The sequence below is a fragment of the Mugil cephalus genome, chromosome 9 (assembly GCF_022458985.1).
Source record: "Mugil cephalus isolate CIBA_MC_2020 chromosome 9, CIBA_Mcephalus_1.1, whole genome shotgun sequence".
NCBI lineage: Eukaryota > Metazoa > Chordata > Actinopteri > Mugiliformes > Mugilidae > Mugil > Mugil cephalus.
The window spans coordinates 17,606,283-17,730,527 of NC_061778.1; the positions used below are offsets into that span (position 1 = coordinate 17,606,283).

The 124,245-nt window shown below is 41.9% G+C and overlaps 1 protein-coding gene across 1 annotated transcript; it reads left to right on the forward strand.

Annotated features, from left to right (window-relative positions):
* The first annotated feature begins 402 nt into the window (after positions 1-402).
* Positions 403-77,501, forward strand: sorl1 (sortilin-related receptor, L(DLR class) A repeats containing). Its single transcript, XM_047593701.1, has 48 exons — positions 403-949; positions 21,533-21,649; positions 22,629-22,763; positions 24,794-24,955; positions 25,496-25,563; positions 32,530-32,710; positions 43,683-43,784; positions 46,013-46,182; positions 47,022-47,214; positions 49,212-49,329; positions 53,947-54,020; positions 54,802-54,890; positions 55,414-55,592; positions 56,289-56,475; positions 56,850-56,978; positions 57,261-57,346; positions 57,640-57,812; positions 57,956-58,087; positions 58,430-58,521; positions 58,732-58,978; positions 59,171-59,309; positions 59,526-59,699; positions 59,831-59,944; positions 60,041-60,163; positions 60,529-60,648; positions 61,056-61,181; positions 61,397-61,507; positions 61,849-61,980; positions 63,056-63,187; positions 63,317-63,451; positions 64,100-64,252; positions 64,360-64,536; positions 64,885-65,013; positions 65,436-65,562; positions 65,694-65,863; positions 66,244-66,356; positions 67,535-67,639; positions 67,740-67,806; positions 68,712-68,794; positions 68,886-68,976; positions 69,093-69,283; positions 70,072-70,191; positions 71,999-72,163; positions 72,448-72,622; positions 73,159-73,265; positions 73,713-73,902; positions 74,129-74,341; positions 74,622-77,501. The coding sequence occupies exons 1-48, from the start codon at positions 629-631 to the stop codon at positions 74,687-74,689; spliced, it is 6,705 nt and encodes a 2,234-aa protein (XP_047449657.1). The 5' UTR covers positions 403-628; the 3' UTR covers positions 74,690-77,501.
* Positions 77,502-124,245: the final 46,744 nt, after the last annotated feature.

Here is a 124,245-nt window from a genome sequence, read left to right on the forward strand (position 1 = left end):
GTTGAAAGTCCTGCTTTTAATAGCAAGGAACACGATCATGGTCTTCCCCATAAGCACAGCACGATGGAGAGAAGGAGTGAAAACTGATTATACAATGGAGAAAATTACAGCCACATTACATCTGAAAATAAATATAATTATTTATTAAATATAATTAACAAATATTGGGAGACGGAGAGGGCGCTTCTCAAAATGTTATCTAATTATTTACATATTTTAGCAGTAGATTCAATGATTTATATTATTTCGCGTGTGTTTTTTGTTTTATTATCTGGTTTGCATGTGTTGCTTCTAAAAGGGTTGCACCAAAATAGCAAACGAATTAGTTCGTAAGGTGCCGTTTTAAATGGTAAATATATCTGTCCGTTTACAACGTGCTCAGAGCAAAGACTTTATTGAAATGAATACAAACAAAGTGGGAAGAAAAGGGGAACACGGCGTAGATGCTGGGAGGCTTGTTTAACTGCCTTTGTGTGTGCGACAGTGAGCCAGCAGAAGCGTATTTTGAACAGAGAGGAGTTGTTCTTCCGGCAATTCAGGTGGCTTGTGAATGCAGCATCGGGGGCATCACTGCCAGTAGAAGGAGCTCTTCTGGTTTACCTAATCCAGAAGAAATACATACACAAACATGGCGATATCACAAGCGGGCAAGATGCTGTCCTCTCTTCGCTGTACGCTTTATTTATTAGTCCTCGGGGCTGCAGGAGTGAGCTCGTCGACGCTTCGCCTCCACCCGGAGCAGCGCTACATGCTGCCGCAAAACAGGGGCTTTTTCACGATAGAGGCAAATGAGGATTTACAAGACGGAGATGGAGGAGGCGCCGCGGCTCCAGCGCTGCCTCTGGCCGCTGGTAGCGCAGCTGAAGGCGGCGCGGACTCCGGAGCCCATCCGCTGCATCGAAGGCGCCGGGGCGCGGGTGAATCGACCATGCCGAAGGTGTACGGCCAGGTAAATGCGGTGCACCGCTGCTCACTTTAATGTCAGTGCCGTGCACAACCTCGGACTGACCTTAGCTGGCAAAAGGTGTCTTAAAGAAATTACGCAAGCCCCTCTGTTGTTTTGTAAGTCGCATCATTTCTTGCACCTTGTGTCTTAAGTAGCCGCTGGTGTGTTCACTGTTGAATGGAGGAAGGAAAAAAAAAGAAGCTGGGGCAGCTCTAAGCTCACATACCCCGTAAACTTAAGAGAAGGAGCCTGTGAGAGCCGCGGTTTACCTGGTGTTTTTCTTTCCACGGGGCTGTGAATGTAACGTTGTACTTCACTGAGCGTGTATTCAAATGAATGTCAACTCAAACCCCCCCAGCACACGGTTAATGGAAGCCTGGCGGTACGTGGTGCATGTCCTGTAAACAGATGCCGAAACAGGACGCACAAAAAGTCACAATTAATGTGCCACGACGTAGATGAAACGCATGCCGAAGTTACCAGAAAACCCCAGAGACACGGGAAACGCATTCGTTTCCTTGCCACCCCAGTGCACACTCGTGTAAAGGTTAAGAAAACACAACACCACGATTTTGCACGGAGCATCGGCGCGGTGGTTCTTGGTGAAAGCGGAGCGGAGAGAAGAGTGGGGCTAATGCTAATGAGAGGGAAATGATTTCCTTTACCTGCAGCCGCATGAGGATGTCGAAACCAGTTTCCCACACGAGGAAACTGGTTTTATTAACACACGCTGAAGCACAACATGGTAAACTCCCTTTGAGTCAAGTCGTCTAATCCTGCTGTGCTCAAACACAAATATAGTGCACGTTTGAGAGGAAATGTCTACAAGCAATATGTGAATCTTTAGTAACATCACACTGGAGTTAATTTGAGTAAAGGGACAATGTGTAGATGCCAAATCGGAATTTAGGTTGTTTAAGTTTGTTTTAGCAACAATATTTATTGTCGAAACAGTGGTGGTAAATTAGACACATTTTGAATGGGCTTTGGTGTGGAGGTCCCTCGCCAAAGCCTGTTTCTGGTCACTTCAGGTCACAGACCTCATTCTTGCAAAACGTGTGAACAAATCCTCACGATTCGTGCCCCTGCAAAAATCCAGCAGCTGTTGCATTCGTTTTGTCCATCATTTGCACGAGTTAAACCGCTGCAGTTGGTTTAATGTAATTGCACTCATTTTGATCCACAGTGTTATCCTCTTCCTTGCTCAGCGCCATGCAGCGCTCTCCCTCGAAGGAGCAGTTAAGAGCTCAGTGCTGCTTTGCTGCACCAGTGTATAATTATTGGTTGTGGCGGTTGTTATAGCGTTGTGCATTTCGTTATAGTGAGATTGCATCCAGTTTTTTCTGCCGTCCTGCACCGTTTCCGTGCTCCCCTTGCCTCCTGGCCTCACAGCTCTTTAGCGCATCCAGACAGCAGCAGGATGGAAAGAGAGTAATGGAGCGTCTGCGGACAAACTGCAACAGTCTGGGTGAGACTGGCTTGCCGGGGAGAACGTTTCGCTTGCAGGCGGAGAATGCAGTGAGAGTTAGAGCCTCAGACCACTGGAGAACCTGTTAGTTGTTTACACCGTGAACGTAAATGAGCTGGAATTTTAAAGAGGAAGTTCAACCAGCTGTTCTGTCAGGGCTGACACATTTAGCTGAGTGGTAGACAACTACTAGCGTCGACTCTCTTGATGGGCAAATAAGGCAATCTGTAGGTTCTCTCTATATGATACACTCATCAGCCACAACATTAAAACCACTGTCAGGAGAAGTAAATAACATAAATCATCTTGTGACAATGACCCAGGAAAGTTCTGCTGGAAAGGATTGGACCTGGCATTTATGTGGATGTTACTTAGATATATACCACCCACCTAGACCAGACCAGGCACCCCCACCTCATAGCAATGACACTCCTTGATGGCAGCGGCCATCCCCAGAAGGATGCATTCTGACACAGGTTCACACACACCTGAAAACGGTTTAGCAACAACAATCAATAACACGACACCACAGGACACCCTCAGAACGTCCATGTCCATTCTCTGATGAGTCACAACTGTTTTGGAGGCACAAAGTGGACTTTACAGAATATCAGGCAGGTGGTCATAATGTTATGTCTGATCAGTGTATGACTGTGAACTGATTATCAAGCCATATATACGGGTGGAGGGGTGGGTCTGAAGGGCTCAAAGAGGAACAAAATAAGAGAATAATTCCTCATCCAAGCTTAATTCAAATTAAGTGAATAATTATATGATTTCTTAAGAATTTACTCTGTAAAAGAGGTGACAAGTAGCTGAGGGGGTGGGTCAGAAAGTGGAGAAAAAGAAAGCAAAACACTGAGGGAATTAGGAGAAGTGATCAGAGGGAAGTGTCTCTCCATCATCCGTCATCAGCCGGCTGTCTCACGCTGACCTGTACTTCCCTGTCTGGCGACACCCGCAGTCTAAACACAGCCACAAAGGACAAATAGTCTCCAGGGAGTCCAGTCTGGATCAGGTTTCGTCACTTGTGAAAGACAGTAAACCGGAGGAGGTTGTTTTTGAATGCTTAGCTGGTTGAGTGTTTGTTCCTCTGCTTGTTGTGCCTGTCGGCTTGCAGAGGTATGACTGGACTTGTCAAGTAGCTCGCCCGGGCATTGTCACAAAGGGTAATGGCTCGGTCTGAGTGAGATGGAGTCAGCATGAATCCACTCACCTAACCTTGCTTGTTGTCATGTCGGCTGTTAAGATGATAGCATCACAAGCCAGACCGAAATATGCGATGAGGGTAGGATAGACGTGCTGAAAGGTGTGCTTTTGGTGGCTTTTTTTTGGTCATTTTTCTGACACCAAACTCCGTCCCAGGAGTCTGCTCTGAATATGTGCAAAGTTCAAGTGTCTCTCCCACTGATAGTTAAGGCTACGCAGGATGAGCTGTAAATGAGTCCGTAGGCGGTCACCAGAGCGACGAATGGAGGTTTCGATTGCCTGCTCAGGTCCTACTCTCGGCCAGATTTCAATACTGTCAATCATTCCCCGACAAAATGTTTTTTAGCTTTCACATTAAACTTGTAGCATGTAACGCTAGCACACAGCTTACAGTTGTTCCTCGTCTCATTATCTTTTATAATTGCTGCTCAGAAGTATAAGGCTGGCTTGGAGGTACTGGAGAGGAAGATCCTAATGACAAGTCACACGGCGTTAAAGCTGCTGTTCTCTCACCAGCTGTTGTTGTTCTGAGGCGATGTCGGTGCTGTGTTCTTCTCTCCTCGTGTTACAGTCGCCCCTGTTCGCCATCACGAGTGTAAATAAACAGTGAGAATCCACACTCCGCTTTAACATCTGGGTGCTGGGCGATCCAGTCGCAAGTGGCAGGCTTTAAGTACCTGTGGTCACACATGGCATTGAACGCGTCTCTGCATTCGACCCCACCTAGTGCTTGAGATCCAATCCCTGTTTCAGCCTCTGTATGCAAATAAACACTGTCATTACTGGTCCTCCTCGGGGCCCTGACCCGTCGAAGAAAAACTGACCCCACCTCTGTCAGGCCTGCAAAGGTTTGCTGTGGTTTCTTGTTGTTGTGCTTGTCAAACCGATCCTGAACCCTTTTTTGGAGCGTTATCTTGATGATGGAGGCCATTACCCTTTTCCATGAAAGGGGGTTCATGTATTCAGTACTACTGAAGGATATGTAAGACCAACTCCAGATGCTGTAACATCGGTATGGAGAAGTCTGCGATTGAGCCTTCGCTAACAATGGGACATCAATGCGCGTTGCCTTATGTAGAGTAACCAATATGGACACCCAAAACAGCGGCACTCCGTAAAATGGCCTGTGATTGGTGGAAAAATACCACCAGAGGTTTATTTTGAAGCCTGTAAATGCAGCCAGAAGGAGGCACAGAAGTGACACTTGAATTACAATATGCTAACAAGCTGTTATGAAATTTGGACCAAATAACCCTTAAAATAAATTAAATACCCTGCCTTTAAGTAGGCGCTGTATCTCAAAGTACCGTGCACATGAATGGCAGGTCCCAAATTCTCTCGGCACAACCGCACACTGGATCGCCTCCTTCTCATAGCATGTTCCCGTGCCGTGTGTTCCCCAGACCATGTCCTCCCATGTCTCCGTGGTCCAGTTCCGATGTGTCCATTGTAGGAGCTTTCATTGGTGGACAGAGGTCAACGTGGACACCATGAATAATCTGCAACTACAGCGCCGCCTCCAAAATGAACTGTGATCCACTGTGTGCTCTGACTGTGTGTGGTCTCTCCTTGGACCACACTTGATAGGAGTTGACCACTGCGGACCAGGGACACCCCACAATCTTCAGATCTTCTCATTTTGCAGATCCCTCGTCAAAGTGTTGAGGACTTAATGTTTACCACAATCTGTGTCGTTCACTTCCCATGTCATAATGTTGTGGCTAATCAGTATATTTTGGACTCTGGGACTTACTGGAGATTTTTTGGAAATGTTTTGATTTGTTTATTATTTATTTAGTTAAGAGCTTCAAGACCAGAATATGTTAAAGACCCACATTACTAATGAATATGTTTCACTTTGGCACTCATCTTTAATAGCGGTTGTGTGTTTTTTACTTTACCGTACTTTAAGCCCGCCCTTGTGTTCGGATTCCTCAGGACGGCTATTAATGCTGGGTCTGACTGGGTCCTCAGTGAGCGTGCACAGTTTAGTTGTGTATGTTGCAGTGTGTTAAGATGAGCGTCTCTTTCCACCACCTCCTCCACGGATATTTCACCATAAACATAAAAGGTGTTGTAATCTCCGAGAAGTCAGATGGTGTGTCACAGAATTAATTCAACATGTGGCCTTTTCATTCACACTTCCCAATGCAATTTCAAATACCAAAAGAAAAAACTTTAACAAAGTATAGGGCAGAAGTACTGGGCAATAAAGACCAAAAATTACAACTTGTCATTTTTGGATTGAATGCGGATGCAAGATATAGGTCTTGGCATTTACGACTGTGTGCTTGTGACATTTAACTATGGGATGTTAAACAAACTAATACAAGCACTTGAATTAAATAGTTAAAAATGAAATACAATGCATGTTTGCATGAAGCTGCAAATATTTAAAATCAAATAATTATGGATTCACGGAATTAATGAAATAACTATGTGCGTATCCAGTATTTCCCACAGACTGTAGAGTTTACTCTAAGTACGCTTCCTTAGACTAGTGCGATTTATTTTCTGTAACTACAATTTACCAGTGTCCCTTAAATGCCTCACATGCAGATATGGTAGATGCAAGCTAAGTCACTGTGTGCTAAGAAGTCTGCGACCGTAGTACACGCTGCTATTTCTAAAAATGCCTCTTGCACGTCTATATAGATGAAATGTCTCAGCTGAAAGCGTTGTAGTGTCTCTCATTATGACCACCTTCCTACTGTTGTGTAGGTCTCCCTCGTGCCACTTGAGGACCAAAATAGTTGTGACTCATCAGAGAATGGACATAGGCCTTCTGAGGGTGTCCTGTGTGTCTGTTGTTCACGGGGGGTCTTTGGGTCCTATGATTTGAGGGGAGGGGTCTCTGTGGATCCTCCCACAGATACTTGATCAGTTTGGGATCTAGTGAATTTGGAGGCCAGGACAACATCTTGTGCTGTGCTTCATGTTTTTTCTTGTTGTTGTTGTTCCTAAACCGTTTTTGTGTGTGTGTCTGTGTCTGGCTGCTGCCATCAAGGAGTGTCATTGTTATGGGGTGGGGGGTGTCTGGTCTGGTCTAGGTTTTTTCCCAGTAGAAGGTTGAATTGTCACAAGATGTTCAAATGTTATTTACTTCTGCTGTCATGGTTTTAATAATTAAATTAACCGCTGGTTTAAAATTGCATTGCTTGCAGCTTTAGAATTGCATGAAGTCAGGCTGTCTTAATCTATTTGTGTTCACACCAAGGAGACAGCCATCTTGTTTCAACAAAAGTTATTTGAATTGTAATTAGGGATGTGTGTCGTTAATGTTTGATACCAGTAGCAAACTGATACTTTTGAAACGTTGCTGGTGCTTAAAACTCATCTGAACCGGTGCTTAAAGAATGGAAAACACACAAACTGTTATTTTGAAGGCATTTTGTGATGTGCAAGTTAAACAGAATATTAATTTAAATAATATAAATACAACTAAGTAATCAATTAACCAACATAAAAAACAGTGGCGTGTTGTCTTGTAGGCTATCGAAGATGCTTTTAAAAAAAAAAGCGCGATACATTCGACGTTTAATCAAATTTGAGGTGTCACCTCCCTTGCACAGTAGTTATTTCCAGAACTTGCAGCATGTTGCAGGTTGCCAAGTCTGCATCTTTTGAGGTGAAATACATCCAAATTTTTGACAGTTGGGCCTCAGGCATTTTTGAGTTCGACTTCCATCCATGCAGGTGAAAAACTGATGTGACGTCATGTGTCACAGCAGTAGAGCTAAGGAGGCAGTAATTACACATTCAGTGGAATGGAAATGAAGCACAGAAATCTGCATTGCTTTTTGGTCTCAGCGGCCATTATGGTACCTAGTATCAGTACCCATCTTTAATTGTAACTGGGCAAACAGATCAGGGGCTTTGTGTTCACCTTTAGTGTGAATAAATCTGCTGTGCATAAATCAATGGCGTCTGAATATTCTAATACGTGACTGTATATGTGGAGTATTTGCTTGCGGTCTGCTCTATGCTGCAGTGTGAGGATGCTCACTGAGCTAATCAAAGTTAGTTGGATCACAAAAGATGAGAATTGTGACCAGCTGTTCCTCAATCTAATGAAACTTCAGGAAGGAGTGTGCTCTTATTACTGTCCCTCGGTTATTGCAGACAAATTAATACATTGATGTTGAACGTTGAACGTTGAATGTGGAATTTGGCAACATTGTCCCGTATCAGCACTTTGTTTGTTCTGTACATTTTTTTTTAGCATTTTAGCAGTTGACCAACCAATGTCACGGTACTGGGCAGACAAGTCTGTGGAAGGTCCACTACATCTACGTGTTCCACATCAAAAACAACCCGAACGACGGTGAATCAGTGAGAGTCGGAGCAGTATTTACAGCGGCATCGATCTCTCCCAACCTGCATCCTCAAACCGAACTTACACGCTCGCTCCGACACGCCATGCGTCTATCGACTCGCGTGCAGTTCCTGGCTCTCAAAACCTCCTTAAAATTCAGCGCAGACTCTCACTCTTCACTCCCTGAGCTCTGGCTGGAGGCACAACAGCTGAGCGTGTGTGCGCGTGTGTGTGCGCCGTAACACAGCACTTAGCTCTAGTATGAAAACATCTTCATTAGTTTTTGTCTGGTTGAGTTTGCGCAGCTGCTGTCAAGACGTTTCAAGCAGAGCTTTCTTGGTGTGGAACAACTTTGGCCCACTTCTCATTCAGCCTTAATAATATTCATCATTTTCTGTCGAGGGCCTCAACTCTACGCAATAACAAGCTCTAGATTCGGGCCTCGGAATCATTTAGTTTCATCCGCACCGCGCTCGCTGCGCAATTTGCCGTCTTCCCTCGCGCGTTTTTTAAAGTGTTATTTTGGTGCACCAGTTCTTAAACGCATTCCTTTCTAAACCTGAACGGCTTCCAAACAGGGGCGTCTGTTGTCACACTGGGAGGGGAACAGTGGCTCAATTGTGCGTCGCTCTCGTGGCCGTAAATATGCCGGTTCGCCGGCGTGCGCATGCAAACTGGAGAGTGCTCGGTGCCTGGTGAGAGTGCAGCGAGGCCTCATTGCCTGCCAGTCCTGCAGAGATGATGTCATTGTTTGAGTCAGGCCGCTCTTCTGGCCGCTGTGTCCGACCGCCGCCACCCCACCCGTGCACACCCTTCTCGCAGTTGAATAATAGAGAGCTCAGAGCCAAGGAGAGGGGAGGGTGGAGAGGGAGGGGGGAGTGTAAATGCCCGGGCATATTGTTGCTGCGTTCCGCTCCTTGGTAGTACCAGACACCGAGCCCAACTCCTCCGTGCCACCAGCAGGACATCAAAGCACCAGAAAGCTTGGAATAGAGAGGAAGAGTTCAGCCGGTAGCAGTGAAGTAATTTGTGGACCGCGCGTGCGTCACATCCTGAGCTGCAAAACAAGTCAAAAGTCAAATCCAATGTCATCCTCTCGAGAAATGTGCGCGCGAGGCCTTTTAACGGACAATTTCCAACAGGAAGCAAAAGCCACCTGAGAACACGTCGAACTGGGTCGTCCAGTGAGATGATTGGAAATAACGCAGACTGTACATGTGTCTGTGTTTACTCAGGGAAGGAGTTTCTATTGTAGCAGACTGGATGAACAGCAGTGTCTGAAGTTTAGTGTTTCAATTGTGCTATTTCTCTGTCTGGCTGACTAATACATGAGCCCTGGTTTGTGAGATTACCTCAAGGCCTGTATTATTGCTTTGTTGCTAACACTGTACCACAGCAATTAGTATGTTTTGTTAGCACTTAACGCTGTGGAAAACACAGCAAAGTGGCCTCCTGATCCCATCAGCATACCCCGAAGAGGATGACACGACATCGTCAGAGAGCCAGTTGAAGCTACACAAGACCAGAAGTGTTTCGTTTAGGTCCATGCACAAGTAACGAGTGCAGCCGGTGTCTCAGTTGCATGTAATGACTTGTTAGTGAAAGGGAAACTCTAGCTTGCCTGCTCAGGTTGTCACACAAATAAGCAAGAATGACTTTCGTGGGGCAGTAGTAAACCAAAGGAAAAAAAGGACAGAGGTTGCATCAGCCTTTCAACAAATTGACTGGAGCCGTGGGAAAAAGCCAATCAATTAGGTGGCCTGAAGTGCACTGTACATGTTGTGTTATCAGCCCTAATATAAATAGGTATAGCAAAGGTATTTGCAGAATAAATTGACCAAATTACTTTTAATTATACTGAAATGGCACAGACACAGAGCTGACCAGTGTGTTCCTGCTCATATTGCTGGTATGACACTCTCAGTGCGTGCCGTTGAAGGCTAAATTTCTGGGAGCATTGCAACGGAAACAGTTGTTCATATGTGAAGTTTATACTGAAGTATTTCATCATCTTTTTTGATGAAATACAGCTACATGGACGTCATTGTGTCGGTTAATCTTAAGGGATCTTATGTGTAGTGTAGAAGTTATGGTGCAGTTTAGGATGTCTTTGTTTTGCATTCATTTAGTCAGTGTTTGTCTTACTTCTTGCTCCAGAGCAGAAGTTGGCACCAACAAGCTGGATGCCAACCACCATAAAAGAAGAAAAACCAAAACAGCCTCCTCCTTTTCTCAGAGGTGCTATCCTTTCCTTCCCACCAGTTGTCTGTGCACTTCTTTCCTCATGAACATTTCATTTTCTTGGTGGTGAATCGAGTTGGTATTACTGAATGATGATCTCCTGCTACTTTTCAGTAGTAGGTTTTGGTCTATGGCAGAACTAATGTAAGTAACTACCAAAGATCGAGCTCGGCTGAAGCCAGACACTCATCTGATCATTGTTAAAATGCCTGGATCAACTCCAGTATCGATCTCCTGATACTGGTTGGGTCTCTAAAAAGAACCCATTAGCTCACTAGAGGACCTCGTCAAAGGCGTTGCCTTAACAAGCTCCTTGTTAACAGCCCTTATGTGTGCAATACTTTTATTAACTCCAGCTTAATTACATATAGAGGAAGATAATGGTAATGAGATGTTTTCATCTTATTTTATAGATAAAAGAACCCAAAGGGTGACATTTATTTTTTCATTTTCTTCCACACCACCACAAATCACAGAAAAGTGTCTGTTTTAAAAATATTCCAGAAATTAGTGTCGTGGGTGATTCACGATTTTAATTATTTTGTCTTTTCTGTCTAAATGAACTTGGGACAAATAACGATTGAAATATGGGTTCCTTTATTAAAACTGCATATGCAATGTCCCATATCAAGAAACAAGAATAGTAGTTCTGCTGCTCTGGAGATCTTCTCCAACTCCACCACAGTCTCTTAATTTAGTTGCGGTGTTGGAACTGGAATGAGAGTTACATTCAGAGTCTCGTAGGGCCACACATTGCTCCCATTTCACTGTGTGATATGTTTCAGGTGCTGCCACAGGTTGGTACTTTTAACAAAACATTCAAAAATTTGCAACACGGCTGACACTGCAGCGTGGCCTGTTCCATATCAGACATTGCCCAACCAAACGGCTACCTTTTGTTGATATTGTTTCCTCGTCTTCAGCGGCTGCTGTTTCTCAAGCTTTTTGTGCTCTGCTTCACTGAGCTGGTGGGCGTTTGGGTGACGACAGTGGTGGGAGCACTCAGCTTCGCAAGTGAGGAATTTTTCATATTGTTAAAAAACAAAAACTCCAATTAACTGACTTAACTCGATATATCGCCCAGCCCTGACAGAAATAGAAGAAACACACACACTCTTGGGATTGTGTGGGTTTGGTACGACAGATGGATTTATGTGGAGGTAGTGCTGTTTAACATAGCTTTAAGAGAAAACTTAATGGAATCTAAAAGTCTTTATGGCCTTTTTCCAAATTGCTTTTCTGGCTCTTCTTACAGACAGCTTCAACACGAGAGCCAGTGCTGCCCAGATCACCTGTGCAGACATATAAAATCTGTTACCAAATATACAGAAATATGTACTCTGTTGCAAGGACTCTTGCAGTTGTCCTGCAATAAATCCTACCGTCTTCTAAGCTGCATTTGTTGTTCAGTTGTTGTGCAAAAGTATTAGTTCAAATGTATGATCGTTACATTTGTTGTAGTTTGTATTGCTGTTGATTTGTATCACTCTAATATTTTGTCCGTTGAACATGTATTTCCTGAAAATGTAAGGCCGCTCTTTTACTCAGCGGTTAATGTGAGTAATGCATACTGTATGACTCTGATCCGTTTGCATTTTCAACCCGCTCGTCATGTTAAATAGCCGAACATTTGTCCTCTTATCCCACCCTGACACTGACCAGCATCCATTACATATTTTTCACAGCAGACAAGTGTTCAAGAAAGAAAAAAAATGCGACAATAATAGTAATTATCTATACACTTGTGCTTTTTCTGCAATAGATGTCAACGTATCTGTTGTGGTCAAATTATGTTTCTGAAGAGTAGAGTTCTGATGCATATGTGAGAAAAGCTTTTATATAGTCTGATGTCCTCGTTATGGGTGAACAACACTTTGGTCTTATGAGGAAAATGTTTAAAAATGGAGATGATTCACTATGGGGTTGAAGTCTGGACTCTGAGGTGGCCAATCCATGCGTGAAAATGATGTCTCATGGTCCCTGAACCACTCTTTCACAGTTTGAGCCCCATGAATCCTGGCATTGTCATCTTAGGATATACCTGTGCCATCAAGGGAGGAAAAACTCCATTGATGGAATAACGTGGTCTGGTATATGCTTGAACCTGGAGCTGAGAAACTGCAGCCACCCTGATTACAGCACTGCCTCCACAGGCTTGTACATCAAACACTAGGAATGATGTGGGCATCACTTCATCTCCCTCTCTTCTCATCCTGATGCTGCCTTGAAACAGGGTAAATCTGGACTCACCAGACCACGTGACCTTCTTCCATTATTCCAGAATCCTATCATTATGCTCCCTAGCAAACTGAAGCCTTTTTACCGGTTAGCCTCACTGCTTTGTTGTTTTCTTAAGACTACACAGCTGTTCCGTACCACTTCCTTCTCTCTTACTTTCACTATTGAGCACAGCTCTGAGTTGTGCTGTTGTTTTTCTTTGTTTTGATTTCACCAAACGTTTAAGTAATTTTCTTTCCTTCCAGTTTTTAATAACACGTTGGACACTTCTTTACCCAATTGTAGTAGTTTCTGCTTCAATCTCCTTCGACATTTTCTCTGCTTGATGCATACCAATGATTTGACGCTTCTCAAACAGACTAACATTTTTTCCACAACCACAGGATGCGTCTTTCATCATGGTTGTTTAAGAAATGAGAAATTACTACTCGCATCAGTTGGGGTCAAATTACTTGTTGCCAGCTGAAAGATAATCACCCATGTAGTAATTATCCAATTGGAGGTTCTTGCGTGTTTGCTTAGTAAACTCAAGGCGGTATATATAGTGCCAATAATAATACCAATTCTCTTGAGATCCTTTACGGAAGTCAGTGACAGACCGACACCCCCACAGCACGTACTAAGGCGACAGCAGTAAGGGAAGTGAAACAAACAAACCGCCTCGCAATGTTTGCTGAAAAGACTTCTGAATTCTTGCTGATTATTTGGTGGTCGGATCCTGGGAGTCGTTGTTTCCGTATCAGTTGTTTTTGAGAAAATATGCTAATTGTGATGCAAGTTTGTTTCTGCAAATTTATAAAACCTTAAGGAACCTTAAGGATGAAGGTTGTGGGCTCTAACCTGCCGGCTGCCTGTTGTCTTCAGGTCTCACATAGTCATGTATTTAGGTTAACTGGTGATCTTAAACCTGCTATAGGTGTGAATGTTGACCCTCCACAGGATAATACGGCCGTACTTCCAGTTAAAAACTAGCAATAGTTCAGTTGTTTGACAAAGCAATTGTGTGTTGCCGCCCTGTGACTGTGTATCTTTGCTGTAGTTCCTTGTTTTGTGTGTTTAAGCAGAGCGACGGCGCAGATATTAATCTAGCTTCCTTCATACCACACAGTCAGTGGGGAACTGTGCAGATGGCAATAAACCCACACTTTCACTTCTGTCAGCTCTCAAGGTGTGACTGAGGAGCAGTGACCCGTCATGAAAAGACAGAAATCCTCTTCCTCTGCGCTCCTCTGCGGTTTGCTGGTTTTACTGAATCCCGTCTGCTCTGTCAGGTATGAAGGTTTTGCACCAGATAGCGTTTGGTGGGATGGAATGCATTATGGATGCCAGCGTTAGAGACACAGACAGTACAGTAGCTTTGTCGGCTGTCTGCGACGCCCTGCCCCCCAACCTCCAAAACCCCTCGTGCCCCGAGTGGCCACAAAACTGTCAGAGAGATTGATGGAGAGGAGCAGATAAGAAACACCTCTCTGTTACTCATAGAGCCACCTCTGGACTACCCATCTATCTATGTAGAGCACGGTGTGAGGGGGAGCAACAAACAAAAACCACGGTGAAAAGTGTGTTCTTATTGACATGAAGGGGCGCTTTTTATTTTATTTTATTTTATTTTATTTTTACATTACACTTATCCTCTGACATTTGAGTTCTACACGTTTCAACACATAGATGAGACGTGTCTCTAGTCCATTGTGACCCTTTTACTGTCACTAAAATTATTTATATGGAAAAACACTGGGGGCCACAGTTCTTTAGCAGCAAATGGGAAAACGAAAATAGTAAAAGATTTGCTACATTACGTTCTCTACATTTCTCTACTTCTTACTTACTCAAATGGACCAGTCCAGACTGAAATCTTAAGCACTGGGAGGGAAAAAAAAAAAAAAAAAACGCCTGGAAGTTTTCCTTGTACCGTGTAAAAATTTGAATACGCTGGGGGGAAAAAAAGCTTCCCCGCTGAGCACAACGGTTTTGCGGCACGGTTTAAAGTGTCGAGCGGGACTCCCAACCGATGGTAAAAGTGCGTAGCCTTAAATATGGCTGCGCTGTACTTACACAGTGCATTGTGTTTCACTTTAAAATCGACCACAGAAATGTTGGAAAGTGGAGGTCCATTGGCCGCACATCTTAGGGAGAGTGCTGCTGTTGGTTCTGACGTGTAAATATCAGAGCACCCATGATGAAAGTGCTTGTTAACCCTCAATCTATCTCACAATAATTCAAAGCTTGTGTGAGGAAGGTCAGGTAAAGGCCAGCTGACGAAGAGCTGAGAGCCAAACCACAAAGCCGATTGTCAGCGTGCATAGAGCAGCAGTTTATGTAGTTTATAACAAATACTCAGCATTGCACATGAAGATAACTGGTGTTCACCAGAAAGGCAATAGATCACTCAGAGTAGGATCTCGCTGCCACGGCCCTTCACACATTCCTGTGTACTGCAATTAAGTCGACATTGTAAACACTCTTAACAAACCACAATTGGTTGCACTAACCATAAACCCCTTAGATTTACCTAGATCAAGTTAATGTGTTTACAACACGCTGACGCAAATTCCTTTTACTACCACAATTCTGTAAAAAAACGTGATTAACGCGCAAAAATTCTGTTATTAAGTTCTCAGCCCGCACCATAGTTTGGGAGAAGTTAGCGCAGCAGTAACCCTGTGGAATGCAAGCAGAATCTAAAGTGTGGTCATAGTAAATAATTTAACCCCGAGGGCGGCAGTAATAGCCCCGTAGGGTCAAACTGACAAAAATCCCAAAAGAAGGTCAAGGAAGGAAGCAAGAAATGGATAAAGACGCGGGTCTTTTGACCTGCGAGTTCCTCTTGAAAGCCGCAGTAGATGCTCCTCTCAACAAGACCAAGGATTTCTGCATTTGCTGTTGACTTGAGCTTCCTGAGCGGCTCAGATGTTGGTAAGAATAACACAAAACTGCTAAAAAGCTGTGTGATTAATTCACGTTAACACACGTTCCACAGTCTATTGACGGCCCTGGTGTGGATCAGTATGCTGGAATATAATCAATCTCGCCACCAAGGTTGTTGGCAGCTGCACGTGTATAAAACGCGCCGCTGTGTTAACTCCCTCTGTTAACTTGTCTCATGGAGGCGCAAAGTCAAACCATTTCCACGAATTCAATTTAATTAATCCCTGTAGCCTGATGTCAGTAGCGCAGATGCTCGTCTGCCACGGCACATATTGCAAGGTCACCGAGCTGGTGTTAGACGGCTCTGTGCTCCTCTGCTTTACAGCAGCTAAACTGTACAAATATTCATAGCCTTCTGTAACCTGCAGCATGTGAAGACAGGCTGCAGTCGGGGCCTGTGGCTATCAGCTGCTCGCTGAGGCTGAGGCCGGACTTACCGGGCGAGCGTACCGTGTAGGCGTGAGTCTCATTTCAAGCGCTATAGGACACGGGCGGCGTAACCTTCACACGCAGCCTGCACCGTGTGAGTCATTTTGCGCGGCCGTCATTCCTGCTCACTCTGGAAAAATGCTAGTCGCCGCTGTGTCTTTTGTAAATTTCTGTTTCCACTTACTGTTACACTTACAGCAACGGCGACAGGAGCTTTTGCCGAAATTTCAGCAAAGACAAGTCGTACAGATTTTTGTCTCTCTGAACGTCCTCACGTAACCTTTCCTCTATGTGCTCCATCTTTATTGATCCAAAACAGTCAGTTTGAAAGTGGACCAATCACGGTTACATTTCTGGGGAGGTGCACGTTAGGCTATAATCTTAGGGTCTGTTCAGGTCTGTTCAGACATCGTAGCTATGGCGTCAAATTGACACTATGCTTTAGCTACACCAGTTTTCACAGTCCTGCTGCTAGGTAGGATATCGCTCAGTATGGACTGAGTAAAATATATCTCTGGTAATTTTAATATCTGAAGTCTCATACCCTGGTGCCACACCTCTGGACATTCCATTCAAAGTGGATTTACCCAACACGGTGTTTTTGGGTCATTTATAAAAACAGGTTTTCTACAAAAAATGCGTATTTCGTATGTTTAGCTGTGCTTCCTCCATTTTGTTGCACTGCCAGCGGAGCAGTGACCACCCGTAGTTGGACCCTCGCCGCATCAACTCTCATGCTGCAGTTTTTTTTGTTTTTTTTTTCCCCTCACGTTCATCAACGGCCTCTGGATTCGGCTGTGTCGGTCTGCGGAGCCGCTGGCACCCCTCACCGCGGCCCGCTCACGCAGCAGCCAATGAGGCCTGAAACGCAGAGATTTACTGCTGCAACACCTCGTCCTGAGAGACGGCCCTGGCTTTTTACTGAGGCGGCCCTGGGGGAGGCAGTCTGAGGGAGATGGAGAGGAGGAGGAGGAGGAGGAGGAGGAGGAGGAGGAGGAGGAGGCTGATGACTAAAGCAAGACACGGAAAAGCAAGTTGTGTATCAGTGATGCTGGCTTCATGACAGCAGCTCATAGTCGTGCCTTTGTTGGAAGTTACATGAGGAAAAGGTTAAATTTGTGTCGTGCTGGCGACACGTAGTCTAGTCCTGCAGGATGTTGGCTTTGCTGTTTTCAGGCTGTGACCTCAGCACTGTGCTGAAGGATGAATCCACCCTTATCATCAATCTCCCCTGTTTGATGCCTCTTTTTTTTGTGATTAAGTGTTGTCATTTTCTCCTGTCATTTTTTCCTACATTTCCCAGAATCACCCACCCCCTTAAGCAGAACACGGCATGCGCTGCAATGGTTTATAGATTTTTGAGGCCTCTGTGGGTGGAGATATTACTGTCTCTGCCTTCCCTTCGATGTGTTGCTCCTGGAATATTTATTGTTAGGCACTGGTTCAGAGTGGCAAATCTACGCCCTGATGTTAGCAGCACAAGCGCCCGAATATTTTCATTAAACTCTTATTCCTCATGCTATCACAGTGCCTTTGTGTTTGCTCTGTTGTCCTTATCAGAGTTGCTATAGTAGAAGTTAGGAAGCAGAACTGGGCGGAGGTCGGTGTCTGATCACTGCTGACAGGGATTGCAAAGATATTTGTTGTGTACTCCACAGTGTGAGCCACCAAGAAAAAAAAAAGCCTTTGAAGCAAAAATGAGCCCTCGTGGAGGCCTGCCCCCTCGTAGAAGCATCAATAAAAGATAAGGGAAGGAAAGCAGTGCGGGGATGAGATGGCGAGGCAGTGACAATGAAAAGGATGAAATAGCCTATTTCTTTTCATTGATCTATGCACCCGAAGGGAGGGGCCCTGATGGAGAGTAAGTGTGCGTTCCGGCGAGTCATTGCATTACCCGCCTTTTTAGGCGCAAACAAACATGTGGAAACATTGTTATTCCCCCCGGTATTAAGATGGTTGCAGGCAACTCTGGCTTTTTTTTTTTTTTTTTTTTTTTACTTGTCACTTGGCTCTGCAGCTCCTTCCTCTGTGTTGCATCGTTGTCCAAAAAACTATCCACGAAACACACTGCTGCGTTGCGTGTTCTTTTATTACCATGAACACAGACACTGCAGATTATTTTGACACTGATGCCCGGACATTTTTAAAATCTTGAAGTGAAATCTTTATGAGATTTGCATCTTAATAGACACCTCTATTCTTGGTGCTAAGCGCCCTGGACAGAACAGGGAGCTGGAGCTGATAGAAGGTGGCAGCTGCTGCTGCAAAATTCACTTATGGGTTTCAAAACTCAAAAATTTGCCAGAGGAAGATAATGCGTTTAAAAGGGGATAAACCCCATCAAGTTTTTTGCCCCTAGAACTGATACGAGTCTTTGAATATTCACTATCAACAGATCTGAGTCTCTATCAGATCGTAAATTAATAACATTTCTTCCCCAGGTGATTCATCAAGGCTTTCCTTATCACGTATTCTCCTATACATGCACACTGTGCAACTTCATTTAGAGTATAGCACTTTAATTAAATTCAGAAGGAAGGCCTCTGGTTGAAACCTGCTACCGATCCGATCCACGTATTTTAGAAATGTCCGGATCAGCCCGGTACTGATCTCCTGATCCTGATGTCCCTACTTTTAAACGTAGCGGTAGAGGAGGTGCCCTGATTGGTTCAATAATAATACAGCTCCTGAAACTCTGGAGAGCAGACAGGAATCTGGTCAATGTGACATTATTGATTTAGCAAAATCTAAATGACCTTTGATGAATGAAAGATTGTAGTATATTTATAATAGACATCTAAATAACACCTTTATTTATGTAAAAAATGACTTATTCTGCTTTAGTGCTGATCAGACGCAGGAGTTCTTTCAGCACCAGACTGATCACACCACGATGAACTACACTCTGAGTGTGCATAAACCATATTTAAAGCCATTTATAACCATACTGATATTGTGCAATAACTCATGTTCACTTTATTTTCATATACTTGTACGTATTTCCTTATAAACTACTGGACTCTGGACTCACCATGTGCAATAATTCCCTGCTGTGCAATAGCCCATATTCAGTGTTATTATAGAGCAACAACTTGGAACAGAGGTTCACTTATGTACATATTGCTACATATATTTCTTATATTTTTTACATTTATGCGTGTATTCTTACTATAATTGTCCACTTACTCTTGTTCTTATTGCCTACATTGTTCTTAACACTAGTGCACTTTGAGTAGGAGCTGCTGTAACGAAAAGTAATTTCCCCCTGAGATCAATAAAGTAATTCTGATTCTGATTCAGACATTGTTGCATAATCAACTACTGAGACCATATACCCAGTCTTTTTTTTTTATTTTATTTTTTTTTATATACCCAGTCTCAGGGTCTCTTCAGGCCTCACACCCAACCTGGGCGAGGAGCCTCATTAGTTCTTCATTTTCACTGCGTCAAACAGCACAGCTGTGAAGTAACGAGCTTTGGGTTCGACTTATAGTATCAAGTAAAACAACTCGCGACACGGTGCGGATAAATTAATAAATAATAAATTGGTGCGTGTGGTTTGAGTGAGAGACTTCCAGAATATTATTCATCTTCTCAAGTCGTGACGCACACACACAACAGCTGTTTGCAGTTCGTAGCATACAGTGTGCTAAACTGAAGTCAGAAGTGCTGGCTAGGGACGCATGGGGATTCATTTTAACGCCAGCTGTAACCACAGGTACTTACGGCTGCTTACTTGTGATCAAATTGCCCATTTCATATGTAAATTCCATGTGTGGGTGTCTTTGTGAGTTTGGTTCTGAAATGTGATTTGTCTTGTTTTTCTGAGATGTGCTGACAGATACAGGCTTGAGGTTACCTCAGGTTGCAACCTGCGTCTTTGACTCATGTTGGTCTTTTCTTTTTCATTGTTTTTCACTTTGACAGTCGGCAAACAGAAGAAAGAAAGTTGGTCTTTTACTTTTAAAAGAATGAATAAAGTGAGCTTGACGCTGTGCCAGGGTTTAAATCGTTGCAGGCTTCCAGGGTTTACGCTGAAGGTTTTGCCGTGAAGACACTGGCGTCGGTTGTAGCCTCAGATTCAATCCATATGTTGAACTGATGAGATGTCTACACTCGCGCTTGCAAGTGTCAGTGGATCAAGCCGATATCTTAAACTCACCCCTCTTTTTAGGTTTGAGATAAATCCACAGTGACAATAAGAGTGGGTAACCCCACACTGCACATGTTGCTTTACTTCATTAGCGACGACGTCCTGGCTCCAAGTAGTTAGTGACGCGGATGAAATATTCTCTCAGGGCGTATGCAATTAATATCGCACTAACAGCACGTATCGCGGTACATTAAATTTCTTATTTTAATTATTTCATAGTCTAGTGAACCAATAAACAATGGCTCTGTGTACATGTGTACGCTCGTTCATCTTTGAGGCAGAACTGGGCCAGGATCAATTTGGCAAAACAAGCTTAGATTATTCAGCCTGCGCAAACAATGTCCAGCTCATCCTCGTTTGTTAGGTTAGTCACACACACAGAATAGAAAGCGTGCGCATGTTTTGACACATACCAGTTCTTTTTAACTTCACCTTTTGATCTCTTTTACAGTCAGAATGAAAGCTGAGTTTTCCATACTCTTGTGTAATATTCCCACCCCTACCACCCCCAGTTGGCTTCGGTTATCTATGGCTGAGGATTTACCAAATCTCTGCTTTCACACCTGCTATTAACATTAATCCTGGGCGATTCTGGTCGCAAGCCATCAGCTTTAAGTACATGTGTGAACGCACCCTGGACGCATTTGAGGTGGCATCGCTCCGACCGTAATTCCTTCAGTCGTACGAGAACACACGCGTCCGCGGCCATATTGATGGGCTGGCTGTCGGCTCCTTAGTCTGTTGCTTTTGCTGAGTCAGTGGCAACAAACGATCAAATTGTGAAGCGGCGGTCCCGTGGTGTCAGCACTTCATAAGACACACTGTGATTCAACACATTACATGGATTAACTAACGGGCTGAGTCATACCAAATGAGACTCATGGGGAAAAGTAGTAATGGCCAACAATGGTGGGTGTAGAAAGGTGAGCTCTTTCCCACTGGTTTGCGTTAGAGCCAGGGTGAAGCTTATGGTTGCACTGTTTGTTTTTGTTGGGAGCCGAGAAATTTCAAATAGGTGTGGGGTTGTACTTTGTGGAAACACGGCCTTCTACACTAGACCATACCGGTGCTGGCTTAGTGGAAGCACTGGATGGTCCTCACATGTGCTGCTTTAGTTCCTCTAACTGCTTTGTGCTAACAGGGCAGCTACCGTGGTACAACACTAAAACCTTCTTTTTGTAGTTCGTTAACCACAATCAGAGCAGAACTGCCTGTCTGGAGAAGAATTAACAGTTTATTCTTTAAATGTAAGCTCCAACGCTTTGAGCAGTGGTAACCGTCACTTGGCAACTGTTTTTAGTGTTCATCTACACAGATTTTGAACCAGGCAAATAACGGTATTGACTTTGTCTGTCAGTATCAATCCCTCTGGAGAACTGGGATGTAGGTGGTGTATTTTAGCAGAATGGCAAATAAGTCCTTTGAAGGTAATTACAGAAAATCGGCTTCTAATATTCAGACTTAAACAGGTCCTTTGACCCTCCCCTTTCCTGAACTTGCGTGTTTGATTTTCTCATGAATTCCTTTCTGTTAGAGGATATGTGTAAGCCGTCTGCGTTCTCTCTGATCCCAGCGTCTTTTGTCGTCTTTGTTTTTGTCCTGCAGGCCAACCTGAACGACTCTCACAACCAGATGGTGGTCCACTGGGCGGGAGAGAAGAGCAATGTCATCGTAGCCTTGGCCCGGGATAGTGCAGGAGCCACGGGGCCCAAAACCAGCTCTGTAAGTACACCTGCACACATCCGTTCATCCCAAATATAGGCACACTTTCTTTTTTTTAATGTGGCCTTAATGTTCAAAGTCTATATTGATTCTGTTGGACCGAAGCTTTTAGTTTGTCTTAAAAGCAAACAAACAACCCAATCCATCTTATTAGATGGTCAACACAAGCTTGACAGTATTTGATTTAAAGTTTTTTTTGCCAGTAACTGCTTAAACAACAGCCAGACCATGAGCTTGTGATACTTTTTTTCTGAAGACCTCACATATTTCTAATTAGTCCAAAAGTCCTTGAAAGAAAATTGATATTTTTAATTGTCCCTTGTCTCACACACCCACAGCTGTCGAGCCAAATGTTTTGAAGGAGTACACGTTTTCAAGTGCTTAATTGTCTCCTGAGGGATGTGATCAAGGGGTTACTTAAACCTCTTTTATTAATTACAGATTTATGGAATGATTTCATTTTGGCTTGCGAAAGTCGTGTCTCATCTCTTAATGTATCCTCCCTGTCTTGGCTCGACCATTTAAGTGTTTGTTTTTCTGACCAGTTGCATGACATTCAGAAAGTGCGTTGCTTTTATTGGTTCTTCTGATAATATCTCTCATGTTGCATAACGTGCTGGTTTGGTTATCAGCAGTTTTACTCATCTCATCTATGCACCATGTGTAAAATAAACATAGTATATATGTAAAATTGCTTATATTTTGACAGATCTGGTGCCTTAAATACAATATCCCTTCTTATGTGCTGCTTAGTAGTCGCAGGAAAAAGCACGACTACCAGTTTGCACAAACCACCGTGGCATTAATCGTTAATGTGTAAACTGAACAGCTTTTCCAAACACCAAATATGAAATATGAATACAGTGGTTATGCATGAATTTAACTTGTTTCACTTAAGGTGCTGTCATCGTAATTAAAATAACAGTACTGGCTAGAAAATGAATCTTTAGAAACAGCAAACTTGACTTCTGGTCTTCAGGTCTACGTTTCCTACGACTACGGCACCACGTTCACACCCGTCTCAGACAAGTTCCAGCTTTCTGGGGCCAAGGTGAAGAATGGCAGCAAACAAGTCATCTCCCAGTTCTACCACAGCCCCGCAGACAACAGGAGGGTGAGTCACAGTCTGCTCCTTGTTACCTTCTCCAGGTCACACAGTGTTCCCAGGCTTAGGTTTCCATGAAAGTGGGGTTACAGACATGGTTAGAGCAGTTTGTTATATGTTACATGTGCAACAAACACATGTAACCTGATGGAAAGTGAATCTCTCTGCTGACAAGCTGTAGAAAGTGTTTTATTACATCTCTTTCTCAATTCTTCTTTAAAGATCTCCTAACATGAGACGTCTGTGAACTGTTTTGGATTTAAACAGTAGCTGAATTTGAAATTTTTTTGCAGACTTGGCAAAACTGATAAAAAAAAAATAATCAGGTGATCAGATAGTAAAACTGAATGGCAAGCAAAGGTTTGAAGTTGATCAAAAAAAGTGGAAGGGTTTTGAATTAGAATTTGCACAGACGACCTTCTGATCGTTGGTGGGAGCAAAAGGGTTTTTACATGTGTTTGGAAGAGCTGTAAGAATGTGGGGAAGAGATTCAGATCTAAATTAAACCTGTTTCTCATCGGCTTAAAGGGAGACACAGATGTATTAAAAGTATTCACCGTTTCCATATTTCAGATTTGTTCTACTTTTGTGTTAACAAGACATTTTCTCCCAGAACCTTTGATGCAGTAGATGTACACTGAAACTTCTGCTTTTCTCTTTTTTTTTAACATGCACAGTTTTCTCATTGTTAGACCTGATAACTTTTAAAAACCAGACCAGATAGAACTTGGATGTCAGAGGCATGGATCTTTTTGTCCTGCGTTGCCATTCACACGTGCAGTTGTTTTAATTAACATATTACTGTGTCACCTAAATAAAATGAACCACTGGTCGTTTACTGTCCTGCCTAGTGTTTTGGTCATGTATTGTTGTTGGTTACCATATTTAAAGGGAATAGTTTGACATTTTGGTAAAACTGTTACTTGAGTATTTAATGAGAAGGTCTTGGCGAGCACTCACCACGTTCCCATAATGCATTTCTTTCCTATTGCTATTAATTGTGGACCATAAGGGTCTTTTACAGCAGGGGTTCTCAAACTTTTTGGAGCCAGGGACCCCTTACAAGGGAGAAAACTCAAACTAAATACTAACCTCGGCCTTAGCATCAGTCAAAGTGGACGAACTGAAATATTTGTCCATTGTTGCAAGTAAGAAAGCGAAAGCGACAGATACAGGAGAGAGGGACTCGAGTCAGATTTATGAGGTGTCACAATCATATCAGACTTTTTATTGACCCATAGCTAATGTAGGAGGGAATAATTGGTTTAATATGTTTGTTATATTGGCACCCACATGTAGTTATGCATATAAATGCAGAAAGGAACTCACCTTCAGTAAATATACTAAGTTTAAAATACTGAAAACTTAAATTAAGGTTTTGACAGCTGCCAGATCGAATTAATTTATGAAACAAAACATGTCTTCAGCAGCTTCATGTTTAATTTACCTCTTGATACTCAGTTATTATTCAGCAGTTTATACTCCTCTGAGCACTCAAACAGCCTCTTCTCCTGGTGGGACTAAATTAGCGAAGCTCGACAGCACATTAGTGATCTGGCATCTCTTTCCACTGCAACACTGCACCCAAGCACCAAAGGAGCACCTTTTACTTTAGGGAGTTTTTTTGTTTAGAACAGAGCAGTGTCTTAAAGGAACATGAGCACTGGTGTGATCTCTAGCTCCTTGTCTTTCTGTAGGGGCCTCTTTTAAATTTGCAAACTCTGTTTATTCTGTTAAATAAGGAAATACTTAGTTTATGAAAGTGCTTGACAGTAGAAGGTCTTCTGTAACTCCGGAGGGGAAAACAACCCTGTCATTGTTACTGTTACGTCTTTAAAAAGTGAAGGTTGCAAACACACTTAAATGTGCTTTTGATTGCATTAATGTGGAAATGTAGGATCCAGCACTTATTTGTCCCAGGGACTGTTAGAACATCTCTGCATGTGCTGCTTTAATTTATGTCACTCTTGTTTAGATCTGTCTTTTTAAAGCTCATCCATGAGTTCTAAGTTCTCTTTTTTGTTGTCGTCGTCTTTCAGTACCTTTTTGTAGACTCCACCAACAATTACCTGTGGAACACCTTCGACTTCTGCAGGAGCTTCCAGGGCTTCTCCCTCCCCTTCAAGCCGACCGACCTGCTGCTCCACGCCAGGCGCTCCAACCTGGTGCTCGGCTACGACAGCTCTCACCCGAACAAACAGGTAAAGGCGCGCCCTGCCTCCGACTCTAAACTCAATGGTGCAGCGATTATATCTTGTGTGAAGCCGCAACGATGACACAGGCACGTTCAGTATGAAAGATATTGCGATCTGTTTATTAGACGGCGTAAAAGCTCAGTTGCTGTTTTGAAGCAATTATATTGTCATCTTTGGGTTTTTAGATACAGATACTACTGAACACAGTGTATTATAGTTTTTTAAAGAACCCATGTTATTTCTATAATTTGTTTAACCTGCTGTGAAATAACCATGGTTTATTGTAACCAAGAGACAAAGCTATCGGTTGCTTAGTTTGTGGGATCAGTTTTTTTTTATTATTCCTTTGTCTTGAGATCACGCTCAAAAGCGCCAAACATCTCTCCAGCGTTCTCCTCGTCATGTGTGTGAGAGAGCCAAAATGAAGGAATGAGCTTGACCTACATTTTTACAGTTAACCATCCCCCCTCTACTTCTTCTTCTCTCCCCCCTCCTCCTCCCACTCCTCCCCCTCGTCCTCCCCTCTCTCCCACCCTGCTGCTATAGCTGTGGAAATCAGACGACTTTGGGGAGACGTGGTTGTTGATCCAAGAGCATGTGAAGACCTACTTTTGGTAAGATAACGACTGTCTCGGCTCACAACAAGTACACCGTGCACTGAAGGGTTATATATTCTGCAAGGAAGATACGTCCTGAACTCTGGGAAACAGTCATTTGTGCAAGATATGAAAGAAAGAGTAAATGCTGCCTTCCTGAAAATAGCAGCAAAATCTGTATCTCCTCCGTTTTCGTGCAGTAACTACTAGCAGCGGATCGACAACAAGCTGGCTGATGAATAATTGAAATGGGATAAATGTAGGTACGCCACAAAAATAATGTGGCCTGATAGATTCTCAAGTCGAAACACGAACCTCAGAGTGCACAACTTCCAGGTGCTTGGCCTAAACGGACGTCTACAAATGGTGTTGCACCATCGTGATCTGTATAGGAAATAAATATTTACTGCTCACCTAAAATGTATTCATAATGAAATCAGGACGTGCAGCTGATACAGTTCCTACAGCTGTTGTTTGAATTCGGTTGGAAGTACGTGAAATTAGATTCCTGCTGGAGCCTTCTGACCATGCCAGTTTAGGATTAGCGTGATTCTCAGATAGCTAGTTAATCTGGACAGCTGCCAGACAACAAGTTTTCTCAACTTTATGCTCCAGTCAATCCATCAGCCACGAGTTATCAGAGCCGGGCATGCAACACATGGTTTGCCTTGTCTAATTTAGTTATTTATTGAATATTTATCTTTTGCACTGACGGGAGAGCTGTACCTCAATTTCGTTGTGCAATGTAATGTTATACGCTACCGTGCAATGACAATAAAGACTCTAATCTTTTGCAAAAGAAGTAACAGGATATCTATATGTACAGGTTGTTATCAAACATCTACTGCCTACAACTGAGCAACACATTTAAACAATCTGAATCTTACTAATCTCTTAAAACCGAATGTGACAATTATGGTGTATTTGCACTGGCGTCCTTGAATTACTGCAGTTCCGTCACGGTTTGCGCCATCGTAAAAATTCCAGCGGTTCTGAAAGCTGAGACAACCACTATATTGTGTCATTACAGCGCAGTTTACTTGCGTTTCTCCCAGAAGGTTATTACACTCTTATAACATGACGTAAGACAAAGTGCAAGTAAACACAACTCCACCATATAAATTGTAAATAACCATCAGATATTGAAAATGGGAAAAGCACTTACTCACAGGGTATTTTTACTGTCAGTTTTGGGGCTTAGGTGTTAAAGAGTTACCGGAAATTAAGTGTTTCATGGCATACAGACCTGGCTTGTTCTCTGTATATCAGACATACTTCCAGGGACATTTTTTTCCTTGTTAGATAAATGGCCTATGAAATCCAAATGAGTTACCTGTAAAATGTACGTGTTTAGTTTGGTTATGTGGACCAGACACAATGTTGTTCAAAGGAGTTGAAAGGAGCCTTGGTTTGTCCTGAATGCAGCCATGGTTTGTCAGTATTTACTGTGGTGACACACTTTGTTTGCTGTTTAGGAGAAGGGCAGTTACCACACAGGACTGAACCTGGAGTTGTGTTTACTTGTACTTTGCCTTACGTCATGTATGTATTGTGTGGGCGTGTGACCAGTGTAGTTGTTACCGCTGCCGTTTCATTCTCATGACATTGCGAATGGCTAAAAGTGCGAGAAAGCGAAGCAAAAAAAAAAAAAAAAGGCAAATATTGGGAACTTGGCTTTAATTATGAGTCTGTAAACCAGTTTACAAATTCACAGAAGTGACATCGTCACCTGATCATTTCATTCAGTTTTATTTAGTTGATCTGTAGAGATAGAAAAAGGTTTGTGAACTGTAACTGTTATGTCTGTCTCCTTTGCCTTTGAATACTTTGATTAATTACACTATTACAGAATATTTGGACCTGAACAAATCATTAAGGTGGTCACTGAACAAGTTCTCATATTTGTTTAAGTTTGTGTTCCCACAGAACCGAAACTAAAGCAAAATGTTAATATTATAAATTAAACTTAAACTTTTTTCTCCCTTTGGCTTCATGGTGAGCCATTGGTGCCCTTGATAATTGAAACATTGCTACACAAACCAGCAACATGATACTATACTGTAACACGTAACTGCGTCAAATAAAAGGTTTTATCACTTCACTTTATTGCCATTTTGTTAAGAATGTTATCTCAAGCACACCTCGCCTCCATGTGACTTTCACTGATTTACTAAAGATAAAAACCCATGAATGCAGAGTAAACCCAAATCGAACGTTACGATGCCAGTTCCAGCGTTTCTGCCCAACGGCTCCTGTTTGCATTCTGAGCCTATGACGAGACAGTTTCATGGTGTAATGAAAGAGGTTGGGAGACGGGCGTCCCTTGTTGTCTTTGCAGTGTGTTGATGTTGTGATACGAGGGAACACTTCAGTCAGCCTTTGTTTGTTGCTTTCTACTCTTTGACGATGCTCAGTTATCCGGGTCCATTGACGGGCAAAAGATGAACAGACCTCGATGTTATATGTTTGAATCTCTTCTGCTTTCCTTTGGTGTTTAGCTTCATCATTGTTGTCTGAATTGCAGTGGTTTTGGCAGATTAAATGCTACTTTTGGAAACGTGATAAACGCAGCATAGAACGACTTGTTCAATAAAACTTAGGTTCCTGCTTGATGAGGGATGGATCTATTTTACAACACAGACAGACCGCTAATAATTGCCTCTGAACAAGAGAAACGGTACCACCTGCTGTGTCTCAAAATAGTTGATTCATAGACCTAACCACCCAAATGATTGGTGGTGCAGTTTTTTCCTGACAGCCTTTTTTTTTCCAACTGCACTGCTGCCAGATCCAGAAAAAAGAAATAGGTTATTACATTGAGCAACCAGTCTCAGATTATTTCACATTCAAATCAGATGTGGTCAGGTTGTTTCAGACACATGCAAATGAGGGTTGAGGGAACACTTTCATGTATCTTTGATGATGAAAGAGGACTCCAGATGAATAAATGTATACTGTCTGAGTACCTCCTTCTGTTTGAGTAGAAGCTCCTTTAGACAGATCATATGGATTCTGCACCCACTGCTTCTCCTTGAAGAAGCTAAATTACCTTTCTCTCAGTGAATGAGCTTTGTGCACTGTTACCCTGTGCAGCAAACATGCACCAACCCACCTACAGACCTCTCACAGACCTTGTTCACTATATTTTGAAGTTGCAGTCGTGCCTGGATTTGCTAAACTGGACTAAACCTATTAGCATTTCTAAGAATCTATATGCAATAGAGAGTCTAATACTGAGCAGAAATTAAACCAGAACCAGAGTGTTGTGGTATGAATGGAAGCTAAGGCAATGTAGTGGGTCTATGGTCAAACTGTCTCCAGTGAGTGGTTGTAGAAGAGGTTAGGACTTTCAAGAAGGAATGTCGTGTAGACCTGACTTGCCAAGACCTGACTTGCCAAGGCTTCCAAAAGCTGACGGAAACACAGAAAGTTTCTACCAGTTGGAAACTGATATGTTCTGAATCATGTCTTAGTTAAAGCATCCGTACATTAGGAAAATGCCGCCATGGTCTTTACCCGCATTGTGCATAGAGTGACCAAAGCCTCCGAACTTACTAGTTATTTCCATAGTCAGAATCCATGCAGCCTCACAGTTTGCATCAAAAAGAACTGTGTTCTTCCAAGCAAGTGGATAATTTCCAGATTTTCGCAACCATCGGTGGCATTTAGCTGTCATCTAGTAAGGTCTGAGAAAGCCTGTTAAAGCTACACCACAGCAGTAGTAAGCCAGCCAAGAGAAACTGCAAATTATCTGAGGACAAAGGCAGCGCAAATAAGGATTGATCTTAAACTCTCCCCCCCTGTGGCTCCATCCAATTTGGATCTAATCCTGTTTGTTCTGGCTTCGGCAGAGGCTGCTACTGTTGTGCTGCACATCAGTCGGAAAGTGAAAGAAACTCAGGCCTGAGTGTCAGCCTACTGCTGGCTGTGTTCAAAACCTAGCCACCCAGCTCCTAATCCTGTCATGCTGCTGCTAGGAGACAGACTGAGAGACACAATCCTCTGTGCACACAGTGGACAATATAATACAACAATCTCTTCTTCCATATGGATAAGAGAAAATTATACAAATCCTGTGTTAAGCTGCATCGTGTGAAACAAAAGGAACTGTGGAATTTAAAGGTGGGGGTGAATTGAAGAAGACCAGACACATTATTTTTGCTTCATTAAGCAGACAAAGTGGCTTCTCAGACAATGTCTGCAATGATCTGGAAAAAAAAAAAAAAAAAATGTATTAGTGCAGCAGGACACCGTACAGAATGGAAGAAGCTACCAAGCCATGATGGATTATGAAGCTAAATCATGTGTAAACTAATGTGTGGATTTAAAAAGATAAAATACCAGTTATATGGATAAAAATATGGCATTCCTTGATGAACTGCCTCACTGTAAGTGTTGCTTGTCATGTTAGCATTTAACAGCAGTTTACCACTGGTACGGTGGTGGAGAAATTGTGTATGAAACAAATATGGTTCATGAGTAGTTTGGGTTTTGGTTGAATTATTTAGAATGACTGTGGTAACCCAAAGAATAACAATCAACTAAATTGTACCCTGGAAGCCAGACCAACTTGCCTGCACCCATTTTTTATTTTTTTTGTGTGGAAATTTGGTCTGGGATTGGTGAATTGGGAACTGATTATGTGCTGATTAAGTTTGGGCTGCCTTTATGTGGTGATGGACAGAAAACAAACCGTAACATACTCATACATTTCATCTAAGCACTGTTGTGTTGAGTTTATTTGCAACTAAATGGCGCTGATTGTTTGAAGGACTTTCTTGCAGAGGTATTTTTTTCTTCATATCAAATGAAAAACACCTCATGATGAAAACCAAATGGTGCATTACTAGACTTTGGTATTGCTAAAATAAGTACGCAACAAACTCTAAGCTCTGTGAACACCAATAGCCCGGCAAAGCATCACATTTTGCTGTAGCCTGCACTCATTCATATTTATATTAAATTAGATCTGAAGGGATGTTCCCCTCTAACATAATGATTTCTTTAATGCATCTGTGTATTTTTTTTGGTCTCTGCACTTTAAAAGTCCAAGAATGTTCTTTCACAAACATTTCAGAAAGCTCAAATTGAATGATAAACAAAAGTAGCAGAAAATGGGAAACTTCCAAAACAGTGGAGGAAGTGTTTAGAAGGGGCGTACATTAATTCAAAGGAAGGGACAGAGACAGACTACGAATAGCCCTCCCTGCTCTCTCAGCCCAGACGCTGTCCATCAGTTGAACAGGGACCCTTGAAAGAATGCTGCCGAGGCAGAGCCCGGGCCAAGACACTGCTCTCTCTGTTTAGCTCTCGAGACCCTGGAGGAAAACACACTGATTTGGAAGGCAGACGATAAGACGCAGTGAGACTCCTTCATTCATTCCGACTGGCTCCCGGTGCCTCGGTTTCTGAACGACCCTTGCTGTACGCTTGCAGCCACAAATAGCCCGGCCACGCTGTCCTTTAGGATCGACACAGAGGCCGATATTTACAGTATGAACATGTTAATAGTCTGTATTTTGGGCTGTTGTTTATTACCCTGAAAAGTTGCCATTTTTATATGAAAAGCAGCATTATTTATCAGTTAAACTCTGTTACTTACGATCTACCAGCTCTATAAGGCTGCGTACGTGCCACCTTCGAAGAATGAAGTTCCTTTTAAATTCTTAGCACAGTGAGGAAACCCACAGGAGGGACATACAAACTCCTCTTAGAAAGAACGGGGGTGTACTGGAAACTGTGAACTTTCTTGTTGTGAGGTGACAGTAAAATCAACTCAGTCACCTTGTGGGGTTTGTGCAACATCAGTCACCGAGAGCTGCTTTTCACCTGCTATGACTTTGAAGCACCGGCCTCCCAGGAGAGCAGCTTTAAGGACAGCAGTGTGGGTCAATTTGTCACTCTTTGAGGGGGCTGTGGTCAAACCTCTATAGGAACCCTCACAGCAATAAAATGCTGGAGAGGCTGAGTTGGTGGGAGCGCGAGGACTAACTAGTAGTTTAATTAACCTGTTTAAATGACAGGTATTAATACACAAGGAATGTCTGATTGGCAATACATTGTGTTAGACGACAACATATTGTATCAGAACACTTTTTTTGCAACAACTCTCAGTCCAAAACGATGTTATTCTTCATCTTTGATGCTTGCAAATGTGATTTCACTGGGTATATTTTTAGGCGTCTCTTCATTCCTATGGATATTTGTGCGACAATGATCTGTGGTTGGTTGAAATTTGGCACCATGCTATGTAATAACTAAACTATCCACCTAAAACTATTTGTTGAATGACTGAGTAGTCTAAAATAATTGTCAACTACTGTAGTACACAAATAGTGTAACAAATAGTAATTTTCATGGGAATAATATTAATTATTGCGATTTGCTGCTTATCTGTGTCATATAATGATTGTAAAGGGTTTGGCTTGTTGGTCAAATAAGTTATTGAAATACGTTATCTTTAGCTTTACAATGTTTTGTTAGACTACTGTCATTATGGCCTTGTCACATATAAATATATATATATAGTACATTGTACAGAGGCTTGTAGAGCTTTGAGCAGATTTGATGGATATTTATGATCTAATCTGATTCCAATATGTAACACTATGGTAAATTAATGCAACTTGGTTATTAAATAATGAATCGGATTGAGCCATTGAACAGTTTGTTTAGAAATGACGAACATTTCTCCTTAACTGAGACGGCTTCAGAGACTAGTCCTGGCGAAATAGGTCAGGATCCTTCTGTGAAGTTGAGAATTATGTATAATGGATGGCTAAAGGAAGAAATTCTAAAATTTGTATGTACAGTGGACCAAATTATTAATAACCACTAAGGTACTGTTTCCCCACGATTTAAAAAAAAAAATGTCAGAAAACATTTTCCTCCTTCGCCTGTTCGTGCCTTCTCATTTTCTCCTCATCTCTTTTTAATCCACCTCATCACCTTTTACTGATCCGCTCTCTTTTTTCCTCCTTTCAGGGGCGTGGAACCGTACGACCCCCCCACCACAGTGCTCGTCCAGAGACACGAGCCCGTGGGTTTCTCCACTATACTCAGCAGCACCGACTTCTTCCAGAGCGAACAGAACCGCAAAGTGATCCTGGAACAGGTGGACAGCTTCCAGCTCCGGGACAAGTACATGTTCGCCACCACCACACGGGTAAGAGGGAGGGAATCGGGTTTCTTTTTCTCTTTTGTACTGTTCCCAGTTATAATGATTGTCCAGCTTAATTTCGCTGACATCGTGGGTTGATTGGCGAGTTGACGTTAAATTGATGGAAGGCTTGATGCTACACTCAAGTCTTGCTTTTGGGTTTAGGGAAGATGTGATGGACATCTGAAACATCTAGGGGAATGGTCATATATGGTCGTGGTTTATTACATACAGCAGAAATATGTCAGTGTCTATGCCAATGTCAGTTTATATATAAAGCCCATTTAAAAATGTTGACTATAGTACTGTACCGAGTAGTCAAAAGACGTAAAAATACAAACAACGACAATGAAGAAGAAGAGGTAAAAAAAAACAAAAGTTAATTAAAGCTAATTTAAACAAAACGGAAAGCAGCTCTTTAACTGTTTCAAGGTTTTCATAAGGGATATTAAAACCAGGTCTAATATGCAGAGACAAACTGTCAGCTGAGGAGGCAACTATCTCCCCTGTTCTTCAACTGAGCCAGAAGACAGCGGTCAGCAGACCTGAGTGACCTTAAAGGGACGTGTGGTTGTAGGAGATCGGAAAGATACGCTGGAGCCAGACCGTTCAGTGATTTATAGGCAGGGAGATTATGTTGGCTGACTGAAAGAACAAGATAAAAAAGGAAAAAAGCACAAATATAAGCATACTATGTAATTATGTTGTATCTATTGTAGAACATTTTGAGTAAATACAATCTATAATCAATCTATCTATAGATCTACAGATACATGTTTATGTGTGGGTTAGAAGCTCTTCTTCTTTGGTGTGCATGGGTTGGGTCTTCGCTGATTTAGCCAGCTCTCTGGAGTTGCCAGCTGCCTTACTCTGTGAGCAGGTCTGGACGCACAGTTCCCACTGTCTTCTGTGCTGTTTCAACCACCAGGACCAAGTCCTTCTGGTTCCCTGCTGCGCTGCTGGCAAACCGCACCGCGACACACTGACAGATGCTTTCTGTAGTGAAACGAGTCTCTTTTTGAAAATTGGAAACGGGAATAATTTTCCAGCTGAAGCAGTAAAACCAGATTCAGTTTCTGTTTGGGTTAACACTTTAAAAGGAACTTTTCTTTGTGGCTTACTGGAACTGTTGACACATATTGAGTTTACTGATAAGGCCCCGTTCTCTGTTATGTGCCCGTTGAATCAATGGAAGCAGTCACAGGGGCTTTTTTTTATCATTATGTTTTTTCCATTAACTTTATTTCAGTCAGTCGCTAGTGTTTAGTGTTTTCTGTATTTTCCCCACTGTTCTCTAAATGTCACAAAATCTAGAAGGCTTTATCTAAACTGCCCCACTGTTCAGACACAAATGGTGTTTCCTGTTGTTCACCTTCATACATTAATATAGGCAAGTGTTACAACCATGTAGTGAGCGGCCATTTTTCCACCTTACCATAATGTGCTGAGCATAACAGACGCTGGATCAATATTTGGCTAGCGGTGCACATGAAGTGCAGTATGTTTGTCATCGTTGGTTTCCAGTGTTGGAGTGGTGGAAGCCTCAGTCAGGCAGCAGACGAGCAGAGCGGAGCAGATGGTGAAAATGATTTGGATCTCGTCTCCTGCCTTGTTTCTCAGGCTGCCTCGGACAGATTTGCTTTCCTCTGCGTTGCGCGTCGGCTCCGGCGTGGGCTGACGGGAGCCTGTAGCTGCAGTGTTTTAGAAAACAGACGATCGTCAAGAGAGGCTGGCTGCGAAGGATCCGTCTGATCTCATAATTGTTATCAGATGGTTCATCGTGCCGAGTTAACGCATCTAACTGCGCTTCAAATCAGCAGGGGAACACGGGGATCTGCATGAGCTGTCGCTGCTATGATGGAGTGGCTATTTGCATATTGCTTAGACGCTTAGAAGGCAGAAATCACTTCACCCTAACTATGTTTTGGATGAAGTTTGGTAGTTCACTGCAGTCTAATTGTCCGTGGGTGAAATGATGGGAATGAATCTGAGAAACGCGTTTTTATTCCAGACCAGCGACAAGTACTTAAATCTGGAAATCACTTAACCCTGTAAAATTAGCATCTTTTGACAGCTGAGTCTGCCTTTAAAGCGAACTTAGCTGGTTAGTTCCTAGGAGCCCAAATTGTCACACAGGCAGCTTCTGCTGTGTCAGAGCTTCATGGGGTAATGCTAGGTTTAAATGTCCAACTAATCTTCTCTGTAAGGACACGAGCTAACAGGAAGCTAACAGGAAGCTAACAGGAAGCTAACAGGAAGCTAACAGGAAGCTAACTTGTGCCTGCTGCTACCTGCCTCGCGGCTAACAAGACGGTCATTGTTGTAAATTCCTGCTGGATGCTTCTGTTCCTGAGGTTGTTTTACAAATAAGAGTACATGATGGCAGAATCAGACAGGTGCATGGTACTGGCATGTGTCCAGGGATGTAGTGGTTAGAGAAGCCCCCCCGTGTTCATGGCTGAGGTTTTATGAGCAATCACCGGGCGCTTCCCAGAGCGCTGAACCGAGTGTACACACTACTGTGAATGAATGGGTCAAATGCAGAGGAAGAGTTTAGGGATCAATAAAGTGATAAAGCTTGAAGTGGAGACCAAGAGGCATCTGTATACACAGCTAAGGGAGAGGTTAACACAATAAGAGCATTAATGGCATAACACGGGCTCAAGTCAGGACAATGTTTGGAGGTTGTAATGATGGTGTGACATCTGAACAAGTAAGGCAATTACAAATGTAAACACTGTCAAACTGATGGTTCATTACTTGCTACAGAATCACACTCCTGGATGTGTATCTGCTACCGTGTTGGATGCGTGTTTGTCTGTCAGTGCTAACGTGCTGTTAGCCTTGGTTGCATCAGCTAGAGGACGGTAAAAAGATCCCTGATTTACATCACTGCCTTAATCATCTTAACTGAATTTTCAGTTGTGCACTGTGTATCCCATCAGTGTGTGAAACTATAATGCTCACTAATGTCCGCTCATCAGACAAAAAGGGGAACGCTGAAATGATGGAGTGACTGAAAGCAATCAATAACATCTGCCTAAATGTGCTGAGCTAAATGCAGGTTTAAACTATCAGATGTAGAAACTGCAGAATAAAATGATGAGTCAGAGGAAATGAAGGGGGATTAGGCAACAATGATTTCACAACAGACATCGAGACATCAGAGTGTCGCCTTCGAAGTTGAGTTGAACTGTATAACAGGAATAACAAAAAAACAAAAGATGTAAAGCCACTCGACATGGCTGAGGGCCGTTGTCGGGAATTGAATGGAGGAATATTTAGTTCTTTGTTTTCCACTCTTTTTGCACTGAACCAAAGAACCAACCATCCTCAGTAACTTAGTTCCAGGCAGCACTCCGACTTTTTTATTTGATAACGTGGATTTAGGTACAGGTTCTGGTTTTGCTTAATACGTTTACCATTAAATCGCAGGAACATCGTTGAAATCATACTCACTTAATCATCCAGCTTTAGCTGTTAGGCGTATTTCAAATAAAGACCTTTATGAGAGTCGCATTTATTATGCATGAAATTCACTATATGAAACATATTTGCATTATACACACAACAAACTAAAAAACATGAAGCAATAGTCCCATTTTTATTGTAATTTAAGTTATGTTTTTTGCCTGTGTTGAATAGTTGTTCAGTGGGGAGAGACTATAATGAATGTGTGGTTAGAGCCTCAGTATATGGGGCAGTAACCTGCTCGGTCTGGTATTTGGTTGCCCCTTATTATTTTTACCGACATAAACTAGAGGAATGGTTTTCTTTATTAAAACTCTGTGGCAAACAAGAACAGTGGTGAGCGTTCATCAGAGCCTCTGCTTGTGAGAGCGGAGACACATTCACAAAAATAGATGGTTCAAGAAACAGGTTGAATTTGAATGTTTTGTTCATTAAAAGTCTCCGTTGTGCTCTCTTTCAGCCGAATGTGTTCCTAATGTAATCATGCACTACTTTAGCTGAACATTATTCTGTAATATAGGGACACGCTGAGCATTACAACAACATTGGGATCATATTTGTGCTCAATTATTTTTGACATCTTTATAAACCCAGGCCGTTTTCGCCTGTGTAAATGAATACCACATCATTATCCATATGAAATGCTACCTCCTCTATCAAGTTATTTTAGTCAGTTTCTGGTCTTCTCATCTGGGGCGGCTTCTGTGATTAGTTTTAATATGATTTGAACAAACTTTATACGGCGCAGCGGCCTGTTCCCGTCTGACAGTGGAAAAACAAAACAAGTGAAGTAAAGTGACTACGTTTATTTGCTGGTATCTCCTCATATTTAGCAGCTGTCTTAACTGAAGCTTATTGTGAACCGACATAACTCAGATGCGCCATCAAATCAAAGAAAACTCAACTATGTCACTACAAAGAACTGGCTGCCTCTCAGCCCCCCACTCACAGAGCAGATAACATCTGTAATCTAGATTGGAGAAGAAAACCTTCTCAAATTAGTCTGTGACCTAACACTGATCCATTTAGGGCACGATGACAGAGAGAACAGAGAGAAACTTCCAGGACAAGAAAGACAAATGATGTTAGCACTCATTTCTAGAAAGTCAGAGATGAATTGTGGGAAGTGATGAGTTCACGATAAAGTCAGGGACAGTTTAATGTTAACCTAGCCGACTGGAGAGAGGGAGTCAGAGGCACAAGGATGGGAAACCAAATGATCGTTTTTGAAATAGAGTTGGTGTCTGTCAGAACTCATTACTTGACAGATTTACTCAGCCTACTGATTTGCCCTTTCAGACTTTTTATATTTGCAGTTTAAAATATGTAAAGCCTGTTTCAGCCAGCTTTCGGCTGTGTGATACTGTCTGTGTTTTTTATGAAGCCGAGCTGTACTTCCCCCCAAACTGTTGTGTTTTTCAAAACGCGCTCACGCATATTTTCCACTTCAACTGGCCGTGCCCTGAACAAATTCACATCTCTTCCCGTCCACCTTTCTGTGGACGGTTTGCGCAATCGGTCCCGTTCTAATATCGCTCTGTGTTTCCCCTTCGTGTCGTTGAAGTCAACTTACCGTATCTAGGCCGGGGGCATTCTTATTTTTTTCATCAACGCTTAATATGGAGCCACCGATTTATCCCGCTGTGCCTCACTGGCTGAGCGGTTGTGTCCCCAACAAATGGACTATTTCCTGTTGACTGAGTAATGTTTGCAGAGAGCCACAGTGCCTCTTTGTTTTATTAAACGAGTTTTCAGATGTACGCTCTTGGATAAGTTAGGATCACGGTGCTTTGGATGGAAGAAGGGCGTCAGAAAATATCAAGATACAGACTGACACAATTCCAGACCTCTAAACTGGAGCCTTAATCTCTCATTTGTTCCACTCACTCCTTCCAACCTGAAATCAAGTAACATAAACACAGCGTCATTTTGAATGATAACACTTGTTATCACTTAAACACACACATACACACACGACTTCCCAGCAGCACAGTCTATGTTGTAGCCATTGACCTGTCTGTGACCTCCAGACCAGTCCAGCCCTCAGTGCACAGCCACTGCCCCTGGGGCTTATATGGAGATAGCTGTGGATGGGGGAGACTGGAACAGATGCAGACTGACCTGTCACAAACCATCAGCTCTGTTAGCCGCTTACTGCTAGCACAGCCGTCTTTCTTTTCTGCCTTGCTCATCGGCTAGAAAATAAATAAATAAATTAAAAAAAAAAAAAGATTCTCATAGTCTGGTCTTTCTCCCTTCCTCAGTCTTTGGCTCGCACTAATAGGATTAGAATAATGGAATATCACAAGTGCTTTTTGGCAGCATTGAGCTGCTTAAGCTAATTAAAGAGGCAGAAATGGAGAGTTTTATCTAATAGTAGGAATCCGGAGCAATAGAGTGCCAAACAAACCTTAAAGACATCAGCCTTTGGTTCCGTCGAGGACACCCATGGAAGATAGCCGGCTAAGCAGCGTATTTAATGGGATGCAGATAAGGCCCACGGTTATCTGGCCTCCATAGTCCTTCCCATTCAGATCTCAGATTCTCTTCAAAACCAGCCTGTTAAAAAAAAAGAGAGAGAGAAACAGGAAATGGACATTAGAGCAGTAATTCCTGATTTTTAGTGGTTACAGAAGCTTTTGCATTCTCATAGTTCATACCCTTAGTTTAGTGTGTACCTCAGATTGCCTGACAGTGGCAGTGACCTTAAAAGCTAAAGAGGTAAATCATTTTTTAGTGCCACATTTTCCCCTTACTGACAATGTTCTTCTCAGCAAAGAGAGATGTGGTATTATTTATTTTGTCATGGTGGGCAGTATGAAGGCTGTGATTTCCACAGTAGCACCTTGGCTGAAACCTCACCCAGTTGCTACTTCCATTGCGTAACAGGAAATGGCACAGTAACCAACAACCTGGTGTTTCTTTGAAGAGCAGGTGGCACTGGGGGGAAGTCAGGCTTCCTTAGAGGAGTGGGTCCAATTGAGCGCAAACCGTTGCCCATAAATGAGGGAGGGTGAGAGCCTCATCTTATTGGGGGGAAAAAATCTTGTTCATTTCAGGCCCTTTATTTGGGGTGAAGAGTTAAACAGACCCATCGATCTATAATCCACTTTGCTCCAGGGATCTCCAACTTTGGGCAAATTTAGTTCAGACCCAGTAAAAGCACAGGAAATTTGGGTTCCTGTCCGGCTGTGGTCAGGTTAGCAGAGTTAAGGTTAACTTCTGTAATCTGGTCAAGTATGATTATCCGTCTTTTTCATTTCGGTTTTGATCCAGAACTGCTCATCAGTACTTCTGGCGATCCATTTCACTTTGTTCCGTATCAGTTTTTGATTCATGGTACGAGGGAAACAGCAGAGTTGGAAGGTATTTTTCTGTGCTTCTGTCACTTCATGTGTTCGTTTCACAATATACAAAGTCATTTTGTCACTGAAATTATGAATCAGAGCTGCTTTAAATATAGCATCCTGTCAAAGTGCATTTCACTTTAGTGGGTTTAGTGTCACCGTTCTCCAGACCTCATGTGAGACAAAAACACTAACAAAACCACTGCTCATTCATCGCACATAGGGGACTATTCTCATGTAATTGCATGACTGGGAAAGAAGCACTTCAAACTGCAGACATAAGCACCTGAGATTCATTGAAGATAAAATATAAAATACCTAGGAGCTTTATGCTGTATTACAGTCCCATCTGGATAACAGTGTTGCCTGAGGTGCACTGGTCTGGTGGATCATGAATATGTAACAGGTAATCTGTGAACAAGAGGCTGGAATAGAATATAAAGAGAATCTCAGTTCCAAAACTATAAAGGTCTGAAACTCACAGAAGGCGCTTGGCCTGCCAGGCTTGGCTTGTATGAAATTCATATTTTTAATATAATGTCATGTTAAAAAAGGAAGTGAAGGACATGCACTCTTGCTGTGGGGTGAGTCATTAACAAATGTTGCCTTGTGGATGTTTACTGAGTGGAAGTGGAGCTTTCACGCAGAAGATACAAGGAAATATTGAAGAAGTACTTGGCGCTAGTTCAGAGAGGTTCATAGAAATCCTTGAAATAAATATGTGATTTGCCATGAAGGTCAGATTGTGTAGCATGTATGAGAAGTTGTTGCGTGTTTGAGCATTTATGTTTTAACAAAGGGGAAAACTCTGCAGCATCCAAGGTTGGGGTCATACAGTGGACAGAGAAGGGATTAAACTTGCAGCTCAGGAAAGGGATTCTTGCATTTGTAAGAACTAATAATCATATTAATTTTCAATGAAGAACAGCAAAAACTGTGCTTGAATCAGAAACTAGCATTTCTTTACTATTTAAAACTTGTTCAAATACAGCCAATGGGAAATATTTGGAAACATAAACATGATGATCATGAGGGAGAGAGATTATGCCCATTTATATTAAAAAAGCTGGCATTAACTGGCATTACAATTGCTTGCAAATTAACAATGAGCTTGTCAGCAACAGTACTTGCTAGACCTCACATATTGGTCATGTGACCCCCTTTTTTTTTTAATTGTTTTTGCAAGTCATAATGGTCTGGTGGTAATTGCTCACATGAGCTTCCCCTGAAACAGAGTAAGGAGCTCAGACATAGAGTAGAGCTACCGCCCCAATTGAAAAAAAAAAAAAAAGAAAAAAAAAAGAAGAAGCAAAAAACAGTCAAACAGTCATTTGATCAAAATGCTTCAAGGGTGGCTTCCACCACACGTTTAACAGCCCTGTCCATCTGGTGATAGGCCCCATGGTTAATCCTTAACATGCAGGAGAGATTCATTCATGGTATATCCCATCTGGCCTTTGAATAGTTTAAGATTCCCCTTAGGAAGATATGAAAAAATATTGCTGTGGAGAGAATGCGTTCCGACTCCTGCTTAGCCTGCTATCACCACAACAAACATTTAGATACGCCACAAAATGGCTTTCAGACAGTCTTTCCTCTAATTGTGTTTATGGTGTTATGCTCGATTATACACAGGAAAAAAGGAGGAAGCAGAACTACATGAGAGCACGTAGAACTGCAAGAGTGACCGTATGTCATACCTCAGTAATTCAGACGAACACAACAAATTATCATTATTTGTGTGAAGGAAGTGGAGAGGGCTGAGAACCAAGCCCTGTGGAACTCCTGTAAACATGAATGATGCATCTGATTTCAACACTTCCTGTATGAATGTGAATTGTCAAGACGTTTAAAGCAACGTGGATGTCATAGATGGTTAATATATTCACTCTGAGTTTATATGTGAGATTCTGTGGGAGGTGGGTGGGTCATGGATTGTTCCAGAGTTAAGTAGAACAAAATCGAGCACTTAGCTTAATCTACAGCAATTCTACACTGCAACTTTTTCACAGTGTGGAAGAATCATTAAACATGTAATTTAATGTAGTAATCAGTTCATTCTCGGGTTATGCTGTAGTATTATGTGCAGTTTCCATTCTCAGTATTTGTCATTGTGTGTCTTTACCACCTGGGTCGATTTGATCTCAGGCTCAAGAACCATGTGTCATTTCAGGGATTTGAGACTTAAGAGAGGATCCGTTTGAGGGAACGTAAGCTCAGTGTGGAATGTGCAGCTCACTTACAGTCGCCATTGGAATGTAATCTGTGGTTTTAGTGGAAAAATATATCATTGCTACGCCACTTACATGTGAAAGTACATACTGGACATTCTCCGATCCAGTTTTCCCTAACGACTCACAAAGTAAACTGACCTGAAAACCTTAATATGAGCATGGAAACTGAAGGATAATAATAATAATAAGATGAATTACATATTAAATAGAAACATATACACAGGATCTGCTTATTTTTATGGGATCACTCCAGTATATTCATGTAACTTTGTAATCATCCTGTTCATGCATTTCTGACTGCTTTACCTTCATATGTCCCTCTCTAAGTCTCTGTCTTCGTTCACTGTGTTCATCTTAGAGTTTGTCTCTGCTTTGCTTTCACATCACGTGACGGTCGATAAGAACACCCAGCTAGATTAGTCAATCGACAGAGAACTGCTGGAAAATGTGTGTGTGTAGGAGTTGTGTTTTAGTTATTTATAAGTTGTTTGTCATTTTCGTAACTAAAGTAGTAATGTAGTAATGCCTCAAATGAACTGTGGTTTGATGAATAGATTTGGTGCTCGATTCAGTTTGAAAAAGCTGTATCAGAGTACAGCCGTATACATCAAAATGCACTGACACTAGTATGCCATTATTAATACATGTCGAATACTGATCCTTTCTGTTCTTCAAACTAGTTTATTAAGCTAAGCTAATACTGACAGCCCGGACAAAACGTACAGCGGCTGTGCAGCTCTGACGTCTTTGTTCGACTATCTATCTTTCTCAGTTTAGCTCCCCAGTGGCCTTTTCCTGCCTCCCTTTCTTGCTCCCTCCATCTCTCTTTCTCATTTTTCCTCAATATCTTTTTTTAAAACTCCCTCTCCTTCTTTCTCTCGTTCTCTCTCAAGAGGGTGTTTGCTGTTAAAGCCTCAAACAGGGTGGTCCAAAGTAAAATAATGAAGCTGCTCTGCTCTCTGCGGCCTTGAGCTGAGCCCAATCACAAAATAAATTTACAACCAAGAGAGAGGTGCTGAGATGGAAATGGGAAGGGTAGAGAGAGAGCACATAAAAAATGTGAAGACAATGTAATTAGAAGTACAGAGTGGAGCCTTAAAAAGCACACAGGGCTGGTTCATTCACTGCAGTCTGTGAAGAGTTTTGCTCTGACCGTTGATTAGAGGAAAAGCAGCATCTTGTGAATACTACAAAGAGCCCAATTTGAAGGCTTCATGTAAATCACTCTAAATCCAGTGTACTCAATGCACCATGCCGTCACTAAAGTGTTTTTTTATGTTTCACTTCAAACATCCACAAATCTGAACTTTATCCTCAGAGCTCTGATCAGATGTCTTTAGGTCACACACTAGCACACACACACACAGAAATGAGATACGCTCAAGTCTTCCACACTGTCTGGTCTGCTCTGTTGTAATTCATAAAAGATCAGAGCTCTGCTCTTTCTAGCAGCCAGCTTCTTAATGTATTTGTAGAGACAATGAAGATGTGCTCTTGGAGTTTCTCCCTCACACACATTTTTGTAACCCTTCAGGAGTCTTCTTAAGTCTGACTGTTCAACGTTTTGAGTTATTGAGTTATCTGTGATATTACTGTAAATACATCATCAGGACAAGCCAGATAATCAAAATGTCATCTGCTTATCTTCAACCTCGCTATTCCTGTCCCGTCCAGTGTACAGATGTACTCCACATTTGACAGCAGTCTGTAAAGGGATTAGCAAGACCCACAGTGGTTCCTTAAAATCTTCCAAAAACCTCCTTAACTTTTTATATTTGTGCTATTTGAGATCACTGCTGATCCTAAGGGGAACCAGCAGTTTCTTCTGCTTTGGTCACAGATGAAACCTGAATGCCAATGTAAACTGCCAGTGAATAAGAAGCTGTTGAATGAACTGCGCTGCATATCTGCTTTCTGTGTCTCCAGAAACTACTTGGCAGCCGTGAACCATCATCTGTTCAGCTCTGGGTCTCCTACAACCGCCAGCCAATGAAAGCAGCCCAGTTTATGACCAGACATCCAATCACAGTGAGTGTTTTTTTTTGTTTGTTTTTTTCCTACATACACTCCCACCATACGTCCAGAGTAAAGACTTTATGAAAGATTAATCAGTAATCGGAAAATGATTTGTTGATGTTATTAGTGGCATTGGTAAGTGTTGGTGGTAACAGAAGTTTGCGTCAAAGGTTTTCTGTTTTGTTCGGGCAAAGAATTTTATAGATGTATAAATGTCTCATAGCGAATGAATGAATATGAATTTGAATGAAGTCCTGTAGCGTTCACTGTGGGACCAGAGCTGGATCAGTCAGTTGGAGAACGACATTTATTGTGCAACTGTTGAAATACAACAAAAGTTATGTAACGTGTTGTGCTGTTGAGTTAAAATCTTGATCTGTCATCTGTTGCTCTGTCGTTCCGTGTTTGCGTTGTCTCCGTGTTATCTTGTACAATCTGTATCAACGTACATCTGTAACAGCATACCTTCACTGAACAGCTAAAAGTTTCTGCTCATGGATTCCTCTTGTATATCTTCTATTATCTATATGTTGTTGTGGAGTAGTAAAAGTTGTAGAAGTAGTTATTGTTATTGTATAATAAATACAGTCAAGCTGGAAATTATTCATATCCCGGGCAAATTTTGACTTAAAGTTACTCAGTTTATTCAACCAGCAAGTTTTTTCTTGTGTCTCCCACAAGATAATAAGACGATGAACAAGAGGCCTCATTGTGGAAAAAAATATTTCTCAGCTTTATTTACATTTGAACAAAAAGAGGCATGGCCAAAATTATTCACACCATTCTCAGTAATTAATAGAAAAGCCTTTATGGGCTATTACAGCATGTCTCCACTGGTATTTTTGCCCATTCATCTTTAGCTCCAACTCTTTCAGGTTGGAGGGTCTCCTTGCCATCACCCTGATCTTTTGGATTCAAGTGAGAACCCTGGCTGGGCCATTGCAAACCATTAATGTTTTTGTACGCCAACCATTTCTTCAACACTTTTGCCGTGTGTTTTGGGTCGTTGTCGTGCCAAAATGTCCACTGGTGCCCAAGGCCTAGTTTCTCTGCTTAATGTTGTTGTTCAGAATCTTGATGCATTCCTCTTTTTACATGGTGCCGTTCACTGTGATTAGGTTCCCTGGTCCATTACCTGAAAAATACCTCCAAAGCATTAGGTTCCCACCATGTTTGACAGTGAGGCCGTTGTTCTTAGGGTTGAAGGCTTCTCCTTTTTTACGCCAAATGAAGGATACATCATTGCGGTCAAACAATTAAATTTTTTTCAGTCTTAGCCATGACTCTCCACAAACCATCTGCAGGGAGCTGTTGAGTTGATTAAAACAGCTGTTCCCAATGAATCAGGGTAACTGGGATGCTTTAGTACAGCTTGGACTATTTGGAGTGGTGTAGAACTTTGGATTTTCCCATAGACTGTGACAGTTTGAGGAGGGTATGAATAATTTTGGACTTTTAGCTCAAATGTTTATAAAAGCTGAAAAGTATTTTTTTCCACAATGATGCCTCTTGTACGTTGTCTTATCATCTTATGAATCACATTACATGTAGTCTCACCAGATTCAGACTACGATCCCTCTCTGTTTGGCTCAGCAGACATTTTCTTTAAGGCAGTGATTCACAGGGCGTGGTTGCGGGAAAACGTTCATGTCCTCGTCTCATTGTGGGTAACAACTGGTATGCGACTAGAATGGTGGGACACCAGACCCTCTGGGGTTTCAGGTAGAAGGTTTTTGCTCAGGTAATTTTCAAGACGTGCTACCAGACAGAGTGAGTCCAATAGCCATATAACTCTTATATAACTATTTTCTCGTTCTTTTATTGAATGTCATGGTGAAATACTGTACTCCATTCTTCGTTTTATGATGAGTGAGTCATATTTGTGATTGATCTTTTGCCAATGCATCCACAGCACCGGATATCATATCGGCCTTTTTTTGCAGTAAAACTTGATATCAGATTCCCGGCTCTGCTTCACTCGTCTCTCGAGTCTTTTTGGTGCACTGTGGAGGACTTCAGATAATCCCCCTTCAGGTTGACGCGTGGTTATATGACACAACAGACATCCCTATTTCAGTGAAGAGCCACCCACACTGTCGTACACTCTGTACCCGTACCTGTTTTACATCCTGATATCCAGCAACAATGTGTCCAGTCATCTGGTGCATCTAGTCTCAACACTCTCTCGACCCGTAGATGACTTGTAGATGACCCTCTGTCCTCCCCCCTTTTCTCAACAGGAGTACTACATAGCGGATGCATCTGAGGACCAAGTCTTTGTGTGTGTGAACCACCTGAACAATGTCACACACCTCTACATCTCAGACACACAGGGCCTGTCCTTCTCCCTGTCTCTGGAGAATGTGCTGTATTATAGTCCTGAGGGCTCTGGCAGTAACACACTCATCAGGTACTGTACACCGGCTCTGTCTCTCTCACACACAACTCGAAGCTGAATGTGCCTGTAATACCGTGATTCAGCCCGTATCCTAATCTGATCTCTGACCCAATTCAGCAGGCTCATTTCCTTTTGATTCTTTAGTTAATTTGCTACTTTTGCCAAAGTGAACGAATTAATCACGTGATCAAGCAAATTGTACCCGCGTATAAAAATAAATCCGGCGTGTACCTGCAGTACACATTAAGGACAGGCTGCGGTAATTGAGTTCCCATGGCAACCGCAGGAACTGACGGGAAGTCCCAAGTTCCTATTACTGATGATTGGTAATGCTCATGATACGAAGGCTCTGAAAACGCTGGTAAACAGTGTTTCCTTATCTAATAAAAAGAATTTATTGATCTGACGCCACTGCTGTGTTTGACCTCAGAGCCTCCTGTTAAATGTTTTCCTGCTCTTATCTTTTTTTTGCCCTCATAGTGTCAGGAACAGCCTGTTGGTTTAGCAGAAGCGGTCCCAGTGTTGTCTCAGGTGTCAGACTGTCAGTGATGATTCGGTCTGTTTATCTGACACTTTGTCTTGTGTCAGTGAGCTCAGTGCCTTCTGTCTTGCAGTTCTCACACAGTTTTGTGTAAACAGAAGCATCGGGCTGATGAGATCATTTGTGTTGAATACAGGCTTGCAGTTTATTTAGGTGTCATTATTTGTCGTTAGTGAAGTTTAAGTTTCCTTTTCATGTCGCTTTGCTGTGTGTTGCTCTGTACAGTTTGTAGTTACTGACAAACCACCGATGACACGAACAGAAATTACTAGTGTCCCCCCCGACATGATGTCTCCCCTCTGTGTTTCAGGTTCTTTGCCAATGAGCCGTTTGCAGACCTTCATCGCGTGGAGGGGCTTCGAGGCGTCTTCATCGCTACGCTCATCAACGGCTCTGTCAACGAGAACAACATGCGATCGGTCATCACCTTCGACAAGGGAGGGACCTGGGAGCTGCTGCAGCCGCCTGCAGCCGACAGCCTTGGAGGAACTGTGGACTGCGAGGTAGACCGATCGGCCCGCGGCGTTAATCAAACTTAATGTATTGTTGTCATCCATTTCTGTCATGCTGAACATGATCAAGTTTGTTATCTGATCAATTCCTCTGATACACATGAGGAACGGTCATGTTTCCATTCATCATCATTTATATCAGTTTATTTAGTGAGATGGGAAACAACTGTCCCTGCTTCTTAAATATTACAGCTATCTACACCTATCTCTGAATACTTTTCATTAGGAATGCTCCTTAATAGCGCCCCAAAAAGCAAAGGTTTATTGTATATCACTTGCTTTTCGTAATAGTGTCATAGTGTAGTCTGACAACCAGCTTAAGAAGCAAGAGGGTGAACTACATAGTGGCTCTACTCCATCTGGGGAAGCTCAGGGGAGACTAGTGCTTTGGTGGGAAGAGATAAATCCTTATAGCGATTAAGGAGGTCATTGCTTTACTCACTTGCTGTGAACAGAGCAAGTCTATGTCATGGATCCGAGCATGTGGAGGGTTGGAGCAGATCCTTCACCTCCTGAGACCCAAGCGTTTGTTTGGAATGCAACTTAATTTCTTTAAGATAAGATTAAGATCTTTAGGTATTTGGGATTAGTAGGACCTAAGAAGTATGAAAAATAAGCATCGTCTTTGAACTGGAAGTAGATTTTGAAATAAATATATATTTCAATTTAATGTGTACCAAAATGTAAAACTGGAAACGATGAAATACCAACGTCCTCAAACGAGTACTTTGTTAGACAAACATAGAGAAGTTAATAAACATAAATAAACAAGTGCACCGACCCTTCGCTAACAAGACAAAAGTGTCTCCTTATGAAGACAATAGATCTGAATGAAGCAGAATAAGCAGCCACAAACCTAAAACACAATGTCCCCATATGAGGACGCCAGGTCTCAGGAGTTTCATCTAAAAGATCTCGGTATAATCATAAAATATAGAAAAGTACCCCCCAAACAACCCATACTGCCAAAGAAAATGCATGAATGTACATGTGTTGGATGGGTGGGTGAGTTAACTATCTTGTGCAGTGGCCTGATAGTCTGCAAACACACAACACCAGACAAACCATGATAATTTCCCTTTTTCTGAAGTGCATGCATTGATATAGTCGTTTGTTAGCTTCATTAGGTAGTACTATTAAATCTTTTTTTTTCAAGTTCTAAGCCTCGACTGTGACCACATCTTAAACTTCGTCTCTTAGAAGCCTAAATAAAATCTCTGCAGTGTTGTCATTTGCTTCCACCATGCTTCAACTAAATGTAACAAATCCACATTTCATGCTGCACCTGTGCTCCCATCTCTGGAAGGCCGTTACTAAATGAGTTAACTGTGCTGTTGAATGTTGGCTTTTATTGGAATTTAGCATGGCTCTTCCATCGTTAATACATTTGCTTACTCTCTCAGTGCACCCTTTGATGAGAGCTTGAAGGTGAAAGCTGGCCAGTGGGGCCACAAGATATGTTGTTTCTCCAGGACTTGTTAAACCAGCCATAGTCTGTGTACAAGCCGCACAATTTGAAGATACGTCAGCGTCTGGATAGAATTTACAAACCTGCACTTGGGGCATTGACTCACTGACAGTCGTTATTTCTAACTGCTCGTATCCAATATCTGCAACTGAACTGCATTTTGTTGCATCATAAGACATAATAAAGTTTCCCATCGGAAGACATCTTATAATGAGCTCATTAAGGCTGGATGAAAGTTTACTGCATGAATAAAACCTCCACCATCCTCCATCATACTAAAGGTTTATCACCTCGACTGTTAAAAGACTAATGTCAACCCAATGTGCTGACAAATCATTAATTCCAGCCTTACTCTCCATTTATAGCACTTACTTTCTGTCCAGTTATTGATTTAAACACACTGAAAGGGGTATAAGCACATAGAAAGGAAAAGGCTTGGGTGTTGAAGCAGACAAGTAGAAGAGTAGTGAAACCTACAACTAAACAACATCATATGACTCTCCTCTTCCTCTGCTTTCAGCTCAGTAAAGGTTGCTCTCTGCACCTGGCCCAGCGCTGGAGCCAGCTCTTCAACATCCAGCTGAGGAGGATGCCCATTTTATCCAAGGACTCCGCACCCGGACTCATCATGGCTACAGGTGGGACAACAAGGAGCAGCAACACAGTTTAAAACAGTAATTTTTAAACGTACTACATACACCGATCAAGCGCAACATTATGCAGTTTGGGATCTAGTGAATTTAGAGACCAGGTCAACACCTTGTGCGGATCGTCATGGTGTTTGAGTTGTTCCTAAAATGTTTTTGTTTGAATGAAGTTTTTTTTGTCTGTGGTTGACAGCTTGAGGCAGACAGAAATATGTTTGCTCCATTTCAACTTCCTGTGTTTGAGATTAGTTTCGAAACCACTTTACATCAATTTCACCCATTGTGGTTACAGACTTTAATTTCTTGTTCCATTTTGACTCATTCTGAAGAATCACATATTTATACTATTCTAATGCTATTAGAAATGTCTGGGATATACAATATGTGATTGCGAAGGTCCAGTAATTCTCACATAGTCATGGAGGTTGTAAAATCTCTTAGTCGATACAGATGAAGAGAGTATGGGTGACATCTGTTGGAGGATGCTTTCTACTAACTTGCTCTTGGTGTGATAACGCTGGTAGAAAGTACCCTACACAGGAAACAAGCCATGCAAACCTAGACGTTCTTCAGCATTTAAACTCCCTCTTTTACTAAATGTCAACATCCTGTATTGCCCAAACACAGGAAATATGGTGACAGTCAGCAGAGAACATGCTAGAAACGTGTTCATAAGTTAACCGCGAAGAACCAAAAGTAGCTATGGAACTGTTTCGACATGTTTTAGGCAGATGTGTTATCAGAAGTAAGTAGAATGAGTTTCTCTGCTCTGCTGAGTATCCGGCTACAGCTTCAGTCCTCTTTGTCTCTTCACAGCTTTTAGAGAGCATTGATTTGTTGATACTCTCTAGTGTTCAAGAAACTGCTTCCCCTGCACCCAACAAGTCTCTAATCAAATTCCTATTAGATAATGGCTGTGGAAAGAGAGCAAAACAGAGACGGGGCGGGGGGAGTAGGAGGAAGGAGGACTGGCAAATGCCACAGCCATTTGCTTGGTTATCGCTCTCAGACAGACAGACAGACAGACAGGCAGACAGACAAGCAGGCAGACAGACAGGCAGGCTAATTACTGGTGCAGCAGGCAGCTGAGATCTGACTGGACGAACACACTCATAAATACAGACGTGAATGTGCATAGACACATTTACATGCATGCCAACCTGAATAAACTGATTCCACAGTCCTCAATAGGTTATGGTCTTTATTATTGTCAAAGAAATTGTGGCATGCTATCATTATTATTTGTATTAGTATCTATACCGATCAGACATAACATTATGACCACTTCCTATTATTGTGTAGGTCTCCCTTGTGCCTCCAAAACAGTTGTGACTCATCAGAGAATGGACATGGGCCTTCTGAGGGAGTCCTGTGGTGTCTAGTAACAGGATGTTGTTAGTGGGGGCCTTGTTATATTTTTGATCAGTTTGGGATCTAGTGATCTCATGTTTTTTTTTTTTTTTTTTTTTGTTATTGTTTTTTTTTTGTTTTTTCGGAAACCGTTTTCGTGGGCGTGCATCCTGCTGGGGATGACTGCTGCCATCATGGAGTGCCATTGCTATTGGGTGGGGATGTCTCGTCTGGTCTGGGTGGTGCTACATGTCTAAGTTATATCCACACTAATGCCAGGTCCAGGAACGTTTCCCAGCAGAACATTGAATTGTCACAAGATGATCAGTGTTATTCACTTCTCCTGTCAGTGGTTTTAATATTGTGGCTGATTGGTGTATAATCCGACAGTGTATCCTGCAGTTAATGGCTATATGTTATTCCTACTAAAATGACTGGCAAGGTCCATTTTTTTTAATGTTATGATAAAAAAACTAAACAACCGCCCTAGGAGACTGTCTTTTATTACTGTATGACCATCACGTTCCGCTAATTTTTAAAGACAAGCTGGAATCACATGGACACACTTTGACATGACAGTCTCCAAGTTTAAAAACACTACATTATGGAGGAACATATTGTTATCAGCTGTTGCTGTCTAAAAATATCACAATATGTCGTTAAATAGTGGTGCTGATGGAACGCCATTAAACGCTCCTGAAGGGACGACCTGTTCAGGCTTGCCAGTTTAGTGTCTTAACAAAGGCCGGCATTTGCTGTTTGATGTGTCATGTCTCCGGCTCCTGGTGAGATGATGCTTAATGAGAGTCATCAGTCCGTTTTACACAATTTTACACAAGTTTACACAAGTTTAATTTGTTTCAGAGGCATGGTTAGAGCCGTTGACGGAGGCACGGCAACTACATTTCTCTCATTTTAATCAGAGGAGAAATCAGTCACCTGGAAATGATATTCTGATAAACAGGATTGATATCTGTTGATGTCTGCTTGTTCCTAAGTGTCAAATGCAGAAAACACTGACATTAATCATCCTGTCCAGACATCCCATTGTTTCTAATGATAGATAGATGTGTGTTGGCAGAGGGATAAAATCAATTCCCCTGCTTGTTTTTCTGAGTACTGTTGCATAGAAAACACCTTCAACGTAACTTTTTTTGCCCAAACATGGGCTTGTTACTGTCTTTAATGCTGCTTTGATGCTTTGCTGACGTGCTGACGTCTTTAGTTTATTCACGTTTGATCATAAACTAAACAACTTTTTTGGTTCAGTGATAGAAGGAGACATAGATTATACGTTGGTCTCTGGTTATTATTGTAGAAAGACTGATGCCCCAGTCTGGTGGAAGCGCAGTGAAGATGGTTTCAGACTGGAAACAAGCTGACAAAAACTGAATTGATGATTCTGTCTGATGTCTAGCCAGAGTGATGGAGAGACTGCCAAGCGTTGCCTTCCCTAAAAACCACACTGCCTGTGTGGCATATAAGAAGGAGATGTTACCAGACTGATGAGACAGGACAGAGAGACACATTCATTTGCCACTTTATTAGGTACACCTGTTCAATTGCCCGTTAATACAAATAGCTAATCAGCCAATGCAATTCAATGCATTTAGTCATGTAGAGGTGATCAAGACAACTTGCTGAAGTTCAAACCGAGCATCAGAATGGAGAAGAAAGGGGATTTAAGTGACTTTGAACGTGGTATGGTTGTTGGTGCCAGACGGGCTGGTCTGAATATTTCAGAAACTGATGATCTACTGGGATTTTCACTGAACCATCTCTAGGGTTTACAGAGAATGGTCTGAAAAAGAGAAAATATCCAGTGAGCAGCAGTTGTGTGGATGATGATGTCTTGTTGCTGTGAGAGGTCAGTGGAGAATGGGCAGACTGGTTGGAGATGATAGAAAGGCAACAGTAACTCAAATAACCACTCGTTACAGCCAAGGAATGAAGAATACCATCTCTGAACACACAACACGTCCAACCTTGAAGAAGATGGGCTACAGCAGCAGAAGACCACACTGTGTACCACTGCTGTCAGATAAGAACAGGAAACTGAGACTATAGTTCACACAGGTTCACCAAAACTAGACAAGAAGATGGGAAAAACGTTGCCTGGTCTGACGAGTCTCGATTTCAGTTGCAACATTCATATGGCAGGGTCAGAATTTGGTGTAAACAACATGAAAGCATGGATCCATCCTGCCTTATATCAACGGTTCAGGCCCATTTTTACAAACTGAGCATGATTTAAATGCTACAGCCTACCTGAGTATTGTTACTGACCATGTCCATCCCTTTATGACAATGAGTTCACTGTACTCCAATGGCCTCCACAGTCACCAGATCTCAGTCACCGCAACTCATTTACGTTTATGGACAAAGTATATGATAATTGGATCAGACTGTTAATATTTTGTCTAAATATTTTTTTGTCCTGCTTATGAAATGCAAAACTGATGGCAGCGTCCTTCATTCATCTGGCTCACAACTTTAGTTGAAACTGAATTATCTCAGCGAATACTTGGTGGATATGGAATATCTGGTCTGGCCATCCTTTCCACCAGTTGGTACTCTTGTACACTGCTATTAAAGGTACTTGTCTAAATTAGATTAATTGTCCAGCATCTTGGAGAACCTGCTTCTGTATTTCTGAGGCGTTAGTCTGTCCCTGTGTGTCTTCATATAATCCAGACTGACTCTGTGGCATTGCAATTAGGGCTTGGGATCCTTGTCTTGCTGCAGAATGAATTTGGGGCCAGTCAGACAGACACTTCCTTGGTTGTATTGATAATGGTGTTGGTTTTGATCATTGTCTGTGGTAAAGCTGGTGCACAAGACTATGAACAAGTCAAAGGACGATAATCTTCAGTGAGCAGGCCTTCATGTTTCCTAACAGATCAATTCTTTTTTTTTAATATATTTTTCAGTATATTTTTTACACCACCCTGTGTCCAGCTTTTGATAATTTCATTACATGTTTCTGCGTATTATTTGAGCAGATCATTCCTGGTGTCCTGCCTTATTAAATAACTGCATACTGTCAAAGGAAACTATTTGTCAGTGCACACAAAGGCCTCATGCATGAAAGGATACAGTATGCTTTCATTCGAGTTCTTGGGTTACATATTTTCCATATGTGAAAGTGAAAGCAGTGGCCGCATCAAGTCTGTAATATTCAGGGAAAATCCCTATTGTGTATGTGTCAGTGTGTGTCTCTGTGTGTGTCTAAAATGTCTTTTTGTCCTCTGATTGCAGGATCTGTAGGGAAGAACTTGGCCAACAAACCCAATGTGTACGTATCCAGCAGCGCTGGAGCTCGGTGGAGAGAGGTCAGTGTAAAATCTAAACATGGACAAAAAGAAAAAAAAAATTACAGTTGGTCAAAGAAAATTTATAATGCAACAGATTGAAGTCTAGCGGCTGTGAACATAGCCAAGCTTTTCCATGGGCTGCCTTCCTCTGCAGCTTTTGCGAATAGTTGTGAGCATAAACTGTATTTTTTTAGGTTCAGTTGATACAACATCTTCTTTGCACAATGACAACCATACTTTCAGATAAATGTTTGGACTTCTTACCCTTGCATTTCAGAAAATAACAGTCTCAGAGGAGTCTGTTAGTTTATGAAGTTGTTGTTGTAAGCTAGCAGTTGCATCACAGAACACTTACAACAAACTCCCCACTGGGAGTGACATGTTCACCCTCACCACCTGAGAGATGCTTCACTATTTATCTATATCCATTCACTATATTTATTTAACCAGAAAGTGCAAATTCCCAGTGTTCAGCCACACTTGTAAGTTTTTACATCTGAGAGTTACAGTAATTACATTTTTTTTTTATGCACAGGCAGACGTTCAGGTCTTAAAGGGTTAAATGCAGTGAAAGAATTACGTCAGATAAGGGATATGTATATATTATTTTTATCTACCTCCAGTGAAGGTAACTAGTCAAAAGCACAAAAGCAAATCACATTTGAATATGTGAAAAAAAGACTTAGCCACAGGACACGTATCGCGTCCAGAAAAAGGCGCTATCTCCTCATTTGTTTTTATTATTCTATTGTTCGTTGCATGTTGTCATAGCTCACTGACCCTTCTTCCTGTACTCCAGGCGCTGGCAGGCCCTCATTTCTACACATGGGGGGACCACGGTGGTATCCTGATGGCTATCGCACAAGGAGGCCCCACCACACATCTCAAGTACGTCTAACTCTGATTTAGAATCAAGAGGAGTCTTACTTCTGACCGGAAGGCTCCTATTTAAGACCCGTGTGTGACGTGAAGAAACCTCTGTGGTGAAGAATGTAAACAGCCTCAGTCCGTGGAGGTGCTCATTAGTCAGAAAGAGCAGACTGTGTGAATGTGAAGCAGGTTTTTGAGTTGTTAAAGCAAGCACACCTTCCATGTGTAAATAGAGGTGTCATAAACTAGCGCTGTGCCAACAGCAACATTGTAGGCAACCCCTATTCATGTTCATCTGATAAAGTTTCCAAATGTTACAACAGCTGACCTCGTTTAGTTCCTTTACCCTGGTTACTCACTAACCTGCTTTTGCCTTCAGATATAAAAATATGCCTCGATGGCTGGGTAGCATGCTGTGTTCCTTTTTTTACTTCCACATAATATAAAAAATATTGACCGAAACAATGTTCACCACAGGTTCTCAACAACGCACTGTCTGATAAAAACTAAACTGTTTAACCGTTGGCCACGTCCCTGTCAGGTTCAGCACCAATGAGGGAGAGACCTGGAACGACTTCAAGTTCTCAGACAAGCAGGTGTACGTTTACCAGCTGCTGACAGAGCCCGGGGAGAAGAGCACCATCTTCACCATCTTCGGCTCGTACGCCGAGCAGAGACACAGCTGGCTCATCCTGCAGGTCAACACCTCCGACGTCCTGGGTAGGTCGGAGGGTGACCATCCTCTTCCAACAGCTCAATTTCACCACCTTAGTGTAGTTAACTCACCTTAATTGTCAAAAACATTAACAGCCTTGTGTATCGTGACTATTTCTTTGTTCCATGTTAACATATTTCCACAGTATTTGTGTCCTGTTGGCTAAATAGAGTCTCGCTACGTAGCCGATGGCAGCTGTCGCTAAGAAAGCTACAGTTCACACAAACACCATAATCGATGGCTACCCTCAGTTAACTATGGTCGTCTTTGAGAACCCAACTAAAGGATCAGCAGCTTAAAAATAAAATAATAAATTGATCCCGTATTTGACCCCACAGTGCAAATAAGCAAATAAGTTTCCTGCTTTTAGCCATTAATGCACATAAGGAGCACACTTGGAGCCTGACACTACCAGTTACAGTATCGTTACATTGAGAATAAATGTCCTGTATAATACAATATAAGAAGAAGAACGACATATAATAGTATAATATAATTAATATGACATTTCCATAACATACCACTACAAATGAAATCCAAATAGACTCTAGAACTGAGTCTGACTAAAAGAATGGCGAGTGTCACATAAATTGCTATAAAACAACCTTAAATGTCTAAATGAAGTTTGTTATAACTGGACGTAAAAAGCAGATGTCTCACGAATGCACAGGTAACTTATGGCTGTGTGTCATTCTTTGCAGGTGTGCCTTGTTCTGACGCGGACTACAAGCGCTGGTCTCCATCAGATGAGCACGGCAACGACTGCCTGTTGGGCCGAGAGATAACGTTCAAGAGACGAGCGCCTCACGCTACTTGTTTCAACGGAGAGGACTTTGACCGGCCAGTCACCATCTCTAACTGCTCCTGCACGCGCCAGGACTATGAATGGTGAGGGAGCCGAGCATGCACAAAACACGAAAGCCCAGTTTGAAGTAAATGATTCTAGACATGGCTCATGACTGGAAAATATTTTCAAAGTGTTAAATGAACGTGTACATCTAGATAATGTTTAGCCATGTTCAGTTTTTATTAAAGAGCTCTTCTCCCACTCCCCGCTATGATTGCTTTAATCTATATTCATTAGTTTTAGTGGTTGTCGTATCAGGAGTAGATGCGCTGATGTCTGACTCTTAATTAAATTTCAGCACTTAGCTAAGTGTCGCCTGTTTTAAAACGCCTATCACGAGCTACATTAATCACAGGGCTAGAAACTAACCGTGCCCCCCCCCCCTTTTTAATCTCTCAACTCTTCCTCTTTCCAGTGACTACGGCTTCAAGCTGAGTGAAGACTTGTCTCTGCAGGTGTGTGTGCCTGACCCCGAGTTCCTGGGGGATCTCTACGCTCCTCCAGTTCCTTGTCCTGTCGGTACAACCTACCGCCGCAGCAAAGGGTAAACTGCCTCACCTGACTTTCATTTGTGACTTCTTTACCTTTGATTTTTTTTTTCAACTTTTATTGTCTGGTCCTTGTCTGGTCACATTAATATCAAGAGGACTGAACTTCTTACCCAGAGCTTATAACATAACAACAGTTTTTATCATCTTGCTTCATCATCTATGGGTTCGCCCCCTTTCCTTCGTTCTCTTCGGTTACTGTCTTTACTTTTTTGGTGGGAGCGCCACCCAGTGTCCAGCTGAGGAAAACTCTTGCTGTGCTTGTGTTGCTGCTGCAGCTACAGGAAGGTACCAGGCGACAGCTGTAGTGGAGGAGACGTGGAGTCCAGGTTGGATGGAGAAATGCTGCCTTGTCCCGTTGGAGGTAACCTGCAGATTATTAAACTTAGGATGTAGCAGAAGTCAGATTTCTATAATCATGTGTAAAAAAACAACAACTTGTGATTCAACATTTTTTACAAGTTTACCTGACATTGCCAAAAAAGAATGAGCATTATCATGGACTATTAAAGCTTGCAGGTGTGCTGTGCCGTAAAATACACACAGTTATTCTGTTGTTTATTTCCCACTACCACCAAGTACGATCGTATCACACATTTCTATTTCTATTGTGTGTTTTATTTCCCCCCGTCATCTGTGTTTCCTGTGTCCTTGCAGAGAGCAACGAGTTCATCCTGTATGCGGTGAGAAACTCCATCCATCGCTACGACCTGGCCACAGGCACCGACCAGACCTTGCCCCTGGTCGGTCTCAGGGAGGCTGTAGCTCTGGACTTTGACTATGACAGGAACTGCTTGTACTGGGCTGACATCTCCCTGGACACCATACAGGTGAGAGAGAGATTCCTGTGGGACGACAGGAAGTGCAGGGGTTTAAGTTGTGTTTTTGCTTTCTTCCTGCTGCTCAGCTCAGTGTTGATTCCTCTGTTGCACCGATCGTGTTATGACCTCCTCTGTCTCCGTCTTTCCTGCAGCGTCTGTGTCTGAACGGCAGCACGGGACAGGAGGTTGTAGTGAGGAAAGACCTGCAGAACGTGGAGGCGCTGACCTTTGACCCCATCAGTAGACTGCTCTACTGGGTTGACGCTGGAGCGCAGAAGATTGAGGTATGAACCTAACGCAGCAAGTGTGTGTTTGTATATCTGAAGTGTGTGGGACTCAGGATACCACCAGTTCATAGATTTATTTATTTATTTTTTGATAACAGGGATTTTCTGCACTGCTATAGTCACATCTTAGCTCTGTTCTTCAAGGCTTAACCCATCCTTGACTTTAGGACTTGACTTAAATGAAACTATAACGATCCTCTTAATTCTCATCTGACTAATTTTAATCAAATATTTAAACGTTTTGGTAGAAATTTTGATTGGGATCTAAAGCTTATCAGGAGTGTCCTGAACGTGTGCACTTCCACCAATGAATGTGTTTCCCTGTTGCTGCATTTGAAGGTGTCTAATCCAGACGGGGACCTGCGTCACACGCTGCTCAACTCTTCTATCCTGGAACATCCCAGGGCTCTGGTTCTGCTGCCTGGAGAAAGGTACAAACACTTCTTGGCAGACAACTTAACCTAACCTATATATTTGAGGAAGGGATGACCGGACAAACTGAGCCCTCTCTAAATATTGCTTCATTCCCCGTTTCTAAAATGTGGATGTTCTTTTAAACGCATCAAAAGAAATAGCTGTATAAAACATAGTCCTGCTTTTGTTTGACAAAATTGAACTTACGTTTGACTCGCGTTTGACAGTCTGATGTTCTGGACCGACTGGGGCGACCGAGCAGCTGGTGTTTACCGGAGCTACATGGACGGAACCAACGTCTCCTGCATCGTGTCGGACGGCGTTCGCTGGCCCAACGGCATCACGGCCGACGACCACTGGCTGTACTGGACCGAAGCCTACAGCGACCGCATTGAGAGGGCCGACTTCACTGGGGGCCAGAGGAGCGTCCTTATGGATGGACTGCCACACCCGTACGCCATAGCCGTCTTCAAGGTTAGACTGTGGACATTACTGCATTTCCTCAAATTAGGGCCAGGATTTTTATTTCTCTAATCTGCAGAAAGCAAAAGACTTTTCTTTGAAGCAGCCTTATATTAAAGATACAGTAGGTCTGTCTGATATGTATAAGTGGTCATGGTATGGAGCCTCATTTTGTCCCATGCCTTTATTGGATGCTGTTTTCAGAACGACCTGTACTGGGACGACTGGTCCAGAATGGGAATCTTCAAAGCCCCCAAGGCTGGTTCTCAGAGCAACGAGCTGATCGTTGGCAGACTCACCGGAGTCATGGACCTCAAGATCTTCTATAAGGGGAAGAACAGAGGTGAGGTGCAGAGAGCAAAGTCATGTCCATAAAGTTTGAAAGTAGCAAGCATATATCAGTTTGGTTGTCAGGGATTATATTTCTGGTTTTATTTTCGCTTGGGACTTTGGTTGGACCTGTTGAAAATAAACACTGAAGTAAAACTTAGATTGTTGGTTAAACAAATCACCTCCTCGGAGTAACTTAAATGAGCTGTGGTCTTCATGTCTCCACCAGGCCATAATGCCTGTGCCGACCAGCCGTGCAGCCTGCTCTGTCTGCCTCAGCCCAGCCACAGACACACTTGTGTTTGCCCAGACGGTGCCCCGACTGCAGTCATGCCTAACGGAGAGCTGCAGTGCCAATGTCCCGCCGGTTACCAGCTCCAAAACAGTACCTGCGTCAAGACTGGTGAGACAAAGCACACACTTCTGAAGAATAACCCTCCGCTGTGAGACATATGGAGAAGTGAGTTTCTAATCCCAGAGGGGATGTCCTCGTTAATTAGCGGTTTGCATGTGATTCCTCTTTTCCTGCAACAGAGCACAGCTGTTTGCCCAACCAGTACCGGTGCTCCAACGGCCGCTGCATCAGCAGCATCTGGAAGTGTGACAGCGACAACGACTGTGGAGACATGAGTGATGAGCAAGAGTGTCGTAAGTATTCACCTGCATCACTTTCCACAATAAAAACTAACCAGCCACAGAAAATAAGCAATAAGCACAGACCTGATATTGTTTTCCTTTTTACAGCCACTACGACCTGTGATCCAACCAACCAGTTTCGCTGCGTGGCTTCAGGCTCCTGCATCCCACTGGCCTTCAAATGCGACCATGAAGACGACTGCGGGGACAACAGTGATGAGGAGCACTGCGGTAAGATGGGAAGCTTGTTGTTGTTCACTCTCTGTGTAGCTGTGGGCGTTGAAAAACTGTTGCCATTGCTTTTATGCTCTATGTTAGCAGTGATAGGTAATTAGTTTACAATAGGACTTGTTTTTCATTAGTAATTTATGCATAAGAGATAATGACAAAAAGTGAAAATGTTTACATTAAAAAAAGCCAGTGAATCCACTACATGATGTCTTTAAGCTTTGTGTGGGGGTATAATCTGGAAATATCCATGTATATATATATATATATATTTTTTTTTGTGGTGTGTATCTTATACAAGATACAGAGCAGTGAATGCTACGATACCTTTTCCCCTTCACTCATTTTGTTTTCGATGCTCCTCTCAGAGTCCCACCAGTGTGGCATCGGGGAGTTCACATGTGCACGAGGTGTTTGCATCCGTGAGGCGTGGCGCTGTGATGGAGATAATGACTGCAGAGACTGGTCTGATGAAGCCAACTGCACAGGTGAAGAGTCAGCAAACTCGGTGCAATCTCTTAATTATGTGCTGTCAGTTTCATGTGTCCTCAGAACTCGGTCTGCTCTGTTCACTGTTAATGCATTGTATGGATTTCCATACAAGTACGAATGACGCTGCGCAACCTAAAACAATACAGAAACATAAAAAAATAAAAATTGGATTGTCTTAAACAAATTCAGATGGACATGAAAGAAGAGACTGTGAGAGTTACAAAAAAAGATATTTAGATTGAAGGCAGAGTGCTGTATTTACATTTTTAGGCATGGTGAAATTTTGGTAAAATAATCACAATAAGCATTAAAGACACACAAAGAAAAACATATTCTGTTTCATAGTTTGATGTACTGTCCGTATTGCATACACCACTTTTAATATGCCTTTGTTTGTCCCTAGTTGGCCACCATACATGCGAACCCAGCAGTTTCCAGTGTCACACAGGTCACTGTATACCACAGCGCTGGAAGTGTGATGGTGACGATGACTGTCAGGATGACTCAGATGAAGATCCTAGATATTGTGGTAAGTTGAAACACCAAGAAGCGTCAAAATCATATAAAACTGCTCTAGCTTAACTGTGAGTTTTATAAATCCCTGTGACACCTTTGTCATATTTTTTATGTCTTGTGACATACAAACAGACAGATGAGAATAGCTATGACTAATGAAGTCAGGGAGGCAGTCGTTGTCGGTTAGTGGTAATGCTTCATTATATTACATATGTTGTGTGTTTTCAGAGGGGACACGGTGTAAGGGCTTCCTGTGCTCCAATGACACCTGCCTACCGGCCACTGCACACTGCAATGGCATCCAGGAGTGTCCAGATGGTGGTGACGAGCACAACTGTGGTGAGTGGTTCTGTTTGTTTGACAGAAAGCCAAGAAGTCACTATGTCAAATGTGAAGCAAATATGGGGTTTGCTATTTTATTTTTTAAAAAAAGAAACATTGCAACGTGTATCCAGGAGTATTTTTGCATAATCTTAAGATACAGCCATAGTATGTTTTGCGAGAACAAAAGTGGGTCAAGATTATAACCCTGGGGTACACCACAGGTCGTGTCTAGTTTATGAAGTGATTATTATAATCAGTGTCACTGATGCATGTGAAATATTTATCAGACACTAAAATTCAATGTTGGAGAAGGTCGTTGATGTGTTATTGTGTTTGTTGTCTTGTTTCACCCACAGACCCACTGTGTACTCGCTACATGGAGTTTGTATGTAAGAACAGAGCCCAGTGTCTATTTCAGTCTCTGGTTTGTGACGGGATCAAACACTGTGAAGACGGGTCTGATGAGGATGCTGAATATGCTGGATGTGGTGAGCAACAGTCGTATATCTGCACAATGTGACTGCATCCAGTTTCAGTTGAGGTGCTGACCGTCAACTGCATCCCTAAATGAGGGAACAGGCAATTAGATGCACTTATGTAACCGAGTTCATAAGAGAAGGACGTGGTCTCTTTTTAATGATTCCCACATTCTTTTTTTGTACCTAAACAGTGAGCAGTTAAATCCAATTTGGGTTGACAAGAATGTGATTCCTTGGATTTGTTTACACAGAAACAACTTATAACAGCTGCTGTGATGTTCCCTAGCTTAACCTCATAACACTGCCCTCCAACGTTATGCAACATACTAAATGCGACATTGTATTTTTCCCATATTTGATTCTTTTAATTGCTTACGTGTTTGTATTTGTCATTCTTACATTTCCCTTTAGTACACCATCCACTTGTCATTATGCCTCATTAACCAGCTGTAACACCCTACCAGTTGGACACACCTCCCCATTCAATCTGTTTTCTTCATTTATGTTATTCTCTACATTGTAGATTTAACGGTGAAGATGTGAGAACTATGGAGGAACAGCTATGGAATTATATAATAAACAAAGCTGAATATTTAGCCACCTTTTTCTTTGATGGCAGCTTTGCACGCTCTTGCTAAAGGACGACCAAGAGCTGCCTCTGCTGCAGAGCATAAGTTCATTAGAGTTAACAGCACTTCAGATCAGAGCCCACACAAATGCTTCACTGAGTTCAAGTGGTGGCAGACACATCTCAACATCAACTGCTCAGAGCAGACTGCATGAATCACGCCTTCATGCTGAGGAAGAGGAGAATTGCCAAAGTGTTCAAAGCTGTGATCAAAGCAGCTACTGGCTACTTTGCAGAATTGAAATTGTAAAGCAGCTCTTTCATAATATTGATGTCTCCGGTATTAATCTATAATGTAGAAAATAATAAAAATGAAGAAAACCTATTGACTAGATTAACTGCAGATAATTTGTACCGCAAAGAGTAGCACTGCTTAACCTAAAAAGGACACAACACATATGAGCAACGTTGTGCAGGAGGAGAATGTCAATAATTTCCTTGTGTGTTTTCTGTCAGCCACGCCGTCTGAATTTGGCAAAGTGTGCGACGCCTACACCTTCCAGTGCGCCAACGGCGTGTGTGTGAGTCTTGAGTGGAAGTGTGACGGCATGGACGACTGTGGGGATTACTCTGATGAAGCCAACTGTGGTGAGGAGGAAGAGCTTAAGGAGGAACACACTCTGCTCCTAGGGCCTGTCATAAAATCATGATTTAGACATTTTTTTATTTTGTAAAGCAGCAGCATCTGGCACTTAAATATTGTTCTGGGTGTTGCAGCTGCTCCTCCCGAGGTGCCAGGTTGCTCCAGGTATTTCCAGTACGAGTGCAAAAACGGACGCTGCATCCCCACGTGGTGGAAGTGTGACGGAGAGAACGACTGTGGGGACTGGTCAGACGAGGCTCAGTGTACAGGTACGTACTTACGGTTTTTGTTGGGCTACTTTGGTGTTAATGCAGAACTATATTTACATCTCATCATTAATAAAAATAATTTCTTATTATTTAATGAACTGTACAAGAATCGGCTGACTGAATCTGACTGCATTCATAGTTCCATGGCGGGTTAAACTATCTGCACATGCACAGTGACATGCTGCTATCAAACCAGCTAGATAGAGTAGACAAGACACGTACTCATTAATACACAGGATAAAATGTTACAATCCCTTGTGCCACGATCCGAGGCAAAACACATTTAGAAAGAAAGTCCAACTGGAAAACCAACCAGCAGGCTAGCAGTCAGCTATCAGCTAGCAACCAACAAGAAGATACCTGCTAACTAGCCTAGCCAACAGCAGTAGGTAAGAAGAGATGGGACATGCCACTACACTCTAACCAACACTTCTCCCCTCTGCCTAAGAACGGAAGTAAAACACTCGGAGACACCAGCTAACTAGCCTAGCCAACAGCAGTAGATAGTATGTGGCACATTATTGGGTTTTCAAGGTACATAATATAAAGTTACATGCGTATGCCACATACACCCCAAAATCTGACTCTGTAGTTCTGATTTTATCTTTAATTTGCCGTTTCATCAACCATATTTACCCTCTGCTTCAGGTGGCGTCACTCCTCACACTGTTGCCCCCGGTCCTGTTACATGTGCCCCCAACCGCTTCCACTGTGGTTCTGGAGCTTGTATCATCAACACCTGGGTGTGTGATGGTTACGCCGACTGCCCCGATGGCAGCGACGAGCTCGGGTGTCCCACAGGTAATGACTCTCCCTTCTGGTGAACTTAAATAACCATAACATGAAGTATGAATAATAAGTAAATAAATTTAGAATTAGTAATATATTTCCTATGATGCGTTGTGCAGCTAATGGCTCCGTGACGCTGGCCCCAGTTCCCACTCCGGCCGCTCCTCTCCCTCCTTCCCCTGGTCGCTGTAGTCGGGGTGAGTTCCAGTGTCGCCGACCCCCCCACTGCATCCCGGACTGGCAGCAGTGTGACGGGCAGTTCCACTGCGAGGACGGCTCTGATGAAGCCCACTGCCGTGAGTCACTGCACACTGCATGCAACAGGGAAAAATGAACGGTACAAGTTTTTAAATATGGAAAACTGCTCAGGAGTGTCTTTGGGTTCCAGCGTTTAAAGGGTTAAACAACTGCAATAACCTCATCTGCTGTGGTAAAGGCCACAATCTTCTTAGATCATCCAGGTTGGAGTCACATCGAGTTTAATTTTAGGGATAGATGGATTGACACTCGTGCTTATATGCTGCTTGCACATAATGGAGTAAAATTAAGTGTAATGTTGTCACTCTCGCACTGATATTTATACAAAATTATTTTAGTGCTGCATCAGAATAATCATATGCAATGCTCTCTCCCTCTCTCTCCAGCTACCCGAGGGCCTCTGTTCTGCGTCAACGGGACTCGCTGTTCTGACGGCGAAGCCTGTGTGCTGGACATCGAGAGGTGTGATGGCTTCCTGGACTGCTCTGACCACAGTGACGAGGACAACTGCACCCGTAGGTCCACAGTATTGTCACCGCCATCAGTGTTTTAACCCATGCTTTTTCTCCTCATGTCATTCTGCTTGTTTCGTGTAATTTCCCGAATTTGTGGGATAAATAAAGGTTCTCTGATTCTGGTTAAAGCTTGCGGTATTTGAATTACCGTAACTCACAGTGATTCAAGCTGTTGACAAAATTCAAAGTGTGGCTGAACACTGGGAAGTTGTGCTTTTATCTGGAAGACCTTCGTGACAAGCATATAACTAACTAACAGGTGTAACATGATTTAATGCAGATGTAATTCAACCGTCAGGTCTGTTGTGCTGCCAGTTAAGTCTATTGTGGTATAATGCTGCCACCTGCTGGCGGTTATTGTGCATTTCAGGATTTGTTGTGAAGACAATGAACAAAATCTTTTATCTTCCCTTTTGTGTTAGTGGACACCATGGCCTATAAAGTCCAGAACCTCCAGTGGACTCCAGACTTCTTGGGTGCCATCACTCTGACATGGTCACGTCCTAAAAACCTTCCTCTGGACTCCTGCTACTTCCTCGTCTACTACAGGTAAGCCTAAACCTGTGCTGGTACAGATGTTTGTATATTACAGATGTTCTACCAATGCCGCGGTTGATGTTTGGGTCAGTTAGACGCGTCCTGCCCTGATGGCTCTCATCATCTTCTGTTTCTGCGTTCAGGCTTATGGGCACGCAGCAGTGGACGATCATGGATACCCACAGCAACAAGACCAGCTACAAACTGACCGTGCTGAAACCAGACACCACCTACCACGTGAAGGTGCTCACTCAGTGCCTCAGCAAGCTGCACAAGACCAATGAGGTGATCATTGTCAGGACACCAGAGGGACGTGAGTATCACACAATCAACCTGCATGACGCCAGCACCAACACAGTCTCAGATTTCTCCTCATATCACACTGTAAACACGTACGAGGAACTTTAAGCTGAATTTAGGTTTTATTTATTTTGTATTTATTTCTGCTTTTCACCATTAATTCATTATTTGTTGGTAGTGCTTATAACTTGAACATATTTATCTTGTTCCAGTCCTTTCTCAGGTAGCTCCTGAAACTGATTAAAAAATGAAACTTATTTCACTGGTTTGTCATATTTCAGCTGCTCCCTCACACACACACACACACACACACACACACACACACACTATATTTTAACTCATCTGTTTATTTTGTGTGTTGAATGTGTGTGTGTGTGTGTGGACATATTGTAGTGCCAGACCCTCCCAGGAACTTGCAGCTGGTCTGTGATAACGTCGAGGACGGGACGGTTGAAGTTTCCTGGAACCCCCCTGACAAAGGACACGGCCTCATCAGGGAGTACATCGTGAGTCATCTCCTGTGAAACAAACTCATTCACTATTATATTGTAAATATTACAGTGTGAATAGTGAGGGACATCAGCCACAAAGACCAGTTTGTTTGTGTTTTACAGGTGAGAGATAACAAATTCAAAATGTAGGCTCATAAATTATCTTAAATTAGAGATTACATTTATACACATAAGGTTTTGTGTTAAATTATAATGTCACTTGTGTAGAGCAAAAGAAATCAGGAAAGAAAGCGAAATATTACAGATGAATCGGAGCAACAGAGCCGGCTATAGTGTTTTACTTTATTATTTTAGATTTTTAAATCATTTTGCTCATAGACAGTAGAATACGAATGTAATATGTCCATAGCATTAAAGATGTTGATTATACACCGATCAGGCATAACATTATGACCACCTTCCTAATATTGTGTAGATATCCCTTGTGCCTCTAAAACAGTTGTGGCTCATCAGAGAATGGACATGGGTCTTCTGAGGGTGTCCTGTAGTGTCTGGTAACAGGATGTTGTTAGTGGGGGTCTTTGGGTCCTATAGGTTGAGGGGAGGGGCCTTTGTGGATCATCCCACAGATACATGATCAGTTTAGGATCCAGTGAAGGGCAACACCTTGTTACATGTTTTTTTGAGTTGTTCCTAAACTGTTTTTGGCTGCTGCCATCAATGAGTGTCATTGCTATGGGGTGGGGGTGTCTGGTCTGGTCTAGGTAGATGCTGCATGTTTAAGTAACATCCACACGAGTCCCAGATCCAGAAGTTCCTCAGCAGAACACAAGATCAGTGTCAATGTTATTTACTTTTCCAGACAGCGGTCATAATGTTGTGGCTGATCTGTGTTTGTCACTTTAGTACACGTGGCTCTTTATACATCAACATGATCACATCAATAATTAATCACATGCTGATACATCTTCTAATGACAGAATCTACTCTTAGGTCATGTTAATTTCAGTTAATTTCATCTTTTAACTCTGGCTTAGATTCATTTTTTGTCAAGTTATTTAACAGCTACAAGCTCAGAGATTATTTCTCATAGTGGTTATGTGTTTCTTTTTTTTTTTGAATGAATGAATGACAATAAAAAAGACACTTGTTCCAGAGCGTCCCAGCCGAGTAGATGATCTTGACCCATCACATGCTTTGTTAACATGAACATTAACATTAACTGTTGACAGGTTCAGTACCGTGAAGGCTCTGAAGGCGACTGGGTGTCACAGAGTTCAACCCAGACCAGTGTGAAGGTGAAGGAGCTGCAGCCACTCACTCTGTACAGTTTCAGGGTAAGACACCTACCAGTCTCCACTATGGGGGTAAAAGAAAAGGTGGAAACGTGAGCCGTGATTGTTTTAAGCAGCACGTATAATCGCTGATGTTTCCCAGGTGGCTGCAGTGACTAGTCGAGGTGTCGGAAACTGGAGCGAGGTTAAGTCTTTCACTCCTATGAAAGGTAAACTGGTGCACGCGCACACGCACACGCACACACACACACACACACACACCATTAAAAAAAAAGAAAAAAAGCTGTTTAACACTCGCATCTGCTGAAACTTAAGAAGTCTTAAACTACGACAAAAGTGCTGCTGGGAACTGCAGGTGTACCTGTGATAATGTGAATGCTCTCGGTTTGATCATTTAGATTTTCTGTCTTTGTGTGTTCATGCACAATGCCTGTCCTTCAGGGAGAGCAGATGTTCCTGTTTTATAGAAATAATTAGTCCCAGCCGCCGTAAGCAGCCGCATAACCACATAAGACGAAATCACTTAAACCACACCTAATGTTGTTACTAATCTTCAAACAATGGGAGAATGTTCTGATCAAGGCACTAGACTATTTAATTCAGCATGTGGTGCAGTGTGTTAAAACACTGCGAACCCATAATAAAACACTATTTAAGCTCAGACTGTCAGTGCCCTACTACGGATCCTCAAGATAAGCCTGAGGAAAATGATGCAATAAAACAAAATTACCAGTTGCACAGTCGTGGTAAATTAAATTTTATGCAGATATGTTCAGAGCTCTGATCCAAATAAATACTTTTTTCACCCGCTAATTCATTCATTAAGAATGTCGTTTCTTTCCACGATGTTAAACTGCTGTCAATTTAACGTCCCACGAGAGATGAGGATCATTCTTTTCTTTTGTGGAAGACTTTTAATGTGACGAGAGGACAAATTACTCAGATTGTATAAAATTAAGTAAAAATCGTTAAACAACACCAGTTGTAATCATATACGGCGCTGCCTGAAGATGAGTTCGAATCACGCTGAAAATGTTTCTGCGTCAGCAGTTTGAAATGTAAAATATCAAATGCTGCTTTTAAACACCTAACACGCGCTCTTTCCCCGCCGTAGCGCTGCCTCCTCCCTCTGTGATCGCCGACAGCATCACCGCCGACTCCATGAGCCTTTCATTCAGCTTAAACTCCCAGCAGGAAGTAAGAGCTCCTCTTCTTCTTCTCCTTCACCTCTTGAGACTTGTCTGTGTCTGCGCAAACATGACGGATGGGTCTCTTGCGTTTCCTTCAGGTGAAACAGTACATTGTGATCCTGTCGTGGCAGTTTGACACCCACGTCAAGGAGAGCAAGAACTACACAGTCACAGTGGGGATCCTCAAAGGTATCGTTCCTTTTTTTTTTTTTTTTTTGTCGAGTCATGTTTTCATCAAGGGCTACACACATTTTATTCTGTGCTGAAGCTGTCAGTTAGCGTTTGATGTGTGCTTGTGTTTCCAGCTACGAACCTGACAGCGGGGACGATGTATGAGGTGGCTGTGTGGGCTCACACCAGTATAGGAGACAGTCCCACGGCCCTGTCTCACCACCGGACCGCCGGCACTCAGCCCGATAAACCCTTCCTCAAAGTCAAGGCTGTCAACCAGACAGCGGTAGAGTGCAGCTGGACCATCAGCGGACCCCCTGCTCAGGTAACGAACGAATGAATGTAATACAAAAGACAAAAAAAAACAACATTTGAATGATTATTACCCAACATGTTTCAAAAGGAGTAGGAAGGAGCCTTATTTTGTTCTACCCCTTTTCGTTTTAACATTTACTTCCTGTGTTTTAGACGTATTCAGATCCCCCCTTCGTCCTGGGAAACACCATGTGTTTGTACCGCTCTTTAAACGTACTCATGCTTGGACGTTGCTTCACTTCCCCCATCAGTCGGTTCTACATGTTTTTAATGTTGTGCACGCATAGAGATGTTTTAAATTTAGTTCCCCCCTCAAGTTATATCCCCCCCTCTCTTTGGGGAAAAAAAAAAAAGTTTCTGATTGTTTCCCGGAGTATGTTCTTTATTGCCTCATAAATAATTTGTGCTGTTTGAAAATGAACCAGATCAGTGGATTTCAATACTTTTGATGTTATGAATAAGGTAATAAGACGCACACGTATAAACAGCGTCAACGGAAACATAGACAACAAGGACACAGTTAGTTCTTCTGTGTCATGTTTGTCACTTAATAGGCGGTTAAGACTGAAGAACGCAAGTATAAATGGTTTGCACTGGCGTATGTTACGACACCTATGTCCCGCAGTACAACTGAAACCGGCAAAAGGAGGAAAACACATAACCATGAAGGTTTAAAGCAAAACATACGTCTCTGCCATTTGGCTCTTTTCTTCATGATGAGCTTCAGACGCTTTATTTATCCCGAGGGAAAGACTGAGGAGATGTGTTCACGGTGTTTTTATTTGTGTGTTTGTGCAGATGTACGGTGTGTTTTATGCCACGTCCTTCTTGGATCTGTACCGGACTCCACGTCAGGTCCGCACCCCTTCTCTCACCCTCACAGTGACGGTGGACAGCGATGAGCAGTATCTGTTCCTGGTGAGTCCCTCCTCAAACCTCTCTACAAACTGGTCCCCACCGACTAAAAGACGAGCGTTTACGATGTCCTGATCCTGTTGTTTTTGTCGTCTGTTGAGACTTTTAGTTTTTCCTGCATTAAAGTTTAAATCCGTCCGTTGTTGAACATCTAGGCCCTAGACTACGGAGCGACATGCTCAGGATGTCTGTTCACTAGATTCACTGAAGCCTAACAACAGCAATTATGCAAAGCAGCTATGAGGAATGTAATTATTAATGCATTACGCCAACCGCATGCTTCGCTTTCACTTTACTTCAGTAGGTTTTTTGTGGCCCACTCCTACATTAAATATTGCTTGAGACGTCACAACAACACATTGAACTTAGTCCACCCCAGAGCTGGAAAGAAACTAATTACATTTCAAGTGCTGCTAATTTACTATAAAGTGGTGTGGTGGTTTTGAGCTGCTATACTTAATTGTTTCCTTTCTGTGTTTCTTTATATTTCGGCTTTGCATTTCACATTTCATTGGAAACTGTTGCACTTTTTGTGCCGCTTTTATTTCACAGCTTTAAATGTACATAAGTGGATACATACTCACTAAAAGAACAAACTCCAATCCTAAAGAAACATTTAAAGCTACTACTGAATCTACTGATATTTAGGTGTGTAACGTCCTTATTTCACAGAAAAATCACAATTGAACCCAAATCACTAACCCCAAATCCTGCCTGACAAATGTCTGAGTGGAACCAGTCGACACCTTTTTCATCTTAGACTTGGACAGACTTTAATGATCCGCAAGGGAAATTACTTGGTCACAGTAGTTTAGCACATGAAAGAAACATTCTTGAAAACCACAAGTAAAAAGAACGATAAAATAAAACAAGATTAGATTAAAATAAAATAAGAAATGAGTAAAAAAACAAAAATAAGTTCTAGCTCAAAGCCTCATTTTTTCTGTGAACCACTGTAGGTTAAGGGTCTTCAATGTTTTTCAGGGCAAGGACCCCAAACTGATGAGATGAGATTAAGCAGGGACCCCCTACCTACTATATATGTTCTATATTAAACTCTGCCTCGTGCTATTTCCGACATCATCTCATCTTCTCCATCCGTTTGTCCTCACTAGGGGGGGTACGTGGGTATGCTCGTGCACCTGTGTGAGTAAATGAGTGGATGTGTCACTGTGACTTTAAAGCACTGTATAAATACAAGACTGTTGCACAATACAAAACTATCACAATGTTTGTGGGAAATGAAAAGCTCTCTCCAATCTGTTAACCTGAAAAGCATAAAGCATTGTGGGAACGTATTCACTGTCAATTCAAGAGCACCGTGATCATCCGCAGCTGTGCCGTCACTTATTTTTGCTTTGAAGTGGCAGCTGACTAAAGCGCAGTGAGGAATAAAATCAATCAGTATAACTGTTTGATATGCTCAACTGCACAGGTACAGTTCTGAAACCATTGTTGAATTAAAGCACACAGATGGTAGGCCGAGAGCCTGGCAGCCACAGCGGGAATCCGTGGACCCAACCTGCCTTGTGTTAACAGTTCAGGCTGCAGGTGGTGTAATGGTGTGAGGAGTGTTTCTCTGGCACACTCGGGGCCCCATACTATTCACTCTAAAGCCCAGCCTGAGAAGTGTTGCTGAGTTAGCTGCATTTCTTTAGGATCACAGCGGGATGATTCACCGTGTCACGAAGCAAGCGTCGCTTGGAACCAGTGTCGCGAACGTGAAAATTCAGTGGACGGTCACCAGATTGTGTCGAGGTTAAAAAGAATAAAACGCATTTCCCGTCACGTGATGTCGTTTCGTTTTCAGGCGCGAGCCGTCTCTCCCTTCCTGGGTCCTCCCTCTGACTACGCGGTGGTGAAAATGATTCCCAACGAGAGGCTGCCGCCCAGGAACCTCCACCGCGTGCGAGTGGACAAGACTCAAGCAACGCTGAAGTGGCAGCCGCCCTACGACACCCCGGACACACCTCTGGTACGACACTGTTAAATGTTACTGTTAAATGTTACTGTGGTGGTGCTTGAAGAAGTAGAGGTTTCATCCAAATGGATCAGTTCTAAACAGTTCTTCTGTTTTTCTGACACGAGATACACCCGCCTAGTTAGTTAAATCCCAACGTTCTCTCCTTGTACCTGATAACATGTGGTTTGTGTTAAGTCATGTAACAGCATCTGTGTGTGATTTCGTCCTATAAGTCATTTCAACACTTTATAACCCACACACTGTCAGCTTAAATGGTGTACGTTGGTCTCTTTCAGACATATGCGATCCACGTGCGGGACGTGATCCGCAAGGTGGAGCGGGACTACAAGCTGACCACCCCCAACAACACGGTGGAGTACCAGCTGAAGGGCCTGGAGCCCGGAGGGCGATACAGCGTCTCCGTCCGCCTGCGCAACATGAGCAAGGAGGCCAGCTTCACTCTCAGCACCGGTGCGTTGTTTGGAGAAGAGAGTTGAAGGTTTCTCACTAGTTTGACCCAGTATTTGGTTTAGTCGAGGTGTGGAGTGAAGCAGGAAGTTACCTGGGGATCTCGTTTAAAGCACAAAGCCAGTTCATAATTTGGTCAGAAGTAATCAATCTCTCTTGATGTTCCACACGGACTCAGTTGGAAATGATGCAGACTTTGCATTAGTGAGTTTCATGTCCGGTCCACCTAATTTGGACATTTGTGTTCACGGGCTTCAGATTAGACTGAATCAGAAACATTGAGGAACATCAGCGAAGAATTAATCATCATCAAGTTGTTGGCCCCAGATTGTCCACTTAGCCAACGTAATTTATCAAACTGAAGTTTTACTGCTTATTTTAGGTAATTATTACTGAAAAATGATGTTAAATAAGAAATCAGTGTAAAAGAAATTGAAGTAATGATTGTGGAAAATACATCTCCCACACACTTACTTCAGTTCCACCACGTCTTTACAAAGAAGTACCGTAATTAAGAATCTCATTTTCTCCTGCTGCAGTTCCTCTTCCAGCTCCAGAAGCCCTGAAGATTTTGACAGAGAACGATCACATATTCCTTTTATGGAAGAGTCTGGCTGTCCGAGAGAAGGGCTTCAATGAGAGCAGGGTGAGATGCCACTTCAGATACTGCTGCTACTACTGTTTCACCATGCTGCAGCTCCTTCCTCTGCCTTACTTCACAATGTTGGAAATTTCCCATCTCAAGTATCGATATCTACTACTGTTACTGATAATATGATTGAAGAAGTCTTAGGGCTGTGGGATCTTCTATTTTTGGATTCTAAGTAAAGAATTACGTTATTTAAAGCCTTGTTCGGACCAGATCCGATCTTGTCTATCCAGTTACAAGTGACCAGCTTTAGGTGCGTGTGTTCAGACCTGGTATTAACATGCGTCTCAAAACACGTGTCCAGATCCAGTGTCAGTTTCATCATCGATATTTCTCAATATTTAGCAGCTGATGTCTGTAATAGATCTCCGCCGCTGCTCCAGGTCTGAGTGCATCTTGGTGGTGTTCATGGCCGATGTGATCTTCCTGACGTGCTCTTTGCAGGGATATGAAGTCCACGTGTTTGACAGCGTCACCAACCAGACGTCGTATCTGGGAAACACCACGGACACCTTGTTCCGCATCAACAGCCTGCTGGCGGGACACAACTACACGTTCTCCGTGCAGGCCCGCTGCCTGCTCAGTGGTCAGCTGTGTGGGGAGCCTGCGCTACTGCTTTACAACCAGCTGCCAGGTACTGACTCACGCAGATCAAACTGTTCAACGTGTTCATAAGTGGGTGAGCTCCAGCATTTCAACGTAGGACATTTGAGCGTTTATGGTGTGTGTCTACTGCAACAGCTACTATGATTTTAGAGTTTATTTGCCCTTCACAACGCGACCGTCAAGTCATCAAACTTGGTTAACCCAAACATATGGATAGACAGATATCCACTCATGTTGTTTTTCCATCTGCTCAGGGACCAGCGACGCCTCTCGCAGCGAGGGCCACTCTGGGGACATGGCTGCAGTGGTGGTCCCAGTCCTCTTCCTGCTGCTGCTGGGCGTGTGCGGCGGCTTGGTGGCGCTCTACCTCCGGCACCGACGGCTGCAGAACAATTTTACCGCCTTTGCCAATTCCCACTACAACTCTCGCCTGGGCTCTGCCATCTTCTCCTCTGGCGACGAGCTGGGTAACTGCAGTTTTTCTCTCTCTCTTTTTGTTTTGTTTTTTTTTGCGTGTGTGTGTGCACTCTGCATTAATTGTAAGTGGGAAGACTGTTGAGAATCATGTTACCATAAAAAAAATCACATCAACACACCAAATTCTGAGAAATTCATCATCCAGATCCAACAAACCATAAACAAAGTAGTTTAGTATAAGCGTAAACTCGCCTGTGGATGTGATCAGCTGTTGTATATGTATACATGTAGTAAAAGACATTTCATAAAGCCTTTCCTGATCCCGTTTAGGTGACGATGACGAAGACGCTCCCATGATCAGCGGCTTCTCAGACGACGTGCCCATGGTCATCGCGTAGCAGCCCGTCCCTCTGTGACCTGTTTCCCTCTCTTTCTCCTTCCCCCCTTCTTCCTCTTCCTCCTCTTCTGCCCATTTGCCCCCCCTCCTACCTTCCCTTCGCTCAGCGGCACGGTACACCATTTGGAAAACACTTGCCGCCATCCCAAATTCATCAGCGGGAATCCGCCCAAATTAGCAGGAAAAGTGGAGAAAAATGGAAAAGTGTAAAGAGAGAAAGAGATATTTTTCAAATATACAATGCACTTTTTGGATGCGCAATAACTTATTTTTTATAGTATTAAATATAAATATAAATATATATATATATGGGGTCAAAAAAAAAAAAGGACTGGGAGGAAGAGGTGGACACTGAAGCAAACTGTGAAGGATTTGAGTTTGTGCGTCAGGGAAAGGGAGACCCTACTGTATTTGTAATGCAAACTCACTATCCATAGGAGTGGTTCATTGCTTAAAGCCAAAATAAGCATCCAGAGACTGGAATATAGAATGCAAAAAAAAAAAAAAACACAAAAAACACAAAAAAAATACACACACACACACATAGAGTAAATATAGACGTATGTACAAATAGAGAATATCAGAGCAGTAATAGTTACATATTGTGGTCATAGTACAGTGTGTACTATAGCATCATATGTGATATTGGTGCCCGGTGTGAGACAGTTGGAAGGTTTAACTATGGATCATATGTCACCATCTCCAGAATCCGAATCTGGTTAAAGGATCGCCCGTTTGGTAACCGCAGATTCTTGTTAACGCATTAACAAAGTGTTTGGACAGGTCGGCGTCCGGGTCGTCCGGACGCACCCCGTGGTGTCCTCATAGATACTCCTTTATGTTCCACCACCAGCACACTGTTGTTTGTATGTATGTAGAGGTGACCCCCTGATTGGAGAACATCCCCAGCTTAAACGGAGGGGGAGAGAGCCCCTCCTTGCATTGCCAAGACCATTTGAACTATTTGTAAATATTGGCTTTTAATATGTCTTCTCCTTGTAATGCTGCACATGTCATTCTGTAAAATGTGTTTGTTGTCTTTTATTTTTATTTTTTCTTCTTCCACAAATTTAACCTTCCCCTGCATTTTTTTTTTTTTTTTTGTCGCCATATCTTAATTCGTCGTAAGAGAAAGTGAGTTTGGGGTTCTCAGGGAACTGTGTCGGAGCGGACACCAGCGCAGCAGCGCCACCGCCGTCGCCGCCACGGCCTCTGGCAGCTGTACACCTGCTGTGGAATTGGTACAGGATCCTCTGAAGAGGTGCTGGGTCAGCTGTGGGTGGGATGAGTGGCAGGGACAGGTCGTCAGTGGTTGGGATGGAAAGTCCAGAGAAGGTTTCCGATGAGGATTTAAGAGATCATTCCATCGGGGTTAGTTTTTAACTGACCTCTAGTTGTTTGCTTTTATGTGGTTTGGCTTTTAAACATAGTTTTACAGTCTCCTGTTCCGGTCACACCAGGAAGTGGAACCAGCTACAGGTAGAATAAACCTTAGTGAGAAGTGGTTCTTATAGGTTTGACACATGACCAAGCTGGTCACCTATCACTAGTTGATTGTTGATTCAAATACTAGAGAAAAGTAGTAAATCCCCACTTTCATAGAAGCTACCGCTCTCATATGTTTTATCTCAACAGATGGACACATAAAAGCCAAACTAGCCAGATATAACAGGAGCTGCAGCGAGGACGTGGGCTGGTTCCTTTAGGGATCGGGATGTTATCTGTCTCGTTGCGCCGCACATCAACTCACAAACGAAACCTTTGTCGTGCCCCCTCCCTCACCTGACTCAGTGCTTTAGTCCATTAACTGATGCTAGCGTTTTTGCCTCTCGGCTTGAGCCACTTGAACTGACGGTGTCCCGCTCTCTATTGACCTTGTTCTTGTTTTGTTTGTCGAGACGTCTTCATGAATGTATTTTATATGTATTTTTTAAAGGTGTTGTCCCAGCTCATTATGCTACTGTCACCGCCTGTGAAGTCAATGCACGCTCTGGTTTTTGCCCCCAACCCCTCCCTTCCCACACTGGAGCTCACAGCCTTGGCATTGTTGCTCCGTAGACCGGCTTTCTGCAGACAAATGTCCGTCGTCGCGCCCTTCAAATTCACAATTTGCAACAAACCATTTCGGTTAAGTAGTGATCATGTTTCCTTTCATCGTCACATTCATCCCCACAACGTCAAAGTGTCTGTACTGTCATTTAAGGTTGTCCTCAAGACTATATTTCACGCAGCCCTGCCCTGCCCATGAGGTACTTTATTGTGTTTCTCGGCCTTAAAGACAGATTTACTCTGGTATGGATGCTGTTTCTGTTTTCTGAGTTTCTGTTTCGCCACATAATGCCTTATTAGAACACATTGGGTTTCTATGTAATGTACTGTTTGTATTATAGTACACAAGTGCACACGCATGCATACACTCGCACACACACACACACACACTTGACAAGTACGCTAAGGAGGCTGAGGAGGAATTTACTGTTAGGGCATTTTGTTAATTTTGTCGGATCACTGCTCCTTTCTTCGCCAGCCGCCGCGAGCCGGACTTTAGTGTTTTTAGTCGGGTTTTACACTCTGTACAAAGTTGAACTATTGGTTATCGTGTGACCGTTTGTTTCCCACCTGTCCTAATGTCCACTCTTGTCAAATAGTTTGCTCCAACGTGTCGTTTGGCACAGAGTTTGGATCACGTTGGATTCGGCCATGTTTGAAGATGTTAATGTCTTGCTTGCTTGTAAAGGAGAGATGTCTGGAGAAACAGTGTGAGGTGTTTTAAAAAACCACTTATACTGAAATAAACTTGCTGAAAAGTTCAACACTGGTCTCTTTTGTTTTTATGCGTGAGCATTTTTGAAATTCAGCCTCGTGAAACTAAAAGGGATTTCCTACAACCCTGAAAGGAAAATTGGTTTTGACACTGAAGTGCGTCCTCAGAAACAACTCATAATATTCTAATATTAATAATAAAAAAAAAGATTCTTTTTTTTTCTCATTGAAATCTGCTTTCAGTATCAGCTCCTTTGACATTTTTAAAAATTATTTTTGACAACGCCATCTTAACATGAAGAGGGATAAAGTGCTATATAAGCTGTTATATTAAATTGATTCATGTTTGCTAGTGTACCTAAAGAACTGGTGAGTGGAGGCAGATCCATACCTCAGTGTAAAACATATGCTGATCAGCCACAACATTATGACCACTGACAGGAGACGTAAATAACATTGACCATCTTGTGACGATACAGTGTTTTACTGGGAAACTTTTGGACCTGGGGTTCATGTGGATGTTACTTAGACATGTACCACCCACCTAGACCAGACACTCCCACCCCATAACAATGACACTCCTTGATGACGGCAGCAGCCATCCCCAGCAGGATGCAGCCTGACACAGACACAGACACGAAAAAATAGCTCAAGGTGTTGACCTGGCCTCCAAATTCATTAAACTGACAGAGTATCTGTGTGATGCACTGAAAGAAGCCTGATCCACAGAGGCCCCTCACCTCAACCCACAGGACCCAAAGGCCCCCACTAACAACATTCTGTTATACAGAAGGCCCATGTCCATTCTCTAAGTAGGGACAACTGTTTTGGAGGTCCTAATGTTATAACTGATCGGTGTCAAAACTATGTAGGAAATAAAAATAAAATAAAAATGTTCCTATGTATTATATAGAGTGGGGACCTGTTGCCAACTGTTCTCACGGTCTCTTTAGTGCTGGGGAGCTGCCGTACAGTTGTAGAGGACAAAAACATCCGGAGAGCTCAGGGGACCTGCAGGTTTGGGTCATAATTCTCTGCGAGTTAATCACCACATTTGCGCATTACACATAGTCGCTGGATCCATTGTTCCTAAGAAAATATTGATCCGTGGAGCCTTTAATGTCCGATTTTATGTCTGGAAACATGACTAACAGGGAGACGAGAGGATTACTGAACAACACAAGTGAGTCAGTGATGGGCTGGCTAGCTTCTGGCTCTCAAAACCTACTTTCCAGATCAGACTTTGTTTTAGAACAAAGAGCAGTCTGTATGTGCTCCTGTAATTTGAAAAGACTAGTACAGCAATACGCGACTGACCAGAATGTGGCCATGTGACAGGCCCGTCATTAGGGACAGATGACCTTTTAGTCATCACACAGAGTTCAGATGAGTCGCAGTTTGAGACCTTAAGGACAAAGCAGCTGCTTTCATTTTACAAAGACAGAGACTTTGTTTTCATCAAGACATTCATGAAGAGAGCGAATTTAGAAACTGAGTATGTGCCCCATCTTTCTTGTTACAGCTTTGCACTTGCATAAAGATGAACCTGATCACCAAACCAAAGTACATCTCAACCTGGTGGCCAGTAATGCCAATGACTCAGCATTCTGCTTTGAATTGATGACTTCTGTTATATCTTAAAACGTCTCCCAACACTATACTTAACCTTTAACTTTGACTCAGTCCATTAGCAGACCGCCATGTTTTGCAGAGGATCCTGTGAATTGTAAAGGAGAGTTACTTAAACCTCATCAGAGCTAGCATAGCTTCTCCAGAGTCACCGAAAACAAAAACAGTTGATTAATACATCCACAGGATTAAATAAAGATCCTTGGGCAAAAATAATAAAAAAAAAAAATACCCGATCCTAACATAACCAAAACTCAGGTTGTTAGAATATAATAAATTAATGCATGAAACTGAATTCCCCAGCTTGGCAAGATGGAAATATTTAGCCTTTACACACAAAATGTATCATATTTTACGATATAATCTATTTGTAATCTGAGTAATCTGTGAGTACAGATACAATTAGTCGTACATTTACTTAGCTGCGGAGGAGTAGCAGCATTACGTAGCTTAAAACAGAAATACTGTAGTACAATATGTGTTATCCCACACTGCTATATTCACTGAGAGTTCATTGGGTTCCTCCCATAACCTATTTTATATAGGTAAAAGTTATTTATTTTAATCTCGCCACACATATGTCATCCATTTAAAGAAAGGAAAAGAAAAAGAAAATACATTTTGACAGGTGTCCTGCAGAATAATATTTGCTCAGGCACAGCTCAGGGCAGCACCTTGTCAGCGAGACAGTCCACAGGCTGTGTGACTGACATGAGCTTTGAAAGCGGAGGTCAGGGGGCCGCTCAGAAAAAGAATGTCACACAGAGCAAAGTGACCGGTGAAATGAACTCACCTTAAAAAACACTTGACTCGACTCAACGTGGATGTCACCCGCCAGCCCTGTGTTGAAGCTGGAGCCGAGGCGTGTTTCGGAGAGCCGGGCCCCTCGGATGGGCCTCAGGTTGCTGAGGAACAAGGATCCACTTCACACAACGGCATTCACAGAGCTGAGAGTCAACACAGCTGTGTGTGTGTGTGTGTGTGTGTGTGTGTGTGCGTGTGTGGTCCAGGTATTACTAAAGCTGTGTGGACCTAAATGTCTTTGTCGAGGCAAATGGTAGCTATGGTTAGAGTTAGTTTACAGGAAGTCACTGTAGGTCAGTTTAATGTCCTCTGAAGTCATGGATAGTCAGCCGTGCCTGTTTGTGTGTCAGTGTGTGTGTGTGTGTGTGTTTGTTTGTGGGAGTCAGCCAGCCACCAGGGGGCAGGAGTGACTGCAACAACGCTACGTTATCAGTCCATGTTTCATTAAAGATGCATTTCATTCAGACTGCTGCATCAGCGTCATTTTACTACTGTTCTTGCAGCTCGGTGTTCAGGGACTGGAGGAGTTTAGGGGAGCAAGTCAAATCTTCACATTTTTCTCGAAGCACCCGAAACGTGAACTGAACATGTGTCAGAACAGAACTGCACATGAAGCCCCTACACATGACAAACATGCAGAGGGGTTATGTTACATCACCAGATGTTTGATGGAGACGAGATGCGACGTTCAGCATTAAAGAGGAGCCGAGTGGGATGAGATAGTATCACTCTGACAGGATTAAATGGAGTCACAGAGCATGTTAACTGACAGTCGAATGTACACAGGTATCAGGCATGGTTACTTTACATATATCCAGAGCTGCTGTTTGTATGTACACACGATACACAGGCATAACATTATGACCGCCTGCTTAATATTGTGTAGTTCTCTCTTGTGCTTCCAAAACTGTTGTGACTCACCAGAGAATGGACACGGACCTTCTGAGGGAGTCCTGTGGTGCCTGGGAACAGGATGTTGTTTTGGGTCCTGTGGGTTGAGGGGAGGGGGCTCTGTGGATCATCCCACAGATACTTTATCAGTTTGGGATCTAATGAAATTGGAGGCCAGGTCAAGACCTTCTGCTGTTTTTCATGTTTTTAGTTGTTCCTAAACCATTTATGTGTGTATCTCTGTCAGGCTGGATCATGCTGGGAATGACTGCTGTCATCAAGGAGTGTCATTGCTATGGGGTGGGGGTGTCTGGTCTAGTCTAAGTGGGTGGTACATGTCTAAGTAACATCCACATGAAGACCAAATCCAAAACTTTCCCAGCAGAACGCTGAATTGTGACAAGATATTCAATGTGATTTACTTCTCCTGTCAGTGGTTTTAATGTTGTAGCTGATCAGTCTATATCACAACAGACATATTCCAGAGTCTGTTTCATTTGTTAGGAAACTGAATATATCTGTGTAAATATAAAGTTTGGCTGAATGGAATGGAATTAACATTTTTAGGGAATAATAATGACTTTTTAAATTTTGTTTGGTGATATTTCTTAGACATAGATCATGTGTAGCAGTGAATATGTGGTTTCTACAGTCCCAGCCGACCAGTAGTTGCCTGTTTGGCTGCTCGGTAATCCAACCTTGTGCTAACTGCTCTTGGCATGCCTGCCAGTCAAGTCAGCTCACCATCACAGCCCAGAATATCTCAACAGCTGGCTGGATGGATATTTGGAACCAAGTGCCAATATTCATTGTCACCAGAAGATAATCTTACTGACCTAGGCGATCTCTTGATTCATGTAACACCTTCATCATGTAGACATTTTAGTGTTTTAAATAAATGTCTTAAATAGACTGCTATATTAATAAGAGAATTGATAATGTATGTTTGACAGTATCCATAAAGAGAGTACACGTTTTTGCAGCACAAGGAAATCACAGGAAATGATGCAGCATGTAATTCAGCATTAATTCATTTCATTTCATAAGAAAGAAATTAAATAAAATGCCAGAGAAATGGTAAAAGAAATTACAACTCGGCATTTTAACATCTGTGTTGTGGCTACATTAGTATTTACTTTCAACAAATTTGTTAGTGATGGGTGAAAGGTGTTTTGTCTTCAACAAAGTGTTGCATCTCTACGCTTACATTTTTTACAGTGAAGTTATTTAATGTGGCGTTTAACCATCACTTTCTGGAAAGAAGTTAGAGTAAAGATATGCAGAGATGGCAGCAGAAGCTGAGCAGCGAAGGTGGAGCGCCCGTGTGCGGCCGGTGCGGGTGGGCTGCCGTGGATTTGTGGCAAAATCGAACATTGCTCTCCTGTGTAAGCTGGGCATTTGCGGGAGAGAACAGGGGGTTGCAGTAAACAACATGTTCTTGGCAGTAGAGCAAGCAAGTGAGTGGCTGTGGCTAAGGAGGAAACACATTAGCTGGGGAGCATGCTAAAAGTAAGACTAGCTGAGTGGTTTTAGTAGCTAGTAGTAGGGCTAAGCTAATCTCTCGGTCGTGTGGTGGAAGGGAGTGACTCCAGGACGCTGGAACTCACTGTTAAGCCTTCTTGAGGTGTCGTGGGCCTAACTTAACAAAACATTGGTGAAGGGAGGGCATACTGCCCACTGCTGTTGGCTAAAAAGAAGAAAGAAAAAAAAACTTAGCCTGCTGTTTTTTTTTTTGTTTTTTTTTTGTTTTGTTTTTTCAGTTGGACTGGAAGTGTTGGTTGATATGTAGTCAAATGTCCCATAATTTCTTACCGAAACCCCCCTCTACGGTCAGGGTGGTTGAAATGCTGGCATTTCCCACTCACACAGGGACGGGATTACATGGGCCTACTGCTGTTGGCTAGGCTAGTTAGCTGGTTTCTTTTAGAGTTTTACTTCCATTCTTAAACAGAGGGAGAAGTGTTGGTCAAAGTGTAGCTAGTTGGTAGCTGACTGCTAGCCTGCTGATCAGTTTTTCAGATGGACTTGGTTTCTAAATGTGTTTTGTCTTCGGATCTTGGCACAAGTGATCGTAACATATCATTGTTTAATAATGAATGTTTGGATATTTAAAAATGTACACCTAGTTGACAGTCCTTACATTAGATTGAGCTTTATTGTGAAGACTACGGGGTCTAAGTAATGTTACAGAGGTAACAGTAATAGAGCTAGTTGTGGTGTGTGGATAGTATATCAGGATATGTTATGAGCTATGAATATTTGTACCAAATGGTGCACCAATCCAGATGTTATTCATTCGTTAAGTGAAAACGTACGTGTGGCGTTTGAGGAAGGCCACACAGAAACTGCCTCTCATGTCCAAAGTCACTCACCAAGATAGATTCTGTTGGAATATTTCTGACTGGCACACACTATGAAACCTAAAAACATGTTAGAGTCATTAACAGAGTCTGAAGGATGTGTATTTTATTAAAACTGAAAACTAAAATATGTGAACGTTAAAAGATATTCTGTCTTGATACACCATACAGAAGACATATAAACGTTTGGTGCCTTCAGTAAAATGGAAATATTTAAAAAGGTAGCTTCAGTCCAACTTGTTCTACAGTTTCACGCTAAGAGAGTGTGGTGTGAGGTCAAAACCACAAATAAACCTGCAAAATTCCAATATTTGCAGACAAACACACAATAAGTAGCTTTAACTTACTGGTCAGATATAATACATACAGATATAAACATACCTAGGATACATGTAGATAAAAATGAATCTTCGTCTGATACTAGCATCATATACAGCATGCATTCCTGCATTTGTCGCATAAACTCTTACTGGTACACAACTGAGTTTTCCTTAAACTTAGTGACCAACCTGAACAAGCTGCACGCAAGTAATTCACCACATACAATTTCAACCCATCTGTCACAACAAGTTGGCAACCCAGTAGAATAATGTATATTTATGCAACAGCTTTAAAGGCTGTGCACAGGTTCAGGTCAGGTACAGTAGATGCTGAATTGATTTGCTAGCTAACTTAAGTTTGGGACGGCTCTCACTTAAAAACAAACAAACAAGCAAACAAAAACAAATATACATGTAAATTTAAGCAATGTTTGACTGAACTAAGTTCATTTTATACAGTGTGGTGGTCATTAAGAGCCATAGAAAACGCCAGAACCCATGTTACCTTGCTACACCTGAACAAACTGTTAACTGTAGTGTATTAGCATATTAGCATGCTAACATTTCCATTTACCACTAAATACGATTAACTCTTACAGCTGATTTTCTGGCAATAGTAATGGAAGAATTACATTTTCACTTGACTGTTGGATAAGGTCAGGGATCACCAGTATTATTCGGGCACATTAAGAGACATGAACATTTACCAAATTGGGCACCAATCCAGATGTTATTCGGGTAAGTAAAAACTTGAACGCAGCGTTTCAGGAATGCCACATGCAAGCGACCTCAAACGGCCGAAATCGCTCACCAAGATTCATTCTGCTGTGATAGTTCTGACTGACACCGGGAAACCTAAAAACATGTTAGAGTCATTAACACAGCCAGTACGGCCGCTGAGGAACCCAGAATCAGCTCAAGTTTCTCTCTAACTTGAATCACAAACCTGTTGTTTTTTCTTGATTGCACCGTGAACTCAGCGTATCACTGCTGCTTATTTTGGTGGTACACGCAGTTCTTTATCTGCATCGTGGCTAAGACGGTGTCTGACACTTTATGCGTCTTTCAGCAAATTTTTATGTTCTACGGTTTCATGCTAACGAAGTGTGGTTTGAGGTCGAAGCCACACACACAAACACAAACAAACATACATACAATAAGTAGCTTTAACTCACTGGTAAGACTGGTGGATAATATAGCCACTAGTCAAAGGTCAAGAGAGGTCAGACTGGAGCGGAGACACACACACCCCATCACTGCCAAAACAAACCACTTGTCTCACTCTCCACAGGCCAAGATGCGGTCAAGGGGTTCCTGACTGTTTCTGATTGGCCAAGGTCAAAGGTCGACAGACTGAAGGCCGGCGATCGCGGGTCAGGAGCAGGTGTAAGACCTGTGAGAGACAGAGAGAGAAACCAGAACAGCGGAGGAGAGAATAACAAAGCAGAGAGTCCTATCAAAAACCCGACGGTCCTCGGAGCGCTGCTTTGTAATCATGCTCCACTGAAGGACAATTACCATCACAGTGAAGGAGGATTACACTGGTTTGAACGGACACTCAGCCGGGGCACATGCTTTTCCGCACTCAGTTGATAATGATACCATATGGAATAATAGAACTAGTTTAACATGGAAACAGAGACAGGTAACGTCATCATCATGGCCGTCCTATGGATCCACGCCCACAGCTGGTTTTCATGCTTTTGATTCGATGTATCTTCAGTTGTTTTTCAGTAACTCACTGTTGGACTGGGATTTTCTTTTCATTTTTTCAAAAAAAAAAAAAAAAAATGTGGTATTTGGTTTTGTATTAAAGCATCACACTCCATCCCACTGGCATTACTCCTGTATGAGTAACATTTAATAAAAGAAAGGAAAGAAATATAATCTCCAGGTTTTTAGGGAATACACAAAGATTTTATAAGGAACTAACTAAATAAACAAACTTAGTTCCTTGAATAGACTTGGACCTAGACAGACTTTAATGATCCACGAGGTAAATTGCTTGGTCACAGTAGCTTAGTTACGCATACAAAACACTCTTGAGAACCACAAGTAAAAAGAAAGATAAAATAAAATTAAAGATTAAGATGAAATATAAGTAAAAATCTAGTAAAATAAAATAAAATGGTTAGAGCAAAAAAATTTACAAAATTAGCAATATGTGTGACTTCAGTAAGAATGAATGTGCTCTAGGCTGAGAGCTGCAGAGAAACTGGTGAGCTAATGATGTCTTATGAAAGACTGTTGCATTGTTGGCTTTTGATTTGATTTATGGATGTTAACAAAAACATAAAAAAAATCCCCACATTTATCCTTAAACGTCTGAGCCAAATGTCCCTTGTGCTCTTACAAGAACATTTATAAAGCTTTAAAGGAAATAAAACAGGTGCTTCTTATACTTTCGTCTAATGTTCTGTGAAATGTTAGCTCATTGATCTTTCTGGGCCTTGAACAGTAATTTGAACTCGGCCACTTGAGAAGATTAGAAGGAAATGTCTCTTTGGCGCAGCTCGCTCCTAGACCTCTGAAGCTAACTAAGCTCATAATATTTCTAAGGCACTCATATACATTTTTATCTAAATTCCTTACTCTGTAAGAACAAAAATGGAGCCAGATCTCATTGTGTCTTCCAGTAGTTCTTGTGTGGAATTGCTTGGCAAGAAAAGGAGAGCTGACATAAAGGTTGTGGCGATGTGGGTGTATGTCAACGTATTTATTCAGCATATTTTAACCTTTATTTAAAAAGGCAGCCAGCACTAAGCTGGCAGTCTCTTTTGTAGAAGAGACCTGGCCAAGTCAATAGCATAACAGCACACTGTAGCCGTAGATATGTGGAAGGGTGAAGCACACACACCAGAAATATTTATTATACTATAGATACCTTTGAGCTCTACCATTCACCATTGTATCTACACTCACCTGCCACTTTATTAGGAACACTTTGATAGTAAAAGGTTGGACCTTCTTTCACCTTCGGAAATGCCTCAATTCTTCATGACATACTTTCAACAAGGTGTTGGAAACATTCCTCAGAGATTTTGGTCCATATTGACATGATAGTATTACACAGATGCAGATTTGTCGGCTGCACATCAATGATGTGAACCTCCCGTTCCACCACATCCCAAAGGTGCTCTATTGGATTGAGATCTGGTGACTGTGGAGGCCATTGGAGTACAGTGAACTCATTGTCATGTTCAAGAAACCAGTTTGAGATGATATGAGCTTTGTGACATGGTGCATTATCCTGCTGGAAGTAGCCGTCAGAAGATGGTACACTGTGGTCATAAAGGGATGGACATGGTCAGCAACAATACTCAGGTAGGCTGTGGCATTTAAACCATGTTCAGTTTGTACTAAGGGCCCAAAGTGTGCCAAGAAAATATCCCCCACACCATTACACCACCACCACCAGCCTGAACCGTTTATACAAGGCAGGATGGATCCATGCTTTCATGTTGTTTACACCAAATTCTGACCCTGACATCCTAATGTCACCGCTGAAGTTGAGACTCGTCAGACCAGGCAACGTTTTTCCAATCTTCTATTGTCTAGTTTTAGTGAGTCTGTGTGAACTGTAGTCTGAGTTTCCTGTTCTTAGTTGATGGCAGTGGTACCCAGTGTGGTCTTCTGCTGCTGTAGCTCATCTTCTTCAAGGTTGAACGTGTTGTGCGTTCAGAGATGCTATTCTGCATTCCTTGGTTGTAACAAGTGGTTATTTGAGTTACTGTTGCCTTTTTATCATCTCCAGCCAGTCTGTCCATTCTTCTCTGACCTCTCACATCAACAAAGCATTTTTGTCCACACAACTGTCGCTCACTGGATATTTTCTCTTTTTTCGGACCATTCTCTGTAAACCCTAGAGATTGAAACCCTTTCTTCCACATTCTGATGCTCCGTTTGAACTTCAGCAAGTTGTCTTGATCGACTCTACATGACTAAATGCATTGAATTGCAGTCATGTGATTGGCTGATTAGCTACTTGTGTTAACAAGCAATTGAACAGGTGTACCTAATAAAGCGCCAACTGAGTGTATATGTTTTTGACCTGACAGCGGCAGAGAGGAAGGTCTTGAATTTCTTGTCATACAAAAAAATCTTGGACACTGTATGATGAAATACAGTAACCATAAATGATACTGACCACATGGAAGAAAGAAATCAAGTAAGTAAGGAGAACTATGGCTGTCAGAACCATATCCTGGACAAGCAAAAACAGTTTCAGACATAACTCGTTGAACTCTAGAGTTTGGGTTGTGTTAGACTGCAGGCAGCAGGGTGGTCCTGAAGTGTCACTGCGTCCTCTTCGCAAAAGTCAGCATCTGATGTCTGCAGAGCAACATCTGGACAGATGAAGTTCAAATTCAGATCTTTGGCCACAGCCACAGTTTGGAGAAAAAACCCACAATATTTGATGAAAAAAACAACAACTTGTAAGCTACGAAGCAGAAACGTTTTGCACATGTCAGTTATTGTTTATCCTTGTGTGAAGTTTGTGAAATCAGCTCAGTGCATGGACATTTTAAACGGTTAGTTTTTCTTTTCACTTCTTCTCAAAATATGCAATTTTCGTACTTGTATACAACTCCTGGCATTGTATCAGTGTGTACAGAATGACTGCACAACGTCCCTACTGAGACTTAATATTTAGACCAGGGTTTTGATGACCGCATTCGAGGTTTACTATTAGTTTACCTCTCAGTGTGATGTTGACACCACGTACGTTGTCGATATTGTTTAATACTGGCATCATATGACTCTGACAGTATCACAGCTTGGGGCTTTGGGCTGAGTTCAGCTTCTCCCCGTCTGCTTGAGGAATCTCCGCTCTGACCTTGTCAGACACACAGACTGAAGCAAGAGGCAGAGACAGACTAAAAGAAATGATTATTTCTTCCTCCCTCAAGCCTCTCAGGGATCTGTGAGTTTGCCTTTTTGCCCTTTGGAAAGATTTAGAAGACTTAAAAGTTTCTAAACTTTGATTGGTATTGCAGCGTGGATGTAGCCCTGGAGATGAGCAGAAAGCGAAGGAGTTGAACTACAGTTATTTTTAGATGAGAGAATTTATTTCGTATTAACTGTTTCTTTTTCTTTATTTAGGGATTATGTGTGAGGACAGAAAATATCAAGAGAACCTCACAGATCACAACACTACATTTACATGTATATTATATTTTTCTTTACAGTGAGACTACAGTGTTTCAGGCTATACTGCTGAGATCAGCTTGCCTGTGCTATAACATGTTTCCGCTACATACCAACTGCAACATCTGCTACCGTTGGCTTGGGTTTGCTGATAGTGTCAGAGTTGTCTCAGAGCTTCAGCGAGTTTCTGCTTACATGACAAATTTGCTGATGCAGTAGCGTGTTGACCAGTCATCACACTCACAGTCTGCTTCCAAACCACTGAGGTGCACCTCAGGTTTTGATAAATGGTCGCTTCGCGTGATTGTCTGTTTCTCAGGTAGAAACACGATGTATGAACAGGATGGAATCACTGCCATCCATGTTTCCTTCACAAGAAGTAACTGAAACAGCTGCTGATGTTGAACCCTTCAGTCTGTTTGTGGACCTGATGGGTGCTACATGGAAATCCTGTGGACTAGAAAAAACACACATTAATTCTCATGAGCTGTTATGAGTTGCTAAACCATTTATACTTGCGCAATCGTCAGTCCGGTTCACTCTGTTACAACAATGTTCGTCGGCGCTGCAATTCGAAACCTGTGGCTCTGCGTCGATGCGTCGTCCAGTTACATTTCTCGGGAAGGGGAAGCTACGCTGCTTAGAAGTCTAAGCAGCCACCTATTAATCGTAGTGAGTCAGGTCTTCTCCTGTATTCATCATGTCGGCAAAGAGATGTGTCAGATGATCCCACTCTAAGCCAGATCATTATATGAGATTGGCACTGTACTGTATATCAGTCTGTGAGTGGCGGTTACATTTTTACTCATCTCAGCTCAGTGTCGAGCGTGATGGCTGCCTGCGGTACGATCTGTTCTGTCGACCCAAATGCAGGTCAGAAACACAAGGAAGCAAACCAAATGAAATAATGACGTTCATGTTAATGCTGACTTCATCAAGGTAACAAAAAGTGCTGCAGGGAAGACAGGGGATCCCATAAACTTTTAATTTCTATTAGCATTCTGTTTAAAGTGCCGTATACATATCACCATATTTGTATGTGCGTACAGATGCTCTTCTCCTTCAGCTGACATCCACCAACAATTTTCTTGTTGACCTCTCCAACAGGTACTTTTCAGTCCACTTAAACCGCAGTCAAATGCCCCATAGTAACTGTGTCTGGACGGCTATCACTGTCCTGCTGCTGCGTGGCTTTTATTGGACAAACATCCTGGTCTTCCTGGCCAATGGAAGAGATTTGAGTGGCTTCTCTCCTAGCAACAACGTTTAGGTGCCATGTATCGCCAGAAATAACTTAAAAACCGTTCTTCAGCTTGAAAACATCGCGTGTGTTCAGACAGCTGATACATTTTTATCGACACGTAAATAATTGTTAATCAAGATTCCCAACTACCAGCAGAGTGGTGAAATTGCATTTCCCTTGTCTGTAGACATTTTTAATAAGTCAATTTTAACTTTTAACTGTTTCTAACCAGGGCAGGTATTTCTTCTGAAGCCTGTGTTGTCTCATTATGCATCATATGATCATGTGTCTTTATGGCGACAGTGGACAGTGATAATAATACTTTTACTCATACTGTGTCCTGTTTTGTGTCATTTCTTTGGTTCTGTTTTCACTCTGTGTTTGTGTTGTAAAGCACCTCAACCTAAATATTTAGGGAGTTAAATGTGTTTAGGTCAAAAGAGGCAGGGCCCAGAAGAAGGACACAAGAGCCGCCTTCCATAGAACAAAAGGTGAGCTTAAATTAAAACCAGTTCAGTCCAAACAACAAAACCTGACAAGAATAAAGCTGAGGTGTCCAAGTCAAAACCAAAAAAAGAGCTAAGGACCGTCATGTCAGAGCGAACACTGGAAAGATTTCACATACTGACAAAACAGGTAAGTGGCAAGTGAAAGAGGGAGACAAAAGATCATAAATACCCTAATAGAAGCTAAAAAAAAAAAAAAAAAAAAGATAACAAGATGCAGGTTAAACTAAAGTGTGCGGACAGTTTCAATTGTGGCAAAAAAAAAAAAAAAAAAAAAAAACAGGAAGCAAAGCCAACAGACACAGAAGGTGAAGGATTTCTTCAAAAGCTGAGATGAGACAGTGAATATGTAAATTGTATCTGTGTTGATTTAACTGATAAACTGCAGCAGATGAGCACTGAGGGTTTTAAATGAGCCGATCAGCTGCGTCTCTACCTGCTCCTGCAGCTGTTGATAAGCAGGATATAAGCAGCATATATATATATATATATATATATATATATATATATGTGTGTGTGTGTGTTTGTGTGTGTGTGTGTATGTATCCATTTTTAACAGCACACTGGACAACAAAGTGTCCAGTGTGGCAACAGTGCATTCAGAATCAGCTGTGATGCTCCACATCTATTTGCAGTAATTCAATACAACTCCTAAATACCATTGATTAACAAATAGTTAATAATATCTAAATAGTCACACAGTCACACAACAATAATGTTTTTATACTCAAAATGGTCATTCTAATATTTGAAGAAAACTTGAGTGCTCATAGGACATTTAAACAAAATCCTCCTCCAAAACTCGTCATAATTAGAACAGAAAAACACATAGTGAATTGTTTTTGGAACGTTTCAAATATTTATTTTGGTTTGGCTGTGTCCTGTTTCTTCTCTTCTCTTCTTTTCTTCTCTGGAAGGAAAAAAACAGTTTACGTCCTTGGCCAGGAAAAGACGGCCTGAAAAACAACTCTTTCGTGTCTCTGAATCTCCTCGCTGAATTGGTAAATACATAGTAGACCATGATATGAGGTTATGAGAGTCATTTAATTGTGTAAGTGAAATACATAAATATACATAAATATAAATTTCAGTTGTTTCAATTTCAATCATATATGTCTCCTAACAGTTTTGTGACAGAACTGTACTCTAAAACGTAGGTCTTCAACAGGGGGTCGCAAAATCTTTGGTTGATTAGACATTTTTGTATATTTTATATACATATAAAAATACAAATATATATATAAGTTTTCCTCACAAATTTAAACTTCTTTAAATACGCATTAACATGAATCCAATATATTTTAGTAAAGGGATAAGGGTAGCTTAGATATAGAATGCAAAATGAGAATAATAATAATAATGTATATTTATATATAGCACTAGGCACATATAATAGGTAGTGGGGGTTTCGGGGTGGTGGGTGGTGGTACAGAGTTAAACTGAGAGTTTTAGGGTTAATTAGGTCCTACGCTAGACCAATGGAAATCTATACTTTTTTTCAGTCCAAATGTGAGAATAGCTCCAGCATTCAGAGAAGGAGAACAGATGGTAAAATGTACGGACGATGGAATTAGAAGAGATTCTTTAAAAATGATTGTAGACTATCCAAACTTTTTGGACTGCTACTGTACACCACACATATAAAAATGCATACCCATCTTGTCACTGGAACATGTATTTTTCTAATTTTTCATCTAACAACCATCTGTGCTACACGATACATTAATTACATTTTTCCAAAATCACCACGATTTAATATCAGCTTCAGCTTCGGTTTGTTTTTGGAGCTCAGCTGAATTTGGAGAATGTATCCCCCGCCCTCTCTTTCTCCATCTGACTTTCTATCCTTGGCTGGTAAATAAATTACGGAGAGCTCACCATCTGTCTCTGCTGAGGCGTCGGCACTTGACCATCACACCATCCTCATAATCAAATGCACGCCCAGATACACACACTCGGGGCTCACAGAGGATGTGTTGGTAAGGTCTGAGGCCTGAAGTGTGCATCGGTTCCCCTGGATGGTCCGTTACATCTGTTGTTTATGCTTCTGATTAATATTTGCAGCCTCTTCGCCTAAATGCAGCAACTCCTGTAGTTTCTCTCTGTTTGTCAGTACCACAGAGACATCGTTGTGCAGTTAAATAGCCTTGCTTTTTTAAAAAGATGGTGAATACTCAAAGAGAGCTCTTGACGTCAGTTTTGTTTAGCACAACATCCCAGGAGAAAATTGTTTGTCCAAATAAAACAAAATTTTCGCTCTTTTGCTAAAATGAGCTACCACTGGCCTTGCCTATGCTTTTGAATGTCTGTGCTTTTACAGCAACATTTATTGATTTTAAAGGTATTTGTCATTCATTCTCAAAGAAATGAAAACACCCACATACAAAATGATACTCTTACATACTATACACTGATGATGTTATATGCTGCATGCTAACATGAACTCCTCTCAGGCACAAACGGCTACTGCTGTAAATAAGCTGCGAAAGGAAAGCTTCTGCTGATATTTCTTCTAAAACCACAGAAAAGTTTCCGGCTCATAAACAGCATGTCTACATCAACAGTTTGCCGCTACTCGTAACCTATGTTGTGTTGTTTGACTGAAACGGACGTTGGTTACTTAAAGGAGCCAGATTAGAGAGTCTAACAACTCTACAAATATAGTCCTGCATGGTGTTGTTTCATGTCAGCTTGTTGAACTTGCAGAAGCAGCTGTGGCCACAGATGTAATTTACTGGATAACAGTGTTAATAACATACAGAATCCACAGAAGGCCAGGGTGGGAGTTTTTTCTCAGCTTCACCTATGACCCAACACAAAAGGAGTTGTGTTCTTTTAATGAATTATGTATTAACTGGTTGTGGCCACAGTGCTATTTGATGTATCCTCATATGTAGCTGCTCAGCACCAGTCATCACACTCACACCGAGTTTGATTGACAGACGGCGACACATTAATGATCGGCGAACTGTAGCCCCGACTGAGATCATGTGATGATGCTGTCACGGCGACTGTAGCCGTGCTACGGTTGGTATGATTGACTGTGACACATTGCTGTACAGTGGGTGTAGCGCTAACTAAATGTGGTGATGGTCGTGCTGCTTGAGTGCTGGATTAAATCTGCGGTGCTCTTGAACTCCTGCGGTGTGTTGGTGATGTATCTGTCATCTCTGAAAGAAGCACAGTGGCTTCAAATCCTGCATGGCTTAGCAGTGCTTTCTTCGCTAATGGCTGATCCTAATAAGAGAAGTGGACCAGTCATAATACAGCTACCATATCCACAGATATGTTTTACCCCTCTGCAGCTGCTCACAGCCTGTGGCGGCATACTATGAAGTGGAGGCCTGACCAATAAATGCTGCACGTTAAGTTTTCCTAAACGGTCAGTCTGCCACTGGTGACCTGTCCATGGTATATACTGCCAGCTGGGGTAGGCTTCCATTACTCCATGACCCTCTACTGGGTCAGCAGTAATAGCAAATGCATGGATAGATGTGAGTATTAGAACTGGACTGGATTAACACACCACTCTTTGCCAGTTTTAGCTTCCACAAACAAGTGGATATACCTGACCAAGAGCAGATAGTAGCAATACAAGCACGTACTGTATGTTTAAAACAAAGCTGAATCTCTGAAATGTGGACTTATTCGTTCAGATTTTACAAGACGGTGAAATAGTTTGGTACAAAACCTTTAATTGTTTTATATTTTTTGTCCTACAATGAAATCAGGTGCTTCCTTTCTAATGGATAAGTGGGTATTTGCATCCTCCCATCCTTGTGTCACATAAATAGCCAAGACCCGAGCCGTATATTAGAGAGAGTCTGACCAACTCAACTCATGTCCGCCATGTTAGATACACCGGAGGGAAGATTCTACAGTATAACCCTATGGGGTGGATGTGCTATGTTGAAATAAATGTCTTATTTTCTCCATTAATAGGCCTATAAATGTAATTGCCAATGTCTGTCAATATGTAAAAGGTCCTCACTTAAATATCCCAGCATCTACTTACTTTAAATTTCTTAAATGAATTTGTAAAATGCTTTGTAGCCCAATTGCCTCATCAGTCATGGAGCTGTGTTTACCTTCTTCTCAGTCTCCCGTGTTCATCCATCGCCGTTAAAAGTTTGAAATTTAAATAAATACTCAGAACAATAGCAAAGATTAAACAACTGTTATTGTATTATCATTATAACATTAGCACGCTAGCAATACTAGCTTGGTAGTAACAGAGGCAAAGTTACGTGTCAATTCAATTTGTCTATCTACATGGACATAAATTACATGCACACATGGGTTTCACTGTATATATGAGGGTAGCTGCTATTTTTCTAAGCTTTTAGTATAAACAAGTAGCTAGCATAAGGCTAGCATAAAGCTCGGTTAACTTCAAACTTAATTCATTTGTATAGTGTTGTTGGGTGTTTGTGATATCATTAATGATGGTAGGACTTTATTTTTCCTATATAAAATCTTAACACATGTCAAAGACAGACATTGATATTCACCTCACATAACAGGGAAAAATCTGTTGCTATCAAATTCTTCCTTTTAATCTTCTGGTATCATAACTTTCTCCGTTTTTGTTCACTGGGGAAACGATGGAGTTTCTCCCATGTTTTCCTGATCCTGTGCTGGAACCATAGGCTGAGCACTATTTGAACTTTTAATCAAACTTTATTCTCTGTTACTGCCCCTTCTCTATGGGTGAATATTGGTTAGATGTATTTTACATGGCGCCCATGAAACATGTGACCAACTCAGACTCTCTCTAATATACGGCTCTAGCAAAGACCCCTTACATAAAAATAAAGTTGTATCTGGTCCCATTAAACTGTATCAATGGGGTTAATCACAAGAACCAGAATAAATAACAAATAATATCTTTATACAGTTGACTGGTATCATTCTTCCAAGTAAACGCCCAAAACATAATACTTGAACAAATATGTCTTTTGTCAGCTCAAGGTCTCACACAAAGAAGCTGACAAACTTCGGGAGGAATCTAAAGAACTCAGCACAAAGAGGAAGCGTGTGAATATTGTGGTATAGCTTACAACTCGGGGAAGAAAGACGTAAATAAATGTCAATGTAACTTTCCTTTGACCCAAGGAGGTGTTGCATTACTGCAGGCAAAAGCCTTAGCTGTGTGTGTGAAGAGACTCCCCGCAGCTCCATCCAATAACACCCCCCATGATGCTGTCAAAGAGATGGAAGGATGGAGCCATCGAGGGAGGAGTAAAACCTCCCTTATTGGCAGTGAGCTACTGCAGCTGAAGATATAGATGTACAGCAGAAATTCCCCAGCTGATGTTTGGAGGAGTCGAATATGTTTGATGTGTGTGTGTGTGTGTGTGTGTGTGTGTGTGATTTTTGTACGAACTCTCGGTTTAATCTCCGTGAGCTTGCTAGGCCTTCCAAGAGGGTCCGGCTTGCCATCAATATGAGCTCATGTACCCACTCACTTGTGTGTGCCTCCAGAAATTTTCATTTCTCGCTATGGTGTGAGAAGACACCCCTCCGCATGCATTTCCCCGTCCTCGCCACCTCTCCGTTCTCAGAACAAGGCTGCGGTCGGACATAAAGGACACATTTGTTCTCAACCCTGTGCCATGCTTCTCCGCCCCATTGTTCTGCAAGCCTACTGTTAATATCCGTTGCAAATCTGCTTACTTTGAGATTCCATCAATACTGGTGGGGCGTACAAAGAGCCAACTATATGGCCGGTTCATGGCCGGGAGAAAGGATGCAAACAGAGGTTGTCAGTGTGTTCCTTGACTCTGGGAGGGCACTGACAATGGCAGCAGTGTGAGGCAGCGTGGTGATTGATCAGTCTGATGTTGCACTGTGTGGGATGGATGTCGCAGACAGAATTAAACAAATACAGTTTGAGAGGAAATGGCATGATTTAGCGGAAAAGATGGGCTGAGTGCGAGGTGAGTAGATGTGGTGGGTCCACATGTCCGGTAATCCATAAATTATTTCACACTGCGTCGTGATTAAGGTTGAAGGAGAAAGAAAAAAAAAAAAAGAAAAGGAAAAAAAAACATCTTCTCTGCAAATCAACACTAAATTACAATCTGCAGATTCTGTGTGAGATTGCAGGTTGCGTTTTAATGGCTTTTTATCAAAAGCAGATATGAGTGCAGATGTTTGATTCATTTGGTTGGTATAAATTTCAAATGAAAGGTTCGGACAAGTTCAGACTTAAATGGCGACAAATGAGCACATCAGAAAATGCAGAGCTGGATAAAAAAACTAAGCTATAATCTTTCTCAGAAAAGCAGGGCGTCCACGGTGTTGGATTGATCAGATCCAACGGTAAGAGACTTTTACTGATAGCAGACAAATGAGGGGGGAGGGGGATTATAAACACAGACTGCATTGCTAGTTGGTACTATACTAACCAAGCGTGGTTTCATTTCTGTCTCATTCAGTTGGATAATAATGTAGGGTTGGGGTGCCAGTTTAATCACGTCCCTGCTTTTTGCTGATGATGTGGTTGTGTTGGCTTCACCACACCATGCCTTTCAGCACACAGTGGGATGGATTGCAGTGTGAAAACGCTGGTGTGAATGCAGTACCACATAGGAGACAATGGTACTTTGCAGACTGATTGTATTCTATGAGCTGGGACTGAGTTCTTGCACCAAGTGAAGGAGTTTATCTCACGTGTTGTTCATAACTGCTAATTCAGTAGGGTGAGAGATAGACAGCTAGTTTGGTGCAGCAGCAGCAATATTGTGTGCACTGCACTGAACTATATTGAGACATGAGGTAAACCTTTCAATTTACCAGTTGATCTACGTTCCAACTCTCAGAGGCCAGTTGAGGTGGTTTAGACATCTGGTGAGGACGCCTCCTGGGTGGAGGAGGTTTACCGGCCTTGGCTGGCTGGGGTAAACCCAGAATTTGCGGGAAGGATTCTTTATCTAGGGCTAAACTAATCTCTCAGTGGTTGGAAGTCCATATGAAAATCCCAGTAATGTGCTGCATACTACGTACTGCTGTTGGCTAGGCTAGTTAACTGGTGTCTTCTTGTTGGGGCTCCTGGCCTTGGTTAACTGTTTTTTTTGAACTTTTTTTGGCATTTTCAGTTTCTTTTTTGTTTCTATTTTTTTGAAAGTTGTTTAACTCTCATTTCAGAACTCTTCACTTCCTCTTTGTGGTTGCGACCCCTGATTTTTAGCCCTGCCTGATGCATCTCATCTGTGCCTCATTTGTTCGCTTGTATTTAACCTCAGTGTTCCCACTTTTTCAGGCCATCTTTGTGCCATAAACCTACCAGCCTCTTCCAAGTATATTTTTCATCCGTTCCTTGTGATATTTCGACAGTTTTTTTTTCTCATTTAAAATCTTTCAATCCACCACCTGTGTCTTGGGTTGTGCATTTGAGGCCTCCTCAACTAGTTGCAACCTTGTTGCACAAAGCAATTACCAACAAATGCTCAGTGCTTGACAAACAAAACAATTAGCCCACACCTAAAAAATATTAGCTCAAATGTTAATCTTTATATTCAAGGATCAATGACATGAAAAAGGCAAAGTGTGCAAAATATCCAGATTATGAACTGAACATTGGCAATGTAACTATGAGTATGAATGAGTATATGTCAGTGAACGTGTCTGTTTAGAAAGTCGTGTGTGAATCATTCAGTCAGACCTGTGAGGGCCTTTGTGTTTTTTATTCTCTTCAACCCTTTACCTTTTATTTCTTTCTGACTGTGCATTTCAGCCAGTGTCTTATCAGTCAAGGTTAAGGCTCTAGGAGCACTTGTAGTAAATGGAACAGCATTATGAGACTGACATGTTTCAGCTTGTTTAGCTGTAACTTATCACAACGTTATCCAAAGGAGCTGGTGGTTGACTTCAGGCAGAGGAGTGGAGACCTACAAGTTCCTGGGAGTGCAACTTGACAACAGATTATACTGCTCAGACAACAGCAAGGGTGTCTACAGGAAAAGACAGAGGATTATTTCCTTTCTGAGCCTTCAGCATCTTTCACCTGCTATAGAAGGTCCACCAATGTGTAGTCGCCAGCATCATCTTATTGACCAATGTGTAGACAAACCTGTGAAAAAGTGGTAGGACTGTGGTGGAGGTGGAACGGAACAGTGTGGAAATGACATTGAGCTAGAAGGTAAAGGCCTTCATGGGCATCCTCTCTAAGTCGGTGTTATTCAGACACAGAATCACAGCCTGGCAAAACAGCCTTAAAAATCCCGTAACGCACACTTTTCATTGTTCCTTTCAAATGACCGCATGAATCTCTGAACAACAGCGTTATCCTTTAAATGTACTTAATAAAATTACTTTGGCTAAAATATCTCATTTGACCTTGGTGTATTCTGAGCATCTGAACAAAGATTCTTAAGTTCTAAATTGAACGAAGCTGGTGAATTAAAAAATCAAACAGGTCGGGTCTTGGCTCTCGGTCAGTTTCTAAAATGGGCATTTACAGTAAGTCTTGTCAGCACCAACAGAAAAATCGTTTGTCATCCAACTTCTAAGATGTGGAGGGGGATGTGGAGGGGTGATGCTTCCTGCAGAGCCAAGCTGCATTGTTCCATGTGGACATGAGAGTGGACACATTTACCAATACTGCTATCGAGCGGACTCTTGTAACAGGATCAGAGCATTTTCTGTTAGTTTAACAGAAAGTCGAAAGTCTTCATACATCAAAAACAAGAGTTGACTAGGGGTTACAGAAAAGAGATGTGATCTTTAGCTTGAGAAGAAGATGAGGGTCTTGTTACTTTTAATCATAAACACATCCCACACGAGATATTCATATTGTATCTAATCTCAAACCACAGGTCGGTCAGCTTTTACGTGCATTTGGTGAAATTCAGTGTGGGATCATTTATCAACAGATGAGTAACATGGTGAGTCCTGTCACACGCAGGGCAGATGAAGACCCACCTACACCCCTGCCCTTAGCTTAAATGCTATGTTTAACGACAACGTAGGCAGGTGGACTATAACACTGTGAGGATTTATGCTTTATAAGCCACCAAAATGTTAGTCAGAGGTCTGATTTTTTCACCTCTATGTTGAGTTTCTTCAGGGTCACAAGTCTGGCAGTTACCGAGTTCACTGAGAGAATATTAAAAATAAATCAATGAAACTCTCCTGATCTTGGTGCTGTTAGGTTAATACCACGTTAATGTAGCTTTTGTGACTTTGTGCCAACTTTGCACTCCCCACATCTGTTGGCTGTTATTGGTGCATATTTGGATGCTGTTTTTAGATAGATAGATAGATAGATAGATAGATAGATAGATAGATAGATAGATAGATAGATAGATAGATAGATAGATAGATAGATAGATAGATAGATAGATAGATAGATAGATAGATAGATAGATCACGCCGTCTCTCTCAGGACCATCACAGCTAAAGAAGGTTTCAGAAGGTTTCTCAGACTGATCGACCTGAGTGCTCAGGTAACCCCCCATAGTGGGATAGATCATAAGGAGGTGCACTCGTGAATACCAGAAGCAGTAACCTCTGTTCAAATCTGATAACTAATGGAATCCCAGGATGATAAAAACTATTTTACAAAGAGCTTCTTGAAATGCCAACAATGTTTGTCTTTCTTGGTCTTCAGGTGCTTCTGTAAATGTTTAGTGGGTTTAAGGTGATGTGATATGATGTTACACAGTGGGGCATAACATTATGACCACCTTTCTTACATATTTTGTATTTGTTTGTTTGTTTTTGTTTTTTTCTTTTAAATTTTGTCTTGTACTGTATTATATGTCCGACCGCAGGAAGAATAGCTGTAGTTCTGCTGCAGCTAATGGGGATCCAAATAAAACAATAAACAATTCCTAATAGTGTGTAGGTGTGTAGGTCTCCCCTGTGCCTTCAAAACAGTTGAGACTCATCAAATACTGAAGGTGTCCCATGGTGTCAGACAGAATTTTGTTAGTGGGGGTCTTTGGGTCCTGTGGGTTGAGGCAAGAAACTCGATCAGTTTGGGATCTTGTGAATTTGGAGGCCAGGTCAACACCTTGTGATGTTTTGCGGGCATGGCTGCTGCCATCATAGAGTGTTATTGCTATGGGGTGGGGGTGCCTGGTCTGGTCTAGGTGGGTGGTACTTGTCTGAGTAACATCCACATGAATGCCAGGTCCAAACATTTCCCAGCAGAACTGTCACAAGATGATCAATGTTATTTTGTTCTCCTGTCAGTGGTTTAATTGTTGTGGCCGATCGGTGTAGTAGTGCAACACACAATGCAGAGCCTTCTTTAGATTATCTCAGAGAATGCCCACTATTTCGAGTGTGTGTGTACTTGTACAGCTATCTTTCCGAGGACCAGTTTTAAGTTTTAGGGTAAGGCTTAGGGTTAGGCGTTTAGTTGAGAAGGTTAAGGTTAGGGTAAGGGGCTAGGGAATGCATCATGCCAATGAATGTCCTCACAAAGATAGACATGGGTGTATGTGTGTCAGAATCAGAATCAGAATCAGAAAAAAGTTTATCTGAAAGTCTTTTTATCCCCGGAGGGCAATTAGGAGGTGTGTGTGTGTGTGTTACCTAGGGGAGAGGTTTTAACTGTCAGATTTAATATGAGTCAACAGCAGTATGCTAACTAACAATAGCATCAAGACCTAGAATATTTACCATTTACAGTGTAAGCTGCTCTATGTCCTTGTAGACTTGTTCCTCTCATCAGCTGTACCATCCCTACTTGACCTAAGACCTGGTCATGAAATTTGAATTTGGTTACAAGTATATCGAAATTAGTAATTTATAAAGTTAAGTGGAAAGCAAGCCTTCGGTGTCAAAGTACATGTGTCTACAGACATAAAGAGATGACACACATTTGAAGAGATGTGTGCCGGGAAAAGACTGTCTGAACTTTAGACAATCTATCTATCTATCTATCTATCTATCTATCTATCTATCTATCTATCTATCTATCTATCTATCTATCTATCTATCTATCTATCTATCTATCTATCTATCTATCTATCTATCTATCTATCTATCTATCTATCTATCTATCTATCTAACACAGACAGTGGAACCTGACAGAAACTCTAAAGCTTGGTTTGGGTTTATTTGCTGTTCTGCATCATACCAAAGAGTGCTTCAAGTCTGTCCAAAAGTTGAAGTTGAACTGAGGAGCACCTTTCAACTATGAAACATTCCAAAACCCACTAAGGAATATGGAGGCTTTCAGAATGACCCACTCAAAGCCCAGATTCCTCCCGCTGAAAAGTTGGACTCAGGATAGTTGAAACAGGCAGTACATGAAATAAAGTTGGAGGAATTTCCCTGCAAGAATGCTCAGTAATTTCAGCAACTTGATGTCAGAGGGTACAAAACAGGGAATAGTAACTAGTAACTAAATCTGAATAAGGTTGGATGTCAGTTTAAACAAGTCATTGAAAGATATCTGGGGATTTACAGTATTGTCTGACAGTCTTCTTCTAGTATTTAGGATGCTTTAACAAAATGGTGCTTGGGAGATTTAAACAGATTTGAATGTATTCATGATTTCTGTTGACTTTGGTGAAGCTGCATAACTTTTCACAATTCATCTGCTTTATTTTTTGCCCACAATTTAGGAGGATAATAACGATAATGAGGCACTTTATTTTTCTTCCAGCCAATACCAAAACCCTTTCCTGTAACCCACCCTCAGTTTTTCATTGGCCGTTGGCAACACGTGTTTGAACTTGGGTCAGTAATCAGTTCACAACACCCACTGCTTCCAGATTTGGAACAGCAACAGGACTGCAACTGAGGCCGGGTCGGGGCTGTTCCCCTCGCACACTTGCAGATCTGAGTCTTCGCCCCCTCATACACTTACAGATTTTAGTGCCAACTACCCATGCCCACTATTCCCAACTAGTGCAGACTGGTGCAGACTTTGTCCAACTGGGAATCGTGAGTAAAATCTGACAAGTATGTTAGTATACATGTACTCCAGATATTCTCATGGAACAAAGTCACCTTCCAGCACAAGCTATTGTCATTACTAAGGTGACGTGCTTCATGGTAAATAACAGCATCACCTCTGACATCACCTAGTAATTTCCAGTAATTTCATTTTCATTCATGTTTGATTTCATCTGTAGCTGCCAAGAGACAAAGCTGTGTGAAGCTCAGAATCTAAGTGACTATTCTCAATAGGAACCTTTATTCTTTTGTTCTGCCTGAAGAATGCTGTGGATGCTTTGCGGGTTAGTATGACCTGCCACTGCTGCTACAGAACAATGGATCTATCCGTGTGAGCTCTCATTGTGTCTGCTGTCTGTGTAATGAGGGAAGTTCTCCCCAGTGATGAACTCTCATCCATTTAATTTTAGACACTCTCTGCGCCTGCTGCCCCGCCTCGCTGACAATCTCCTGTGGTTAATGAAAACATAACAGACTGTTTAGCTGGTCCGGGCAAGATCCCCATCATCTCCCAGTCATACCGGCCAAATCTGCTGCAGGCCCAACCCCTTCTCTCTCACCCAAACTGTCCCCTCTGTCCCCCGCCACTCTGTCTCCCCTTTGCCTCATTTACAATGCTCCCCTGTCACCCCCCTGGCCCTCCACATGCCTGAATGTCAGCCAAACCTATTCTGCTCCCTGCCTCTATATCCGCTGGGCTCCTTCTATCTTCCCCATCACTCCTCAGTCCCCATTCACTTGTCTTCAATTTTCTCACCCCTCCACAGGCTCTCCCATCCCTCATCTGACAATATTCTGCCCCCTCCCAAAGCTGCAATTTGTCCTAAATTTGTGTCCGTCCAAGCCGACATCTCTGGTGCCACCCACCACCACCACCACCACGACTTGTCACTTTCTGGCTGTGCTCATCTCTGTTTTCCTCTTCCTTCATCCACTCACCATGACTCTTTCTCCTCCCTTATCTCCACTGCTGCCCCCCCTCCCATCCTTCGTCCTCCTGCCTTTTCTGTTTGCCGATTCAGTGGCTCAGTCCATTTACCCCGACAGCCCAGTCTGGGGAGGCTGCCTAGTCCCTCTGAATGCAGCCTGGGAGACATGAAGCTTTGCCAGCTTCCGATGTCATTACTGGAACACAACACGGTCAGACAGGCAGACGCGAACACACACACACACACACACACACACACACAAACACGCTGTGCACATTTCTGCACGTATGCGGAACATGCACAGAGGCCTTCCCATGCACACACACAACCGCGTAGAGAAAGAGGAACCCACCGAGTTTATCTCATCTGGAATGCCACAAAATTCAAGAAGCCTTTTAGTATAGCTAATCATTACAGCATTGTTTCGAACTGAAAATGTAGCAGTCTCAGTACTCCAAAAAGGAGATGAATGAAGGCAACTGGACTTGTAGAATTTCTTGAAGATGTTTCGCCACTCATCCGAGTAGCTTCTTCAGTTCTGAGAGACTAGTGGGAAGTTGAGGTTTAAATAGGAAAACTCTGTGGGTAACACCCACCAGAAACATGGTTGACCAGAAACTGGTGCAACTAATTTCCATAAAGACTGGGTACTTACCTGTTGTTGAGAGAGGGGGGGCTGTGTGTCTGTATGAACCCTATGATGTGGTGCTCTAATGAGGCTATTGTCAGTGGGAGCCTGGAGGCTCAAGGTGTGAATGTTGTTGAAACTTCTTCAGGATAGAAGTCAAAACTGAATTGTAAATAGATGGTAAATTAAATCTCAGTCCACCTCCTCTGTTTAAAGAAGGTTTTTCCACTTTTTAGATGGCTTCCTTTACTCCTCTCTCAACTATCTGTCCTTTCTGGCCAGGACTTTGACGTTGTTATCTTCAAAGGAGTGTCCTTTGGAGGTGGACTACAGAGTCATTCCCTGATGAGCTGGCTCTCCTGTGTTGTACCATGCATTTATAGATGGGTTGTTTGGTTTCCCCAATGTACAAATCTGTACATTCCTCATTGCACTGAACAGCATACACTACATTACTCTGTTTTTGCCTGTGTGTTTTGTCTTTGCGGTGGAACAGTTTTTGTCTAAGTGTGTTGCCCGGTTTGTTTTCTGAAAATTCTCTGCAGTTTCTCCGATACACCAGCGACATAGGGGATGTTGATGTTCTTCCTCTTGCTTGCTTTTATCTCTTTTTTTTGGGATACCTTCTTGAGCCTTCAACAAAGGCTCAGCTGAGGCATCCACATGTCTTGAGGGTTTGTTTGATATGATTTCCCTCCTTCTCCTTTCCATCCTGTCTTGTGGGTACAGCCTGTGTTCGGCGCTGGAGGGTTCTGATGCTGTGGTGGGAATCAAATAATAAATGCTGGTCAGTGTGAGTGGGTTTCCTATATACTTCAATGCTGAGGCTGCGGTCTTCTTCAACGTGCACCAGACAGTCCAAAAAGGCCAAACTATCCCCACTGATGTCCTCCTGGGTGAACAAACTAAGACACGACTATATTGGAAACACTGTGAGGTTTGCTGAAAAGTCAGATTAACAATTTAAAAGGCAACTTATTAGTGGCACAAATCAAGAACTGTTAACTTTTTAATCAAACTGTAAAACAAATGGGCTCGGAGGAAACAGTTCATGATCAGCCGTGGTCCAATATTGGGTTGACTATCCACAGGTACCCAACAAATTTCATTCATTAAAGGCAATAATGCCTTTTTATTTTATGGTGTCTGTGCAAATCACAATTTAGAATGCACATGGGTGATAGAGGATTCAAGGCTGCTGTGATTCCTGTTCGAAAGGGTAACTTAACAACTTTTTTTTCATTATAAAATGTGTACTCAATATTTGTTGTATGTGAAATATAAATCCTTATTGATGAAGTTAAAGGCTACAGTAACAGTTCACACACAGTTTCTGTGGGACTAACAACAGTGTAAACTTGGCCAATCAACATCCTTATTCTTATGAAAAAAGTTATTTTGTTGCCAATATGCCAGAAGATAGCTTTACTTATGTGTACTTGAGTCATGGGTCATGCAGCGTCCCAGATTTGAACTTGACATTGTATTACATGGTTTTCATCAGTAGATACAATTTGCCCATGCATGTAACTATAGATGCTTGGATGACTGCTTAAATACAGTACATTCTCTTCACCATATGGGATTTGATTGAAGCTTCAGTAAGGCTACTGAATGGACCTTGAACGCAACATTTTGATCCTGATCTACATACACTTTACTGATGAAGCAAGAGAAAGTGTTGTGTTACATCAGCATAATAAACAAAAAAGCTGAAGATAAAAAAACAGGGGTTTCAGTGTTTGCAATATGAAACAAAATATACAAGTGAAAAATGCAAGATAAGACATGTACCTTTATATATAAGCATAACTAAGTATGAGATTAAAGTATATAGATTAGTAAGATTGAATAAATAGAGACAGTATGATGTGCAAGTAGTGTGAAATGTTAACAACGTAATAGTAACTACAATAACTACAAATATGGGATAAAGCGGGGGTCACAATTTAGACATCTTTTAAAGTACTGCTGTATACTTTCCTCTCCACCTCCAACCCTCCTTGTCCTTTGTTCTCACAGGACGAGCCTCCACTGACACATCATGCTTCAGTTGATGTGATTAGTTTTAAAGCTTATAGGATATAGATGAAAGGATACAGTTGGAAACCTTCTGTTGGCCTTTCTCACTGACAGTTGAATAGGCACTCTGTGGCTCCGGGAGTATCCCTCACCTCACACCTCATTTGTTGTGGCAGGCTTATGGAGCATATGACATGGCCACCTCACAGAACAGTGCAGAGATACAGTGATCAGTCTTGGTGGAAGAGGGCACTGAAATCAGTAGTTGTACTGTGAACAGTTACATACAGGAAGGGATATTCACATGCGGAGTACCACAGGGCTCAATCATTGGCACACAGCTTTTTCCCAACACCAATAGATGTATCAGCTTCTTCTAAAGACAAAACAGTAAATCATGGCGTGGCTGCTGGTCAGTAGGTAGGGCAGACTGTCCGTGAACCAGAGAGGGTTAATGGTTCAATTCCCAGTACATGGACCATACGACCATACATACCATACATCAAAGTGCTTTGAGTTTAAGTAGTTAAAAAAGTGTTACATAATTATATATATATATATATATATATATATATATAATATATATATATATATATATATATATATATATATATATATATATATATATATATATATATATATATATATATATAAACAATTTACCAAAAACTGATTTCACATTTTCAGTGATAATCTGCCTATTTTGGTATATTTTTGAACCTGCTGATAGAGGCAGTCTAGTTTGATTTTCACCACTTGGACTTAAGAGGAGCTAGATCAATAATGGACGTGTAAGCACTCCACTTCCCATACTTGACCTTGAAAGTTTATTCTGGACTTTAGAAACAGCAGCAGATAAACCACCTGGTCCCTTCATTGTGCTTGCTGCAGTCTAGTGCTTCTGACAGTTTTATAATTATTACATTATTAACTTTTTGGTCAAAGTGCTGCTCTAAATTGCATCTGCTGAAAAATATTTGAAATATCCAGAATGGGTGTAAAAAGAACTTCTAAGATAAATAATGTATTTGAACTCTTATATCATTAATAATAATACCTACAGTCCAGATTTAACCAATTACCAGTGGACATTTTGACTTGTGTTTTTGCATTTTTGCCTTCATTCGGCAAAAATGACAGGGAATGTGTAAAAAGACAGCAGGGGATTCACATACAGTAAAGGTCCAGCCATACAGGATTCCAACTGCAGACTCAGTGGTGAGGGCGTTTTGTCCCATGTGGTTTGCACCTTCACAACGAAGCTTGGATACTGACGTTCTTGAATTTCACTTTTAGTCTTTAAATCTCAACTTTGAAGAAAATATCAAAATGTAAAACCTTTTAATTTTTACATCCACCTTAACGTGATAAAGCTATTTAGCAGTCAATCCTAATTTTCTTTTACAAGGTGGATATTTTACCACTTGTCTTTAGCAAGTGTTATCTGTGAGCCTGTTCCATGTTCCTTCTGTTTATCGTTGTGCGTGCAAACATCGCATTGTGTCACTAATTAGAGTGGAAATTTTTGCAAATCGCTAAGGAGAAAAACTGTCAAGTATTGCAGGTCAGACCAGCCATGCCAGCTATGTAAGCCAAGCAGTGTGGGTGCTAAGTAGGGTCCCCTGTGGTCTTGCAATTGGGAATAAGAAGGGATGGAAGGAAGACATAAAGATATATACAGAGTGGGAGTGTATTGAAAGAAATTAGGCACTGAAGAAGCGACCCAGGATCTTAAATATTACACGAGCGACCAGCTTGCAAGACAATGCAGTCCAGCTGTCCTGCAATACATAGATTACTGGTTGACCAGGTTAGATTTAAGAAGAACTTCAAAGTTTAGATTAATCTGTATTACGATAATGAAAACACGCGCTTTGTAACTCTCATGGTTAAGAATTTCAGCTTGAAGCAGGAAATTAAGAGCTGTCTCCGATGTTAAAATCTGATCTCGTCTCAACTAGTTCATCCACGCCAACCTCCACCCTATACACTTGGGTCTTTAACCATTTGACTTTCTCTTTGGCTCCTGTCATATTTGCCATGGTCAGTAGAGGATGCTGTCTCAAAGAAATGTAAGTTTCTGCTGTTATAAGGGGTAAAATATCATCTGATCCACTGTAAATTTCATAAATATCAATTAATGCATATTTAAAGATAACTGTGGACATTTTCAACCCAATACTATTTATGGTTTGCATGTATTCACTTTTCTGAATAGTGTTGAAAGTGTATTTATATGCAAGTGCACAGTGGACTGAAATCACTCAGTATTGTCACTACATAGAGTAGAGAGAGTAAGAGGAGGGCTGAGGATGGGAAATGGAGATAGAGGAGGAGTACAACATCGAGAGAGAGGAAAGGGGTTAGAGAGAGGTAGACATTTAGAGGGGTAGGAGGTGACTGAGGTGGGTTGGTTGGTTGGTGGGGGTTGTTTAGTGGAGTCAATCTGCCGTCTAGCCTAATGTACCCACAGTGTGATTGGCTGGGATTGCTGGCCTGCATACCTGATACTGGGTTCTGCTCTAATCGTTCTTTTCCTGTAGCTGGGCTCAGACAACGCTCCTTTCTCCTTTTATCTCTCCCTGCTCTGCTCCCTGCTCAGATCAGGTTGCTAAAAGTAGAACGCCGCCTGCCACCAACTCTCCATTTCTTTGCCCAGTTGCAGCCTCTCTCTCTCTCTCTCTCTCTCTCTCTCTCTCCCTCTCTCTCTCATGGACTGCCTTTTACTCAACTCTTCTGATTGCCAGCGTTTTGGTATCTATTGTAACAGAAAAATACCTGCTCCTTCTCCATTCGGTAAAAATCCCCCTTTGCTTCCACACTGGGCACTGACACAAGATGGCTGCCAAAAGATAATAATGGAGACCGAAAAGCAGGGTGGATTGCATTTGTTACTGTCAACATAAAACAGAGAGCTGTAAAACATGCCTAGGGAAGCATGTGTCATGGGAATATGGGGTTTGAATGGCTTTAATTAGGACTGTCAATATATTCAAATATTTAGCTGCATGATTTCCATAGTGAACACGGGATTAATGCAAATTAACAACATATTTTGAAACCGCTTGTGCCTGGAAGGAATATTTTGAATATTTCATTTCTGGATGGGATATTTAATTTCACATGCCTGGTATTAATATTTGACACACAATTGCAAAAGTCATTTTATATAAACAGTATAATGGCTTTGTCATTGCACATTTTAGTTTGGTATTTGGCTACCTTAGACCTTCTTTGTTTTCATGTGTTAGTGGTTTCATCAACCTGGACAGGTAGGTTGCTGGTGAGAGATTTGAGTTGCTAGACTACAGGAACTGGCTGGAAGCAGCACTCAAAATATTACTACTTGCTAGTATGTATTGATTCTAGTGACTGCATGTAGGTATTGTGTTTACAGCTGAGAACAGTTAATCCACAATAATGGCCAATGGTCAAAATTCAATGAATATTTGTATGTCCTGTCCAACTCCCCATAGCTAAATGGCAGAAATTTTGTATTTTTTGTTGTGTTTTTTAATGAAAATGTTTATATTTTTTTCTAATCAGTAGTACTTGAAAAAAATGCAATTTAAACTTACCATTCCAATGAGCTCTTACTGCTAGTGTAACTACAGAAAGTGAGTGTCCAATAAGCATCACTTGTGGTGTGCCACAGGGCTTATTGCTAGGCCCACCGCTTTTCCAGTACTGACTGCAGCATTGCGACAGGTAGTTGATGGCACTGACTAACTGGTTACGTTTTGGTAAATTATGTAGTGTTGATGAAAAGAAACACACATGATCTGTAAAAAAAGAAAAACATCCAACCTTCCACTGTGGCCTCTCTCCTTGAAGGTTAGTTGCGTCATAATATATTACTGCTTCTGTCATCACAGACAACAGTTTTACACATGGCCACAGGGAGGTGTTTGCCAGGAAAATGCAAATGCAGATGTTGGAACAAATGATCAAAGCAGGCATTTTTGCATTCAGGTGAGTCTCTCTGAGTGTTCTGTATTTAATACCATGTCCCATTCTGTCCTATCCAGTGGCAGTCCTACGTTTGGTCCTGCTTTTTCCTGTGTTAAAGCAGAGGAGACACAGCGTGCAGCAGGGGCCAGGTGTTGCTGTGTGTGAATTCTCAGTGTCACTGTGCACAGTGGGAGGACAAAGACAGTATTGAGGAGGCAGGCATGGAGCAGCGAGCACAGGATACTCTTACAGACTGGCCAGTATTTGTGCCAATTCCCCCCTTCATACACACAACAGACACTGTGTTCAGTTTCTCCCCACTCCCAGCTTTGTCCTGCCTGGCTCTCTTTCTCTATCTCCTATTTCCTCTACCTCCTATCCTTTTTTTAAATTTTCTTTCTTTTTCTTTCTCTCCTTTTTTGTGTTAAGAGCAGGTTGGCTTGCTTTAGAGTCCGTATCTAGGGTGTAGATGAGAACCCCAGATAGTGAAGAGGCTAAGAACAGACTTGGGTATTTGAGACTGTTCTGTCAACCTTCAGAACACAATGAGGTGGTGGTGGTGGTGGTAGTGGAATGAACTTGAAAGAAAGTCACTCTTAACCAAGGAAATCTTATGTTTAGGGTGAGGTCATAATTTAATTGTCTGTTTTTGGTTTACACATCCATGAAACAACCAGATCTTGTTACATACAACACTGCAGGTGAAAGCATCAGATTTATGCTAATAGCATAAGCGAGGCATGAGACACCTGAACACTCAAGATGCTATAGGAAGGAAATAATAATACGATTGAGACGACATTTGAACAAAAGCCTTGAAAGCATGAGGAGGCCCTCGCTGTCATGGTTACAAATTCCTTGGAGACTCTGGCACTTAGCCAGACACGCTTAATTGGTTGCTTTAGCCTAATCATCATGCTGAATGGCCATTTTGTTACTATTCCATCATTCACTGTGACATGAGCTACTTGTTTTCACTTAGCTGTATCTCTTCTTATTCCATCACTAGGTGCTATCGAAGAAAATATTCAGCCTCTACAACCTCATTGTCACTGCATAAAACCTATAAGTAAATGGTACATCCCTATATCCATTCCACCTTCTTGTTATGGGATCAGAAACCCCAAAGAGGTAAAGAGGTAACCGAGGTAAAGGTAAAGCTTTCAGTTTACTCTCTCTTCTTGGCTTGGTTGAGTTGAACTTTGGTTTACCTTGACATGACTGACATCACCGATCTGCTGAAACTCCCGAGGAAGTGTCTGACACCGGTGAACCAACATGGAGAGAAGTCTAGCTCAGTGTCTGCCCTAGGACCAAGTGCTATACCTTATAAAGTATACAAGAGCTGCTCCTCCGCAGGTCATGAAAACTGTTGCGGAGGATACGGTCAAAAGGCATAGAAAAATGTGAATTCACATTAATATTCACAGTGTCATCAGTAAACCAATGGCAGAGCACACCGTCTGCTCACTATATAGCTGTAAATAAACCATTTAATTAGCCCACCAGGCTGTCTGCAACACCTGCACGTCTCACACATTGTCCCTCCCCCCTTTATTTTTTCACTGCTTTCACTTTTTTTTTTTTTTTTCTCTGCTTTGAAGCAAGTGAACTGAAACACCTCGGAGACGTGCACATCCTGATGCTCTGGGATTCAAGTCTGAAGACTTTATTATCTATATTACCTTTATTATCATTGCAAACAATAACATGATAATTAAAATATACATTATATGAATTAACGTCTATTTTTTTCTTTTAAATTTGTTGATACTGGGATGCTGGGAGATTTACAATTACACTTTATGTACCACATTAGTTGGCGTCCTGAAGGTCACATACTCAGCAAAACTACCAACAATTGGAATTTTATGCATTTTTATCTTTAATCTTTATTTCCCTCATTTTCTTTCTTCCAGACTCAAACTAAACCCACTCAATACTGCAGAGAAATGAATCTAATGGTGCCTTTGGTATAACTGATGTGCACAAAATGCAAAGAAAGCTCCACAAGCAGCACAGTTCACTTTTTATCTTTCAAACGATTGAGAAAGCAAGGTCCCTTAGTAACCTGGAGCTCTGGGGCTTTTGATGATTTCACAAAACCTCTATGAGCAGATTGAGATAGATAGAATTTATGTACACATTCTTGCTACTGAACTCTTGATGGTGTTAGTAAATTGTGTTTCAGACCTTTTTGTAGTGTATAGTGTTTTAATTGTGCTCCTCCTTTAAAGCGCAGCAATTTACAGAGGACATTCAGGTTAAATGACGTAGTAATTGCAGCCTCGCTAGTATCCGACTGAACTAAATGCAGAGTAATCAGACCCAGAGGATAATTATTTTTGGCATAAGTAACACCTCTTATTACTTTAAAAAAAAACTGAATATGTTGGAACCACTTTATCGAAGTTCTTGCCACATCGTTAATGATGCTTTAATCTGGTAGATGGAAAAAACGATAAAGAAAATGAGTAATGACTAGCATTCATTTAGGTTTAGATATGGATGTGACTAAGGAACAAAAAATGACAACTGCCACAAAAAACAAAAAATCAAAAGCAGAAATAGCTTGATCATTATTATTATTATTATAAATATAAGAATTAGATTTTCAGCTGCGTTGGCAAACCCTCTGCGCCTGATACGCATTAGAGACTGTAGAGATGCCACACATACACTACACATTGTCACTCTGCAAAGCTGCTGTATGAAGTGGTAAAATTCAAATCTCTGTAAAGCCTCTCTGTCAGGGACTGGCACATGTTAGCAGGGAGTCAGGACGTCCTGAGTGGCTACTTCCTGCGTGAAGTGGATCACCTGCAGGACACTTGTAAGGCTTTCCAAATCTAGGCAGTTTAGGTATTTCATTTACATTTATGCCACTTCTATATACAGTACATAAATATATATATATATTTAAAAAAATCAACAAATGAACATGGCCACTGTCTGCCTTTATAAATGTATGCACTCCCACAAACACACACACATCAATACTGTGAGTTACAGTATCTGGAGAAAGGATGGTTTCACTGAGACTGAATAGATGCTGCTTGCAGCAAATATTGCAGACAATGAGTTTGGGTGAATGAAGCAGATTTGGGAGGAAGTGAGGGAGGCAAGACAGACAGGCTGCGGAGTGATTACATGTGTGTGTGTGCATGCATGATCCGAGGTGTGTGTGTGCACTGTTGTATATGCATATGTTCATCTGCATGTGTGTCTGTGGTACATGCACGTGTTCTCTGTGTGGAAGTGGGTGTCAGTGTGTGTGTGTCTAAGATAATTAACCATCCACAGAAGCGTGTCATTCCTCTATTGTATGTCAGAGTGGACTGCAGGGGTTCCAAGGAGGAGCGGAAATGCTGATTTCGTCTCACATTAGTCGATGGGCTCCACCGTTTCTTCGCTTTTCTTTTTGATTTCCCCAGCATCCTCCTTGGATGTTAGGTTTCTCCATTTAAAAACTACCCCCCCAAGTGAAACGTTCCTAAAACCTGCTCGGCGAGCTTAGTGACACACATATGTGTGCACACACACAATCAACCTCAACCTGCTATTTCCACCACCCATTAACTCTACCACCAGCAGACCGCTGGCTGGAGATGCAAGGTGGCCTTTTACAGAGGAATTCTTAGGGTCGTTTTTTTCTTGTAGATATTCCACGCCGCTTTGCGCCTTCAGATTTCACGCTGCAACATTAACACGAGCTGACACACTGGATTAAAGGCAGACAGCTGGAATGCCCGGGCCCTTTGTGCAGCATGGACCTCAGCCAAGAGCCTTTGCTCTGAGGCCAAGAGAGACCTGGGAAAGAGAACCTTCCTTGGAAATAAACACAAGACTGGCCAAGAGGGTGGAATGTACCTGACGGAGTAAATCCTTCACTGGCCTGGCCTGGTCTGGGTTGTTTGGGCTCAGTCAGGTGTATCTGAAAGAGGCTTCTGAGTTGTGCTTGAGGGCAAGAAGAAGACGATGAAGAAGAGGAAGATGAAGAGTCCAGTCAGATGGGAAACGAGGCTCGATATAATAGCTCAAACCTGTTTAGGATGTGTTCCACTGCAGGATGTCAGCCAACAAAGATGTACACTTAAGAGTACTTACAAATCAAGAGGTAAGGCCGGTCTCGTGAGTCAGTCAAAATTTCACTACGCAACCACTGTGGCCATGAGTGACAGTGGAAATGCTTGATACTCAAATACATTTCGCTACGGCTGCACCAGGTAAAAAGTCTTCAAACCTAACCCAAGTAATATCCATTATACAACTACCTTCCAACATCAGCCACTAATAGCTAAACCATCTCTGTTCAAACCAGAGAGGGTCATTCATTCGTGAGTTCCCATGAAATAGATGGGTTTAGATGGCCCCAAACTGGACACTGAGTCAGTATCAAGGTATAGACTGTATCACTGACACCTAACTCATATTTGTGGGTCAGTTTTCTGGCTTAGGAAACTTCGGAGTTCATGTAATAACACAGCCAGTAATATACATATATACTTCTACAAGGAGAGGAATATGTATCCAGTGGCTCGGGCAAAGCAAAACCGAGTTTAGTGCTGTCAAGACAGCTTGGAATATGTCATAATGTCAAAAGTTTTTTTGTGGATTTACTTAAATTCTGTGAGAAAATCCATCCATTTTAGCAATTCATTTGAAGAGAGAGAGAGAGAGAAAAAGAAAAGGCCGTGGCATGGTTTTAGAGCAGAAAAATCCCTGAGAGTACTGAAGAAGTGAGTGCTGGTGGGTGCATTTTATTTCTTATGAAGTCAATTTTTTTTTTTTGATTCGTCATTCTCGTCTTTTTTTTTTTTTCAGCGTAGGTTTTAGCCACTTTAATGCACAGTCTTTTAATCCAGCCGGCGAATGAGATTCGCCGAAATGGGTGTTTAAAAGTGAGAAACAAGAAGGACAGAGAGAGGCAGAGAGGGAGAGCGACACCAGCTTGTTGAGGGTCTCCATGGTAACGGAGCGGTCTAGTCACACCTCATTACGGCGGGCCGAGTGTTTGTATTGGCCGGCCAGTTCCGGAATGTATTCTCCCCATGCTAATAGCCTTCAGATGCCATCGGCTCATTGCACTCAGCAATGTCACCCAACCCGTCCAGACACACACACACACGCACACACACACACACACACACACAAAAGCGAGGAGAAAAGAGAACTGGCAGTTTTATGACTTCAAATATTTCCCCCCGGAGATCTGTCTGAATAGATAACATAATCATTCCTAAAGTACTGCTGGCTGGCACAACTGGCTATATTCACTCCACTAAGCTCTCCTCTGGTTCATGCGTGTGTGTGCGTGGACGTGTGTGTCAGTGTACCCTCACGCGTCCTGCATGCTGTGTGCTTTTCATCAGATTTCATACGATATTTCATGCCTTTCTGCAAAACAGCAGCGTTTGGTTTTATTTACCGATATCCCACCTAGCGTTTAATTCTGAATGTATAGTAATAGAGAACTTTACCAGATTTACCAGGTGTTCATCACACATGCTTCGAAGTGGGGTAACCTCGTTGTTCAGCACTCCTTGACACTCTTCAAATGGTTTAAAAGACACAAGTTTATTGAAATATGACCCGGCTGATATGTGGAGAATGAATATAAAAACACTGGTGCACGTAAAATATAACCAATCAATTTATCCGTTCAATTTTTAGTAATTTCCATATAAATATTGTATTTAATAGCACTGTCTCTTTGCTCCATCACTATGATCAAACCCACCACCTACTGATGTGGCTGAAAGCGGGAATAACTCTAGCCAGGTAGACCTTGGGTTATAGGTAGCGTATCATTTGTACTTAACTGCAAGGTGCAAAAGTAAGTGAACCCTTGTTTTCAGTATGTACAACCATCAGCCCTGGATGGATGGGGACGTTCTTAATGGAGAGCAGTGGCTTTGTCCTTGCCACTCTGCCACGAACACTGCGGTTGTTCAGTGTTTTCCATTTACATTAGCCAATGTATGAGAGGTATTCAGTTGCTGAGAAGTTACCCTTGGTTCCTTTGTGACCTTTCACAACTCCTGTGAAAGTCTTAATTCTCCTGCATTTCTTCACAATCTGTCCGACTGTAGATTGACCAGACTGATTGTCCAATATGACAAGACACGTAGAATGAGGAATATTGTTTTTACGGCCCTCAATGAGTCCATTTTTTAAACTGTGGCCATACCTGCACATTTATACAAAAGTATTTATAAACTTTTTTAACCCATGACTTGCAGGTGTCCCACTGGGTACACAACTTGACCCACAACATTTTAGATGAGAGCAAATTGTATTTTTGCTTGGGTAATGATAAATAAAATTTGTCAAGAACTATTTTTGTTTGTTAATTTTGGTTAACGTGTTTAAGTGTTTGGTTGTGGGACGGCAAATAGAGAAGAGGGCATTGTGCGCTAAACTGAAGCTGTGTGCAGTGACGCTCGACACAAAGTTCCTCTGGGACTTCACAGGGATTAAGTTTTCCCTGGCAACCCCAAAGTCTAGCCAAGGCCCACTAATCTGCACAGTGTACGGCTACTTCACTTAAGAAAATGCCGTTGAGCCTTCATGCAAAAGAAGATAGCGGCGGCTCGGCTCAGCGCGGCAGCCGAGTGAAGACGGTGGAGGCGTACGATGGCATGAGAGGTGGGGAGGTGAGTACAAGTTAAAGAATAAAGGAGCGGGTGGCAAAAGGGCAGCAGAAAGAGAGAGAGAGACATGAAAAAGAGAGGTGAAAGAAGAAAGAGGAAGTGTATGAATGGCAGAAGGGGCCACACCGAGGTGAGTCGCATCTGGTAGCGGTGGTGGAGGTGGTGGGGGCTGATGTTAACAGACAGACTAGTGCTAAGTGTGTGGACTGCACAAGAACACAAAAACATAATTGGGTATTGATTCAACTTCAGTGGACTGTATAATTATAAAGATGAATAAATAAATATAACGTATTAACCTGTATTAGCTACTATGACATGATTGTAGTAATTAAATGGATGAAGATATTTTTCTATGATAGAGGATGAAGTGCCATCTTACCCAGACTGTCTATTTCAGGCTACTATGCCAGCCAGAGATTTTATTATTATTATTATTATTTTTTTGTAGGTTTGAATGGACAAAAACTCTTGATCAAAAATGGAATAAAAATAATACGCTGGCCTTTGACTCTACAGTGAGAATAGCCTGAGTGGATTCTTTCCACTGTAATCCCGACTGTGTGCAATCACTCTCTTTTTGTAACTACATTTGAATTTCTAGTGTTTGTTTCTAGCTGAAAGAAATTACGTATTTCATCTCTCATGTATTATCACCACATGCCAAGAAAATCAGCACATGAGCACCAGAGTTTGGCTCTGTCCCACTCCAGTGTTTTCAATCAAATTCCTGGTTGGAACTGAAAACACCAACTTTCTCCCACTCTTGCTTCAATGATACAGTAACACCCATATTGTTTATTGCCATTGTTGCTGTTTCTGACATAACAACCTTCTGATTAAATGCACTAAGACAGTCCTATTTATAATTATACATTATTATTATCATTTTGCATTCAGTGTTAAGCTATCCCCTATCCCTTTACTAAAATATGTTGGATTCATGTTAATGTGTATTTAAAGAAATTTAAATTTGTGGGGTAAAATTAAAAAATATATAAAAAATGTCTAATCAACCAAAGATTTTGCAACCCCCCTGCAGTACCTCTGCGGACCCCCTGTTGAAGACCTGTGCACTAAGAAGTAATATTTACTAATGGTCTATGCATAAACATTTATCATTCACTTATTTTCTGTAACCGCTTGTCCTCTGGAGGAGCTGGAACCTATCCCAGCTGTAATTAGGTAGGAGGTGGGGTACACCCTGGACAGGTCGCCGGCGCTAACACATAGAGGCAGACAATCACACTCACACCTACGTGAAATTTAGAATCACCAATTAACCTAACGAGCAAATGTATTTTAAGGCTGCATTTTTTGGCCTTGAGCTTCAAGGGTTAGTTTGCACTTCTACATCACTTGTTCTGACTGTAGTTTAAACCAGTTCTAATTTAATATTGGTAATTTTGGGCCAGGGAGGAAGATGAACACTGACATACTGTCACCTTCAAAGGTTGCTGTGGCAAACTTGTTTCGCATACCCTACTTTTATTGAGTTGAATTATTGAATTTTGTTGAATGATTTCTCTAACTGCATCTGCGAAGGTTTGGAAAGGTCATCGCGATCCGACATCTGCTCATGTTAAAACAGTCACAAACATGCACGCAAACATGTGAACAGTCAATGAGCTATAACTGTGCTCCCTTTTGAATAATATCCACACAATGTCATATTCAGAGGAGAGATCCAGAAAACAAACTTAAACAAGAGCAACTGGACTTGTAGGGTTTTAGGGAAGACATGTCACCACGCATCCAAGTATCTTCTTCAGTTCTGAACAACAGGTGGGAAGTTGTTTTATGAGAAGCTACTTGGATGAATAGCAAGAGACCCTACAAGTCCAGTTGCTATTGCCTCACCTTTGTGGACATGCCATAACCTGGATGACTAAGAACTTACACACAAAGCATTATTTTTTTTTTTTGTCTTCTCCTTTAATATTGTGGAGGAATTAATTAAGCCCCTAGCTCTATCTTCCATATAGGTAGAACTACTGAGATTCAAAATTAAAGCTGAACCTGGCAATACTGTGCATTATGGTGATGCTACGCTGTGAAGTAATCAGATGTGTAGCTGTCCAAATACTGAATTGGACTGCAGCTTGCACATTTTTAATCAGTACCGTAGTTTGCTCACAGATTGCCTCGTGCAGGCATGGAGAGGTGACCACATCCTCCATTCATCGCAGGGATTGACATAATTAATTGTTTACACACATATTAAACACACACACACCTCCCACGTGCTCTTCACCCACATGAGTTAATTTCCCACAGTGCAGCGACACACACATGCCATAACTGGCAGGAGCTACAGGTAGGCTGAGGTGTGAGAGCCTGTTGCTAGGCAGACTGTTCAGCTTTCATGTTAATACACTAGGCTGGTGTGGTGGGGTTTAAAGCCCTGCATACGCGCCAGCTGAGCGATTCACGTTTATTAAGGCTAATAATGCTTTGATTGATGTTGTCATATATTGTGCTAATATTTCATATATTGACATTTCAACTGATTTCATTCGAGAGATTAGAAAATATATATACATGCAGTATGTATTGTGTCCAAATAACTATTATAATTATTATAACTCTAATTGTAATGATGATTGCAGAGCTCTTAGATTAATTGCACTCCACTGACCAAACAAACAGAAATGCAGGAGTGTGGAAATAAAAGGAACCGGAGTTTCAGAGAGATCTCAGTAATTCATTCATCATGCATCTTTCAGGCAGTTAGCTCTTTATCCACGGCACTGGGGCTTGTGTGCAACATTTTTGGGTATGTGCTTAAAGGCAAACTTGACAACCTAGTCTAGTTTCTAATGAAAAACTACATGGATGTGAAATACCAAAGAACCAACACTGCATCAAAACTCAAATGCTGTATTTTGTCGTATTGTGATGCAAAATCAGACTTTTTTGTTGTTTCACTTTAAAATATATAACAATCTTACCATTATTAAAAAAGAAAAAAAAGATCTTTGGGCGTATTGATGTTTTAACCTATAGCTACATAAGTGCTTCCAGTTTGCTGCCACCAGCTCTAGGACACAAGCTGATGTGAATGAATGATTTTAGAGTACAGAAAAGAAGAAGCTCAATGCATGGAATCACAACAGGCACCTAACATCCTATATCCAAGTAACAATTTTCCTATTGTGTCAGTAATCAAACAATGTCTCATTCCTGCATTTTAAATTAACAATCACATCATATCAGTGTGACAATATCCTGACCTAAAACCTAGTGTGCAACAAGCAATGGTTTGATCCATTGTGGCGTATGTCTCTTGGTCACTTTACAGTAAAAATGTATGACTCGATAATCACCTAGCATTAATCATAGCAATTATTTTATCACACAAAATGAAGCAATTTGTGGGGACGTCTTATACACAATTTCTTTTATCCTCCTGAGACCCTGCGTCCTCATATGGGGACGTTAAGTTTTAGGCTTTGTTGCAGCTTATTCTGCGTCATTTAAACCCCGATGTCCTCATTAGTGGACACTTTAGTCTGCCATCTAGTAGTAGCAACGACTAAAACTAATTTATTTATGCTTATTAACGTTACTAGTTTGATATGACCTGCAAATTTAACAAAGTAGCAATTTTTGCTAATTGGCAAGTACTCGTTTGAGGATGTTGGAATTTCATTGTTTGCAATTCTGTATTAAATTAAACAGTTTTATATTTTGTCACACATTGGTGACTTCTTTATAATAAAAGTAATGAAATAATCCCAGTGTCCACATATGAGGACATTGTTATTTGTTTGTTTTTTCTTCAAAAACTACTACATATTGTTCAAAGATGATGCTTTTTTAGTTTTTTTTTTTTTTTTGCGCATCAAATAAAAACTCTTGTCTCAGGAGGTTGTACTTCCAATTTAAGGTTTTAGAACTGTCCTTTTAACAGACTGAACAGAAATTAAGGAACAAATCACATCCAATGAGTGTGCGTGGCCTAATGTACAGTATGTCTGTATCCTGAATATGGTCAGGAAAACATCTGAAAATTCCTGCAGTAATAAATGTGCTATGAGTGTGCTAGACAAGTGGCTGTTTGGATAAGGTCCCTGTGGGTTTCCTCACTGTCTGTAGTGACTGATAAGTGCCCTGTGATTGTACTTATCTCCATGTGGGTGGGTTAAAAAGCCACATATATGGGGCAGGCAAGATAAAAAAAATAAAGGAAAGCCTACAAAACACCTACGGCTAAAACTGTTTATGTAGTTCCACGCAATTTGATATAAATAGTGTGTAATATGGGGCCTTTTATGGTTTGGTTGCGGTGGAATTACCCTGCTCGTGGCACACACGCTGAACATACACACAGAGCGATTATATCAGGCGGCGTGGTTCATCTGAGCATTAAACAACCCCGGCACCTCTCTGAAAGAAAAACAAACACTGTCTGCAACCAAGCGCAGAAGGCTGCAGGATGTCAGCTGGCTGCAGTCATCTGCTGCAGGGGCCAGCTTGCATGTGGGCGGCCAGAGTCTCGCTGCTCAAACTGTTATCAACAGAACTCTGGCACTATCTTAAAGGAAAGACCAACACAATGAAGACTGACAAAAAACAGAAGACTACATTCATCATTTTTACTGTATACTGAGGACTAACTCGTGTAGAACATGCCTTTTATGTGCAGGGCACAGGGTGCACTATCAGTGTACTTTGACTTGTTAAATCACAATAGCTAAGTAGCCTTGGAAGATGGCAAATCAAGGTGGCCACACACACACACACACACACACACACACACACACACACACACACACACACACACACACACACACATAAAATAAAAAAATAAAATGCACAATGTGTGCCTGGGTGACAAGAGAAGTGCAGACTGGGATTTACTTCTGCTTAGCGATAGGCTTTAACGGCACATTTCTTGGTTATTTCATGTTTGGTCACTCACATTTACACATGTCATGTACTTTGGGCTTATTGATGGTTTGTCCAATTTGTTTCTGTCAAATAAGTTCTCTACAAGACTTTTATAAAAAATTCACACAAACTTCACCAAGAACAGCTACATTCACATCTGTAAACACTGAAGATGGAGGAGAATTGTATGCAGCCAAACGTTTGCCTTGTGAAGAATCACGGTGTTACATAGAATAATATGGTTGTCAGTCATGGATTAGAAGAAACTCAAGCTAAACCACAGAAAACTTGTCTCTACAATACTGGCAAATGGACAGCGCAGCCTGCTCTGATGGCACATAATTAGCTTAATGCCGCCGCTCAGCACATGAGCTACCCTGAGTTTTCAGCTAAAACATCAGTAACAAGATTTGGTCATTCCATCTGTCTTAATTCTGTTAGCCGCAGATTTGTTTTTGAAAAACTTCGAGAGCCACCTTGAGAGATTTTTTTTTTTAACGGCCACTGTTCATTCACACCGCAGCACCCCGTGATTGTGTGGCGTCATCTGAGCGTCTGCATGACAACCTGAATGCAGCCCTCCCTCAAAGATTTAATAGGTTGTTTTATGCCCCTTGAGTTAGGAAGCCTAAAATGCAGCTGCCCCCCTCTAACCGAAAAAGAAAAAGGTTTCAAGGTTAAGAAGCGGACAGAGGCAGAGGAAAGATGTATGTGTCTGATTTTGGGTTTTTTCCCCCCTTGTGAGGACCGCTTGAACTAGTAAGTGTGCACAAATGAGACTGAAAGCTCAGAGAAAGATGAAAAAATAAGAGTGTGAATTATTAATTTATTTAAGTGGCACTAAAAATTCTAAATGTTAGCAAAAAAAAATAGCTCTAAGTAAATAAAGTGTGTGTAAAACCATGCAGTTTCATTGACAGACATACCTTTTCCCTTTGAAAAGCTCTGCCTAATAATGTAATCAATGTAATCAAAAGGCAGTGGGATTGTTATCAGTTACAGTTTTTGCAAAGCTGGCATGCAGAGGGAACGAGACAGTTTCATGGTGCCAGTCCACCAGCCTGTTCCACTCCAGGTTTCTCCACCATAGGGAAGCCTTGCAGAGGTTGTCATAGCTCCTAGCTTTTGTGCAGTGAGTTTCTTCTTATTTTCAATCCTCTATGTGCAAAATCTGTCCCTTTCAGCTTGTTAGAATTAGCCAGATTCACCATTCTCTTTTACTTCTAATAAATTTCCCTGCAGCTCAAACGTCCCCCTTTCCCCCTCTTCCCTTTACTCCTCTGTCCTGTGCACAAGCACAAATCCTCCCTGCTGCCTGTTGGCTGGAATAGTGATGTGTTTATCCCTGCGAGCACCCTTCCATTTACAGAACCAGTGCTGTATACAACTACCAGATTTATTTTTCAGTAACCACACAGGACAGACAGATAGCAGACCATGAGTGTGACAGAAAAAGTGTACTGGATTAAACTGAATGAGTCCAACTTGGAGAGGAACGTTTCAGTTTGGTATCAGTACTAGCATACTCTGAAGTATGCAATGTTAATATTTGTATCAAATACTAAATAAAATATTAATGTTGAACCATACCGTGTTACATTATGAGTGACAGGAACTACATACACATTTGTGTACATAACTTTGCAGGAGCTGGTGGCTCTTGGTCTGGAGCTGACTCTGACTGTATATATCACAGGGCAATGTGTGAAGCAATGGGATTTGATTGGCTGACGCGCTGAAGCCAGCTCAGCTTTCATGTTGTGTATCCTACAACTAACAACAGGTGTAGGACGTCAGTTTGTTGCTTCATTTCGCCGCCCTCCATTACAAATGATTTGTAGCCCATTGCACTACACAGTGTGTACAGTAGGGGTTGCACGACTTTAGATATTTTAAAGTTATGTGATATACTACTTCTCTCTGTTCCTGCAGTACATAATGAGATGAGAAGACGTTCCTCTAGGACAGGGGTCTTCGTTTTTCAGGGCAAGGACCCCTAACTGGTGGAGAGATTAAGTAGGGACCCCCTACCTACTATATGTGTTCTATATTAAACTAAGCTTAGCATTATTTATAAATTGTAATGAAATTGTAAATAAATTGTTGTGCAACCTTATTAATATCAATATTAAATTTAAATAATGTTGCCATTATAAAAGGAATTTATGAAGCACAAAAAAAAATCTGCTGCTTTATATGTAGCTCTTAAGGGCTGCAGTAAAATCGGTTTTATTTCAGAAAAACAAATGAGAAGAACTATGTTGTGGATTCACCTGCATGAAAGTAGAGTTGGCCACTACAGAGGGAGACTAACAGAGGTATTACAGGCTCATGCTCAGTGTGTATGATGGTTAGGTTGCAGCATCTTTTGCCATCTCCACTTCTTTCTCACACATTTTAAATGTCACTGTGACCAGTGATGCAGGTTGGCGAAGTGAAAAAACACGCACATTATGTTGCACACACATACACTGGAAGCATAACCAGCTCTACACAGGCCAACTACCCTACTCTATCCTCACTATCTTTCCCCCAAAGTATTTTCATATGAAATCACAATCATACAGTCCTCTCTGCCAATTTCTGGTGGAAATGAAAAGAAAAGACAAATAAATTTAAATTCACAAAGTATTTCTAGTGGACTGTTGCAGTCATGCTGCCGCTGTGTTTTATGTGCAACGTGTAAGAGTTTATGAACCATGGTTTAGTATCCACAAGATTTCAGTCGGACAAAAAACTTACGGTCGTGCTCATTGTCTGCTGCTGGGCGGCATTTGAGTTGCAGGAAAGGGGTGGGCAAGGGTGGCAATCTGGAACAAGGGTGGATGGGTGCATGGGTGGGTCTGCGCTCAAATCCCACGAACAGTAGAGTCGATTTGAAGTGAGGGACCTCCTGCTGGC

Excerpts from the sequence above, each read along its gene's own strand:
- sorl1 (XM_047593701.1), top strand. The coding sequence starts at position 629 with ATGGCGATATCACAAGCGGGCAAGATGCTGTCCTCTCTTCGCTGTACG. Across the intron at positions 54,891-55,413 it reads GGCCCCACCACACATCTCAA|GTTCAGCACCAATGAGGGAG; the intron begins GTACGTCTAACT and ends CGTCCCTGTCAG. Across the intron at positions 59,310-59,525 it reads CTATAAGGGGAAGAACAGAG|GCCATAATGCCTGTGCCGAC; the intron begins GTGAGGTGCAGA and ends TGTCTCCACCAG.